Genomic DNA, 144,179 nt, shown 5'->3' on the forward strand with positions numbered 1-144,179 from the left:
AAAATAACTTACTTTCAATAAAAGCAGAAAAATCAGACAAACCAATCAAAAAAAGTTTGAGCAAAATCGGATAACTAAGAAAGTTATGAATTTTTGAAAAAGTATGTAAAACTATTGAACAATGAGAATCACGACACAAATTGCCAAGATGGTTATCAGTTTGTGACGTCATCTCCTCACAACTTATCAATTGCTTTATATAGTTTAATCCCATTAATTTCCCTTTTTATCCCCCACAACTTGATTTCCCCATGCCTTTGCCCAGGTTATATGATTTGTATCATATTGCGTGCATGACATTTCCCAAAAACCTTTATGAATTTTGAAGAATTGATACTATTTGCCGAATATTGTATTTCATAATTATTGAATTTATATAAATAGTTTATCAAAATTCAATTTTTTTTATGATTTAACTGGACAAAAATTACTCTTTATTTGTGCATCCACACAAAACATATTACTAACAATCTAACTTGGATGCTGGTGTGAAGAAATAAGATTCTTAGGGTGAAAATAGGAAATTTATATTATCAATATAAAGAAAATAATTAGTAGATAGTGAGGACCATACGTCACAGACTCATGAGTGAGTTGCCAATTTGTGTAGTGATTTAAAAAAATTCCTGTCATTAAAAATTCATAACTTTCTTATTAGTCATCCGATTTTGCTCAAACTTGTTTTGATTGATTTGTCTGATTTTTCTGGTTCTATTGAAAGTAATTATTTTTGGAGTGGACTTGGGCTTTAATGCCCCATAAAAGGGCACTAATATAGCACATCGACACGGTTTTGATCCTGGGGCCTCACAGTTACGAGGCCATTGCTTTGTCACTGAACCATGACTGTACGCAGCGGGGGCTAGGGTAAGGGGCAGTTTCCATAAATGAAAAAAAAATGCAATAAATTGTCAATAATTTATTTCATTTTACCCCGGTTCCCAACATGAACAAATCCTCTGTGTGCCCATGCCTTGAGCCATAATGCATGGCCGTCCAGAGGATTTTTTTTATGTTGGGGACCGGGGTAGAATGCAATAGGGGGCAGACATGTTGTATAGTAGCATGCTACCAGATTGCAATATTGTCGATCATCATAAAATCCGTAACAGATTTAAAATTGAAAGGATTCATTCGTAGAACTTGTTTTTATCTCGCCGAGAAAGTTCAAAGCAAAAATGAATCTAGAGAGTAAAACGAAAATTTTCAAGGATGTCTCTTATTAGTAAGTCAACAACGGCAACAAACCAAGATCATTTTCTGTATTCTGTAGATCTATTCTATTTTCATCGTAAAATGAATTCTTTCAATGAACCTTTTAAATGTTCCCTTAAATATTTTCATATGCTTTAGTCTTGCTTTTATTGTTATATGCATTTGTATGCTAATGATTTTTAATGAATATGAAATAAAGTAAAGTTGATACTCTTTTATGCATGAATGAATCAAAAATATTCTTGTTAAAATGAGTGATGTCTGAAGTAGTTTGCGCATCAGTAGTGATGTATACAATTCCGTTTAACTATAATGGTAATTAACAAAACAAAAGAAAATGTATACAAAGATAAATGATATATCATTATGTATTTTAAATAATCTCACACAAAAATATCTCACACAAAAAAGTCGTAATTATATTTAAATAAATATAATGTTTACTTTGTTATACGTATCCCGTCCAAAATGATGAATTGTATGTTTCAAAATTATTTGATGCGTGATAATAATCGCTACTGTAGAGAAAAGTACAATATATTATCTTATTCCTACTATGCTTTATACACCTACACTACTGTAAAATTTAGTGTCTTTTCTTGACAATTTGAATAATATGATGAGGAGCGACGAATTGGTTTAATATGTGTGTGCGTGTGCGTTTATGTGTGTGTGTGTATAAGTGTGTGCACATCTATTATCAGCAAACAAAGGGAATTTCAATTAGGCTTTTACTTGGAGCCATATAAGAACATTTGATGAGGTTTGGGTAATTTGTGAGGGATAATTATTTTTCATTTTGTAATAATACTTACATATATCTCTGAACTGCACGAAATTTAAACAGCTATGGCACTACAGTATTCAATATTTCAGCTAGGCTGAATTAAGATATATGAAATGGGGGGGGGGGGATATATTAAACCTGGCAATTCGAATAGAAAAAAATGTGTGAATTCTTTGGTCTTATTTTCAATATGCAATTTTCCATTGTAGGACACAAGGACATGCACCTTCCAGTGTGAAAATACAAACATATATAATAGCAGAATGTATAGAGGAAAAAAACAACTTAGAAATGAAGGAAGGCAAGTTGAGTTTACACCTACAGAAGTGTAAAGAACTAAAGTGAATAAGGATTTGAATGTGAACAGGACGATATGAGGTGTCCAGTGTTGTGTGCGTGTGATTATGTGTATGTTTGTGAAGTGCGAACTTGTGAGTGTGAATGTGAATGTTTACGGGGGGGGGGGGTTAAGTTGTAGAAGATGTGGAGGGGTGGCGGGAGATATTAACGGAGGGTGCATTGTATCCAAATGTGAATTATGTTATTTTGTCATGAATGATGGTAGGCTAATAACTAAGTTCAGTATGTCATCATTATTAGACAAATTTGGGGATTTCATTCCATTATTCTCCTTCTTTGCTTTTTTTTGTGAATAATTTATCTGCGTTATGAACACGAAATGAAGATTTGTAATTGTATGTAAATATTTACATTAATTTTTATGTAATTATTTATTTTGAATGAATTTTTTTTTCAAAAAAATATGGGGGAAAATATGTGCGGGACTATATGTCTGCATGATTAAGTTCAGTTTAGTCAATACATGTAGTAGCAGTAGCAGAAGTAGTAGAAGAATGATTTATTAAAACAACTGCAAAAAATAAGCAAAAACATATCCCATTACATTAGCAAGTAGAAAATAATGCATTAGGATTCTCTTTTTTTTTTCTTTTTTTTTCTTTTTTTTTTTTTTTTTTTTTTTTGGGGGGGGGGGGTAATACTCTGTCAACTAGGTGTTTTTAATTCAAATACGAAAATCAACTAAGGTTCGTTGTTATAGGTGCATTATACCTAAAGGTAGGGCCAACGCTTATTCGAATGTTCAGGAAACAACTTTAAGTGGGTAGGAAGAAAATGAAATAGGGATCATGGCTGACCATTTGTAATTTCGAAATTGAAAGCGGGTTTTCTTTTATTTCGCTATCCAGTTTTGGAAGCGGAGGCTTTGACCATGAAGGGGGATTCCCACCCCTCACCCTATTGCACCGCCACTACAAATAAACCCGTTGCAAGTGCGTGGTTGTCAATGATACAAATACCAGCGTCTCAAATTGAGACTCTCGGTACACGCATTAATCATCTTGCCGACTCCAGCAACGCTCACTGCGAGTTACGTATACAGTAAGTACGATTGCTCTTATATTATTTGTTGCGAATAGACAAGAAGAAGAAGAAAAGAAACAGAAAAAGGAAAATGAGAACAAGACGAAAAGAAAAAGCAGAAATTAACGATATAAAGGTGGAGGATAATGAATAAGACGTATAGACAAAAAGAATTAACGAAGGAGAAGTAGTAGAAGAAAACGAAGCAGAAGAAGTAGCAGATCAGAAGAAGAAGAAGAAGAAGAAGAAGACGTAGACAAAAAGAAAATAAGAGGAAGATGTATATATTACTCTTTTTTCACAAATCATAAAACAATATTAAAAGTCAGTATTGCTACAATTTTCTTTGAAAGGCATCGTTTAACATTGTTACATCTGAGATGCATGGCCCTACGTGTTATCAGTGTCTGTGATATGGTGTAATATTGAAGTCTTAAAAAAAATAAAAAATGGCGCTTCAAAATGATTATGAAGTGCCTCAAAAAATAAAAATCTTGGAGTGACCGGTTATACCATACTCATTTGCCCCAATAGACTGTAGTTTTATAAAAACCGTAAGGGCAACAAAAAATTCGATTTCCAATCATACATATCTTGATAATCAGACAGGCGATCTGCTTGTAAAAGCAGGGAGGTGACATAGTCATGGGATTCCTGACTGACCTAAAGGTTTATAATTATGATTTCAGCATGAGCTAAATCCAAGATTTTATTTCAGAATCTGAGGCAATGTAAACGAGTCACGTTCATGAAATGAAGTGGGTGTATTAACACCATCAACAGCAAACAAATAAATGTAAAAGCAATGAATAGAAATGAAAGCTCTTATGAAATATATCTGAACTATCCTCGTTATAGATACGTAGGTAATGTGTTTTACGATCTTCATGTGAATTTCATAAGGGCCACAGCTAAAACCATAACTGTTTAAAGATAAAGTCGAGTTCTGGTCAGAAAAGAAAAGGTGTGAAATGGATCAGAAAAGGTTGATCATGTAGCATGTAAGTATTGGTGTGTACTGCAAGGCTCTGCAGTCATCAAAATCATAATAAATTTGGCCCAGTCTTGGTAAAGAAACACGCACTGTACACAGATGTATATGGGACTACACAAATTGTGTCGGGCCTACTTACCTTGATTTCCTTGTCTTTCTATACTCAGCCAGTATACATTTTTTACCAATTTTTTTTGGCAAATAACATTTATTTGCAATCTTAAACATTCAGTGTAAGTTTCATTTGATTCTGTGAGAATTAATGTTTCTTTCTTTACCAGGAATCAATTTTATCTTTAAGACATGCCATTATGGATTTTGTTCGATTGTGTACGTCAGAAGATATCAAAACAATTAATTAGCAGGCATTGTTTACCATTCTAGAAAACGTAGGCATGAATAGGAGCAAAGGTCACACTGATAAAGTAAAGGTACCCTCTGACGTAGAAATGCATAAATTAAATAGTATGTTGATACGTAATTTCCATATATATGTTTATTACTCGTGAGTGATATTTTGTTTGCGTGGGAGTGTGTTTTCGGCTTTTTGTTTGATTGAATGACCTATACAGTGCGTCCCCAAAAAAACTTTACACTTTTGAAATGGCTACCGAATACAAAAATATATAATTCTGGGTGAAAAGTTTTATATTTATGGATAGCTCATAAACGCTAATTCCTGCGCAACCTAATTGTCATACCCTTAACAAAAGAGAGCAGTGCTCACCCAAGCATGAATTACTTTCGGACTTGTTGGTGTCATATGAAAGTTGAGTTCATGAGCGTTCCATCCATATAAACCCCCCCCCCCCCCAGAATCATGTATTTTTTTTATTCGGCTGCCATTTCAAAATTGTATAGTTTTTTCGGGGGACGCACTGTAGTGCAATTCAGAGTCCCTCAGTCCGATATAAACATTTAAAAGAAGGCTTAATTTTTCCAAATACGTGCAGATTATATTACTAATTTTCAAAGTGTTATTCTTTCTTAATTTTCAAAAATAATAAAAAGAAAAATATCACAAAATTATTTGTGGTGTTTGTAGAATCACCCTGTGATACACTCTACACATTAGGTCAATTAGTATTTATTATAAGATGATGAAGCAGATCCTAATCAAAGGAATGGTTGAGAGCGTTCACTTTACCAGGCTTGCACTTTGCCTAACACGTAATTTTACTAATGATCGGTCATTAGTAAATAATTATGACCAGTCATTAGTAAAAACATGTTATAAAACATCATTTTATGAAACAAATAATACACATCATTTTGTTTGGGTATTAGTAAAACTACCCAACCTCGGTACCTCGGTTATCGCCTCGGTCGTGTTAGACTGTTCCAAAGGCGCCTTGTGTTAGTAATTCTTATTAATACCATCACTGGTGTGTATTATGTGTATTCTACTGATCGATGAAGCAAGGGTTTGGCAGGAAAGAGTGAACTTTGTGCATATTACGTGCGGACGATCGTGCATGGCACAGTCAAGGGTTAATTATTTGAATTAATATTTTCAAATATTAACTATATTCATGATTGATAAGTAAATAACTAATGTTTAGTCGATAAGGCATTCACTGTCAACACATTAATGCAAATGACGTGATTAACTACCTCAATGGCAGAGCGGGGGCGGATAGGGGGGGGGGGGTCGTGCCCCACCGAAATCATAAACAAATACAAATAAAAGCCACTTTTGTAAGGAGTTTATCGTGTGTGTTGAGGAAGAAGTATAATAGACCTGTTTACTAATATATTTAAATTTATGCATGTTTCTCTGCAGATCTGAAAACCCACTTAACTTTCCTTCAAATTTTCCTTTTAGTTCCTCAATTTAATTGAGCTCTAATAAACTTGGGAACCGGTTTTCTAAAAGCTCCCTTAGCGGTCAAAAGCTAGCCACGTTGTTGCTGATCTACTGCCCAAAGTTTTTTTCGTGTCTGTCTAAACCTGTGCTTAAAACCCCTTGCTCTTTCATTAATCAGATTTTATTATTTCTTTGTTTCCACCAGGTCCACGAAGACCAGATTTTCCCTTTGATATACTTTATCCCTCAATTGAAAGTTCGTGGATAATATAGAAATGACGTCGACCAGTAACCCACCACCGACCAGTAACCCACCACGGGGATGTCATTTGTCTATGGTATCCCTCAACAGCAAAATGATGTTTGTTCTTCCTATCTTGGACGCATTAAGGTAGGTTTAAAGGCCAAGTCCACTCCAAAAATAACTTACTTATAATAGAAGCAGAAGAATCAGAAAAACCAATCCAAAAAAGTTTGAGCAAAATTGAATGATTAATAAGAAAGATATGAATTTCTATTAAATGACATAAAAACTTTTAAAATAGCAAGAAAGATTGGCATCTCACTCAAGAGTCTATGACGTCATTGCCTCACTTTCTACTAATTGTTTTCTTTATACTGATAATCTAAATTTCCCATTTTCCCTCTAAGATTCTTATTTCCTCACACCAGCATCCAAGTTATATTGGTAGAAATTGTGTGTGGATGCACAAATATAGAGGTTTTTTTTTTTTTACATAATAATAATAATAATAATAATATTTAATTTTAATAAGAATCAATAATTATGAATCAATAATATTCAGAAATGGTATCAAAGCTTCAAAGTTCATAAAAGATTTTGTGAAATGTCATGCACGCAATATGATACAAATCATATAACGTGTGTGAAGGCATGGTGAATTCAAGTTTGGGGGATAGAAAGGGAAATTAATGGATACAAATCAATTGATAATAATGAGACAATGAAGTCACAAACTGATAACCAAAGTGAAGGTACCTGTATTAGTGAAAGATGTGTAATTTATCACTATCTCATCATTTCAGAGGACTGCAATCGTACAACTGATTGGAGGATGTGTACTGGTTGTCTTGGGGATAGTAGCCATCATTCTTCTGGCTGCTTGGTCCTACTTTGCTACAGCCATCTGGAGCGGAATACTGGTAATGTAATCATATAAATGTTTATATATAATAGTTATATTTATTTATATAACCCTACGTGATGTATTAACCGGACATATATTTATAACCCTACGCTGTACATTAACCGGACATCGTAAAAAATGGTATGTTAACCCTAACCCCAACCCTAGATTCAAACCAATATAAATAATTAAACTAATGATTAAACCTTTAGTTTCTTTGAAGGTCTTTAAGCTTCATCTGCCTGCAAACATAAGTAAGCGGCAGTACTTCTTTTGTGCAATCGTTAACAGGACACGAACATATCTTGCTAATGACCATGTCTACTTTAAAGTTAATACAAAGTTCTGGTCTGGGGTCATGAACTTGGCTCAAATGAATATATTGGAAGCATATGCGATCGTACAATATTCAGTGATCGCTGTCGCGGTTGAAATCAAGTCTGAAGTTACGAAATTGTAAATAATAAACTCTTTATGTTGTATAGCCCCCTCTCAAGGTCAAGATATCTATTAAGCTAGGCGTTGTGGCGTGCGCCTGTAATCCAGCTTACAGTGGTAGTTACAAACTGATTCAGCCGAGAACGCAGGTTCGAAACTGAGTCACGTCTTTCGGATGGTGACGTTAAAAGTCGGTCCCCAGACGTAAATAATCATATCTGATTGATACACGTCTGTAAAAACCCAAATACACACACACACACACACACATATAAAACAATGTTTTTTGACTAAAATCGACCAATAAGCTATTCCCGTTTGGTAATTATATATCATAACTACACATTTCGAGATTTTAATGGTCGCAGCTACCATTATACGGCCGTAGGCGCTATTTGAAATTTATCAAAAATTTACCAGGAGCACCGATGTTCTCAAAAGCAGAAGTGCTTTAGGGGCTAAATTTTCTAGTGCTTATAAAACATCCACATGGGCATCCAAATATATAAAAATTGTAAAGAATCACTTTCAAGCCAATTTTCAAAATTTCCGAAACTTATTATTATAATATTATATTATTTTGTTCATCACATAGGCATTTGTCTGTCTAATGATACTATAAGGGGTCACTCGCGCTTGCACACACACACACACACACACACACATGTATATATATAAATATATATATATATATATACACATTGTTGGTCATAATGGTGGAATAATAATATTTACCCCAATTTATACATTTTCAGATTTTATTGAATTATACATTTGCGAGTGTTTGTTTTGCGTGACTGCTAACACAAGAAAATGCAATAAATTATCAATAATTCAATGAATTTTCCCCAGCTGCCCGACAGGAAAAATTCGTCTGTAGGGCCATGCATTATGGTTGAAGGTATGCCCACATAGAGGATTTTGTTATGTTGGGAATCGGGGTCTTAGTACGGTATAGCCATCTTTACCGGCATACTGGTAATTTTATTGTATTGTCCCTCGCATGAGAGATTGGTCAAAAGTGTATCACATGATCAAGCATGTTGCTACTATTCAGTTCACTTTGTTCCCATATATGTTTAGAAAACAGGACGCTTGTAGGATTAAATCATTGTAAATTTGCAATTATAAAACCTCGTGATATTTTTAGCCATTCATCTTAGTTAGATCAATGCACTATACACTCAAACCTGGCTTAGTGGCTACCTTGCGGCAGGTCACTTGTCATATTGTGGCCATGCATTTTGTTTCCATCGATAAAGAACTGTGTGTTGTATAACCTGTTTACTGAGAAAGGTAATCCGTCTATGTATAGTGGCCACTTTCTACAGTGCCCTTGGTTGGACTTACTGGACAGGTTTGACTGTATTATATCACGTACAGAGATGTAATGTCAGTTTCTTCTTCAGTAATTAACATGTTTGTTTTTTTTTGTTTTGTTTTTTTGTTTTGTTTATATGATCGAAAACATTTTTTATTACAATATAACAAGTAGAACACTAATAGATCCCATACTATACAATAAGGGAGTTTACAGATAGCACATGGTACAAATGACCCCAAATATCCACAGATCTTTTACACATGGAGAAGTTCCACTTTGAGCATATTAGAATAATAACTGCCAACGTCCTAGATGTGCTTCATGAATAACTTTTGCTTGCCCTCTTGAAAAGAATACTTCCAACTGCGTATCTTAGAATGTACCGTTGGTGCATAAATGAATAATGTTAAATAACTTTCATGAGCGCATATCCAGTATTCATCTCTGTGGGTTGTACCTTTTTGGTACGAATGAACTTTATCTTCCCATGCGCAGATTGTATCTGTAAACTCCCTTATTATTATTATTTTTTTTTTTTTTTTAGTAAAATGAATTTATTCATAAATATATGCTTTTGAACAAATCAAACAATCATACACAATCAATTGTAATAACCTCGTAGCATCTTAACATAGTTCAAATAAAACATGTTTCGTTTTCTTGAAAAACAGTGTTTTCAAAAATGCATAGCTTTTTTGTTTTACAGTTCCTTTCGATCTTTAATCGGTTGTGGATTAGTCATTTGAAAATACAAAGAATAGAGACTTCATGAAACATGAGTTTGCAATTTTCTGCTTGCATAAATGTTAAATAAACTGAGTAGTTTGCATATATGATAAGAAAATTAAAACTTTTAAATATTTAGTTTTTCAAGTTATAACCTTCAATTAAAACGAACTTGTCAAAAGAAAAATTTACATTGTAAAGTTTTCGAATTATGTCTCCAAATTTTAACCAAAACAATCTTGTGTGCTTGCATTTTACAAATAAATGGAGATTGTCGTGTAACTGATTATCATATAATCATAAGGGATTGTTACACAATTTGAATTTGAATAAATTATACCTATTTGGTAATAAGTTGTGTAATAACTTAAAATTAAATTCTGATTTTTTTTTCTTTCATAGCTTGTAAATTAAATGACCATATGACTTTCCAGTCGATTTGTTGTGTACTATTTAACATTTCTTCCCATTTCTCTTCTATTGGAGGTCTAACAATTGAATGAATAGACAACGTAGAGTAAAAAAACTTCGACTTTCGTTTAGTGTTAACATTCATTAAAACATTTTTCATGACACCTTCATTTTCTTCTCGTGTCGCATCATATACATGTACCTGTCTTAACATATTCTGTTTCCAAACTTTGGGAATTGCATTTACTATGATATAATATTTTTTAAACAAAGAAGCATGTTTTTTCTCAAATCTTTCTTCAATTTCTCTCAAAGACATAAATCTAGAGTTTTTTACGACATCATTAATTTTCAAAAGGCCTACATTGAACCATTTTTTAATAAATAATACATTTTTGTTATGATCTCTTATATTTGAGTTAAACCATATGTTTTCACTTCTAACATTAGTACATTGTAAATCTATTGGCGTCTTACATTCTACTATCTCTTTGAAGTAAAACCAAGTATATGCCATACTCTTGTAATATTGGGGCATTTTTATATTCTTTAAACAAAACTTCATATCATCTTTTGTACATTTAGTATTTAACACATATTGTAAATTGCACACTTTTTTAAAGAAACCATCAATTATCTTTTTCCACTTTGAGTTTTCGTGGGAGAAGTAGTGCAATATCCACTTTAATATAAAACTTTGTAACATAGAATTTAAATCAACCATTTTTAATCCTCCATACTCATAACTCATACAAACCACTTTTCTTTTTATATTGTTTTTTTTTTCCATTCCACAAAAAATGTATACAGTAAAGAATCAATGTTTATCTTGATTGTTCTCATATCTCAGATATTCGGAGCGACTGGAGTGGTTGGCATATTGGCAGGGAACAATGGGAACAAGTGTTTGGTAACCACTCTTCCTCTCTGTTCCTTTCTTCACCTCCCTCTCTCTCTCACTAACTCATTCTGGTTCTCTCTATCTCCTAAATTTATAATCTCGTGGGGTTTGTTCCGTTTTGCCTATAATGTAAATTTGTGTTATACGCTACAATAAAATTGATAGAATTCTATTCTTTAAACATCCCAGATTCGGACGTACTTTGTTACGCTTTTGTTCGGTTGTATCATGGAGTTCGCTCCGTTCGAGATGTCCTTTGTTATAAGCTACTGAAATATGTTATAAGCTACTGAAATATATTGTAATACACTACATTACATTTGTTATAAGCTACTATTAATTCAATTCTATTCGTTAACATCCCAGATTCATTCCCACTTCGTTCTCACTATGAACATGACTGACAAAGAAAGCGGACATAATATACAATTCCTCAGGTAGACAAAGGAACATCCCTATACTGCTATTATGTAAAAATGTGTAGAACAGGCGTCACATGCATATTCACTTTTTTACATAATAGCAGTTAAGGGATGTTCCTTTGTCTACCTGAGGAACTGTATATTTTGTCCGCTTTCTTTGTCCGCCATATTCATAGTGTCTGTTATTTTTTCGGTGGCCTCATGGGGATTCGCTCTCTTTTATTTAATTGTTAATCCTCTGATATAAGGTACTGAATATTTTTAAAGCTACAATTCAAGTTTTGTCATAAGGTACTAACTATTTATTTTGTGTGTGTTCCAGATAAATAAGCTACTATTAACGTAATTATTTTCATATAGGCCTACTTCATTAGGTCTTTCTTCAGTTACCTAATTGGATTCTCTCTATTCGAGATATATTTTGTTATAAGCTACTGAAATAAGTAATAAGCTACTGAAATAAGTAATAAGCTACTGAAATAAGTAATAAACTACTGAAATAAGTAATAAGCTACTGAAATATGTAATAAGCTACTATTTAAATTTTGTTACGAGCTACTCATATGTTATAAGCTATCATTACAGGCATCGTTTAACAATGTTAAATCTGAGATGCATGACCCTACGTGTTTTCAGTGTGTGCGTGGTGTAATATTGAAGCCCTAAAACCAATTGCGCTTCAAAATGATCAGTGCCTCCAAAAAAAAAATCTTTGAGTGACCGGTTTTATCATTCTTATTTTCCCCAATAGACAGTATTGTTATGAAAACCGTTAGGAAAACGAATTTTTGTATTTCGATTTCCAATCATAAATACCTTGATAATCAGACAGCTGATCGGCTTGTAAAAGTCATGGGGTTCCTGACTGACCTAAAGGTTTATAATTATCATTGCAGCATGAGCTAAATCCAGGATCTTATTTCATAATCTGAGACAAAGTTACCCAATCACTTTAACAGATTCTATTTTTCGTTACATTCCAGATTCGTACCTACATGTGTATGTCAATCTTCGGTTGCCTCATGGGGATCGCTATCTTTCATATGCATATTTTCGCCGCCATCTTGGAAGACGGCCAGTGGCGTTATGTATTGGATGGCCGCTACTACAACTGGGACTACTGGAATGGATGTCAGCCAGGGGACTATTATTCGTTTATCCCAAACTGCGCTAAATCAGAGGTGATTTGCTTACCACTTCAATCATGTCATTCACCTATAAGGAGGCTCAGGGGCGGATCCAGCCGGCGTCGAGGGGGGGGGGCCAATTTGTGAGAAAATATTGAGCGGCGCGTCAGCGCCGCGTTCCGCGCTTGCGCGGACAGGGGGGGGGGGGGTCTGAGGGGGGATGTGTCCCCCTGAAAAGCTGAAGAAAAATCGAATTTGTAAACTCAATTTGTGCGATTTGGTGTATACTTTTTGCCAGGATATCATTTAAAATCTGTGACTTTTTCCAGCATAAATTTATGATAAGAGGAAAAGACTGTAAACACAAGAAGTGGGACTATGTGTGCAGTCCGCATAGTACCCCGTTGTGACCAAATGTCTTTAGGACACTGGTATTCATCGGTACCTCTAGGCAGGCGCGTACGCAGGGGGGGGGGGGGGGGTTGGGGGTTAACCCCCCCCCCCTTTCGGCGATTTTTTTTTTTAATGTCCTCTTACCACCCCCCCCCCCCCCCCCCGCTTAATCAGCGCCCCCGGAAGCTCGGAGGTTTGAGCAGGCCAGGGGCAATTGAGGTCATTCTAAGGGTGTGGGGGCATCAACAATAAAGGGCACTTTCCGGGAGAAAGGGGCACCTATACTAAGGGAAACCTCAAAGCGAAAATGTACAGTTTTTTTAGACATTGGTATATACCCCTACAATGTGATTACAGGGATGATTTCAATGTCTGTTTCTCTCTTAACATGGTCCATACTGTTTAAGCATCACACATTTACTTTGTAGTTGGTTTGTGATGGTAAGAATCATTTTTGCGAGCGAGCGAAGCGAGCGAGCAAAAAAAATTTGGATTTGTGAGGTCGCAGTGAAAAAAATTACATCTTATAAAGAAGAAAAAAAATCCTGATGGGGTTTTAAGCACAATCTAATCATGAAAGACTGAAAAGATCTTTAATATGAACCATAATTATATCAACTTTAAATACGAGCGAGCGTAGCGAGCCACACTTGGGTGAAATTAAAGAAAAGTTCCTCTTAATCCCATCAAATTAGGATCACTTTTTATGGGGAAAGGAAAAGGGGGCACATATCTAAAGGGAAAAATGACACTTATTTGAAATGAAAAAGAGCACATGTCAAAGTAACAAGGTGAATTACCAGAGGTGAAAATGGGGCGCTCCTCGCACTTAATAAGGGGCACTCACCAGAGATGAAAATAGGCATTTATGACAACGGATAAAGTGCAATTTTCAGAAGAAAAATGGCACTAATCAGAGATGAAAAGGGGCACTTATTACAGAGTTAAAGGGGGCACCTCTCAAATTTTAATAAGGGCATGCACTCATCGGAGATGAAATGGGGCACGTATAAGAAAGAACCAAATCTCACGCACACATTATGCAAAAGAGGTGAGTAATTACGTCCTGCAGGACACAATACAAATCCCAGGTTAGTTTCCGGAAGCTGGAGAAGAATCCTTTTCGCATCGTATACTGATTTTAATTTTGAATGATTTGCGCATTTATCCAATCTCTCCATATAATGTAACAGTAACAACCCATCTGTGACACTAATAAACGATGTGCATGAGACTAATTTTATTCGGTATAATTTACATATAATAAATATTATGGGCAGTTTGAAAAAGAAAAATTTAGACTGACAGATCGTCTTCTGCAGTGTTTTTACCCAGATTCTGGCGATAAAAATGGGTAATTTTCTGAATAAATCAGGCTTTTACAACCACTTTTACGTAACTAATTTTATGAATCCGCGAACTGCCGAATTTGGAAGCTTTGCCGACATGCTTCACGATGCCTCCGTGTTTTTACTTTTCGCATTTGCTATTTTTCGTGCTTTTTTCCTTAATTACGTTTGCTAAGTCGCGCTTTTATGTCGATAAAATATGTGGTCTCGCATTTTGCAGGAAAAAATTTTTTTTTTCCGGGGCCTTGCCCTTGGTTGGTTTCTTTCTATTTCTCTTTAAAATACTTTTTCAAATAAGAGGGGGGGGGGGGGGGTTGAGCCCCGCCATACCGCGGACCCTGTACACTGTGTAACAGCATGATGATTTGACAGATGGACCTGAAGTTAACCGAGTCCTGAAATACTTTTGAACGTTGTAACTTGTACGCCCTAGTGTAGAGAGATCATCGGCATTTTGTTTCTATCATAATATATAGGCCTAAAACACTAATTAGGGCTAGTTTTGACCTGAAAAAAACCTAAAGCTCGGCGCATGTCCAGCTGAACCGCGGGAGCTTGGCCTATATACGGATAGGTGAGGGCCCTGGGTCCACTCCTAACTCGTGTTTTAGCCCTTCTTTCTTCCCTTTTCCTTTCCTTTCCTTTCCTTTCCTTTCCTTTTCTTTTCTTTCCTTTCCTTTCCTTTTCTTTCCTTTCCTTTCCTTTTTTTTCGGGGGGGGGGGGGGGCCGGGCCCGTCGGGCCCCCCCCCCCCCCCCCCCCCCGTGGATCCGCGCCTGAGGACGCTAAATGGTTCAGTGGTAGAGCAGTGGTCTTATAACCAAGAGAAGCAAATCGAGGTATAAATCCTCATTACCAGGTCCCTCGGAGAGTATTTAAAACTGTTTATCCCTTGGTTGCTTACTTGTAGACAAACGACCCAGCCGAGGGGCAGTTTTATCGATTGATTCTAGTTCAGCCTACTCTTCTTCCAGCATTGTGATTAAAGTGTTAACTTTTTATATATATCCGACATGAACTGCAAATAGGCTGTCGTGCAAAGCATTTGTAATGCACTGAACTAGAACTTGAACTTTATTTTCAACTTTAAAAAGATCAACGTATTTTTGTTGTTGCTCAAAACGAGGGGGGGGGGGTAGTGAGCACTTAACAAATTGTTTTGCTCAACGGGGGTTGGGGTAGTGAGCACTAAAGAAATACTTCATTTTTCTACTCAACACCCCATCGCACCCCCCCCCCCCCTCTTTAGCAGACATAAGAAAAGGGTAAATTTGTGGTTACTATCTTTGAAGAAAAAAAGATTTTGCCAGGGGTTGCTGTTGTTGGTTTTTAGGGCATTTTCCATCGTTGTTGAAGGATTTTCGCCAAGGGGTGGGGGCCTGTCTGTTTTAATACTTTTTTTGCCAGGGGGGCGGGGGCGGGCCCGTCGCCCCCTCGCCCTTCTTGTTGATGTGCGCCTACAACTAGGATGCAATAACTTTGCAACTCCGCGATTGGACACGGCGAGGTTGGGTTTATTGTCGGCTCGGTGTAAAAATGTAAGAGGTAAAAATGTCAGAGGAAAACATGACAGAGGTAAAAATGTCAGAGGTAAAAATGTCAGAGGTAAAAATGTTAATAGTTAGAATGTCAGAGGAAAAAATATCAGTCGATAAAATGTCAGATGTAAAAATGTCAGAGGTAAAGGTATCAAAACAAATGCATATTACAGGTTGAATATCGGTAGTGTTTGTATATTAGGCTTATCAAAAAAGTATAACGAAATATTCTCTGCAGTCATTAATCAGTGCTGCTTTATTTTCCTCTTTCGTTAACTTTTATTTACCTTTCGCTCAAAAAAAATGACTGTTTGCCCGATTATTGCCGAGGGGAGGCGGGGAGGGAGTTTGTATCCCATTCCACCCCCAGCTTGTACGTCTAGGCCATGAATCACAGGGTACATCTTTCAAGCCTCAAAAACAAATAAAATCTTCACTTATGTTGCTTCTAAAGATTTTTTGTGTACCTCTGACATTTTTTCCCTTTGACATTTTTACCTCTGACATTTTTACCTTTGGCATTTTTAGCTCTTACATGTTTACCTCTTACATTTTTAACTTTGGCATTTTTACATTTGGCATTTTTACCTCTGACATTTTTACCTCTGACATTTTTACCTCTGACATTTTACCTTTGGCATTCTTACCTCTGACATTTTTACCCCTGGCATTTTTACTTCTGACTTTTTTACCTCTGACATTTTTACCTCTGACATTTTTCCCTTTATCATTTGTACCTTTGACATTTTTAAATTTTGCATTTTTACCACTGACATTTTTACCTTTGACATATTTACCTCTGACATTTTTACCTCTGACATTTTTACATTTGACATGTTTACCTCTGACAATTTTACATTTTGCATTTTTGCCACTGACATTTTTACCTTTGGCATTTTTACCTCTGACATTTTTACCTCTGACATTTTTACCTCTGACATTTTTACCTTTGGCATTTATACCTCTGACATTTTTACATTTGACATTTTTACCTCTGATATTTTTACCTTTGGCATTTTTACCTCTGACATTTTTTACCTTGGACATGGTACCTCTGACAATGAAACTTTCTAGTGGGCGTTCACTCGAATTCCTTCAGACTTCAGACTTCTTGAACTCAAAGGGTGTGATCAAATATATTTGTTTCATTATATATATATATATATATCTTTCTCTTATAATTTCTATGTATAGTCTGCAAGAAAGACATTCGATGCTTTGATTACGATCACCGGGTTCTTCCTTTTCGTGATGTGTATCGTCTCGGCGTCGTACGGATGCTGTGCTTCTTGCAGGGGTTGCGAAAGCTGTTGTAAGAAAATCTGTTGCTGCGATGGTAGCGGCTGCAGCCAGTGTTGCACACCACCTCCTCCACCGGTCACGGTAAATATCAAAATAACCATGCTCACTAAAGGCTCGTTCAGACATATGACGCGGTTAATTACCGAAAAAAAAACTACCGCAGTGTTATAAGATATATACATGTGACGCGTATCACATTTTACGTCATCATAAGAAAAAACGGTTTTCCGTTGCATATCTGAGCGAGGCTTAATAGTCTAACGAGGATGTCCACCCTGACATAAATTTGGTTTTAGTAGGAGCAGAAAAAGTAGAGGTGCACGCAGGTCAGTGACATTTTGAACAAAATATTATCAAAAATAAGAAAGTTCTGATTTTTTGTAAGTTGTCATCAGTCAGTGAAACACAAATTGGCAACACTGGGATGTATCTTACGAGGGCCTCTCCAATTTGCTCTGTGAATAATTTTCGTAGACTTTTCTCGCAAAAAACGTCACACAGTTGCCAATCTTCAAATTGCCAGGAGTAAAAATTGTATAACTCTTTTTTTTTAAAATCAGATTTCGCTCAAACTTTCGCTGACATGTTTCTCTCATTTTGTTATTAAAATGTTATTAAAACCATCTTAAAATCAGGGTGGGCTTCCCCCTAAATAATGGGGAAAATGCAAGCTATTTTGTCACATATTAAGTTACCGGGCACATCTAATCACCTGCATGGGCCCCATTTAACAAAACTAGTCATCAGTGACACATGACAGTCTTTGTTATAAGCTAGAGAAATACTTGCTTCTGATTGGTTATCTCCACACTTGTCACTGATTTGTACAATTTTTCCTTGTGAAACATCCCCCTGGTCAGGCGCGCCGGAAGCAATTTGGGATAGGGGGGGGGGCAACATTCCAGGGGGCTCACCTTCCAGGGGCATTGACGTAATGAGCAGGGGGGGGGGGAGGCAGAAGAAAAATCTGCATCACTAATACACGTTACATGCAGGCCCCGAGTATTAAACGATCAGGTAGAGCGTAAATTGGCGTGGGCTCCAGGGCCTGGGCCTGGGCCTTGGCAGGGGGTCAAGAGGCTGAGCCCCCAGAAGCTCGGGGTTTTTAGGCATTAAATTACGTTCAGATATTATTTAGATACCTCATTTGTGACACTGGCAGGTCACTAATTGGCGGAGAGTCCTGGGAGCAGAGCCCCCGGAAGCTCAGGGGTTTTAGTTATTTAATTACAGTTAGATGAACATCCAGGGGCCGCCTTAGGGCCCTTGGTGGGGTCCAGGGGACAGAGCCCCCGGAAGCTTAGGGGTTTTAGGTATTTAATTACGGTCAGATGAGCTTACAGGGGACCGCCTTAGGGCCGTTGTTGGGGTCCAGGGGACAGAGCCCCCGGAAGCTCAGGGTATTAGGTACTTAATTACGGTCAGATGAGCTTCCAGGGGACCGCCTTAGGGCCCTTGGTGGGGTCCAGGGGATAGAGCCCCCGGAAGCTTAGGGGTTTTAGGTATTAAATTACGGTTAGATGAGCATCCAGGGGACCGCCTTAGGGCCCTTGGTGGGGTCCAGGGGATAGAGCCCCTGAAGCTTAGGAGTTTTAGGTATTAAATTACGGTTAGATGAGCATCCAGGGGCAGCCTTAGGGCCCTTGTTGGGGTCCAGGGGACAGAGCCTCCGGAAGCTTAGGGGTTTTAGGTATTTAATGACGGTCATATGAGCATCTGGGGGCAGAGCCCCCGGAAGCTCAGGGTGTTAGGTATTTAATTACGGTCAGATGAGCTTCCAGGGGACCGCCTTAGTGCCATTGGTGGGGTCCAGGGGATAGAACAACCCCCGGAAGTTTAGGGGATTTAGGTATTTAATTACGGTCAGAGGAGCATATTTGATACCTCATTTGTGACATTAGCAGGTCACTTATTTTTTCTCTCTGTCTTTTTTCTTTTTCTCTGTAACATACCTCTTCAAAAAGTAAGGGGGCTCGAGCCCCCGAGCCCAGCCGTTTTGCAGACCATGACATAAAGGCTATTAAATAAGCATATTTTTCGCCCGACTGTGAAATAAAATCACCTGGTGATACCGTATCCAATATGGAGGTATTATCAGACACCATGCTTGTTTCCTAGTTCGATTGGGTTGTTGTTGTTGTTGTTTTAGTCTTAAATGCGTGTGTCATTAAATTGTGAATATTTACGCCGTGATTATGTAGGTTTATGTTGGTGATTATGTAGGTTTATGTAACAGTCGTTTGTCTGAATGGAGTTTTGCACTCTACCATATTTTCAGGCCACCTTTCAGCCGCAAGGACCTACCGTTGCTACACAGGGGCATCAGCAAGGTATGTGTTGCAATAAGCTAGTGTTACAAGCTACTGTAAGTAGCCAAAACTATACCGAAGTTGTGTTATGACAATGATTAGAATGCTGTAAACAGTGTAAACCGTTAGCTGAATTCATTTAAAGTTTTTTTTTAGAACTCACATCGGTAGACATAATCTTGTGTGACAGTCGTCAAAAATGAAGTGAATAATTGAAGAAGAAAAAGAAGAATGAGATGAAGAAGAAGAAAAATAACGTAAATAATAATTACAGGAAGAAGAAAAAGAAGAAGAAGGGAAGTTTACACATGTCGGATAATAAATTTGTATATGTTTGAGTTTGATTCCCCCGTGGCAGGTATGAGAAAAATCATTGCCATCACATGGACAGAAAATTGTATTTTTGGGTAGCAAGGCAATTTCATTTCTATCCTCCTTTCCCTGTCAATCTTAATAATCGATTCAAAGCATGTTCAGGTTAAAGGTCATAGACTAGTTTTGGAAACGCCCCCTCTCAAAAAATGAAATGGAAGCTCTTATTACCAATCATGTGAAAGAATATGTTTAGACTGATACGTGATGATACAAATTTTGCCGGGAAACCGCCTACTAATTGATATATTTGGTAAATTATCGTAGTGATCCTGCCTGGATAGATATCACGAATGCAATTCGAAATTGAACATTTGGGCATATATTTCTGCTTTGTTGCGACCTTAGGTTGAAGTATTGCCGTCTAAACCTCTGAAGGCAATATTTAAAAAATATTGAATGGATATTTTGCATCCAAAACCCTTGAACCGCAATTTTACCACTACCGGTCTATATTTTTAATATAGGCCTATATTTCCCCATTTTGTGAATTTCTCAACTTTACATTACAAACTGTGATATTTGTTCTTCATTTTGTGAATTGTTCATGCTCCAGTTGGAATGTACATCGTACAGCAAGGACCAGCTCCCGTCATGCAGAACCCACAAGTTGCTATGCCAATGCCTTCAACCACCAATCAGGGCCAAGCACCTTACTACATTGTGTCTCCAGCCACTCAGGCCCCGCCCCAACCACAGCCGATCCCTGGTCACATGCATGCTCAACAACCCAACCCTGATGCTCCACCCACTTACTACGGCGCCGGTCACTTCCCCCCTGTTGAGCTACCTGAGAGTAAGGCATAATGAATGCAGCCACACCCCTTCCCCCTTCCCCCCCCCCCCCCCCCCCCCCCCCCCCCCCCCCCCCCCCCCCTCGGTGCATGACATGGAACCTGTTACAGCTGTTACATAAAATGTCACGATTATGGTATCTCCCCAAATTAAAACATCTTATTCTTCAATCACTCGTACATTGACCAAAAATAGTAACTGACCATTGATTTTATGTTACAGATAACTACAATGAGTTGTAAAGCTAATCCCAAGAAAGTACATGTACATAATATGGGCTACTATAGTAACTAGACACAGTATACTATTGAGTTGTAGTTGAATGATTGATTGTAAGTCTGTTTTATGTTACGGGGTCTTGAAGTTTGAAGTTTATTTATTCCACATTTACATCAAAAAACAATTTAAATTATTTTTTTTTACAAGCGAATTAGCGTTGATTACACAAACATAAAACGAACAAAAAGATTTCAAATCAAATAAAGTATAATATACGGAAAATATGTACGAAGATTCGAAATATATAGACTAATAATAGACTAATAAATAAATGACAGGCAAGGTAAAAACAATGTAAAATGTGGGGAGCCTAAATATAAAGCATTGCTTGTGGATGACCACCAGAGAATGATGCCGCGGATGAGTTTTTTGTAACGCAGACACTAGCAATTGAACTGTGACAGGGGTGTTTAAAGGGCTATTGTACTGATCACGTGTCCTTCTAAAAACTGGAAAAAATATATGTATTCTTTGCTACATTGTTCTAATAAAATGTCATGTTTTTAAAAAAGATACAATTGCTATTTTCAAAGTTAAAGTTAAAACTCATGGCATCAGTTGCAAAGTGGCCATGCATAAAACAAAAACGACTACTTTTCTATGATAATGATAAGTTCACGTGTTTTTCTTTGTTTCTATTGATATATTGTGTATCATTATTTTATGATCGATGAAATCGATGAATAAAAAAATAGTAGATACAAATAATTATTGTTGTCAGTAAAATTGATGTAAATGCAGATCACAGTCGTAAACATTCCCGGTATCTCCCAGAGACTTACAATTCTTTCACGACGTCACTCAGATGACCAGAACTTAATTTATCTTCAAATAATATTGTGTATTGTACTTCAGACCTGTTATAGTATGTTACCACATTGCAAAATCCGTTATAGATTTTAGATTAGATATCTGAAAAGATTTGTAGAACTTGTTTTTAACTCGCAAAGAAAATTCAAAGTTAGAGAGGAGAACGAAAATATATTCAAGTTTTTTTCTCCAAAACGCAGCTCCTATTAGAAAGTCAATAACGACAACAAGACCATTTCTTGCTCGTGTTCTCATTACAGGCACGTTTCATTTTTATTGTAGAGTATATTTTATGAACTTTTGTAATGTTACCGCATAGATACTTTTATTTTGCTTCATTTTGCAAGATAGATTAGACCTTCGAAAGGATTGTAAAACTTGTTTTTAACTCGCAAAGAAAATTCAAAGCAAAATTTAAGTTAGAGAGGAGAACGAAAGTATATTCAAGGTTTTTCTTCTCCAAAACGCAGCTCTTATTAGAAAGTCAATAGCGACAACAAATCAAGACCTTTTCTTGCTCGTGTTCTCATTATAGGCACGTTTCATTTTTATTGTAGAGTATATTTTATGAACTTTTGTAATGTTACCGCATATATACTTTTATTTTGCTTCATTTTGCAAGATAGATTAGACCTTCGAAAGGATTGTAAAACTTGTTTTTAACTCGCAAAGAAAATTCAAAGCAAAGAAATAATTAAGAGAGAAAAATAAAACGAGATATATTCAATTAAAAAAAAAAATTCAAGACGTCTCCAGCAAGTCAACAACGATTTCAAATCAAAACCATTTTCTTGCTCGTTTTCACATTCATTATATAGGCACGTTTCATTTTTTAAATTTTTTATTGTAGACTGTATTCTATGAACCTTTTGAATGTTACCCTAGATACTTTCATTTGCTTCGTCTTGCAAGATAGATTTAAGATTAGACTTTCGAAAGGATTTGATTTGTAGTACTTTTTTCATTTCGCCAAAAAAAAAAAAAAAAAAAAAAAAAGTTAGAGAGAAGAATGAAACGAAATATATTCAAGTAATAATAAAATATTTATCGAGACGTCTCCAGCAAGTCAACAACGATTACAAATCAAGACCATTTTCTTGCTCGTGTTAACGTTATAGGCATGTTTCATTTTTATTGTAGAGTGTATTCTATGGATTGTTACCGTAGATACTTTCATTTTGCTTCGTCTTGCAAGATAGATATAAGATTAGACCTTCAAAAGGATTTTTGAACTTGTTTTTAACTCGCCTACAACATTCAAAGCAAACAATAAGTTAGAGAGTAAAACAAAATAATATTTATTCAAGTTTTTTTCTTTCTTTTCAAGTCGTCTCTTATTAGTAAATCAACAATGATAACTACCAAAATCATTTCTTGTTCACGTTCGCAGTCTTTTCTATCTATCGTAGAGTTAATTCATTCTATGAACCTTTTAAATGCTACCGTAAATCCTGTCATATGCTTTTGCTTGCTTTTATACTGAAATATGCATTTGTATGCCAGTGATTGGTAATGAATATGAAATAAATTATAGTTGAAGCTAATTTTGTTGCGTTTTTCTTTCCATCGTTTAGTCTCAGTTTTGCTTCCGGTCAGGCGCGTACGCAGGATTTTTTCAAGGGGGGGGGGGGGGGAGGGGGGGGGGGGGGGGGGGGGGGGGGGGGAGGGGGGGGGAGGGGGGTAAGAGGACACTTTTTTTTTCTTCTTTTTTTTTTCTCGAAATTTGAAAAATTGACATTTTGCTCCGTTGGGAGGGGGGGGGTAAGGTCAGCTTTTTAAGGTCAGCCATGGGAATGTTTTTTTTCTTTTCTTAAATGAATAAAAAAAAAAAAAAAAAATTAAATCTAAAGGGGGGGGGGGGTTATGGGGGGGGGGGGTTACACACAAAAAAATACCAAAGGGGGGGGTTAACCCCTCGAATCCCCCCCCCCCCCCCCCCCCCCCCCCCCCCGTGTACGCGCCTGTTTCCGGTTAACAGCGTGTTTCCTTAAAAAGAAACTTGAAATTCCCCCATCACTCAATAGCCAAAAGTAAGATGCCCTGATAAAGTCTTATAATTTGTGTCAAAGTTCAATTATAATCTTTTGATATGATACTATAATATGTTATCGTATTTTTATGTCTAGTATAGTTTGCGCACGAGTAAAATAGATGCGTACAGTTCCCTGTATACAATGCAAATAAAAAAAACCCTCAAAGATAAGACACAGACGAAAGATAAGTGATATCTGTTCATGTTACTTGATTCATGTGGCAGCATTTTACACAACCCTGAATGATGATATATGAGTCTGAAAGTAACTCCAGTGGTTAATCCAGTGGGATTAAAAGACGAAATTTGAATAACTTGAGAGTGAGGTTCAGTATAAAGTGCGCAAATGCCAAATCAATTGAACAGAGCTGGTTTTAATTTTTTTTTCTTCATGAAAAACAGCAATTATGAGTGATCCATGAACAAAATGGAGTCATGAAATGAACGTCTACCGTGCATAAAAGGGTTTGGGGCGAAAGGATCGGGGCCTCCAAGGGGGTCCAAATAGTCAGCTATTTTGATTGGGTGATTGATTTTATTCGCCACGCCTCCAACCTACAACGATTATAAAAGAATAACAGATCATGATTAAGTCAGCTTAAACAAGATACCCACGAAAGCTCGAGAGCTTATTTTCAATGGGATCCCGGCATAATAGGCCTACGTGTACAAAATTGATAAGTTAAAATCGTATAATTTACAGACAGATAAGAAACAAAATATTTAAGATAATGATAATAATAGTAACAGCATTAACATCATAATGATAGAAATGACGGTACAAGAAGAAGGAGAAGATAAAGAAGAAAAAGAAAAAGAAGAAGAAAAAGAAGAAGAACAAGAAGAAGAACAAGAAGAAGAAGAAAAAGAAAAAGAAAGAGGAGAAGAAGAAAAAGGTGAGGAGGAGCTAGAGGGGAAAGAAGAGGAAAATAATGATGAATATGTTGAATTTCTAAACAGTAACTGGACCAAACATGTGGAAAATGTTCAGCACTACCACGTATAGGCCTACCCAGGCGCGTACGCAGGATTTTTTTCAAGGGGGGGGGGGGGGGGGGTTAACATTTTTAAATCGGGCCGAAAATTTCGCATCGGCTCAGCCAGCCGCTGAACAAGCGGGGGGGGGGGGGGGGGCGGGGGGGGGGGGGGGGGGGGTAAGAGGACAATTTTCTTGAAATTTGAAAATTTGACATTTTGCTCCATGGGGGGGGGGGGGGGGTAAGGTCGCCTTTTTTAGGTCAGCCATGGGAATATATATATTTTTTATATATATTTGTTTATTATTAAAAAAAACAAAAAACAAAACAAAGTGGGGGGGGGGGGTTAACCCCCCCCCCCAAACACGCCCCCCCCCCCCCCTGCGTACGCGCCTGGGCCTACCATTAATAAGCACCGACTACTTTTCAAGACCGGGGGGGGGGGGGGAGCTAAATGCGAGGGAAAACTGTCATGATTCTGTTGGTTTCACTGTGAAACCAACGGAATACGGATTTTCTACAATATGTACTTGTTTATTTTGAAAGATGTTATATGCGAGGGAGCGATAAGATTTTTGCATTTTTTATTAGTGAACCCTGCATTCCTTGGCCCTCCAGAGCCTAAAAGTGTGTTGCAGTCTTTAGCCAGTATTTGCTATATTTTTCAAATTTTCCGTGCCGGGGGGGGGGGGGGGGACGATCCCCTTAAACAAATTGAGGGGGACGCCCCGCCACCCCTGGATCCCCGCCCCTGACTGACAGGCATTTTAAGTAGTGAGGGTGCATGGCAGACGTCGTTTTTTATGGGAAAAAAAATATAACTGATGAAACTTGGTAGAAAATGTACAACGCATTGCAAACGCCCATCTCAGGGAGGTGAGCCTCGACCGTCCCCGATTATGTACAGTGAACACCACTGCTACACCACATGCACAGAGAGTAGGTTACAGAGAGGGATTAATCCGCTAATAAGCAGGCAACGTAGAAGTAGTAAATATGGTTAACTGATTTTACCCATTTTTTCGAGCGTCAAAAAAAAAAAAAAAAACTCGATTTAGCTATAGTCGTTTTCACTTATTAGTCCATCTGAACAACTACGTCTTAGAATCTCTTACCCATGCAGGTTAAAAACTCACTCGCCACAACAAATAATTTTGGAAATTATTGCTTCAAAGAAATGTCAGGCGTGCCCCCGTATTAGATTATGAGTAATACGAGCTAGGATGTTAACAATTAAACATTTCAGTGTAATGGGATTTTAAAAACACACCAAAATAAACAACAACAGGCTCCTATGCTTTTTTAATGGGTCATATTATTTTCATGAGATTCACATTTGAATATGCACATATTCTGCTTTGTTTTCGTAAACTTATGATAGGGATTTTTTTTTAGGCATATCGACCGATTAGATGCAAATTGATGAGTCAAACATATTTGGCTGTATTCGGAGCCAATTTGGTACTTTTTCATGCGAAAATTTTGTGACAAAAAGTATTATAAATATAAAAACATATTGTATAGGCAAAATATAGCGGCCATTTCGGACTTCGCTATAAATCATAACAACGTGTTTCGCCTTTGAGTTTGAAGTGACACCATATAGAGATCTGAAATTTCATCGCGGGTCACTATGTACACATGTACACAAACTGAACAACTCGGATATGAAACTCATCCTCAAACACAAACTATATAGGGCTCAGAAAGGTCCATATTTCAGGACTTGTCTTATTTACCAGAAGAGAAATCATATTCATAGTTCGTGATATATGTTTCAATTGTGAGGTTCGCACGTTTTACGTATAAAGTCTATCGAAATTTTTCAACTTTATGTTGATATTATGTCTCGACGGGAGGTCTAATTAATTGCTAAAACTCCTTCAGCATGCAACTCCTAATTATTTTCTTTTTGCTTCGCTTTAATTGTTGTGTATCACCCCCCCCCCCCCCCCGCGCCCAATACTAGGCGTTAGTCAGTATTGGGCCGTGAATAAACATGATCTCACTTTCCTTGAAAATCTAATTTCAAAATGGTTGATCCCCGGCCCCCCCACTCAGTGTTATTTAGGGTACGCATAATGCTCGTTCCCTGGCTTTTTGAAAGCACCCCCTATCTGAGGACTGCCAACATTTCCGAACCCCCCTTTCGCGGGCTTTCAGGCTTTTCCTGCCTTGGAGACCCCCCTAAATCAGGAAAAATGCTCAATGTATCCCCTAAATTCGGAATAATTTCTCAGGAGTCCAAAGACATGAGAGAAAAAAAGAAAAAACACCCCTTTTTAAAGAAATCTCCGGGTGAAAAGTCAAATACACCCCTTTTTTTTTACAATTCTCGGGCCGGACTTTAATTGTCGCACGAAAAGTACCCCTTTCCCGGACATTTTGGCAACACGCATGCGGTCATTTCGAAACCTGAGTGGGGGGTCCGGGGGTTGATCTCATTCACATTGAAAAAAGGAGACTTCGGATTAATTGTTTCGAAATATCGAAAAAAGGGAGACAAAAAATAACACGTTAATAATTGTACTATACTACGGAAGTACCATTTAGTAAGTTATCTCCGACATACTCGTACTCGCTCTACGTAAATACACCAGTTTACAGTTGTATCAGTGCGCATGCGCAGACAGTTGATCTCGGGTCACTGGCCCCGGAAGCGGGGTCAGTGGCCCCGGAAGCGGGGCCAATAACTTTTGACCAGTGGTATTTATGCGTAAATTAAGATTGCGCCCATGCAAATGATGATGTGCGCGCACAACGCAGCGCGTAGGGCAGTGATATCATCAAAATTTGCATGGGCGCAATCCTAATTTACGCATAAATACATGACCTCTAGGTCATTGGCTTTGTTTAAAATGGCGCACACAACTGTAAACTGGTGTATTGTGTCATCTCCGATCTTCCGGTTACCTGATCCACCCCCACAGAAAAGAAAATAATCAAGAAGCTTGCCTGTTTTTCGACTGACAATTCTCCTTTTGCAATGGCGACTACAATGGGAAAGTCATTTCGGGTTTATCATAAAGTTGGCCCACCCTATTCTGTCATTCTTGAAGCAAGGAATAAACAAGAAACACTTCTTTTCGAGTCGGACGCAGTCGCCGTGCTGAGTAAGTGTGATACGAAATGTTCGAAATGCGGCCGCGGTCCGGCGGCTATAGCCCTGCGCCCTACGCCTACAGCTACGGCCAGGGCTGGGGTTAGATACAGCTATCTACAGTGTAGGCTGAGCTGACATGGCTAAGCTAACGCCTGCGCCTGGCCTGGCTACAGTGTAGGCTCTGCTCTGAGAGACTGAGGATCAGTTTTTTCTTGGCTTGGCCTGGCTTTACGCATTGCCTTGCTTGAGGTTGTCATGAGTGCAATAATAATACATAGACGAATTATTAAATGACATGTTAATTCTAAAATAGATCTAGAGGTCTAACACTAACAGTTAGACTCTAAGTTTAACTTCTTCTTTTGATTAAGTCTGCCTCCTTCAATTGACTGAAGATTCGTGCAAACTGTCACTGTGCATTATTTGTGTGTGAACTGCGATTTATGTCCCTTCGAGTGCTATTTACAACTTAATGATTGAATTGTTGTTCTGTTGTAGATCTACTTGTATTCTCATAATACTGTATTCTTTGTTTTGTTGTTGTAGACCTACATGTGACGTCTGTATGCCGGTATCTTATAGATCTAGACTAGATCTAGATCTAGGTCTAGACTCTAGTGGGTCACACAATTCAATAAATTCTATTCCATTCTATTTCATCAAAATCCAATTATAAGTTCTATTTTGTGTTCGAGCTTGTGAGAAGCAATTCACTGATTTTTTAAAAATAATTTTGATTCGATGTTTTTTATCACAGGCATTCCAGAGACTGAGAGTTTGAGAAAGCAGTACCAGAAAATGACTGATGCGTATGGATGCTTGGGAGCTCTTAGACTGAGTGTTGGTAAGAATTTAGCACAGCTAGTTCTGCCAACGGCACTGGCAATAGCATTTATGTTGACGTATACTATAGAATAAGGCACTAGGCACTAGACATGCTAGTCCTTAGACCGAATTTTCCGTCTCTTTCGTTCGTTAGCCTCTTATTGGGGTAGGGTTGGCCGGCTCTCTCTTTAGAGACGGAACATGGATGTCGATTTTGACCCATAATTTCCTTAAAAGGGACCATTAAACGGATTATTTCAATCAAGTTAGTAAGTGGAACCGATGTATTATAGCCTAGGCCTAATTTACATTTGGATATACACGAGGTAAAATGATATTTTGGGGGATTTTGGGGGCAAAACGCTACGACCTGAAATGGCCGTGGCGTTATCAAGGGAATGTGTATAGACGGTTTCCGTCTCTAAAGAGAGAGCCGGCCGACCCTACCCCAATAAGAGGCTAACGAACGAAAGAGACGGAAAATTAGGTCTAGCTAGTCCTCAACCTTCCTTCTCCTTCTTCTTCTTTGTCATCTTCTTCTATACCTACTAACTGTGGATCGCAAGGAGAGTCAAATCTGACAGACGTGAGCACTATACCAGAACCAACAATACACAAGTTTAGGGTTGTTTGCGCCATTTTAAACAAAGCCAATGACCTAGAGGTCATGTATTTATGCGTAAATTAAGATTGCGCCCATGCAAATTATGATGACATCCCTGCCTACGTGCTGCATTGTGCGCGCACATCATCATTTGCATGGGCTTAATCTTAATTTACGCATAAATACCACTGACCTGAGATCAGCCTGTCTGTGCATGCGCACTGATGTAACCGTAAACTGGTGTATTATTATTATGCTATGTTAGCATCCTTTATTAATGGCGCTTGATTTGGTTACATTTCTTTTTTGCCCTCTTGTACAAAATACTTTTCTGTGATAAGTACCCTTTATTGGAGCCTTATTTTCATTCTGATTCCGTAGGCGATGAATCGCTTCTCTACCTTGTTCTCGTCACGGGATGCTCCTCCGTTGGCAAGGTGCAAGAATCTGAAATCTTCCGCATCACTTCCACCCTCTTCATCTCGTTACGGAACAATTCCAGCGACGAGGACCGCATCACGGAGGTCCGAAAGCTTCTCAACTCTGGCACCTTCTACTTCTCGTGGTCGGCGTCGACGACGACGAGGTTCGATCTCAGTCTATGTGCGCAACGGCAGAAACAGGATCACGTTTCGGATAATAGGTTCTTCTGGTATGATCAAAGTGCATATTTATTTTTTGTCAAATTTATAACAATTTTATAGACAAATGATACATGTACTTGTTAGTGGAAGCCGATTCGCACTGATCTTGCCAGGGTAATATTTTATCTTCAATAATAGATGGAGGGGGGCAGGGTGTGGTCATGAAGGTCTTGACGCTCCCCCTTTTTTTCATCTATAGTTCTTGTGTATTGGACCCCATCTCTTTGCCTCAATTGGAGTGCCCCCCCCCCCCTGCTTTCATATTTACTTAGGAATCAGATTCCCCCTATCATCTAGGTCTAGACTCTAGTCTTGAGGGTCGCACAATTCACACACACAGCAATATCCTGGAGCCACTCCTGATGTTGTATATAATTCTAAATGGTTAAATCATGTTTTCTCCACAGGAATCGATCCTTACACCTCCACCTGCAGCGATTCGATGTGAACTGCTCCGACTGGTTGTTAAAGACCATGTGTGGAGGGGTGGAGGTACGCACGGTCTACTGTGGTACAAGACAGGCGAAAGCTTGCATCGTCTCGAGGCTGAGCTGCGAGAGGGCAGGGACTAGGTTCAACGTCAGAGGGACCAACGACGACGGCCATGTTGCAAATTTCTGTGAGACGGAGCAGGTGATATTCCTGGACAATAAGGTCACATCTTTCATTCAGACGAGAGGATCGGTACCCTTGTTCTGGGAGCAGCCTGGTATAAATGTCGGAGTCCACAAGGTCAAGATGTCGAGAGGGTTTGAGGCGTCGGCTCCAGCATTTGACAGGTGGGTGGTGGTGGTAGTGGTGGGTGCGTGGGTGGGTTGGTGGTGGTGGTGGTGGTGGTGGTGGTGGTGGTAAGGGTGAAGGTGGTTGTGGTAGTGGTGATGGTAATGGTGGTAATGGTGGTGGTGGTGATGGCGGTGATGGCAGTGGTGGTGGTGGTGGTGATGATGATGATGATGATGATGATGATGATGTAATAGTGGTGGTGGTGGTGGTGGTGATGGTGATGGTGGTGGTGGTGGTGGGGATGGTGGTGGTGATGTTGATAATTGATGGTGATGTACTGGTGGTGATGGTGGTGAAATAAATGATGATGAGGGTTGTGGTGGTGGCAGTGGTAATGATGTTGATGGTGGTGGTGGTGGTGATGTTGATGGTGGTGGTGATGATGTTGATGGTAGTAGAGTGCAGTGAAGCCTAACTACCCAAATGCATTCAACCCAATTGTTTAATCTAAATAACAATAAGTGGGTAGCATTGAGGGGAAAGGTTAAACATTGGTGATAGTGGTAATTGATCTAGTGATGGTCCTACTGGTGGTGGTGGTGGTGATCAATGATGATGATGATGGTGGCTGTAGTGGCAGTAATGGTGGTGATGACTGGATGAATTGCTGCCAGAGTTTGCGTCCTTCCACAGATTGAGCTTTTTTTTTATCTTCCTTTTCTCCAGGCATCTTACCATGGTGAAGGCTCACTATGGCGACCAAGTCATCGTCAACTTGCTAGGAAGCAAAGAAGGAGAAGACATGCTCAGTAAATCATTCCAGGTAAAACAGTTTGTACCAATAAAGTAGTGACTCCAAGAATCAAAAGTGTTTTTAATTGATGCAAAATTCACATCATTGCGTAAGGGAAGCCTTACTGATCAAATATAACAGCTTCCCTCTTCAAAATTTGTTAGGGGCCCGCAGTAATCATCTCTCAAAAATGTTGATTTTGAGATCCAGATTTTCTGACTTCAACGGTCCTTCGTAGAGCGTCAAGATTTGTGACGTCACATGCAAGACACAGCTATCATTTTCCATGATATCTATATGATTTTTCAGCAAATAATTCATTTTTTTCAAGAGAAAATCTTTTCATCCATATATAATTTCTCTATAATTAGCAGTTGTCGTAAATTTTCTTAGAGTGATTTTGTGCATAAGTCACCAGACTGAACTGCAGGGTACAGGTTCAAATCCCTGCCACAGCACTATCGTCTTTCAGCAAGACATAACTATATTGAACATTTGCCATCCTCGGCCCATTTAAGATAAATGAGTACCTTGCAGAAATCAATTCCTTGAAAAATGCTAGAGTACCATTATGGCAGCCATAATTTTGGAGCGCCAGTAGTGTCAAGCTTGAAAGACATGAGCGCTATATTAGAACCTACTATTATTATGATGATTGAAATCACCTTAGCTATAGTGAATTGAGAGATATCATTGTGACTTGCATACATGACCATGGTTTATGTTATGACTATTTACTATTAAATGTTATCTGAAATGCAATATTCCATTAGGTATAGGTCCCACTGTAGTCATACATGTACCTGCCTTAAAACGTGGGTATTGACTTGTACCTTTCATTTGTACCTTTCATTTGGCAGCTGCACTGAGCTATAGTGTATCTATCATTTGTAAATCTGTCATACATTTTTTGCAAGGATTTCTGGCGTTCTAGAAAATCTAAACCCCTTTGGCATTCCTATTTCTCAATCTGGAACCATTTGAAAGCTTTGTCTCATTTACAAGACATTACTCACCTTCTATTTGACTAGCATCAGATGTGTAGAGGAAAGATAGCTAATCTAATACCCCTTTCATAGTGGCCTGATTTTCATTCGATGCATCTGGACGCATCCGATGAAACAGCCACTGTGAATGGTACAGAGGAGAAAAAGCTGATAGAATAGCCGATGAAAAGAAGAGATATACCGGTAGGCATTAAATTCTTCTGCTCAAGAGCAGGAGAAGTTCTCTCTCTATCGGTGTGACTACGATGAAACGGCCACTGTGAATGGGTTCGGTAGAAAACACAGATGAAAGCACCGATGAAAATGGTCAAAGGTCGTTATCTTGTTCTGGCTAAAGCTAGTGTACGCACGCTTTTTCAGAACCCGGCTAGCTAGCTACATGCACACTGCACTGCGCTGCGCTGTCTGCCGAATCCAAAAATATGTGCGCTAGCAGCTAACAAGCTTGCCACAGCGAGTTAATTTCACCGGCAGTATGAAAGGGACAGCAGGGAAAGCGGTTTCACCTTTGTTTAAATAAGGCAAATTCTATCAGTATTTTTGTTGGTGTGACTCCAATAGAAGCACTATGAAAGGGGTATAAATGTATTACTATTCTCATTTTTTCTCTCAATCTAGAACCATCTTAAAGCATCGTCGCACGACCAAGATACTCCTCACATTCTATTTGACTACCATCAGATGTGCAGAGGCAAAGTGGATAACCTCCCTCTTCTCAAGAAAAAGGTTGCCACGGAGATGGACCAGTTTGGTTTCTTTTTCAGCGAGGGAGGAGAAGTCATCCGGTAAGCATCATCTACTCCTGGGGCCTGTTTCACAAACCCCCTTTTTCAATGACAAATTAGAAAGATCAGTGACAAATCTGTTGATAACCAATCAGAAGCAAGGATTTCACTAGCTTATAACAAAAACTGTTATTTGTCACTGATGACAAGTTTTGTGAAACGCCCCCCTGGCTCACTGAAGAACACCTTTTCATAGTTCATGAGAAATTCTTCCAAAGTACAATGCTAAAGCACACCATCCACCAAGAGACACTATTGAAATTACCAATTATCTGAGAGGCCTGGCATTGTGCTATTTCCTGAGAGTCTATGACTGGTTGGTCTGATGTAGAATAATTTGCATAAAATCTTGAAAATTTTCAAACTATGACAATGAAAAATATGGGATACCCCATGTAGAACACCTTTACCGCAAAATTTCTGAAGAGGAAATAACGGATTTGAATTTGGAATTAGTTACTTACAGTATATTAGATAGCTCTCACAGATACAAAGATGCGATCGGTCTACAGCACGCCATGTGATTTTGATTACGAGGATCCTAATATTCATATTTTACTTCCGGTTATATTTTGATGTTTAGAAAGTTATGGTTATATTATGGTCAGAAGAGTGTTTTTTTTGTCATCATCTCATATCTAAGCAACCCTCTGCGTACCTATTTTTTGCAATAGCCTTGCACATTCGACACAGAAGCCCAAAGGGCTTGACCAAAAAAGTTCATGGAAGAACCCAAGTGATCGCGATCACATTTAATTTGGTATAACAAAGTGTAATGAAAGCTATAATTGGAAGGGGCGAAATACACATGTTTTTACTGCAAAGGAGTTATATTTTCCCTTATAGCTGCTTGTGTCAAGAAATGTAACCCTATAACCTTACCCATCAATGTCTGTACCGTTTCCTCCAATCTCACCCACAGGCAGCAGACTGGAACGATCAGGTCAAACTGTTTAGATTGCTTAGACAGGACTAATGCAGTGCAGACCTTCTTTGGGCAAGACGTGAGTTAAAGTAATTTTAGGTCATTTTAATAATGGCGTTAATTGATATGGATTTTGTGATCAGTTGACTGAATGAATGAAGGAATACTTCATTCAATTTAGTTAGTGATTGACTGAAAAATTGTTTGATCGATTGATTGATTTCATTCTTTCCATAGATGCTGGCTAAGCAGCTAGAAGTTCTTGATGTTTCCAATAAACCTCAGATCGAGTCTAGATTGATTGACTGATTGGTTGATAAATGAATCACTTATTGATTGCATGATTGATTGATTGATTGATTTCAATCTATCCATAGATGCTGGCTAAGCAGCTAGAAGCCCTTGGAGTGTCCAGTAAACCTCAGATCATGTCTATATTGATTGATTTATTGATTGAATGAGTAAATGAATGAATGAATAAATTATGAAATTCGATGGTGTGATTTGTTGATTTTGTGATCACTTGATTGAATGAAATGAAAGAATGATTCATTCAATTTAGTTATTGATTGAATGAGTGATTGGGTGCCTGGTTGATTGATTGATTTCATTCTTTCCATAGATGCTGGCTAAGCAGCTAGAAGTTCTTGATGTTTCCAATTAACCTCGGATGGAATCTAGATTGATTGATTGATTAATAGATTGATTAACAGATCGGTTGATAAATTGATCATTTATTGATTGCATGACTGATTGATTGATTGATTTCATTTTATCCATATATGCTGGCTAAGCAGCTAGAAGCCCTTGGAGTGTCCAGTAAACCTCAGATCATGTCCAGATTGTTTGATTGATTTATTGATTGAATAAGTAAATGAATGAATGAATAAATTATGAAATTTGATGGTGTGATTTGTTGATTTTGTGATCACTTGATTGAATGAAATGAAAGAATGATTCATTCAATTTAGTTATTGATTGAATGAGTGATTGAGTGCCTGGTTGATTGATTGATTTCATTCTTTCCATAGATGCTGGCTAAGCAGCTAGAAGTTCTTGATGTTTCCAATAAACCTCAGATCGAGTCTAGATTGATTGACTGATTGGTTGATAAATGAATCACTTATTGATTGCATGATTGATTGATTGATTGATTTCATTCTTTCCATAGATGCTGGCTAAGCAGCTAGAAGTTCTTGATGTTTTCAATAAACCTCAGATCATGACTAGATTGATTGATTAATTGATTGATTGACTGATTGGTTGATAAATTGATCACTTATTGATTGCATGATTGATTGATTGATTGATTTCATTCTTACCATAGATGCTGGCTAAGCAGCTAGAAGTTCTTGATGTTTTCAATAAACCTCAGATCATGACTAGATTGATTGATTAATTGATTGATTGACTGATTGGTTGATAAATTGATCACTTATTGATTGCATGATTGATTGATTGATTGATTTCATTCTTTCCATAGATGCTGGCTAAGCAGCTAGAAGCCCTCGGAGTGTCCAGTAAACCTCAGATCATGTCTAGATTCTTAGAGACATACAAGACCATATGGGGTTTGAGTGGTGACCATATAAGCAGGATATACGCCGGTACAGGTGCATTAGAAGGCAAGACAAAAGTAAGTTAAGAAAGCGTTTTACACCTGTCTGTTTATTGTACTACTACTCAAACCTAACTATAGTTCCGGCCAAAGGGAAAGACAAACATGGTCTTCGTAGACAGGTTCCTTTAGTACATGTTTCAATAAGAAACCATTTATAAGGGAAACAAGAAATGTGATCTTTGTAGACAGGTGGTCACTAAAGCAGGTTTGATTGTATTTGTAGCGTATGGTTTGCCAAGTTTGTTATAGAATGTGGATGACACGAGTACATCGGCAAGCAAGGAAATGATCGATCAATTGAGGTATTTAGTCGATGAAACTTGAAAATTGGATCCTTCGCATTCCTTTCGTTTCATCTTTGTTCATAGTAAAACAATGTAATCGCATGACCAGAACTGGTCTTTACTTTTAAAATAATGAGCGAAGTACTTACTACTGCAAAAGAAATTGTTTGGAAATAGTCAAATAGGGTTATTATGTAGTTCATAAGTAATGGGCACAAATGGCATCATGCTGAAGGTGTAAACCTAATGATGTTACGATAGCTTTAAAGAGAAGTTGAGTTCTGGGAAGAGGTGAACAAAAATTTGTGAGCGTTATCATTGTATTATGCAAGTGTGAAAGACCATCAGATAAAAAATGTTCCCTGAAAAGTGAAAAATATGGCTCTTCAAATGCTTTAGTATTCTAAATATGGCACGAAACATCATAACAATCGAGATGGATTTTAATGCCACATGTTCGTGTAGTCCCACATACATCTTTCTGTGTACAGTGCTTGTAACTTTATCAAGACTGGGCCAAGTTTCTTATCATTTTGATGATTCCAGAACCTTGCAGTACACACCTATACTTATGTTAGGTGATCAACCTTTTCTGATCAATTCCTCAACGTTTCTTTCACAATGCAATCGCATGACCAGGGGGATGTTTCACAAAGATTCCAAGTCAAACTTAACTCTTAAGTTAGATTTAAATATTATGGAGAGCCATTTGTTGCCTTATAATGAAATATATTCAAAAGCGAAAATTCAAGTATTTTAGACTTTTCGTAAATTCCACATCAAGAACATGAAATCTCCAATGATAATAGAAAATATGAATGATTTGAATCACCATTTTATGCCTTTTAAAATAACTTTTACAAAATATTTTCAAGGATGCTAATAGCTTTCCATAATTTTTAAGTCCAACTTAAAGATAAGTTCAACTTAGGATCTTTGTGAAACACCCCCCTGAACTCAACTTTATCTTTAATCTTTTCTCACAGGCGGGTAAGCTACGAGACGGTGCGAGGTCGGTGACCCGGACCATCCAAAACAACTTCTTTGATGGCACCAAGCAGGAATCTATAGATGTCCTTCTACTTGGGAGCTCCTTAGTAGGGAGTCTGGCCAACAAGGCTAGTTCACTCCTCCCTAGCAGCCATTTACATGGTGAGATATCAGTGTTAGTCTCGTTTCGGGTCATTTAATGAATTAAGAATGAATAGGTATTCTTTGATTATGGGGTTTATTGATATGGAGTCTGGCCAACAAGGCTAGTTAACTCCTCCCTAGCAGTCATTTACATGTTGTTGTTGTTGTTTTAATTTATAGGCGTTTTTCATTCAGAAGTGAATATTTACGCCTCTTCTCTCAGGATTTTTATTCCTTTAAAATTAGATTTACTTTTTTTGATATATAGATTTGGATAAATTGGATTTTTAAAAGCTAAACTTTTATTTAATGATGAAGAATTCAGTGGCTGGCGAGCAAAAGGCTTATCGGCTATATAGGACGCCCAAGGACCAACTCGTACACGGTACGTAGTGACAAGCTTCTCAAATCAGCCTAATGCTGAGCCTAGGCCCTCCGACGTTCACCAATATGTCTAGTCGTCTCCATCGTGTTTCTTCAAAATTTTGACCGGAAACCAAAAAATAAAAAAAACAGATCATGATACATGAAGATTTTAAACGTTAATATAGACAGTTCTCTCTTCTAATTTCTTTTTTTCTTTTTTTTTTCTTCTTTCTCACTCTTCTTCTTCATGTACATGTATACTCACTATAAAAAGCGAAACATATTGGGCTCAAATAATTATGTGCGGTGCAAGGTGGTTAGTAGGGGTACAGGTGTACCCTTTTAGATCTAACTACGAAGTTAACCAGAGCCTGTTGGTGATTAATATCTGTTGATTTCAGGAGTATTGGGATTAATTCTTCGTTTTCTATTCCAGATTCTGTTATAAGCATGGCTCTCTCTATAAGAAAGAGTGGGCACTTACATAAAAAATGTTTAACTGTTTCTTTTTGGTGCTCACAGTTTGGACAATGACCTGTCTCGTGTTGATTCAACTCAAAAAGATTATTATTTAAACCTAAGTTTCCCATTCTTAGGCGATGAAGAATAGTTTCATGATATCTGTTGTTCAGGTAACACACAAATGTTTTTGATACTAGAGTTTGCGTTTCTCGTAGGGGGGATGATGTTTCATTCCATCTTTTTTGCCATATCTCTATGTAGTATTTCTTTATAACATAATTTGATTCTGCTCTGGTAAGAGCATTGTTGATTTCTATATTTTTATTTAGTCCTGCTTTAGCAAACTTATCTGTTATCTCATTGTGTTGTAGACCACAATGACTGGGGATCCATTCGAAATAGACCTGGGTGCCCTTGTATTTTAGTTGACTACACAGGGTTAAAATTTCAAGAATGAAAGATTCGTCTTTACGAGATTCTATGGCCTGGAGTGAACTCAAAGAATCAGAAAAGATGACTGCCCCGGTGTAGAGTCCTGGGAATTGTAATAGCCATGTCAGGGCAAGTACAATTGCGGCCATCTCTGCTCTATAAGACGATGTGTAATTAGCCAGTCTCTTAGATTGAGAAACATCATAATAAGGTACATGAAATGCAGCAGCAGCAGCAGAGTCTTTATCTGGCGATCTTGATCCATCTGTATATATGTGTAAATAATTTGTCCATTTCGAATTTATCAATTCTAGGGCTGCTTGTTTTTGGGCAAAACAGATATCTGTTTTTGTTATTACCTCTTTTAGCTCTGATGACACATGGGGAGGGAGTATTTTCCAAAAGGGTGTGTTGAAAAAATACTTCATTGGATCTTCTATTATGTAACTGAATTTTAATGTACAATCCTTGGTTCTACGTCCAAAAGCTAATCTAGAGTTAGTACCTCCAAGAATATTAAATTGCCAACAATCTTTCACATCTTCGTTCAGAGGGTGTTTGCGCATACTCTCGATTCGTTTTCTTAGTTTAATTGATAACATTTCTCGCCTTAAATCAAAAGGCATTTCGCCTAGTTCGACTTGCAGCGTTTTAAGGGATGTACCTTTCCGAGCGCCTGCACAAACAAATAACGATTGGTACTGAACTGAGTTCAACATATTTTTTGCGCTTGTCGTAGCCGAGTTGTATGCTTCGCAACCATAGACGATAATTGATAGTATTAATGCTTTATATATCATCACTACATGGACAATCTAATTGTTAGCCTTTTTTCAGGTCATTTTAATGAATTTAGAACAAATAAGTATTTTTTTATATAGGTTTCATGTATATAGAGCCTGGCAGGCAATGCAAATTCACTCTTACCAAGCAGTCATTTATATAGTAAAATATCCTTACTAGATATGTTTCAGGTCATTTACACTGTAAGTGAATGTATGAAATGGGAGGGGCATATTAACACACAAGGCTGGCTTCAGTCAGCCACCTGGCTCAGATTTGAACCTACAATATTTGGTTAGACAGGCAGATGCTCTACCAACTGAGCCATTTTAACAACAAATAACAGGTGTTGTGGTCTAGTGGATAAGTTACCCGACTGCAGATCACTTTGTACAGGGTTCAAATCCAAGCCCCTAACGTCTGCTAGCAAGATGTTAATCTACATTTGCCACTCTTCATCCAGTTGTTAAATGGGTACCCGGTAGGATGCGAAAGTGAAGATAGTTTGCTCAGTATTGTGAGCGTCTTTAAAATGACGCCTGGCTGGAATGCTCCCCAAGGTGTGGAGAATGTGTATACATCGTGTGCGGGCAAGCCTAAATCACTGGGGTAGTAATATATTTGTAAAGTGCAAAGAGACATCATCAATGTAGATGCTGCTTGTAAGTGTCGGCTTGCATGGTGATGTAGATATACAGTAGGCTTGCGGGTGCACCATGTGAGAGAGAGGGAGGATTGAGGAGTCCTGAAAAGGACTCTCTGTAATCTTTCTTGAGTGTTTGTAGTCCTGAAAAGAACTGTTGGTTATCTTTCTTAGCTTATATTTCTAAGGAGAACTTTAGCGGAGTGCCTCGACGTTTCGAACAGTTGACGACGGATAGTCAACTGTTCGAAACATGTTCGAAACGTCGAGCCACTCTGCTATAGTTCTCCTTAGAAAGATAAGCAACAGTCCTTTTCAGGACTACAAACACTCAAGGAAGATTACCGAGAGTCCTTTTCAGGACTCCTCAATCCTCCCTGTCTCTCACATGGTGCACCCGCAAGCCTACTGTATATCACCAATGTATCAAAGCAAGACTGCACTACTTGTATCTTCTTGAGCCCTCTATATAACCAACAATGCCTAAGCGGTACCCATTGGTCCCCCATGATCCCCTTTTGATTATGTTAATTGAGAGCTGATTTGATGAGATAACCACCTGTCAGTCACCATGCAGGGAGGTCTAATCCCTCCTGGCCAAACTAGTGCAGCAGGGCTTTAAGCGCTGTATAAAATCAGAATATTATATTTCTTCTCTCTTTCTCTTCCAGCTTCTCCTGACATCCTACAAGGCGTGTGTGAGAGAGAGGGGGACTTCACATCAGGGCTTTAAGCGCCATATGAAATAAGAATATTATACTTCTTTTCTCTTTCTCTTCCAGCTTCTCCTGACATCCTTCAAGGTGTGTGTGAGAGAGAGGGGGACTTCACATCAAGCTCACGTTTCAGGATCTGTGTGGGCACATGGAATGTGAACGGAGGCAAGAACTCGCACAACATTGCATTCAAGAACGAGTCTCTCACTGACTGGCTTCTTGATAACCCACAGATAGTGGAGGAAACTAACCAAGGTGACAACCAGTTGCTTATTATTATTGCTGCTGCTTGTTTTGCTGTTGCTTTTGTTGATATTGTTGTTGAAATTGTTGTTTATGTTGTTGTTGATGATATTGTTATTGATGCTGTTTCTGTCATTTGTTTATGTTGTTTACATGTTTACATTCTAGTTTGATGATGTTATTAGTATTGTTGTTGATGATGTTGTTGATGTGTTTTTATGTTGTTGATGTAATTTTATGTTGTTGATGTTTTGATGATGATTTTGTTGACATGGTCGATGATGTTAGTGTTGTTGCATTCAAGAACGAGTCTCTCACCGACTGGGTTCTTGATAACCCACAAATAGTGGAGGAAACTAACCAAGGTGACAACCAGTTGCTTATTATTGTTGCTGCTGCTTGTTACTATTGTTGCTGCTGCGTGTTTTGCTGTTGCTGTTGTTAATTTTGTTGTTGATGGTGTTTTAATTGATGCGGATGTTATTTTTTGTATGTTGGGGATGCAGTTGGTTAGGTTCTGATTGTTATTGTTGATGTTGTTGATGATGTTTTCAATGATGTTAATGTTTTTAGTATTGTTCTTTTTGACATTGTTGATAATTTTGATGTTTTTTTTTTATGTTGTTGATGTTTTTTTATTACTGTTGTTGATATTGTTTTATTACTGTTGTTGATATTGTTGTTTATATTGTTATTGACGCTGATCCTGTTTCTATCGTTTCTGTCATTTGTTACGTTGTTAATGCTGTTGGTTATGTTCTTATTGTTGATGTTGACATTCTTGTTGAATGATGTTATTAGTATCATTGTTCACAGTATTGATGATGTTGTTGATGTGTTTTTTATGTTGTTGATGTTTTGATGATGATGTTGTTGACATGGTCTATGATGTGAGTGTTGTTGCTGTTGATGTTGTGATGAATTTTGTAGATGGTACTTTTGTTGTTCTTGTGAAATGAATCTCTGGCTGACTGGGTCCAAGTTACCAAGGTAAGAAAACGTTGAGATTTATCCAAGTAAGGTAGGTATCTGTGTAGTACGACCTTAAGCTTGCTACTTCAAATTAGCAACATTACTAAATAATTTCTTTGTATCTCTCCACAAAGCTCCAAAGTACCCATTGAATCACACACAGTGTGATGGAATCGTCAAAAATGTTAAATTATTGATGTTTGTTTTCTTTTGTAGGTTGCTCGGAGACGGGGGTTGACTATTCTGTTCCCAATGACATCTATGCTATCGGCTTTGAAGAAATGGTGGATCTGAATGCAGGCAATATCATCAGTGCAAGGTAAGGTACAGCGAGATAAAGATAGATAGATGGATAGATAGACAGTTAGATAGATAGATAGATAGATGGATAGGTAGACAGATAGACAGATAGACAGACATCTATGCTATCGGCTTTAAAGAAATGGTAGATCTGAATGCAGGCAATATCATCAGTGCAAGGTAAGTACAGTGAGATAATATAGAGATATCGACTGCTTTGAGAGGCCTGGCTGTTTCATAGGCTCAAGGTAACGTGCACATCCTGACATTGCCCGAGGCGCGCATGGGTTGGCGGTGCGCCGAGGGGTCTGGCTGGATTTGCACATTCCCGAGAGTCTATAAAACAGCCAGACCTTGGATATTAAAGCAGTCGATATGTCTTTTATATACCGAATTTAAACAAAAATCTACCAAGAATTCTTACCTTATCCTTTTATTGAGTAAAGATTTGAGAATGGCAGACAAAAAGCACTGTATGGTGTCCGCACTCACACAAAGACAATTTTAACACGTAAACCAATGGGGATTGCATCATGAGTGCGATTTTTAAAAGACTATTGAACAGTATGCGGGTATGAGGGTACTTTTCAAAAGACTATTGACTGGTACTGGTAGGCGAGCATAGCTTAAATCACGACTCCAATTTTGACCAATCAGATGGCTAGATTTCTAAAGTGAGGTATATAAAGATAGATACATGTAGATAGATAGATAGACAGACATACAGATACACAGACAAATGGACAGATAGATATATAGATTGATGGGTAGATAGATAGATTGTTCAGATAAATAGGTAGATAGATAGATACAGTGTAGATAGATGGACAGACAGACAGAAAGATAGACAGATAATTATATAGATAGGTAGATAGATTATACAGATATATAGATGGATGGATACATGTGGATAGATAGATAATTAAATAGGTTGCGATTTAAATAGTTAGATAGATTAAGAGATAGATAATTAGATAGATGGATAGGAATGGATAGAAAGAAAGAAACAAAATTATACTAGCGGTTTTGAAGAAGTGGTAATTCTAATTGCACACAACATGATTGCAAAGTAAGAGAAATATAGAAAGAAAGAGAGAGAGAGACAGAGATAGAGATGAAGAGGGAATAGAGAGAGAGAGAGAGAGAGAGAGAGGGGGGGGGGGGTAGAAAAGTAGAGTAGAGACATGAAAGATGAATACAGATATTTAAACCCCAAAATACTATACACAAGAGAACCTTTCATTACAACTTTTGATATCATACAGAGCCCGGCCCCCCCACTCAGTGTTATTTAGGGTACGCATATGCGTGTTCCAACCGACCCCCCCTTTTCAGCAAAAGTCCGGTGTGTAAAGTCAATACGGCTCGACCTTTTTCTTTTGTATACGAGCCTTTTTCAGCATCCCCCCTTTTCAGCAAAAGTCCGGTGTGTAAAGTCAATACGGCTCGACCTTTTTCTTTTGTTACGAAAAGGACATTTTGGCAACACGCATGCGGTCATTTTGAAACCTGAGTGGGGGGGCCGGGATACAGAGATGCCAACCGTTACGGTTTCGCCGTATTTGTTACGGTTTTAATGCTCTTGTTACGGCGTTACGGTAAACAATCAAAAGGTTACGGGGAAACGATAAATAAAAGTACATTATAGCAAATGCCGCCTTATCACATAGCCTCCGTACACAGGGCTGCATGTTGCACGCATTTACTCATAAGTTCACTGAATTTGACTACACTGGATAGGCACTTTCACGCACATGGTCCTTCCTTTTAATTCCGAAACAACACGGCCGTCGTTATTACTGTTTTGATACTAGTATGCTACGTGCGGTCATGCATTTTGGGGGGAGCAATGGTGGTAGATGATCGTGCGCGCGGCGCCCGCCATACCCATTCAAAGTATAGTAGCAAAGACTTCGGTGATTCAGCGGGCGCATTGCAGCTGCAAGTGCGGTATACGGTGTGTTGTTGTTCATGAACGCCGGGCCTAGCAGCCTGGGCGTGTGTTTGTGGTACTGGTGATCGTGAGTGTACATGTGCGTGTGTAGGGTACGAGTTCTGCCATTTGACTGTGCATTCGAATTTGCCATTCGACGCTTGAACAAGGTGTTTTCTTCCTGAATACTATCATGGATTCACTCAAAAGAGCGAGTACCCATGGAGGAGATCCTTTGACTGGAAACAGATTTTTTTTTAAACGTTTTTATGCACATCTTTATTTTGGACTTAAAAATGGTGGGTTCGAAATGCAGTGAGTGATTGGGTGTTTGTGTACGTTTTGCACGAAAATTATACTGCGGTGTCTTGCGTTCCGGAAAGACCCCCATTTGTTACGGAAAAATATGGTAAATGTTACTGACAACCATCCTATAGGGTTGGCATCTCTGCATACATACTGTACATGTATTGTGATTTTTTTTCTTCTTTTTTTGTTTTCCTTGCAGCACAACAAACCAAAGAAAATGGGGCGTGGAGCTTCAGAAGTCGCTCTCCAGAGATCACAAATATGTTTTACTAGTGTGTGAACAGCTTGTTGGGGTGTGTCTCTACATCTTCATCCGACCTCAGCACGCACCTTTCATCAGGTAGAAACTCTTTTTGTTTTTCTCAGACCTGGGGGGTGTTTCACCATGGACCTACTACAAATGGACACTGGTCGGTACTATAATATATTCATGCACCTGATTCTGTCAAAAGTATAATAATGACATTGCAAACATGCTTCCAGGCTTTGATCTCATCACGACCGCTGCCAGTCAGTCATAAAAACCCTTGAAGAAACAACAAAATGCCTGCGCAAAAGAAACTGAATCGCTTAAAATCACGGAAATGCATGTGCAGTTGTGGAGTACATATGAATATTGACGTATATGAAGTTTTTAATAGAAAATTAGAAGTAGTTTACAAATGAAACCTGAAAATTTGGCTGTAACATAAAGATTTTAAACTTCATTCTAAAACTTATCCTATCCATTTCCAAGGAATAGAAGGTGATAGGACAGTAAAGAACATGTATTTTTCAAATTCTGGCAGGTCCACATGTATGTCTACCAGTGTCCACTCCTTTAATAATCAATCTAATATCACTCAAATTGTCATAATTTGGGGTTCACTGCTCCTCTAACTGGTCTTAAGTCACGATACTTTTCCTGAAACTACGCTCTGTGCCCTGGCCCAGCGAAAAGAATCTGAAGAAATGTAAAAGGTTCTTTTGTCTGTGATGATGCGTGATTACATAATCGACATTGTCGTTTCGAATGAATGTCCTTATCAACATACACATTATCAGGTGGCGGTGGTCATGATATGATCAATGAAAGACTCTCATTATTAGTCCATCTGTAGTAGGTCCATGGTTTCACAAAGTCTAAGATCAACTTTAAGTTGGACTTAACTATGGCAGGTCGTTCATGCCACTGGTTGCTCACACCATTGGTCTCTTAATTATGATATTTAGATAATGAATAATGAAGTTTCAAAAGAGGTAAATTCTGTAGATTTGTGACCATGATCTTTATGTCCTTTGAGAGACCATTGCCAGGTAATGGTGAGAGCAAACAGTAGCATGAACGGCCTGCCATAGTTAAGTCTAACTTAAAGTCTAACTTAGTCTTTGTGAAACACCCCCTGGACTAAAACTATATTGTACAAAAAGGTAGAATCCATGTGTGTTTATTGTACCATTGAAATCAAACATCCTAAACAAGTTGGCTCTCATTGTTTGCCGTAAATACAGGGATGTAGCAGTGGACACGGTCAAGACTGGACTCAAGGGGGCAGCAGGCAATAAAGGGGGCGTGGCAATCCGGTTCGTGTTCCATGGGACGTCCATGTGCTTTGTATGTGCCCATCTAGCCGCTGGCCAGTCGCACATCAAAGATCGGAATGACGATTACGCGGAGATCAGCTCCAAGATCATGTTCCCTATGGTGAGGATCTACAGTCCTAACAATTACCAATTACTTTTTTTGGGGGGGGGGGGATGGAGGCTGGAGAGAAATTACTAAATAGCTGATGAAAATCCACATAGTTTTTTAATGATCACAGTGATTCACAATATTTGATATGGCACCAATATTATGATAAACATTCAAAGTGCCAAACAATTTTCCTATTTGTTCCAACCCCAAATGACTTAATATGTCAATTTAAAACAATGTATGATTCTGAATCTTTTCTTTTCAGAAAACCTTTAATGATGCTACCCGACATTCATTTTGAGACGTGCCCTAAGGGAGAAGCTGTTTAGGAGAAAAAACACAAATTTGATTTATTTTTGTACACAACAAATGGGAGAGTTGTCAGTGACTATGTCATTATCCAGTGACCAAATGCCAATTTGTGACCTCCATAGATTTAGTGATCTCATACTTTAAACTAATAACTTTCTTATAATTGGTATGATTGATTTCAAACTTTCACCATCCTGTTCCTCATATTTTTCGCTTTCAAACAAATGAAATTATTACAAAGGTTGAATTGCTCTTTAATAAGCCATTTCCTAAATACTACATGTATCTGCACATGGGCAGATAAAGGTCATTTGTGATAAAATTGTAAAACCCACCGAGATGAATACGTGCTCATGTTATGTAATCATTATTCATGTGTACACCTACTGTACATTCTATGATACAAGAAGGCAAACAAAAGCTTTTCATGAAGCACATACATGACTTTGGCATTGATTATTCTAATATACACAAAGTTAGACTTTTCCATGAGTAAAAGATCTGTGGATATTTGGGGTCATTTGACCCATGTGCTAACTACGAAATGATCTATTACGCTTTTATTTTTAACATTTTCCCCCCTAGGGTCGTACGTTAGAGAGCCATGACTATGTTTTCTGGTGCGGAGACTTCAACTATCGGATCGACAAAGACAACGACGAGGTGAAGGACCTCGTGGCCATCCATGATTACGAGGCTCTCAAAGAATGTGACCAACTCTTGCTAGAGAGACGCAAAGGCAATGTAAGTGTCACTGGGGTCGAGATGTGTTTGGTGACCGGTCTCTTTGAAATTCATTACCATGTCAAATATAATGCTGTGGAACCTCGTTGAGGCTCTTAAAGAATGTGACCAACTCTTGATAGAGACGTAAAGGGAATGTAAGTGTCACTGGGGCCGTGAGGTGTTTGGTAACCAGTCTCTTGAAATTCATTACCATGTCCAATATAGAATGTGACCAACTCTTGATAGAGAGACGCAAAGGGAATGTAAGTGTCGCTGGGGCCGTGAGGTGTTTGGTAACCAGTCTCTTGAAATTCATTACCATGTCAAATATAATGCTGTGGAACCTTGTTGAGGCTCTCAAAGAATGTGACCAACTCTTGCTAGAGAGACGCAAAAGGAATGTAAGTGTCATTGGGGTCGAGATGTGTTAGGTTACCAGTCTCTTGAAATTCATTATCATGTCAAATATAATGCAGGGGAACCTCGTTGTAAAGAACAGGGAGGTGTTTCACAAAACTTGTCATCAGTGACAAATTACAGTTTCTGTTATAAGCTTCTGATTGGTTATCAGCAGAGTTGTCACTGATTTTGGTCTTTGGAAAAAAGGCTTTGTGAAACACCCCCAAGTGGTCTGATGCCCATTCTGGGGATCCAGTTTTTGCTCACATCAGGGCCCTGTTTCATAATGCTAATTTATGTGGCAATTTGCTCTCAGCCAATCAAATGCCATGATTACAGTAGCTTATAACAGCTATCGTAACTTGTCATTGATAACAAGTTTTGTGAAATGGGACCCTGAACATCAATCCCTGGGAGAGCATGAAATTTCTAGTGGGAAGAGTAGATCTACTGCCAGTAATTGATCGTGACTACCGGTATCACTCTTTACGGTCCTGGATGTATAATGATCTTCCCTAAACCGTTATTGCACTGTTAGTCAAGTATTATTCAACTGAATTGTATTGTATTAGTAATATTTTATTTCATTTTGTTGCTTTTAAGCTATTGATCATGTTGAATAGTTATACTGAGTTAGACAATACCACCTGTGTGCTTAGAAATGCCTGTATTTTAAGTGCCATATTATAATTATTATTATTATTATGAACTTTTTATTTGTCTGTTTTGTAGACATTCCAAGGGTTTGCAGAAGGTACCATCCGCTTTGCACCGACCTATAAGTACGACCTCTTCTCGGAAGATTACGATACCAGCGAGAAGATGCGGACACCGGCCTGGACGGATCGCATCCTATGGAGGAGACATAAACCGTTCTACTTCAAACAAACCTCCGATAGTAAGGAACTGTCATCTCAAATTGGCAACACAAATTTGGTCATATTTTTATAATTTATTTATAAGTGGCGGAAATTGACGCTGAGTAATTGCTGGAAGACCGAATCTGTCAAAAAACCCTTCTTGAGAAATAGTAAGGAAATGTCATCTCAAATCGGCAACAAATCGGCAACAAATTTTATCATATTTTTATCATAAGTGTAGGAAATTGGCGCTGAGCAATTGCTGCATGACCGAATGTGTTAAAAGACCTTCTTAAGAACTGTGTAATTACTCTTGGGTGTATATCCTCGATGATACTTTAATACTTACACCGTTCTACTTCAAACATATCTCCGATAGTAAGGATCTGTTATCTCAAATTGGAAACACAAATTTGATTATAATCATGCTTTGATTTATAGCATTGGTTGGTTGAAAGATAACTTTGTTTTACAGTGTTCTGCCCATTATATTGGTACTATAGACAACATAAATTGGAGAAGTACAGTATGTTGCTATAAGTCTGATTTTCTTGGTTATGTTTTGACTGATATTCACATTTATGAATGATTTTAGCTTCAGAAAGTTCTACTAACTAATTCTTTGAAACTCAAAAAAAAAGGGTTTTGGGTGTTGCTCTGATCATTGTATTAAGTTAACAGCACTTCTTTGAGCTTTGAGAGGACCATTTATGACGTAAAAAAAACATATTTAATGTCAATTTACAAATGTAGGTGCAGATTGTTATCACAAAGAGGGTGATGTCACACATTAAAAGTAAAATGCTAGGAGAAATTCACCATTTTGAAAGCGAAATGGACTTTAAAAAACAGGACTCCAAAAATAGATAGCCCTTAATCAAAGAATACTTTGTTTGATGTTTGAGAATCAACTGTTGCATGGAATTTTAACTGGTATTAAAGTTAATTTATGAAAAAAAATGAACTTCTAGCCATCTTCCTTACAGGCAATATGAAATAGCCAAGTTTGAGGTCTTGTTGTCTCCCATGTAAAGGATAGTGCACTCTCTCTCTCCCTGTGTAGATCCGTTTGAAGTTTTTCCTGATAACTGGGACTCGGGTCGTGTATTGCACTATGGTCGTGCTGAACTGAAGACATCCGATCACAGGTATACTACTCCTTTAATTATTTTTATATATTTGTGGCTTACACCCAGTAAATAAGATTGATTGATCGATCTGTATTGAAAAACAAGTCATAAAAAATCTTGGAACCAGCGGGACTTGAACCTGCATCTACTGCTTGCCGGGCAGTGACTCTACCACCAGGCCATCAATACTCTTTAATTGCTCTCTAAGGAGTGTTTTTTTTTATTGTTGATACGATGAAACCTGTGTATAAAGACCACCCAAGGGAGACAAGAATAGTGGTCTTTATAGGCAGGTGGTCTTTAAGACACCAGGCAATCCATCTTCCACGACGTCTTCTGCTCTCCTTGTAAATCATTTTTTCTTGTCTGGGTATGCTTACAGACCTGTTGTAGCCATTGTCGAGGTTGAAATCCAGCTCGTCGACGAAGACACCAGGGAATCTATCTTCCACGACGTCTTCTGCTCTCCTCTTAAATTGTTTTTTTTCTTGTCTGGGTATGCTTACAGACCTGTTGTAGCCATTGTCGAGGTTAAAATCCAGCTCGTCGACGAAGACACCAGGGAATCTATCTTCCACGACGTCTTCTGCTCTCCTTGTAAATCATTTTTATCTTGTCTTTGTATGCTTACAGACCTGTTGTAGCCATCATCGAGGTTGAAGTCCAGCTCGTCGACGAAGACACCAGGGAGTCCATCTTCCACAACGTCTTCTGCTCTCCTCTTAAATTGTTTTTTTTCTTGTCTGGGTATGCTTACAGACCTGTGGTAGCCATCATCGAAGTGGAAGTCCAGCTCGTTGACGAGGACACCAGGGAATCCATCTTCCACGACGTCTTCTGCCAGCAGGGTCCACCGGACGCCACGGTCATCCTCTCACTCACGGATCCCCATGGCAACCAGGTAGTGTTTGCTGATGATGAGATGGACGCGGTGCTGGATCTGACGGCTTCAGAGGGAGAAGCTATCCTCGTCAGGTAAGATTGTACATGTATATATATTGTGACGAGATCTGGTTCCATGAACTTGGTAGCAATTCCGAACGACACGAACCAGGTCTCGTCTTATAAATCAGTCAACTCTCCCAGACAGTCGACTCTCACAACTCACAACTATTCAACGAGGATCTCAATCATGCATTCATCAATCACTTCAATCAAAGTAATATCCGAGACAAATAACGACAACTTACAATGATGTTTGATCTTTCAGCTTACTTTACTGCATTCCTTACTGCATCAATACAAAACACGGACTGCCCGTTCGCAGCGTTATCAAATCACTTATATCAATCTGACCAAAATGTCTCCCTCTTCAGGTTAAACACTGTAACGTTCCGTCACACAACCCCCCACTTAGACTAGAACGTCCTCGTTCTAAACCTACCGAAACGACATTTTAAACATAGCTCAACAATATAGGCATTAAAAACATGTAAAACGGTTTTTACTATTAATTCTTGTTTTCCTAACCAATCTATAAGAAAGTCCGAGCAAATCAACGTAATAAGCTACACATTTGCCTTTTTCTCTTCTTCCTGTTATTTTTATAGATATATAATTATATAACACAAGTAATCACAAATACAAAGACATTGATCAACAATGTCCAAAATACGTTTGGAAATGTAAAGAATATCAAAACACTTTTCTCGTAAGATCACTAGTAATACTTAAGTTACAACAACAACAAAAAAACCTGACCTCTAGTAGGCCTACCTGATTTAAGCAATTTGTAAACTGAGGCCTATAGTTGTAATCAAAACAGATCAAGTAAACCAGTAAGACTTAGTGTTAACTTAAACAAGTATGAAGCGGTCGAAGAACTCCTTCGTCTTTCTCGTACGAACTACGCGTCCTTCAATAGTAAAGGTCGTCGTAATCCTCTTCTCAACTCTCGCTTTCTTGAAAACCGGTCTGTCTGTACGCGCATTTCCAGTGGCACCCTCTCCTCCACTCTCAGCTTCTTCCGACGAAGATGATGCTGATGACGATGACGAAACCACCTCATCCTGGGATGCGGCTCTCTTAAGCATGGCAAGAGGCTTGCCTCTGGCATCTCTGGAAGAATCAATACTAGGCACTGGAGTTGGATGTACACTTATAATGGCTGTGTTGTTTTCCTGTGGCTGGTCTCTGTCGTCTCTCTTCGTCTCCGGACAACGTCGATCTGGGGATTTTGCCCTTTCACCGCCCCGGCCCACCGGTTCTCTTTCTTTGCTCGACTCTCTTCTGGAAACCGTGCGCTGTTCGTCCTTTCGGTGTCCGTCCACGTGCCTTTCATAATTCCCCCGCCTGGTAGAGGAATAATCGCAGGTCTTGCAGTTCCACTTCCGGGATCCATCCCGATGGTTCTCCCCGATATGGCGCATCAGGCTGCGGTGGTACAAGAACGTGGAAAGACATTCTCGGCACTTGTAAAGCCGGTCCCCATCCAAGTCCTCTGGTTTCTTCCACTCCTCAGACATTATTCTGCAATTGTGAAGAACAAAACACAAATAATTATTTATGTCGATAATTCTTATTTAATAAAAGAAATCTGGTGGTTTTCGTTTTCTTCTGGGATAGCGACTCTCAATCACGGGAGTCTGAGGTAGATCAGTGGGAAGATCGAACCCGGGTTGATGATCATCAGGCAAGTTCTCATCAAGCTGGGGTTGGTCATCAGCAGGGGTCTCATCAAGCTGGGGTTGATGATCATCTGACAAAGTTTCATCACTGGCAGGGCTGATCTCTTCTGGTATGACCTCAGGGGAAAGATTAGGAGAATCAGCAAAGGGAAATTCCTCCTCAGGAACTCTAAGGCGATATTCCCATGCAAGAAGATCTTCACCAGTGTACAGCTTGAGCCTATCTACATGTACTACCTTTGCTTTCGATCGGCGACTCAGCTGAATCCGAAACGTAACATCTGAGATCTTCGTAACCACTAGGTAAGGACCCATCCATCGCAGCTGTAATTTCGGGGAAACCCCCTTCTTCTTGCTGTGATCATATAACCAAACAAACTGTCCTTCCTTGAGATTAGTGGTGGTAGCTTTCCTGTCATAATTGCGTTTCTGACGCCTGGCACTCTTCCTAAGACACTCGCTAGCCCGTTCGTGAGCTTGTTGTAGATTCTGGCGTAGCTTTTCAGCGTAGTCTGTTTTTGGTTCATCACAGCTAGGATACTTTGGATTCTCCATAGTCAGGTCTATTGGAAGCGTCACTTCTCTCCCGAGCATGAGCATATTGGGTGACTCTCCCGTGGATTCTTGTGCAGTACAGCGATATGCGCTAGTTGCATATGACAAGCACTCATCCCATTCCCTAGACTTCTTTGACTGCTCGATGAGCATGGCGGTGATATTGATGAGGGTTTTGTTGAACCTCTCAATGAGCCCATCTGATTTCGGGTTGTAAGCTGTTGTTCTTGTCTTTCGAATGCCCAACAGGGAACACATCTCTGCAAACACCTGCGATTCAAAATTAGTTCCTTGATCGGTATGTAGTTCACGAGGGACACCAAAACGGCACACAAATTCTTCGACAAACTTTTGGGCCACTGTTGTAGCTCGAGCATCCGGAAGCGCATACGCTTCCATCCATTTGCTCTTATAATCCCCTACTACAAGGATCCACTGATTCCCATGGATGGTCTTGGGTAAAGGCCCGACAAGGTCCATTGCTACTCTTTCCATTGGCTCTCCCACCTCGTACTGTTGAAGTTGAGCACGTGCCCTCTTTGAGGGGGATTTTCTTCTGGCGCACAGGTCACACGACCGGATGAATGACCTCACGTCTCCTGACATGCCTGACCAATGAACCCTCTGTTTTACGTTTGACAATGTCTTGGTAACGCCTAGATGACCTCCTATTGTACCCCCATGGATTGCTTCTAGGTATTCTTTTCGGTACTTCCGTGGCAGGATAACCTTCCATTTCACGCATGCCCCATCCGACGTCTCCCATTTTCTGCATAGTACTCCTTGCTTGCAATCCAATTGGTCCCACTGAGCCCAGTACGTTTTCTTTGCAGCTGTCGAGTTGGCTATTGTTTCCCAATCTGGTCTACAGCTTCTTCCTTCCTTAGCCTTCAATACCCAGCTCATACTATCATCTTCCAACTGGCCTTCTCTTAAGGCCTCTCGAGTGACCCCAGGTAAGGCAATAATTGCCCTACAATGGAACTGGACTTGCTCGGAGGGAGTATCTGTCTCTGTAGATGTGTCTTCGCCGTCACTTGTGTCATCAACAAGGCCACACTGAGAACATGGTTTTCTGGACAGACTGTCGGCATTCACATGTTTCTTTCCTGGACGATGGTGTATTGTCAGTTTGTATGCTGCGATAACCTCGATCCAACGTGCCAATTGGCCCTCTGGATTTTTGAAGTTGAGGAGCCACTGCAAAGAAGCGTGGTCTGTTCTAACGGTCAGCTTCCTACCGTAGAGATACTGCTTGAAGTATTTCAAATAGAACACAACTGCTAGCAGCTCGCGACGGGTCACACAGTAGTTCCTCTCAGCCCTCGATAGCTTCTTGCTTGCGTAAGCGACTACTTTTTCCTCGCCTTCCTGAATTTGGGACAACACAGCCCCTATACCATTCTGACTGGCATCAGTGTCAAGCAGGAAATCCCCCTCCGGTAAGGGACATACTAGGATCGGAGCCTGGATAAGGCACTCCTTCAACTCTTCGAAAGCTCTTTGACATTCGTCATTCCACTCGAAACGCCTAGCCTTCTCAGTCAGTTCATGAAGTGGTGATGCGATGGATGCGAACCCGCGAATGAACTTGCGGTAATAGGATGCAAGCCCCAAGAAGCTTCGAACATCCTTGCTGCATGTGGGATTGGGCCAATTCCGAATGGTCTCGACCTTGGCAGGGTCGGTTGTGATTCCTTCTGAAGACACGATGTGACCTAGGTATTTTACCGACTGTTGAAACAAATTGCACTTGGATGGTTTCAATTTCAAATTGGCTTCCCGGAGCCGCGCCAATGTTGTGCGAAGTCGTACGATTTGCTCATCAACTGTCCGACCGAACACTATTACATCATCCAAATAGATGAGCAATATGTCCCATTGTAGACCAGCCATCACTTTCTCCATCAACCTCTCGAAAGTTGCGGGGGCATTACACAGCCCAAATGGCATTACCTTCCACTTGTATAGGCCACCGCGAACCACAAAAGATGATTTGTCTTGAGCTTTATTATCAAGGGCAACTTGCCAATAGCCTGCAGCTAGATCTAAGGTTGAAAACCACTTGGCCCCGCCTAGTGCATCCAAGGTCTCATCTATTCGGGGGACAGGGTAGGCGTCTTTTACAGTTGCTACATTCAGGCCGCGGTAATCTACACACAACCGTTTTGTACCGTCCTTCTTAGTCACAAGCACTACATTGGCTGCCCAGGGGCTATCGGAAGGTTCGATGAGACCTTCTTGCACTAATGATTTGACTTGGCGATCAATCTCTTGCTGATTGACGATAGGGTGACGTCGAAGGCGTTGTCTTATAGGTCTTGAATTGCCGGTTTCGATGTGGTGTCTGACAGCATTGGTCCGGCCCAAATCGTGACTTCCAGAAGAAAATACATCTTGAAAATCCACGAGGCACTGTTTGATAGCTTGGTGATATTTCGGATCGATGTTGCTCAGGCTTCGTTGCAACAAGTCTTGTAGGTATGAAGGAACTTCATCGTTTCCACTATTCTCTGTCCTTTCCCCACTTTCATGCACTTCCGCTGGTGAGATCATCCCGACCATTGTTCCCCGGCGAAGTGTTATCTTGTTGTTCCCCGGGTTAAACAACCTCAGTGGCAAAACATCTGCCTCTGCAGTGACAAGGGACCTTGCCAACACCAGCCCATGGCGAGCCAATTCGCCTCCGCCTGCAACTGGTTCGATTATGGCAGTACCCGTCATCTCGTCCACACAGTTGGCGATCTCACCTTGCGCGAGCGTTTCTTGACCTGGTTGCACCTCAATAGTTTCTTTCACTAAAATCCTTCTTAGGAATGATCTCCCTATCTGGTTAAGGCATCGAATGTGTTCCCCGTTCAAGATGAGTTCCAGCCGGAAGAAGTCTAGAACCCCAGCGGTTGGAATCAAAAAGTCCATTCCAAGTATTACCTGGTTCCTAATATTAGCAAAGATGACCTTTAATGGAAAGATTGTCTTTCCAACTTTGACTTCTGTCCAGGCAACTCCTAGCACATCAAGTGGCGTTCCATCTACCTGCTGAACCCTGACGTTGTCTTGTTCAAGAACCGGTCTCTGCTCTTTCGCAATACTGTAGTACATGTCAGTTCTAACAATTGTGTCAGTTGAACCTGTATCGATGAGGAATCTACATTTTATAGACCTGATGGTACCCTCTACAAATAAGCCTTGCTTGGGTTCTTCGTTAGGTGTAAGTGTTACAATCCTTCCATCATCAAGTCGACTAGGTCCGTTACTTCTTACAGCCTTCCCGTGGACCTTCCGGTCAGCTGTTCGTCGTTTCCCGACCTCTCCTTTTCAGGAAGAGGACATTCCCTTGCGAAATGTCCATTTTCGTTGCAGTTGAAGCATATCAAATCTTCTTTTCTCCGCGATTTCTTGCCGGAATTTCCAGGAGTTGGTGGTTTGGGAACTCTCTCAGAAGAAAGAAATCTTTCATTCATGAGCCTTGTCATTGTCTCGAATTGTGTTGCCTGCCTTTCACACAAATGCTCCAATTTCTGGATGAGTTGCTCAGATTCCTTTTCTGAACCCCTCACCAATTTGTGCGGACGTCTCTCCGATCTTCGTTCTTCTTCGATTCTTTCATAGTTCTCTGTCTCTATGGCCGCACGAATAGCTTCGTCAATGTCCTTTGGCCTAGCTCTGTGCACTCCTTCTCGGATAGTCCGGTCTTCTATTGCCTCAATAAAATGGTTCTTCTCGAGCCTTTTTCTCCCAACCTCTGGAATGTCTGGGTAGGCTTTGATTGCCAATTCACATATGACTTGGCCAAGTTCCTTCAGTGTTTCTGTTTGGCCTTGACGGCGATGACGCAATTCAAACAGAAAATGTTCTGCCTGTTGACTTGGGCCAAATCGCTGCTCTAGGAGCTTGGTCAGTCCCCTATACGTAAGTTTGCGATCGTGCTGATGGTCCAACAGACGGAGTGCTTCACCTTGAAGGCTTACAGTCAGAAAAGCACTTGCCTGCTCCTCTGTCCAACCATTTATATCTTTGCATGCTTCAAAGTGTTTCAAGTACTGATGCCACGATGTTTGTCCATTGAACCGATCAGGTGTTATGCAAGGCCTTTGGCTCTGTTTTGGTCCTATTGAACAATCTCTAGAAACTTCTTCTTTTATTTCCACATCACCCTGCTTGTTGTCCGGCTTCTTCGTAAGAGCCGATTTCGTTCTTCCACTGGCCTTTTCCCATGGAAAATTGGGATCGAATCCTTTAAGGAAAGGGGACCCAATGTCCCCAGCCAACTCTTGAGAAAACATGGTATCCGGCACAGGAGTCGAACAATCGGTTCCAACCTTCCGGTCTGGGGTCAATAGCTCAGGATACAAGCCCTTCTTCTCTCCACATTCGGGCGTGTTTTCACCCTTGTTTCTCTCAGTGTACGGTCCATTGAAAACTATGTCCGTATCTACTCTCCTTCTCACAGATGGTTCTTCGAACTGTCCAAGCTTGACGGTACTTTGTGAAGACAATCCCTGTTGTCTTGCTTCTATCAGATTAATTTTTGACCGTGCATTGTCACGTTCCAACTGTAAAATTTGATTCTCCATTCGTAGACGTTCCAGCTCTGTGTTCAATTGAGTTAGGTCACATTCATTAACTGAGGACCTTTGATGCTCCTTTTTATCCATGGTGAATTTATTAAGAGCTGTAGCACAAAGAACTTCCACCTCAAGTAGAACCTCAATTGGCACCTCAACTGACACCTCAACTTGGCACCTCAACTTGGCACCTCACCTGGCACCTCAACTTGGCACCTCAACTTGGCACCTCACCTGGCACCTCAACTTGGCACCTCAACTTGGCACCTCAACTTGGCACCTCAACTTGGCACCTCACCTTGCACCTCAACTTGGCACCTCAACTTGGCACCTCAACTTGGCACCTCAACTTGCACCTCAACTTGGCACCTCAACTTGGCACCTCACCTGGCTGCACTTCTCGATAGTTCGCAGCTCACGTTAGCACCTAAAAAGGTGGCGTGTTTTGAGTCCGTGTCTTAGTATGTAGTTTCACGCTGGAAGCATGACCCACGCTGTTTTAGTTGTCCCGCCGCTGCCACCAGTGTGACGAGATCTGGTTCCATGAACTTGGTAGCAATTCCGAACGACACGAACCAGGTCTCGTCTTATAAATCAGTCAACTCTCCCAGACAGTCGACTCTCACAACTCACAACTATTCAACGAGGATCTCAATCATGCATTCATCAATCACTTCAATCAAAGTAATATCCGAGACAAATAACGACAACTTACAATGATGTTTGATCTTTCAGCTTACTTTACTGCATTCCTTACTGCATCAATACAAAACACGGACTGCCCGTTCGCAGCGTTATCAAATCACTTATATCAATCTGACCAAAATGTCGCCCTCTTCAGGTTAAACACTGTAACGTTCCGTCACAATATATATACATCACTGTACCTTTGTAAATTGACCCTTTTAGCCTTGCCCTGCTGGTCGATCACTATATGACAATAAATAAATAAATAAAATAAATGAATAGTTGTGACTGTATTAATCTCTCTGTATACTTATGTACTGACTGTATTAATTAAAACTTTCTTTTGTTGTTGGGTACATTTATATACATTTTTTAACGTAATTGACTGTTCATGGGTCACATTACACGTAAAGAAGACCTAGAGAATCTTGCTTCGACTGAAAATTGTGGGAAGGAGGAGTAGGGGAAGAAGGAGGATACTTTAGATGGACAGTCTGCAGAAATTGTTGGAAGAGAGAGGAGTGAAAGAACTGGGAGTGGTGCTAATAGAGAAGGCTAGGAACCGAGGGTTGTTGAACAGCATGATCGCCAAAGTCAATTGATATGGCACGTAGAGAGAGAGAGAATTGACTGTATCTCTATCTGTATGATAACTTTCTTACTGTAATGGTCATTTCACAGGTTTGTTGGATCTGACATGCTGGTCACGTTCCGGCATGGACACAGTGCTCTATCAGCCCGGGATAAGCTCAACAACCAAACCGTAAGCATTAAATACAACTTAAAAGGCAATTATTATTACAGTCAAACCTGTCTATAGCAACCGCCCAATGGAAACACAAAAAGTGAACTTTGTAGACAGGTTCCTTTAAGTACATGTTTAGTATAGTATAAAGACCACATTTCTTGTCTCCCTTGAGCGGTCTTTATATACAGGTCTCACTATATTATTAACCTTTGACCCTAGATTGGACCTGTATAGAGAGACCACCTGTTTATAAAGGTCACTTTTTTTTTTCCCTTGAAAGTGGTTTCTCATTGAAACACATACGAAAGGAACCTGCCTATAAAGACCACATTTCTTGTCTCCTTGAGTGGTCTTTATATACAGGTTTCACTGTATAACTTTAGCCTAGCCTTTGACCCTAGATTGACCTTTGACCCTTTTAACCTTTGGCCCTAGATTGGACACAAGGTGCTTCATGTGAAGCTCAAGATGGAGAAGTGGTTGGAGCTACTGGAGAAGGAGCTGGCCATGTGCAGTCCAAACACGGAGAGGCTTTTCAACCCGGTCTCTAGCAGTCTCCTAGGAGAATCCTTTGATGTGCCATCAATGAGCTTCGACCTTGAAGGTAATAAAAGGAATTTAGATTTCAGTAGATGATGAGGATGAGGAAAGTAGTAGTGGTGATGGTGATTGTGATGATGGTGATGATGATGATGATGATGTGGTGGTGGTGGTGTTGGTGGTGGTGGTGGTGGTGGAGGCTTTTCAACCCGGTCTCGAGCAGTTTGTTAGGAGAATCGTTTGATGTGCCATCCATGAGTTTTGACTTGGAAGGTGATTAAAGGAATTTAGATTTCAGTAGATGATGAGGATGAGAAGGGTGATAGTGGTGATGATGATGGTGATGATGATGATGATGATGATGATGATGATGATAATGATAATGGTGATGTACATGATGATGATTATGAGGGTTATGGTGATGATGGTGCTAGTGATGATGCTGATGATGATAAATGACTAAGAACCATACTGATGATAATGATGATGGTGATGGAGGTAAAGAGGAGAATGATAGAAGGATCTGTTTTATATATATGCAGAGACAATTGGACAAAGGACATTCAAATCATCAACCAAACAGGACACCCATTATTTCATGATAGTAGTAGTGGTTATTTACCTGACTGCTAAGAAAACATCAATGCTTGTTCAGCCCCGTCTTAATATAACTCAACTAGGGTGAGATTTACCTCGATGTCACTTCGATATTGTCTGGACGTTACCCCGATTGGCGTGTCTTAACTGGAAGGGGTTAAATGTCATCCAAATAACGTCTGGACGGCACGGCAGATTTATTTTGTTGTTAAGACGGGGTTTTAGTAAGCAACCAGAGGACCGACGGTTTCAGGTCCTCTCCGAGGGACCTGGTAATGAGGAATAATGCCCTACCAAACCAAAAGGCATTAGCGCGTCGACTTGGTTTCAAACGCGGGTCGCCGGATAACAAGACCACTGCTCTACCAACTGAGCTTTAATGCCTCCTCCATGTAATTCCTTCTCATCATTATCTTTTCCCCGTTTCTTTACCCCGCTTCCAGAGGAAGACGAGAATGGCCAAGACTTTGGATCTCTCAAACCGGAGCTCCAAGCCCCCCTCCTACCAACCCTGGGTGCCGGGTCACGATCAGGCACGCCCTCTCCCACCGTAGAGCTGCAGGAGGGGGCAGGGAGGCCCAAGAGGCCGCCACGCCCTGCCAAACCAGGCAGGCCTCCTCCTAGGGGAGGTAATGGGGAAGAGGTCCAGGTAGGTTGCAGATACCCTAACCCTAACCCTGTATATTATAATCATTTTCAATATGTTGTTACACTCTTTGTAAATTGAGAAATTGTGGGAACCAATAAACTTTCTATCAAGCTATCCTTTTGCGGCCGTGCCGAGCTGAAGCTTTAATTGACAACACATTGAAAGGTCCAAAATGATTTTTTTTTTCCTTATATAAATTGGCAATATTTAGAGATTGGATACCTGCGCCCTGTTTTATGAAGAGGTGTGATTGGTCCGAATCAAGCGCAAGTCCTCCAGTCAATAACAGGTTTACAGTCTCCTATCTCTTATGTGCATACATGTAGTTGCATAGTGGATATCAATCGCAAATAAGTTGCAATTAATTGCAATCGTTTAGAAGACAGCCCTGTTCTTCTCCTTTACTGCTTTCAAATGCGTGACTCTTTATTAGAAAAATGTAACAATTGAAGAAAATACCAGTATTGCCAATTTGGGGAAGGAAAAGTAATCAATAAGTCAACGCGCTATCAATGACCCGCGCACAATTATATTAGCGCGCATTTAATGAGACGTGTTACTTTGTGATGTCACAATGCTTATCTACCTGAACGGCGCGTGCGCAATGACCCATCAAGCATCCGGATTTTAGTTATCCGACATTATTCGTAGCCTGTCTGTCACCAGTCTGTCACCGACGTAACTGAATAAACTAGAATTCTAAAATCTGGCTTATTCAAGATGGGTCGGGATTTTTCTGTGTGACACCGCCTATAGTCATCATTATGTAATTCCTGGGTCAAAAGATAAGGATGGAATGTGGCAGAGGTTCATTAGGACTGAGGAGACTCTTTTATGACAAGAGCCTACGTTTTATGAGGTGTGGCTGAATAACTTTGGATTTAGAGCTCTAAGCTATAGTAAATCAGTGATGCCAGTTTTCAGGCAATATCCTGAATTCAGGCCATGGCAAGTTATTTTCAAACCGTAGTTTAGGCTTTTTGGGGTACAAAATTGCTCATTCTAGGTGATTTTCAGGCCCTCTAATCAATTCTGACTGTAGTCCCTGAGTACAAGCGTAAATAATAATAATAATTACAGTGCTTATATAGCGCCTAACACTTACTTTGTCAGAAGTCTCTAAGCGCTCTACAATAATGCAGCATAATTACCCTGGCTTTAGCAGTGCAGCTGTTACGCGCGCTGCGTTTCAAGGAATAAATTCCTACCAGGTACCCATTTACTTCACCTGGGTGGAGTGTGGCAAATGTAGATCAATGTCTTGCCAAAGGACATTAGTGCAGCGGCGGGACTCGAACCGCGGACCTTGTGATCGACAGTCCGGCGACGTATCCACTCGACCACAACACTGTAAATACTTTCTTCATTTTTTTCTACATACAATGTTTTCATTATCAGTTTAACCCTTACTGTACTGGGCTATTTTGAGCACCCTCTGACTGGGGGCCGTCGAATGTCCGATGAACACAAAAATTTGCATATTTGTAGATATTTACGTAAGGAACAAGATGGTATAATTAGTTTTTTCCTAATATGCAAATTTTTGTCGTTATAGCCTAATTAATTATGCAAAATGCTAATTTTATGCATTTTACAGAAAATGCTACATATTTGTCCGTAGACTTGTGAAGAATCTTGAAAATGTATTGAATTAATGTTTCCTTCATCTCAAATTCATGAGGTTTCATTATTTTTATGATATTTGAAAATGCATAGGTTAATTTGCATAAATTATGAATATGCAAATTACGCATTCATGAATATCAAATCAGGAACTATATTTAGGGAACTAGAATCATTACAAAAATTGTCAGACTCAACTTTTTGAATGTTGAAACTCATTATTCATATGAAACTTCTTTTCTAACACAAAATAGTTATTTGATGTAATTAATAATGATAATTTATGCAAATTTGATGCGATTTTCTACTATTTATTTTCTTATGTATTTTATTGTTTTTTATTTCTTATTATATCTATTGTTTTATTTCTAATGTATTCTTTTGTTCTGGAATACATCAAGTTACTCTGAGAAACATATAAAAGCAATTTTATATCAATTCATATCTTCACATTTCTGTACATGAATATATGCAATTATAGCACTTTTTTGATTGACATGCGCATACTAATTGTTATGTAACACCTTACAGGTATATCCAATTTTGACGAAAATGGTATCAAAATGTGCGCAAGACTTGAGGGAAAACAGTCATGAAACGACAATTCAAAATTCCAAGCGGTTGCGGCGCGATCTCCGAAAATGTCAAGGGGGGGGCCTCCCAGGCCCCCCCCCCCCCAATACAGTAAGGGTTAATAGTGTCCCCACTTTGTATTTGACACTTTGTATTCTAAATCGGCAGATAAGCTTTGAAATCCATTAATTGACAAGATGTTGAAAGGCTAAATGACGACAATTTGTGAGAACGTAGTCATTGTAATACAAGTTCTTTGATTATTTTATGTTCATAAGTATATATTGTATTGTTGAACTGGTGTCAAATATGTTTTCAAAGTCAATGGAAGAAAAGAAATGTTCATTTGAATTGAATTAAATTTGTTCATTATTTAGGCTGAGGTGGAAGTCAAAGTTACAGCACAGAAGCGCGTACCCCCTACCAGGCCCGGTCCACCAGTGCGCCCCTCTAGACCCAACATGCCGCCAGCGAGACCACAGGCACCACCGGTAGACGAGGCCAAGAGGAAACCAGATGCCCCCGTAGCAAGGGTAAGTTGACTCCTCCCTGCAGAAGATTTTAACCCGTTCAGGCTCGGGGGTCATTCCATCTAAGGATGATAATAATAAATAGTGATTTTTGTGTATCAATGTAACTCTTTACATACCACATAAATAATCTCCCTGTACCATATTTTTTTTGATCATGAGATAGATATACCAAATGCTTCCGGATTATTTAACCGTTTCTAGTCCAAGATTAATCCATACCGGTGTTAATAGGTTTAATAGTCATGGAGCTAATCAAGACTGGATATTATTAATTTTGCAAACCAATTGGGTTAGACAAAATGATCCTTTGGTCAATTGGTGCCAGACGCATACGCAGGAATTTTTCGAAGGGGGGGTTTTAAAATTTGAAAAATACGCCAAAAATTTCGCAACGATTCAGCCAGCCGCTGAATTTGGCTGATCGATATTTTGTTTCGTACGGGGGGGGGGGTAAGTTCAGCTTTTTGGGGTCAACCATTACCACAATATTTTTTTATTTATTTTTCTTAAATTATTTTTTCTTTAAAAAAAATGAGGGGGGGGGGGGGTTTTCCTCCAAAATACACACATAAACCCCCCCCCCTACATACGCGCCTGATTGGTGCCTATTGTTACCCCGGTCATTACATTGATTTGTGCCTCCACTTATAATGTACACCATCTACCCGAGATGTTACTGACACGCACAAGCACACACACCCACACGCATTCTCACATCAGGGCCTTTGTGGGGCACCTGATTGTGGGGTATTTCTGTGCGTTCCAGATATACCTTGTGGTCCCCTACTAGTGGGGTATGTACAACCTGGCGATAACAACCCGGCGGTGTGCTTACGATGTTACCATAAAAAAGTGTGCAAGTTTTAGCACACGCTCACAAAAAGTCATTTATGGGGTACCACTTCTAATGCCCCGCAGGGCATAGGACACCGAATATACAGTCATTTGAAAGACTTTACTCTGTGGGGTCCTGAAAAAATACCCCACAAAGTAAAAATGCCTCACAAGGGGTATGTGAAGCGCACATAAAACCCCACAAGAATGCACGCATGCGCGCACACACACACACACACACACACACACTCACAAATGCACGCACACATAGGCATCCTCTTTGGTACCCCTTATACCCGTGTTTGCAGATAGTGGAAATATCTGAGATTTGAAGACCAAGAGATAATATTTCTACTATGCATTAAATAATTTTCATATGTGGAAATATTGATGTGGCCCATTTGAAGTAGGAAAGATGATACATTTACCATCTGTTTGTTAGCACCTGTCCATGATGCGATAGAATATTCCTCCTTTTGCTATTCAGACACAACATATAATTAATCAGGTTTAAGACCCTCATGTAGGAAACAGAATAATATAAAAGGTTACAAACATCAAAACAATGTGCTATTTGGAATGTACGATAACAGTAAATTATCATTATTTTTTTAATTATTTAAACATATTTGTGGCTTACACCCAGTAAATAAGATTGTTTGATCTGTATTGAAAAACAAGTTTAGAGCAAAATCTTGGAACCAGCGGGACTTGAACCTGCATCTACTGCTTGCCGGGCAGCGACTCTACCACTGGGTGTAAGCCACAAATATGTTTAAATAATTAAAATTTCTCCCAGGAAGCATTACATTTATAAAACTATAATTATTTTGTATTTGATTGTTGTGTATCCTTTGCAGTTCAACGCAGATTTTGATGAAGAAGTTGATTTTTTCTTCTGGTATTAGCTAGTAGGTTTAGCATCCTAACTTGCATCATAACCTGCCTGCTGCATAGATGAATTCATGCAATTTTGTTTTTATGACAATGACAAGATTTGCTATGAGCATGAATTTCATACAATAATGTAAGGAGACATCCTGTGCATGGCATGAGTATTAGAAATGTAGACGTATACATGTACATGTACAGACCTGCCAACCAGTACGATTTAGTCGTATTTTCTTCAATAAAATACAATTTTTTTTTATTTATTTTTTTTTTTTTAACTTTTTAATAATTAAAATTTATTCATTAACTAATTCATTCTGTAAAGTATCCTTCAAGCATTTCACATTGGCAATTTGGGGATTTCTATTGGTTCATCGAACACACCAGTCGTGACGAAATCATGCATAATCAACCAATGATCCATAAAAAAATAAATAAATAAAAAAAAAACTGCAAGAGGCATTGATCCGGTTTATTTTTAAGAATACAACTTTTGTCAGTAAAATACAACTTTAGGGATTAAAGAATACAGTTTTTGAACTCCAGAGGTTGGCATGTCTGCATGTACTATGTAGGTGTCCCTGTCCTGCTTGTAATTGTCTTGGGACCCGTTTCACAAAGCCTTTTTTCAATGACCAGTGACAAAAATCAGTGACAAATCTGCTGATAACCAATCAGAAGCAAGGATTTCAGTAGCTTATCGAAAACTGTCATTTGTCACTGATGGCAAGTTTTGTGAAACACCCCCCCCCCCCCCCCCCCCCCCTGGTTAGGCTATTTAGGGATGCCCTTGTGCATGGCTGGAGTATCAGATTGGCCTGAAGGCCAGGGGGGCGTTTCACAAAACTTGTCATCAGTGACAAATGACAATTTGTGTTATAAGCTACTGAAATCCTTGCTTCTGATTGGTTATCAGCAGATTTGTCACTGATTTATGTTATTTGTCATTGAAAAAAGGCTTTGTGAAACGCCTCCCAGATCAGTAGTGGTATCTTTCCTGCATGTAAGTCCCCTGTTACGACTCTTTGGAAAGCCTTGTGCATTGCATGGGTGTTAGATTGGCCATGACAAGCAGTCCTCCCTTTAATATTTTTCCATGTTCTGTAACAGTACCCTGTTCCTACTGACCTATTGACCTGCATGTTTGTTGGTTTACTATGGCAAGCACTCAAGTGGCGCCGACCTGAAACATTCTTGCATGTCCAACACTGCACTATACTTTTAAACTGGACACTTGAAACTTTGGGAAATGCCCACTTTTGCAGCATGAATCTTTCGCGAATTGCAAGAGTTTAGTGTTGCAAAGTTTGTGACATTTCATGCACAAGGATATTTTCTTGTTATACTGTATGATCTTGGCACTAAACCAGTTATATCACTTTAGGAATTTGTAGCAATATTGGTAAAATTCACCAGACTACGAGATTTGGGCTCACGCATCAAGCATGCCATACTAATAATTTTACATTATACAATACCCCATGGAGTACCCATATTGCACTGCGCAATGTTAACCACAAGCATTAAATTCATGCACGTTTTGGTACCATTTTATTGATTTACTTAGATTTCAGGTATGTAGCACATTAGCACTTTAAATCAACGTCTTTCATCTTTGTTTGTGTCCCTTTCCCATAACTGTTGGCTCGCATGTTTGTTGTTTTTATTGTGCAGCCCTCCTCCATAATCAGTGATCCGTACCAAGTGAGTCATACCCTGCATGCCGCGAGCCAGGATGACGCCATCAGACTTCTACAGGAAATCGGCGTCAGTGTACCCCCATCCCTTACCTCCCCACCTCCCGATGCTCCCAAGGTACCGACAGTGGCACCACGATCTTCCGCCTCTTTGAAAAGAACTACCAGAGGTGCTACAATGAGTGTTGATGCATTCAGTAGTGGTGACAGTGTACCCCTTTCCCTAACCACTCCGCCCCCTGATATTGTAAAGGTACCGACCGTGGCACCACGATCTTCTGGCTCTTTGAAAAGGAATACCAGTGGTGCTACAATGAGCGTTGATGCATGCAATAGTGATGTTAGTGTACCTTCTTCCTATACTACCCCACCCCCTGAGAACGTCGAGGTTCCAACCGTGGCACCACGGTCTTCTGGCTCTTTGAAAAGGGGCACCAGTGGTGCCACTTTTGATGAATACAATAATAATGCAGCTGTGCAGGATGGGAATGCTTTGAGGTCAACTGAGGGTGAAAAGGTACCTGTAGTGGCACCACCTCGTCCAATGCCAAGACAGAGGAGTTCAATAATCCCAGAGTCTAATTCCTTTGTCCATCAGGAGCCACAACAAGATCGACCAACGGCAGAGGTTCCACCAACCAGGGGACCTGTTCCAGCCAGCAGGCCTCCAACAAGACCAGCACCGCCAATGGCTGAAGGTGCTTCAGAGTCACCAGCTGTGTTGTCCATTGCACCGCCTGTACCAGGAAGCAGACCTCAGAGACCAAGCGCACCAGAAGCAGAGGAACCACAATTCATTCAGTCGGTACCTGATAAAATGCCTAATGTACCACCAAGACCATCGGCACCTCCACGGTCTGCCAGCAACGACGCCTTCACCGAAGTCTCATTAGAGCAAGCTTCCATGAGCACCAACGGCACCGTAGCTCAAAATGCAGCACCGCCTGTACCACGATCACGCCCAGGGAGACCTCCTCAGAGAGTGGTTGAACCGGAGGATAACTTCTACCTAGAAGCCATGGCGATTGAAACGGACTCCACAGACAACTTCCTCAATGAGCAATTTGGACCGTCCGAAGACCCGCCCGCTTTCAGTCCTCCTGATTTCCCACCCCCTCAAGATCCTGGTCCTGCTGGTCCACCTATGGTACCACCACCGGTACCTCGCAACAGACCCAGACCTACACCAGGTGCAATTGTCCCACCCCAGGTACCGTCTAGACCAGGTATTAGATAATAGATGTCACTCTGCAAGATTGATAACATGTGAAACCCCCGTTCATAATTGTCACCCTTTTTCAGACGTGACATAGTAAACTGCCACAAGAAATTGAAATAAGAGATGAATTTGAAAAAAGTAAAGTGGAATAATATACACATCCATATACATATGTGTCTATTTTTAGGAACTCTATTACAACGCATCAGCATAGCATATCATTAATAAACTGTTTTGAACATTGAGAACTATTAGCAATTGTGCAAAATAATTAGAATATTATTCTGCATGTTATTATAACAGACAGATATTGAGAACCCTCTGGTGCGTTTGTTGCTTGTAGCTACTCTATTACTTCTCCCGATGCCATTCATTTACACAATAGTTTTTATTCGCCAAAGCATTATTTATGTTCTTGAACAGTTAACTGTGTCATGGTTTAAAAAGGCTTAGATTTATATGAATTTAACATGTATTTTTGTTTCGTTGATGTAGTGTTTTCAATTATTTCATTGTTTGATATAGAAAATTGCAATAATATATCATGTACATGTAACTGTCTATTTTATGACCTCTATAATAACTTATTCTTAGGATATCAGAATAATCAACTGTTTTAATCATTGAGAATTATTAGAAAGTGTATAAAATTATTAGAATATTATATATCAGTCAATTTGTTATGATGAATAAACCAAAGCTGTGAAAACAACAAGTGCTCCAGTGTTAAAGGTCAAGTGAATATTCAAATCTGATTCAAATCTATCATACTAACCTCATCATTTTTGTAAGGTGCAATACAAATTAAGAGGTATTAAAGGGAGAGGTGTTTCAGTTTCCATGTGCAGAAGGTCATCATTAAGACACAAGACTTTGTGGAAATACCATTAATAGGTGACAAAGTCTACACACAGCGAATCCGTAGGCCTATCAAGAAATCCCCCTTGGTCTCTCGGAGAGTCTTTGGGTGATGCAAATGTCAGATAATGACATATGGGAGAATGGGTGGAAAAGGCAGAGCATTATATAAAGTCGGTTGTTCATTATAACCTGAAGGTTAATCCTGTAAATTGAGAACACCTGTTATTGGGTAAACACCAGAATGGTGTCAAATTCCCCATGAGAGCCCACTTCTTTGTTTCTTTAAAGGTAAAGACCAGTTCTGGTCATGCGATTGCATTGTGAAAGAAACGTGGAATCGATTAGAAAAGGTTGATCATCTAGCATATAAGTATTGGTGTGTACTGCAAGGTTCTGGAATCATCAAGATGATAAGAAATTTGGCCCAGTCTTCGTAAAGTTACAAGCACTGTACACAGAAAGATGTATATGGGACTATACGCACACGTGCGCCACACATGCGTTTATCTCTCACAGACCATGTACATAAAGTAATTTATCAAATATATCAATTAGTAGGCGGTTTCCCGGCAAAATTTTTATCATGTATTAGTCAAAACATATTCTTTCACATGATTGGTAATAAGACTTTCCATTTAATTTTTTGAAATTGGGGCATTTCCAATACTGGTATTTACCTTTAAGCAGTTAGAGACATTGCTTGACTAATCTCAAGAATGGAAACAAGCGCATTGCCAACAAAGCTGAACTTAAGTAGCACCCCTACTGTCGCAGTGCATACAACCTTTGACAAAAGAAAAATTGGAAGGCACTATTAAAAGAGGTGCAAATTTAAGCTGGCTTACGGGTATTTTGAATAATCATAGCAATGCGAAAACTGTTTCAAACAAGCATACATAACACAAACACATTCCTTAAAAAAATATAAAAAAAAAATAAAAAAAATAAAGATAATTAGTGAGATAATCAAAATTATGTGAAATAAAATAGCCACCAATCCTTCCATTGCCATATGTGTTGTTCTCAATTTTTGGTGTACCAGTGATGTATCATATTTGGACAAGGATTTAAAAAGGGATTTACGAAGAAGTAAGATTTTATGAAACCGTGTCGCTGTTAACATGACCAATGAAAGAAGTTTCCTACCAAAATATTTGTGCTTGATTTTGTGTCATTATGATTACACCAAAACTATTCTTCATCTGTAAAGTTTGTTTCATCTTTGTTTGTGAATTAATAATCAAATATAAGGAGAGGTGGGAAATATACTAAGTTTCTTTTTTTTTCCAAAAATCCCAATCCTCCCTATAATTGTATCTGAAATCTTCTCTTATTGGATTTTTAATTGTTACAGACATAAGTTATCTGAAGGTTTTAAAGGTTGCTTTTCCTGTAGTTGAAGCCTATATTTACTCAATTGTCCTGGTAAAATCATTGAGAGTTTTATTGGATTCTTTTTGGAATTTACATGAATGTAACGTTGTAGATATTATATGGAGTGTGTACTTTAAATGAAATAAAAGTGTCTAGAAATATATATGAATATTATATAACATATTTTAAAGTAACTTTATTGTTAGTGTCACTATGTAATGCTATTAAAATTAGTTGTGCATTTGAATTGTTATGATTGTAGTGTAGTTGTAATTCATGCTGCTGTTTCATTCATTGTTTTTTCCTCTGAAATTAGGATACTATCATCTGTAAAGAGCCAGAAGGGTGTTAACCCTTTGCATACGTAAACAGGGTGGTCCCTCGTGTTACCCCTTTGTGAATCACAATGAAGTAGTCAACGGGTTAAAGATAAAGATCACTTATGGTCATGCGATTGCATTGTAAAAGAAACGTTGTGGAATCGATCAGAAAAGGTTGATCATCTAGCATATAAGTACTGATGTGTACTGAAAGGATCTGGAGTCATAAAAATCATAATCAATTTGGCCCAGTCTCGGTAAAGTAACAAGCACTGTACACAGAAAGATGTATATGGGACTACACAAATGGTGTCAGGGTTACTTACCTTGATTTCCTTATCTTTCTATGCTCATTACTCAGCCAGTATACATTTTCTACCAAAATTGTTCGGCAAATGACATTTATTTGTAATCCTGAACATTCAGCGTAAGTTTCGTTTGATTCTGTGAGAATTCTTCTTTTTTTTTTACCAGAACTCAAGTTTTTCTTTAACCCTTTGCACACGCCGACAGGGTGATCCCTCGTGTTACGCCTTTGCGAATCCCAATGAATTAGTCAATGGGTTAAATCTGTGTTATAGTAGAAGTACACAGGACAAGCTGCTTCTAAAGCTACCTCACACAAAAAACAAAAGTAACTCTTGGAGATTGTGCTTTCAGTTGCCCTGTTCCAAAGCTTTTGTATAACCTCCCACTAGACACAAGAACAGCCTCATCTGTTGCTGGCTTCAAAGTTTTGTTGAAGACGGACTTGTTTTCAAAAGCTTTTGAATAGTCTTTGATCATGTGTCTGTAAAGTAGCACTGTTGGAGTTTTGTTTTCATCACAGCACAGTAGAGTATAATAGTATCTACGCTTTATACGTGTACATTGATCTTATTACAGTGAAACCTGTATATAAAGACCGCTCGATAGAAATGAAAAGTGGTCTTTATAGGCAAGAGGTCTTTAAGTACAGGTACCGGTACCTTTACTACAGGTTGCAATGAGAAACCATATTCAAGGGGAACAAAAAATGTGGTCTCTATTATTAGACAGGTGGTCTTTCTATACAGGTGATCACTAGCTATTAAGCACATTTGGCTGTATCATTAAAGTATATGAGTTAATGCCCTTTCTGGTTACATAGAGAAGATACCTATTGTTACCTCAGGCATAAATGTACAAAATGTAGAACCTAAGCCAGTATAGACAAGTAATAGTAAAATACTCTGTTTATTATACATGTGTATACATTTACATGTATCACAATGTCACCTATGTATATGTGTGTGTGTGTTTTGAGTAGAAGACTAGATACACAACATTATTTGACTTAAAGGGATAGTTGAGTTCTGTTGCAGAGGGCGCTACACGAAATAATTTTTTGTGAGATAATGAAAAACTGTGTGTCGAATTTGAAAGAACATACAATTTAAATGACAAAATCATCTTTGTATATAATGATTTCTAATACTTGTGTACCACCTCAAATATTTGATAATTTGTGGTGGTACATAATGAAATAGCGCCTTTTACGTCGTATTTAAGCCAATGCCGATGTTAATTTTGTTGTTGGCATTTTCGTGTTGGTTATATTACGCACAACCAGCCGGCCCATGTACTGTTATTTTTAATTAACGGTCACCAAATTTTCTTTTAAGTGTAGCTGAATTATGATCGTATTGGCTAAATTTCACACATTTTGCAGTCTAAAATTACCTTCATAGCAATTTTAGGTTCTAAAAGGGCACTAGAAATGTCATAGATAAGAATAAGAGCAATAACCATGCACTTTGAAGGCATTTGCGGTCTGAAAACAGAACTCAACTATTGAAATGTTGATTTTAAAGAGTTCAGGCCTGATAAAACCCGATTTAAATCGGTTTCCCGATTTTTTTATTTTTCCCCGATTTTTTTTTTCTTCCCAATTTAATTTTTTTTTTTTTTACCAGATTTTTTTTCCCTTCCCTATTTTATCCTTATTTTCACTAATAATTTTCACTATTCTTCCCTATTTTACCCTATTTTTTTCCCAATTTTCTTACTCAAAAGGGGAAATATTGTTAGATGCCGTTTTTTTCCCGGCGAATCCTCTTCTTTTTGTTTACTCAAGGGGGCGTGGTTGAGGGGAAAACAAAAAACCTATTTTTTTTAGTGCTCACTATCACCCATGAGAGTTAGACGTAGATACCATTTTAATGAAGGACATGGATGATTGAAGAATAGAAGAATATATAAAAACGGACTGGCAGAATATATGCACAAACATGCGGCATGAAAGTTGTGGTCCACAACCTTTAGCTCATACTTGTCATATTTCGAATATGAAGGCATTTCATTTAAAGAGACATCCTTTTCAGGGGACATTCAGACCTGCCAACCAGCACGATTTAGTCGTATTCCGTATGATTTTTAGAAGCAAATGCGATTTTCCTCAATAAAATACGATTTAAAAAAAAAAAAAAATTAAATATTTGTTGGGTATTTTTGTGTGTTTGTTCCATTTTCAATGGTAAAATGCACATTCTGTCCCGTAAAGTATCCTACAAGCATCTCACATCGGCAATTTGGGAATGTTCATTGGTTCATCGCACACTTCCATTGATCCGCGTAACAGTCCACGTTTATTTTTTTAAGAATACAACTTTTGTCAGTAAAATACAACTTTTGAGATTAAAGAATACAGTTTTTGAACTCCAGAGGTAATTGGCAGGTCTGGACATTTTTAACGTGACGCTCTTTCATCTTTTCCAGAAATCTACCTTCTCTTTAGAAAGACCAAAAAAGTGAACAATGTTGACAAGATGTTGTTCACACTTTCTTGTATAAAAGAGCACTGCTATGAATTTAGGTTTGTTTTTAATTTAAACATGTGACAAATTGATTTATTAAAGTTTTCGTCTGAAAGTATTCAACAAAGGCCCTAATTCAACCAGTCCAGCTTTCATTCAAGAGTTGCAAAAAATACACAAAATTTACAAGGAGTACGAAAGATATACTTGTTAACTATACATGTTTTTGATATTCATTGTTTTGAAGTTTGTTCTTTGTGGTATAAATATGTCATAAACATTGATATAGATCCATTTTATTGATCCTGATATTCATGTACTCGTAATAATAGTATTACCTTTTCTGTCTTCCTCATATATAGACATACAGAATATCAATGTTTACCATAATTCAAACCAAACATTCATTACAGTATGTGGGACTGTAGCGTTGAATCTGCTTGAACCTGATGTAAACAAACAATATCATCATGTATCTTCAAATTGTTATATCAATGGTCTTTCTATTATATTTGTTTCTTAGCTTCAAACAATGTGAAGACAGGTCTATTATTATTAATTCTTTCCTTGTATGTGTGCAGCATATTTTACATGATGATTTTATGTATGATTGTATGTAGTATAAAATATTCCCCAATAATTAGCCCAAACCAAATAGACCATGCATTTATTTTATTTTGTGAAGTCAATTTGTGTCAATATTACATGAATGAAGATTATAAGACCAACGTCTCATCGTATTTTGAAGTATGTGATATGAGTATACTTTGTGGAGATAACAAAAGAGATTATGGCCATCCCTGATCAAATAAAACAAATGGAAAAGACATAAATTGAAGTTGCATGTTGTTATTTTTCTGGATTGATGTCTAAGCTATGGATGTATGGAAAAGGAGAGAAAATTACACAGATAGAGAAAGAAGGAAAATGATGGACTGACCTGGAAAGACCATAGAAAGAGAAAGAGAGAGAGAAGGGGGAGAAATACAAGGAAAGAGAGAGAGAGGCCGGAGAGAGAGAGAGAGAGAGAGAGATATGAGAAAGAGAGAGAGAGAGAGAGAAGGGGAGAGAAATATATAAAGAGAGAGGGAGAGAGAGAGATGAGAAAGAGAGAGAGAGAGAGAAGGGAGGGGGATATAATTAAGGAAAGATCGAGAGAGGGGAGAGATGAGAAAGAGAGAGAGAGAGAGAGAGAGAGAAGGGGGAGAAATATAAGGAAAGAGAGAGAGAGGGGAGAGAGATATGAGAGAGATCAAGCTCGATCCTAATTAATTCATTTCTGACTTAATTCTTGTTTGCATCTTGTTTTCTTTGGTAAATTTGAAATTGTGACGTCGATTTTCCCTAGTGCTCTTTATTTCTCCTTTTTATTTTTTATTTTTTTTAAAAGAACAAGAAATCAATCGCAACACCACCAACAAACCCCCCCCCCCCCCCCCCCCCCCCCCCCCGCCTTCAAAAGTCCACGACCAACCAACGCTAGCCCAACGCTATCGTTGATGATTATCGTATCGTTGACCTTTGACATCAAAGTCCGTAAAAGGTAAATAAAAGGGAGAAACATCCCAAGTATTTGGCACGGCACCGAGTAATAACAAAGGAAAATGACATCAAAATTCGATCTTTGATTCATCTGAAATTGAGATGCATATGCTGAACTGATTCACTGAAGCATCTTGAGTGCCATATTGTCTTGAAAATCACTCGGAAGTGAGTATAAATGCATGAAATTTCTGGGTTCTTATATGCGAGTGTGTCGTGTTTTTGCAATGTCATAGGCATTGAGTTCTTGCACAAGATGAGCGAACATTGTGTGTGGGGTCGGCCGTAGCAGGGGCGAACGTGGAGCAGCTGGCGCTGGGCGGCTCTCGACTCTCTTGGGTTGCGTTTATCTAGCAAATTCTTTTCTAGAATCAGGTTTCTCAAACGTCTTGCAGGCAAATTTAGAAGTAGATAAACGCAAAGCCTTTTTCAAACGTCTTTAGATATGGGCATATCTAAAGACGCAAAAAGGTGCGTTTTGAATGTGACATAGAGTCTAGTCTACAGCCAGAATCACGTTTCTGAGAGATCGATAAACGCAAAGCTGTTTTGAACCTCACATACAAATATGACCACCCAGGTGTTGTGTACAAGCATACGTGTAAAGTTGACCTCCGAGAAACTGTCTGCTTCCCGCGTCAAAACAGCTGGGCAGACACAAGGCCTTTATTTTGAATCGTGAAGGGTCGATAAACGCGACATCCCGCAAATCACGATCGCATAGTGGGGTACGATAGTGGGGTTCGATAGTGGGGTACGATATGTACATATCTAGTGGCAAGCCTAGATAAACGCGCTCAAAGTCTTACTCTCGTCTCGAGCTCTGCATCTGCGCCATGACTCTCCAAACAGTACCTGAATGAAAGTCGCTGCATTTAACGTTACTTGCTTTGTCCAAAAAATAGTTGATTATCTAGTACAAACCTTTCGGACAGCTAAATAATATTGATCCAAAAATTAAAATGTTTGAATGCCGTTGCTTACATTTGCAAACCAGTTAGGTCTAGACCTAGTTATTCTATTTCTAGAATCTATCTAGAGTCTAGAGTAGACTAGACTCTAGAGAGCTTTTTCGAATTCAATGATTGTGACAAAATTAATTAGGAAATTTAGGATTGATCTTATTTTTAATTTTGAATGCGACTCGATCATTCACTGAAATTAATTAATGTTATAGTGTTGTTGTTTTAATAAATAAATAAATAAAGAAAAGAATAACTAGATCTACTTCTAGTCTAATACCGGTAAGCATTTTCTGTGTGAAACACGAATGACAGAGCTTTTGTTTACCTCGCAGTTTCACGTGACTCCTGTTTAGAGTCTAGTCTAGATCTATATGATGTGCAATTTTACTTATAAATTCAAATTCAAATTCAAACTTTATTGATTTCAATCAAAACAGATAGGATCATTTCCGATTTGTGTACATTAATGGATAACAAATTTCAAAGTTATTGTGCAACATAGATAATTGAGTGTAAGAGTAAAGATAACAATAACCAGGAGTGACACAAATTAACATACTACTGCAAAAACGACCTCTGCCGAGGGGGATGTTGAGTAAAAAAATAGCATATAAGTATTGGTGTGTACTGCAAGGTTCTGGAATCATCAAGATGATAAGAAATTTGGCCCAGTCTTCGTAAAGTTACAAGCACTGTACACAGAAAGATGTATATGGGACTATACGCACACGTGGGTGACACATGCATTTATCTGTCACAGACCATGTAGATAAACTAATTTACCAAATATATCAATTAGTAGGCGGTTTCCCGGCAAAATTGTTGTCATCATGTATTAGTCAAAACATATTCTTTCACATGATTGATAATAAGAGCTTCCATTTCAGATTTTGGGAGAGGGGGATGTTGAGTAAAAAAATAATAATTGAAGTGCTCACTATATATTATACCCCCCCCCCCCAACCCCCGTTGAGCAACCGGGAGATTGCGGGAGAGCGGGAGGAAGGGCGTGGTGGCGGAAGTCTCTCGCTACGAGCTGGTGGGAAGGGGGAGGATGAGCGTGGTGGTGTGAGACTCCCTCCAAATGCGGAGGGTTGACAGCACTGTGTATAGCAGCATGCCCCTCTTTGACTGATCCTAATTCTGAATATGAAGTCATACGGCTTAATGCTCTGACAGAGTAAAACAAGTTGGAATAGGTGTGCACATGACCTCAGAAATAAAGTGATACTAAATACTATTGATAATACTGAGAACATGTGAGCCTCAAATTATTTGAATACATTGGGATCTTGAATAATAACTATGGATGGTGGCAAAGAATTTCAGTCTGTAAGTGTTTTCAGAAGGAATTAATAGTTGAAGGAATCCTTGTTTGAAATTTTGAATTGATTTTAATATCAGACTTCTTGTGTGATCTCCTGGTTAAATGAGTACCAAGGTGAAGTAGAGCCCTGTTATATAAAACTTGTTATCAATAAGTAAAGCTAAATTTTGATGACCAATTTGCTCTCAACCAATCAAATGCCACAATTTCAGTAGCTTATAACAGTTATTGTAACTTTTCTTCATCCCTTCTTTAGCTTTGGAGAAGATATTATTGTAATAGTCTAGAAGTCCTTCTCCTTTCAGCAATAAGCGTATTCATTTCATTTCATTTATTTCATTCTCCATAAAAAAACATTTAACATACACACATGATACACAGATAAAAGATTGGTTACAAGCAAAGTACAAAGGGAAGGAGCAAACAACATTTTATAGGAATGTGGGGTTAACAAAATGGGTATTGAGCGTCAACCCCTTAAAAAGTATACGCTGTACTGTTGAGAAAAGAAAAAAAGAAAAAGAAAAAGAAAAGCAGAGAAAATCTGAACACCAATACCAAAGAAGGAGAAAAAAAAGGAAGGAGAAGGGAAGGGGAGGGGGAATCGATTACAAAGTGCATTTATGATAAAAGATGGGATTATTCAATCGTTTAAAAATATTCATACAACACAACCCAACCCAACCCATTTTTGTTTCTCTTTGTACATCTTCCATCCAGGCATGGTGGTCGAGGTAGAACGGTCAACTGCCGGCCAAAGCAGAAGCAGGCCATGTTAATGATGTCATAGAATAATGATTGAGATCTCTTTTGCGTTCAAGCGATTTTTAGCAACCATGATTCTGCAGATTCCCGTTACAAAACGCATCTTTTTCAGCGTTTCATACTTGCGTTTTGAAACACGTTTATTTTACAACAGACGGAAAATCGCTTGAAATCGCTTGAACGCAACCGTGTTTTAAACTAAACGTCGTTTAAAAAAAACGCGTTTCTTGGGTGAAAAAGTGTCGCTTGAACGCAACCTATGTCTAGCAGTCCTTCTCCTTTCAGGGAGGCAACACCAACCCACTTTTGTTTCTCTTTGAACATCTTCCATCCAGGCATGGTGGTCGAGGTAGAGCCAGACCTACCTCACGGTCACTGTGGTAGCTGCTATAGCCGAGACTGCCAGGTCTCCCCCCAGCCCGGGAACGCTTGTAGTCTGGTCAACTGTGAGGTCGACTGCGGTGCCAGGTTTCATCGATGTAAGGAGGACGAACATCGTCTTCTCTGCCCTAATGCAAAGGTAAGTTTCAACTATCGTCTGAGAGTCAGAAGAGTGTCCATGCAGACTATAGCTTTAGAAGGTTGAACCCTTCAGGCTCTCAATGAATAATATTTATTATAAAAAGTTAGAGATGGTGGTTGCAACCATCTTCTGCTGAGAGACTGAAAGGCAAAAAATCTATACTATAGGTTCCCTCATTTACTCTAGTGATAATTTGGTTTTAGCTGATCCCACTTGTATTTAATCACTGTATGCTCCTGGATTTATTGCATAGGTCTGCTAGTGAAAACAGTCTTTCGTCCAAAAGACTAAATCCCATCTACATTACATAAAACACTTCTTGACACAGTCGTACTATTATACAGTTTTATCTTTTTTCCTGCAAAATATGATGGTATAACATGCACGTAGTTGCCAGCCATTCCTAATAAGGAGAAATGGTTTCTAATTTTTGGCCTTCAAGCTATTGTTTCGAACCCTAGATTCTTCTCTTTTTCGGAAATAATCTGTGTGAAATGTATCTAAAAATAGACTGTATTCCTAAATTTGCCTCGAGGGATTCCTGCTTTTGTTGTGAAAAGTTGGCAGGTATAGATTACATACAGATATGCCAACCAGTACGATTACATTATCGATATTGATATAATAATAATAATATTTAATTTTTATATAGCGCTTAATACAAATGTCTCTAAGCGCTTTACAAATATACTATTACCCCGGTCATTGGATTCAGTGCTTGCTAGTCAGCCGTATATAGATAATAATATATGGCTACATGTATGTTTTTGTGTGATACAAGAATATTTTGCTCTCGCTAAGACAATATTAGACTCGTCTTCGACTTGTCCAATGTCATCGCTCAAGGAATTTATTCTTGTATCACACTGAACACCATCCAATATTATATAAATATTCTTTAATATTTTTTTGTTCCCATAGACTGAATGCGTGAATGCCATCTATGGCTGCCCTGTGGACATACAGAGACGTCATATATGCAGGCACCTGGAGGTCTGTCCAGCTAGCGTTGTTAATTGTACTATGGAATGGAATAGATGGCCGGTCTATGCCAGTGAACGACAGCCACAACAACCGCTACAGGTCAGTGTCTCTTTCACTCTTTCTCTCCCGAATTCTTTCTTTCTCTCCCTAATTCTTTCTTCCACTCCCTAATTCTGTCTTTCTAACAGTACAGTATTTGTCTATCACTCTCTCTGTCTCTTTCTGTTTCTCTCAGTCTCTTTATGTCTCTCTCAGTTTCTTTCTGTCTCTCTTTGTCTCTCTCTATATCTGTCAGTCTCTTTCTGTCTCTCTCAGTCTCTCTCTGTCTCTCTCTCAGGCTCTCTCAGTTTCTCTCACTCTCTCTCACTCTCTCTCTCACTCTCTCTCAGTCTCTTTCGGGCTCTCTCAGTGTCTCTGTGTCTCTCTCAGTCTCTCTCGGTCTCTCTCGGTCTCTCTCAGGCTCTCTCAGGCTCTCTCAGTGTCTCTGTGTCTCTCTCGGGCTCTCTCAGTGTCTCTGTGTCTCTCTCAGTCTCTCTCTGTCTGTCTCAGTCTCTCTCGGGCTCTCTCAGTGTCTCTCGGGCTCTCTCAGTCTCTCTCACTCTCTCCATCTGTTACTTTCCATCTTATTGTGTCACCATTTATCTATCTATTTATCTATCATTCTACTTCCCTGTCTATTTTTTCTGTCTAAAGAACTGCCAATCTACAGTATCTATCTTTTAGTTTGTCTGTCTTATGGTTTATATTTTTATGAGGTCTGTCTAGCTGGTGTTATTACTGTAATTGTTCTATGGAATGGAATGGCCTATTTATGCCAGCAAACAAGCTACTTTGAGATTCTTTCTCTTTCTCTCTGTCATTAGATTAATCCGACCCTATGTCTCTTTCTGGGTTGATATATCTCCAGTATGACCCTGCTACTGTCATTAATTGCATTATGGAACAAAAGGGATATGCCAGGTTATATGCCAGTGAATGACTGCCTTAACAGCTGATACAAGCTATTCTTCTCCCTCGCTCTCTCGCTCTCTCGCTCTCTCTACCTCCCTTGCTCTCTTTCTCTCTCTTCACCCTCTTTATTTTCTACCTCTATCCTTGTATCTACATGCATGTATGAGGAGTAAGATCAATGGTTGATCTATGACAGTGAACGGCATCCTAAATAAATTAAAGGTAGCTACACCAATGGTCTTATTATGCCCGTTTTTTGATTGTGAACCTGTCGACTACTAAATTTTATTATTCTCATAGGCTTATTACAGGAAAAACCCGGTTCCTGTAAGCAAAGGGTTAAAACTCTGACCACCTGGATCTAGGTTCGGAGCATATGAAGGTGATGGCATCCTTTACACATATATCTTATCTGATTCTTTGAAAAAAACATGTAAAGCTATAACTGTATCAACCTCTGCATGAACATCCCTCTCAATTCATCACAGGTAGTGCCCAATAACTTCAACCAGCTGGACATAGCCACACTCCCTTTAATGTTCAGTATTGAAGGCATACCTTACATTGAGGCATATCTTACATTTAGACATATTTTGTAAAGCCATAAGTGTATCAACCTCTGCATGAATTTCCCTCTCATTCCATCACAGGTAGTGCCCGATAACTTCAACCAGCTGGACATAGCCCTGGCGCTGCGGGATCAGCGCATGTTGACCAAGTCCATGAAGGCCTCGAAGCGAACACGTCAGATTCTAACCAATGCTTTGAATCGTCGTCATCCGGCCGTGCCTCTCGCTGCCCAGCACACCAACGACGTTCCTGATTCGGAAGAGGAACACCGAGAGCTTGCCAGTCTATTGCAGGTAAATACTCCTTCAAAGTTTCAAGTTCAAGTTTTATTTGTTCCACATTTTACAGAAAATATAGTTATACATATAAAATTAAAAATTATACAATACAATTGTAGTTTAAATGATTCAATATGATGTAATAGATTAAATATAATGTGAGGAACCTAGGCAATGGTTGTTTAATAAAGGTTCCTAAAAAAAACAAGTAATGTAGATGAAAAACAGTAGCAGTAGAGAAAGACATAATTTAGAGGAGAGAATTTCAAACATAATGAAATAAGGACATTTGTATATAAAATAATGCATTTGCACCAATACCCAGAGTCACCCGGTTAAAATGCATAGTTAAAATGCGTAGTCATCCGAAGCTCAAAAATCATATGCTAATACTTATCTGTATTAAACCGTCTAACAATCAATTTTAAGATTATTTTTAATTAAAATTTGATTTTTATCAGCCAAAGAGAGATCCTTGCAATACAACCCATGAAGAGCTATGATGATTTCTTAATGAGTTCAAATAAGCTTCTTATTGAAACTGCTATGAAAGGTACATGTACAGGAACTCCACATGCTTTAATATGAAGACCTCATATATATTTTGCTTCTCTTGAGCAGCCATTATATACATACATGCACAGTCAAACCTGTCTCAGTGGCCACCCCTCTATAAAGGCCACCTGTCTAATATAGTGGCCACACATTTTGTCTCCCTCAAGAGAGAAATGTGTGTTATAGAACCTGTCTAGAAAGGCCACTTTTTTCTGATTCCCTTTAGTGACCTTAATAGACAGGTTTCACTGTATTTTCACTATGATGGTATATTTTTTATGCCTCCGTTACGAAGTAGCCGGAGGCATTATGTTTTCGGGTTGTCCGTCCGTCCGTCCGTCCGTCCGTCCGTCCGTACGTCTGTACGTACGTCTGTACGTACGTCCCGTTCTCGTGATCACGTTATCTGAAGAACGGATCGATGGATTCCTACCAAACTTTGGTCATATATGTATTTAGCAAAGTCGATGAACTGATTAGATTTTGGGGTCACGAGGTCAAAGGTCAAAGGTCACAGGGCTCATTATGTATGCAAAAACAGCTCGTGATCGCGTTATCTGAAGAACCGATTGATAGATTCCTGCCAAACTTTGGTCATGTATGTATCTTGTAGAGTCGATGAACTGATTAGATTTTGGGGTCACGAGGTCAAAGGTCAAAGGTCACAGGGCTCATTATGTATGCAAAACGGCTCGTGATCGCGTTATCTGAAGAACCGATAGATGGATTCCTGCCAAACTTTGGTCATGTATGTATCTTGCAGAGCCAATGAACTGATTAGATTTTGGGGTCACGAGGTCAAAGGTCACAGGGCTCATTATGTATGCAAAAACAGCTTGTGATCGCGTTATCTCAAGAACCGATTGATGGATTCCTGCCAAACTTAGGTCATGTATGTTACTTGCAGAGCCGATGAACTTATTAGATTTTGGGTAACGAGGTCAAAGGTCAAAGGTCACAGCGCCCATTATGTATGCAAAAACAGCTTGTGATCGCGTTATCATTAGAACAGATTGATGGATTCCTGCCAAACTTAGATCATTTATGTATCTTGCAGAGCCAATGAACTGTGTAGATTCTTGGTTCATAAGGTCCAAGGTCATGGGCTCATTATGTATGCGAAAATAGCTTGTGAACGCATTCTCATTAGAACTGACAGATGGATTACTATTTAACTCTGGATATCTTGCAGAGCCAATGAGCTGAGTAGATATTAGGATCATGAGGTCAAAGTTCAAAGGGTCATATATGTATATGAGAAATTGTTTGTAATCACGATATTCTGAGAACCTGTTAATGGATTACAATTGAACTTGAATTTGAAAAATTTCTTCTGTTTTGGTTTGAAAAATTGCTCTATGACGGAGGCATCATTTTCGACTGCGCGCAGTCGAATTCCGTCTAGTTTGTTTCTGGACCCTGTTTCATAAAACTTGATATTAATAACGAGTCACAAGCTACTGTTATAAGCTACTGAAATCATGGCATCTGATTGGCTGAGAGCAAATTTGTCATAGAAATTGAGCATATGTTATCGATAAAAAGTTTTATGAAACGCCCCCCTGTTGTTACTTATCAGGTAATGCAGGATGAGAAGGAAGCAGCGGATCGTGAGAGAGCGCGCACACCTCCCGGTCTGCAGCGCAGCATATGCAACGAGCTTTACCGAAAAACCCCTGCAAGCAACGGCACCGATGCTGCGACACCTGCGCAACAAGAGTTCTATCCTCTACCCAGAGACCCCTTCATCCACTGCTCGCACTGCGCCCATCGCAAGGAGCGACTGGACCGAATCGTCGCATCCAAAGCAGCGATGCTCGATCCTTACAATGGTGCTTTAGCTGCAGAAGAAGATCCCTCCCTGGTTGAGTATGCCATGACACCCCTACCTGAGCATCAGAATGGATTTGCCCCAGACGGGGATTGGTGCCCTGATGGACTGTACCATCGTGAAGGGAGGGAGGATGGCATCTTTCATGAGGGATTACCTGAGGTAAAAAGGAGCTACTTTTGTTTTCACATAACTTTCCAATCTGTATCAAAGGGGATTATCATTGGAGACGCCTAGGGATATAATTTAGGCTATTTTCTAACCATTCTTATGTACCAGTCACTATGAACATGACGGACAAAGAAAGCGGACAGAACATACAGTTCCTCAGGTAGACAAATAACATCCCTTCACTGCTATAATGTTAAAAATGAGTAAAACAGGTGAATATGCATGTGACACCTGTTCTACACATTTTTACATAATAGCAGTGAAGGGATGTTCCTTTGTCTACCTGAGGAACTGTATATTTTGTCCTCTTTCTTTGTCCATCATATTCATAGTGAGTACATGTATCTAACTGATGTTGTTTTGCAAATATATTTTATTTTTTGTTTTCTTTTTATGCTTTTCCTCTTGATAGATGAGATTCATGTGCAGTAACTTTCTTTGGCTGTAAAGCAGGGCTCCCACTTAGCCGAGTTGGAGCCTTGAGTTGTGGCAAGCTGGCGCGATCGTATGGCAAGCCGTTTTATCATTAAAACATATTTCTTGATATCAAGAATTCAATTCTTGATATCACAAAATCGAATTCCTGATATCACGAAATCGAATTCTTGATATCAAGAATTACCATTGCTTTACAACATTAAATTCTTTCATGATAACAATAATTGATTTATTGATATCAATTAATAATAAAACGGCTTGCCATAAGATCGCGCCAGCTCGCCACAACTCGAGGTTCCAACTCGGCTAAGTGGGAGCCCTGCTTTAATCAATCGTGATTGTGGTGAACAATTAAAAAAAATATCGCTAATGGGTTACAAGTTATGTCAAAGTAAATTGTGTAAAAGTTCTTTTGTGGTTTGAATAGAGTTTGGTTATCAATATCTTCATCCCTCAGGCTGACAGACCTTCGTCACTCAACTCAACGTTATCTAGCGAAGAATCTGACATCCAAACACCAGCCGTCTTCGTGACCCAGTCAACCACCGGCGACGTCTCTGCGGCGCCCACTAGGGGCCATTCAAAGCCAATCATCATCCAGCCGCCAGCGCTGTCATCATCAACGAACAAGATTCACAGACTGTCTTCGTCATCCAACGGATCGCTAGATAGTAGACACTCGCTGAGCCTTGATCTCTCACTGGAGTCTATTACTCGATACCAGGCCAAACCAGACTCGATGTATACTTTCCTATGTGCGCAGGTAAGTTGTCTAATGGATAGTAGACATTCTTTTAACCAAACTCCTGGGCCCCGTTTCACAAAACTTGTCATCAGTGACAAATGACAGTTTTTGTTATAAGCTACTGAAATCCTTGCTTCTGATTAGTTATCAGCAGATTTGTCACTGATGTTTGTCATATGTCATTGAAAAAAGGCTTTGTGAAACACCCCCTGGGCACTTCCATAAAACTTGTTATCAATAACAAATTAGAAAGTCAGTTACAAGCTACTGATGCTGCTGCATTTGATTGCCCGAGAGCAAATTCATCATAGAAGTTTTTACCTTTTTTATTGATCGCAAACTTTATGAATCAGGGTCCAGATTGTATCCTCCAATAAATTCTTTAGCTGTCAATGAAGGCTATTAATCATTGCCGGGTCAAACCTCTAATCTACTCAAATTAAATTCAAAATTTAAAGGAATCCGGTAACTTTGTCTCAGATTCTGAAACGAAATCCTGGATTTAGCTCCCTATGACTTTTACAAGCCGATCGCCTGTCTGATTATCAAGATATTTATGATTTAAAATTGAAACCAAATTTTGCATTTTCGTAACAGTTTTCATAACACTGCAGTCTATTGGGGAAAACAAGTATGGTAAAACTGGTCACTCAAAGATTTTTACTTTTTTGAGGCACTTCTTGATCATTTTGAAGCGCGATTTTTTTTTTAGGGCTTTAATATTACACCATATCACAGACACTGATAACACGAAGGCCATGCATCTCAGATTTAACATTGTTAAACGATGCATTTAAGTCCAAAATTGGGTTTAACAAAGGAAATTTAATAGTCTGAGGTCTAAATTGTAGAGCCAAGGTCGGGTTTAAAGGAATTATGCATCTTTATGTCTGTATACAGTCCTATAAATGCCAGCTTGTCAACTAAGAGATATAGATAGTAATAGATGTATGTACAAACACAACTACAATACAGGATATCTTTCTTTGCTATATGGTACAGACATGTCTGTACTTTATGTTATGTACATGTAGTTGTATATGTATGTTGCACATGAATAAATCACAGGATTTTGATATTTGAATGAGAAGAATACCAACTTTCAGCAAGTTTTTCTTTGGTTCTCTTAGGAGTTCCGGCGAGACGAGTATCCCTACCACTTCCAGAACGTCCACAGTGACATCCACGGCGGGTTGAATGGTTGGATGGAACAGCGATGTCCTCTGGCCCCTTATGGGTGCACCTACTCACAACGCAGGCTCTACCCCGGATCGCAGGGAGCTCACATCATCCACAGTGAGAACCTTGAGAGCTTTGGCCTGTGCCTTGATGGCGGAGGAAAGAGTGGAAAGTCTGAGGTCTCTGGATGTCACGCCAACGGTCATTCTGCGAACCCTGAGAGCCAAAGTGAGAACCTGGAGACCATTGGACTGTGCCTTGATGGAGGACAGAGTGGAAAGTCTGAGGTCTCAGGATGTCGCGCCAACGGTCATTCTGCGAACCCTGAGAGCCACAGTGAGAGCCTAGAGAGCTTCGGATTGTGCCTTGATGGAGGACAGAGTGGAAAGTCTGAGGTCTCTGGATGTTGCGCTAACAGTCATTCTGCGAACCCTGAGAGCCTGAGCGTTGAAGGAAACACCAGGAACGGTGAAGATGAAGGAGAAAGCTGCAAGTATCCAAAGCTGGAGGCGGAGGCAATGTCAGAAACTTTAGGATGTAACGATTTGAACCCTGAACATGATGATATACTGAAGACAAATTGTAATGTTTGTACCCCTGACACTAGCAATAATGATACATTACCTAATGAGAACAGTACAGAATCCAAGTGCAATGCCTTAAAAGATGGGATCAATACTAGACCAAAGGATGTTTCTATGGAGATCGAGGACTCTGTTGATAGAGGATCAAGCGTGGAGTGTGCTTCCAATGTGGCTAGTCTGGACCAAAGCGAGGAAAGAGTTACAGGAGCATGCCAAGGGACTCTGGGTGCGCAACAGGAGAAGAGCAGTACTGAGGACTCTGTTGACAGAGGATCAAGTGTCGAGTGTGCTTCCAATGTAGCTAGTCTGGACCAAAGCGAGGAAAGAGTTACAGGAGCTTGCCAAGGGACACTAGGTGAGCAACAGGAGAAGAGCAGTACTGAAGAATCCATGCAGGAAACATCGGAGGTCAATATGAACTCTGAGGATCCAGAGGATGCCCAAGCTGTGTCGAAGGTCACAGGAGCTGATTATTTCAGCCAACTGCCGTTTGAACTGCTGCGTTACCTGATGAGGTTCTTGGATCCCTTCACGATCAACCACCTTGCGATGGCTTCGAAGCTTCTGAGACAGGTCTGCTGCAGTCTGTTGGAGGATCGTGGGATGGTGGTCCTGCAGTGGGAGAAACACAAAGGACACTGGGAGACAACCATGAAGGTAAGCTGATAATCTTTGTACAGTCATCCTGCTTTAGTGACCACCTGTCTACAACAACCACATGTTTTGTTTCCCTTGAAATTGGTTTCTCATTGAAACATGTACTAAAGGAACCTGTCTACAAAGACCACTTTTGTGTTTCCCTTGGGCGGTCGCTATAGACAGGTTTGGTCGTAGTACTATCATAGTGCCAAATTTTGGTCCAATGTGACTTTGTCCAATGCCTGTTTTAGCTTCACCACATTTTGTCTATAGCCAATTTGTCTGTTCTCCCTTAATACATCTAATAGTCCAGGCTCGGGTCCTTTCCTATGGGGCCTAGCCTGGACTATAATCACCATTTGCTATACTCTTACCTTTATCCACATGTCTGTGCATTGCTTGTTTATCTAAGCCATTATCGATTTGGTTGAATGAAGAAGAGAAAAGAAAAAACGCTAGCAATGGCCACAGATGGATTTTCTTCACACGTTTTCATAGTTCACTTTTAATAGAGTGAATAACTCTTTGGTAGCTGATACTCTAACTTAAAGAAAGAAAACAAAATGCATGTGTTAAAACCCGTCTGTACTAAGTTGAACAGGGGGGATTAGACCTCCCTGCAAGGTCACTGACTGGTGGCTATCTCATTAACTCAGCTCTCAACTAACATAAGAAAAAGAGGATCATGGGGGACCAAAAGGCACCAATTAGTGTATAGAATAATATGATAATTTTAATGTTTTGAAAAATTCACTCATTTGCATATTTATGGTAATTTATGCAAATAAAGTCATAAAACTCTCATTTTTACCCATAAATCATATATTATTCATAATTAGGCATTCTTTTTCACTACATATATTCATTAGACCATTCTGAATAATAATACAACCAAAAAATTTGGAAGAGCCAGCTTATTCCTTATGTTATCCCTTGTTTTGATAATTTCTTATGTATTTCATTGTTTTTTTAACTTATGTATTTCATTGTTTTTGTTGTTTTATTCCATTTCTAACTACAATTCAACTATTTTGACACCCAAAACAACCACCTAAACTTTAAACAAGACCCAATAACCTATTTTTGATCTGTTTTTAGGAAAAATTACTTTTCCATATGTTTTGTACACATATCATGAAAATGAGCGATTTTCGGGGTGACATGCAAAGACAAAAGGTCACGTGACCTTGTAACCGTAGGTCCGATTTTCAAAAAAATTCTTTTAAAAGTTGCGCAAGACTCGAAAGAAAAAAGTCAGTGAGTGGCGGGGCGCCATCCATATGGGTTCTCGAGCAATCAGAAAAATCGTGGAGGGGGGAGGGCCATAATGCCCCCCCCCCCGGCCTTATTAGGGTTAAGTAGATCATAATGAAATTTTGACTTCGCATTGTTTCCATCCTGTCCAGGTGTGGCATTTCAGCACGGCCTTCACTCCGGTCAAGACCTGGGGCTTTCAAGACAATCCTCCCATCGCTGAGCATCTCAAACGGTGTCCTTACAACGTCCGCAACACGGCCACTCAACCGGTCAAGGTCATGGGTCACGACGTGGCGAAGGTCAAACTGGAATCGGCCAACGATCCTCAGAAAGCGAAAGAACCCGAGCCGTTTCGACCTAGGCGTAGGAGATTGCTCGATAATGATGATTAGTTTAGTAGATCTTTGCTTTTTTAAATTTTAAATTGGAAACACTCAACTGGTCAAGGTCAGAGGTCAAACTGGAATCGGCCAATGATCTCAGAAAGCGAGAGAACCCGACCAGTGGCGACCTAGGCTCAGGAGATTGCTCGATAATGATGAAGATTAGTAGATCTTGGCTCTTCTAAATTTCAAATTGGCAACACTCATCTCTGATTATATCATGATAATTGGTAATATTCATTCATAATTGTGCTCTTCACGTTTAAATTGGCAACTCTCATTCCCAACTAGATCATAATGATTGGTAACGCTGAAAACTTTGCTTTTATTCAAATTGGCATCTCTCATCTCTGATTATATCATGATAATTGGTAATATTCATAATTGTGCTCTTTGTGTTCAAATTGGCAACTCTCGTCCCCAACTAGAACATAATGATTGGTAATGCTGACAACTTTGCTTTTATTCAAATTGGCATCTCTCATCTCTGATTGTATCATGATAATTGGTAATATTCATAATTGTGCTCTTTGTGTTCAAATTGGCAACTCTCGTCCCCAACTAGAACATGATGATTGGTAATGCTGACAACTTTGCTCTTGTCCAAATTGGCATCTCTCATCTCAAATTCCATCATGATATTTCATAACACTCCCCATTTTGCTCTTCATTAAATTGGCAATACTCTTAGTGATTGGTAATTCATATACATGTAACTTGATATACACCTGTAGGTGCAGGACACTACTGGATCATGATGATGATGATTTGCTCTTTGTGCTTAAATTGGCAACACTCAACTATTTCATGATAATAGGTATATTTTTTTAAAGTTTACTCTTCTTATTCAAGCTGGCAACTCTCATCTGCAATTAGACCATGAAAATTGGTAAAACTCATAATTTTTCTCTCAATGCTCAAGTTGGCAACAGTAGTCTCCATTCTGATCAATCTTGGTATTGCTCAAAATGTTGCTCTTCTTGTTCGATTGGCAACACGCCTGTTAAATTTGATCATGATGATTGACACTAGTCATTGATTTCATGATTCATCAAGGAAAAGTGTTCATACATTCGTTTATGTTGAGTATGTGTCCAAAGGAAGAAACAGGCATGTGTGAAAGCAACCATACATACAGTCAAAGCTGCTTTAATAAGTGACCACCTGTCTACAAAGACCACATTTTTGTCTCCCTTGAAAATGGTTTCTCATTGAAACATGTACTAAAGGCAACTCTCTTCCATTTTATTTCTGCAATATGGATTGTGGTGCATTATAAGGGCAGGTCAAGTGCATTTTCTCCCATATGCTGCTTGCTACATCAAAGATTTTTAGTGTATCCATTGATAAGGATTTCAAAATTTATTCTCAGTCGTGTAGTGTTTCTTGTAGAGCATCTCCAGTGCTGTTTAAAGGGGGATAGTTTCAGTTGTTGTTTTTTTGTTTTGTTTTTAATTGAAAGATTTCTGCCCTAAAATAGTTCATTTGTACTTTAGAAGTAACTTTCAAGCAACCCATGTTGACTTCCAACAACCAAAAGAAAAAATGAAAATATACAGAATCAATTAGAATTTTTAGTTATTGGCTAACTGTCTAGTTTTAAAATGGACTTCCATCTGCCAAAAATTGTTTTGTAACTTTAAGCTGATCAATAGCTGATCAATATCTTAGTTAAAAGCAATGATAAACTCTAATGTTGACTTCCAACATTGACAAAATTGAAAAAATTGTTGTTTTAATTGTTACCTCATATTCTGTTAGTAGCAAGACAAGGCTATAGTCTTGATAGTATGGTAGAAACAATGCAGAAAACACAATTTTTGTTACGTATGATTTGTTTTTCATATTTTTCAACTCTATCTACATGTATCTCTGTCTCTTTCCCAGTATTTCTCTGTATTTTTGTCTTTTGATTAGTTACTGTCTTGGTAGCATGTGCATTAACTTTAGATGTGTTACATAATTCTTGCCACAGATTTGGGTGAATTCTTATAGCGTGATTATAAGTGTCTTCTAGATTATTATCTTAAATTTATACGTTTTCAGTGCTTCCTTTGTTTTCTCTATTTATTCGATAGATTTTATGGAGTGTTATTACTGTTAGAATAGGTTTTTGTTCATGATAGATGTATTTTCTTGTGTTTTTTTTGTATGGAATTCCATGGCTTTTTCCATGACATACGTTATGATCGAGAAACTGAAGGATTTTGGGTTTGTTTGCTTGCTCTGTTCACATGTGAAGGGCAAGGTGGGTCAAGAAAAGGGCAGCTGAATGCAACTATGAAAGATCCTGTGCATTCTAACTTTTTTGTTTTTGAGTTTTTCTTCATTAGAAAACCTGTGGTTGATCACATAAAATGAGAATGAGCTGTAAACGGTTGCAAATCTAATCAAATCAAAGAAATTCATTTTTATTCTCAATTGACAAAAATGCATGCAACTAAAGTCCTATGCATTCTAACATTTTTGTGTTTGAATTTTTCTTCATTAGAAATCCTTTGGTTATCACATGGGATTGAGCCGTAAACGGTTGCTAATCAAATCAAAGAAATTCATTTTTATTCGCGATTGTCAAAGTCATGCCCATTGGACCATACAAAAATAATAATAATCCGCTTTTATATAGCGCTTAGTACCGTACATCTATAATGTCTCTAAGCGCTTTACAGATATATTATTACCCCAGTCATTAGATCAATGCTTGCCTGCACACACTGTGTGCACAATCTCCACTTCCTGGGGAGTATTCCAGCCAGGCATTACTTGACGCTCAAAAACTGTTAGACCAACAATGCATTGACATGAGCTAGCCCAGCTAATATACTGGGGATCACTGGATGCACTTGCAAATGGGGAGTTTTTTTCCACAGCCTGCATTATATTTCAGCTCGAGGAGCAATGGATTTGTGGTACAAGGACCGGTCGATATGCTTCTTACAGGTCAAGTGTGCCAAACTTGTCAAAAATCCCCTGACCTTATTTTAGTCGGAGTCCGCCCTGGTCAGGAATACTTCCTTCAATGTCAATGATCAATAAGGCATTCATATTGCATGCACATTATCATTGGATTGTTCAATTTTGCTGCTGTGTAGTGAATGTTCTTGGGTTGTTTCTTGAAATTTCATCTCAAACTTTTCCTTCCATCTCATTACTTTTAATACTGCATTGCTGATTATGTTGCCATTATATGTCAGAAAAGGGTATTTTATTTCCCGTCATAAATTTTGTTGAAATACATGTGTACATTTAACAACTTAATTATTCATACCTCTTTCAAGTTTTATAAAAGAAAATTAAGTTTCTTAAGAATGTGACATATTTAAAGTTACATCTTAAAGTCTAAAAGCCCTTATCCAACCAGTCCACCATTCATTCTTGAGTTACGAAAAACATAAGAAACATCAAATTTACAAGGGGTAGCAATGATTTAGTTGTTGACTGTATAACATTTTGATTTTTTTGTGTGGAATAAATGTATGCATTGAACAGGAGGCAGGAATCATTGAAATTATAGAAATACGCTCAGCAATTACACTTTTACCAAATAAATCAGAGAGATCATGATGAAATAAGGGTAACAAAATTGGTAGAATATCCTTTGGTTGAATCGAATGAATCATTTTATAGAAAATTAGCAAATTAGAGTGTAACAATATGGTAAATTAGTAGTGCAATAGACAGTAGAATGTTGTCTTTTATGAAGAAATAATTTCAGAACACGAAGTTAGATAATAATATATATTTTCTGATTGCCATATTCAGAAAATATGAATCTTATATATAGTCTAAGTAAAAACTTAATTAATGTTGTAACAACTCAGAAACTAACTTAGCATGAAAAAATAGCTGTACACTGAATAATCATTTTATTCAAATAAATCATATTACAGTGTAAAATAGATACTATTAACAATATTATGAACATGAATGCAAAATGGTAATGTTCTAATCGCAGTAACATTACACTAATAAGCTTTTTATGCAATCTCTTCCACAGATCTGCAATTCTATGATTTGCAATTGTTTTCCTTTTTATGCCTCCGCCACCGAAGGTGGTGCCGGAGGCATCATGTTTTCGGGTTGTCCGTCCGTACGTCCGTCCGTCCGTACGTCCGTCCGTACGTCCGTACGTCCGTCCGTCCCGTTTGACCGTTATCACAATATCTCAAGAACCATTTAAGATTTAAACTTAAGACTCGGGAATAGTATTTATCACCATAGGAAGACGATCTGATTAGATTTTGGAGTACGTAGGTCAAAGGTCACAGGTCACAGAGGTCAACTTATGAAATTCCTTGTATTGAGTTTGTTAGCGCGATATCTCAAGAACCATTTGAGATTTAAACTTCAAACTTAAGGATAGTATGTATCACCATAGGAAGACGATCTGATTAGATTTTGGAGCACGTATGTCAAAGGTCAAGGGTCACAGAGGTCAACTTATGAAATTCCATACATTGAGATTGTTATCATGATATCTCAAGAACCACTGGAGATTTAAACTTCAAACTTAGTGATAGTGTGTATTACTATAGGAAAACAATCTGATTACATTTTGGAGCACGTAGGTCAAAGGTCAAGGGTCATAGAGGTCAACTTATGAAATTCCATACATTGAGATTGTTATCATGATATCTCAAGAACCACTGGAGATGTAAAAACTTCAAACTTAAGGATAGTATGTATCACCATAGGAAGACAATCTGATTAGATTTTGGAGCACGTAGGTCAAAGGTCAAGGGTCACAGAGGTCAACTTATGAAATTCCATACATTGAGATTGTTATCATAATATCTCAAGAACCACTGGAGATTTAAACTTCAAACTTAATGATAGTGTGTATCACCATAGGAAGACAATCTGATTAGATTTTGGAGCACGTAGGTCAAAGGTCAAGGGTCACAGAGGTCAACTTATGAAATTCCATACATTGAGATCGTTATCGCGATATCTCAAGAACCACTGGAGAATTTTCACTTCAAACTTAATGATAGTATGTATCACCATATCATAATATCTCAAGAACCACTGGAGATTTAAACTTCAAACTTAATGATAGTGTGTATCACCATAGGAAGACAATCTGATTAGATTTTGGAGCACGTAGGTCAAAGGTCAAGGGTCACAGAGGTGAACTTATGAAATTCCATACATTGAGATTGTTATCATGATATCTCAAGAACCACTGGAGATTTAAACTCCAAACTTGTTTAAATTGCTCTATGGCGGAGGCATCATTTTCGACTGCGCGCAGTCAAAATTCCATCTAGTTTTAATGTGATATTGTCTTTTACAGTAATACTAAATGTCAAAATATGACACTGTAGATTGATAATAATTTCCAAAGTTACAATTTGTTATAAACTGCACTGTGCGCAATATTAATTTCAAGAATACAGAATTCCGTTTGTAGTAAATTTTCCTAAATTTCTTACATTTACTGTATTCATAAATTGTTGAATTGTTGGTAAAATGCACAGCAATATTGTTATGTTCAAAATGCATTGTACATACATGATTATGCATATCACAAGCATAATTTTGCTCATGTTATTTTAAGAAAGGCCATAGTACTTGCGTCACATAAATTCTACAATCTTAAACTTTAGATAACACAAATGTTACCTTATGTACCAATTACAACTGGGCCCGTTTCACAAACCCTTTTTTCAATGACAAATGACAAAAATCAGTGACAATTCTGCTGATAACCAATCAGAAGCAAGGATTTCAGTAGCTTATAACAAAAACTGTCATTTGTCACTGATGACAAGTTTTGTGAAATGGGGGCCCTGTTCAATGATAATCAATCAGGAGGGTCATTTGAAAAGAAAGTAGTTACTTTTATAGCTTACCCCTGAATAAAAATAACGTGGCATAAGACCGGGGCATAAGATGACTATTTGTGTGGCATCAAAAGCTGATACATCGTCCCTTGTTACTGGCCTGACAGTGGTTACCTCATCGTATACTTAAACACAGAATCACACCGTTCCAGCTCAGAACAATTATGGTGCCGCTTTATAGTTTCACTGAACAATGAAAATCATGGCTGTCAGTATTTTGTATTCATTTTTAAGGTAGTTGAAATTTGTGTATTGATTTGTAAGACCTCGTTCAGATGTGGCGCGGGAAAACCGGGGCGCGGTAAACCGCTGCGCAAAAAAATTCAACCGCTGCGCAAAAAAAAATCAACCGCTGCGCAAAAATACAGCCAGGGCTTTTTGTTGACATGTAAAATGAATGGCAACTGCGGAGAACAATGGACTTGCGCGTATTCACCTAGCTCGGTGTTATAAAATACAGAAACGAGAGGCGTATTGTACTTCACCTCATCATAACAAAAAAAAAAACGCTGCTGTTTTTGCCACTTCATATCTGAACGAGGCTTAATTGATTAGAACCAAATAAGATGTAGTACAGTCAAACCTGCTTTAGTGACCACCTTTCTACATGGACCACATTTTTTGTTTCCCTTGAAAATGGTTTCCCATTGAAACATGAACTGTAGGAGCCTGTATAAAGACCACTCTTTGTGTTTCCCTTGGGCGGTCGCTATAGACAGGTTTGACTGTATTTGTATGTGTTAGCTCAGAAAGCCATATTGATGCTATTGACTGATAGACTCTGATGCTATTGACTGATAGACTTTTCGTGGCATGTGCGTATTATGTGACTTATTTATTTCAGAGGTGATTAAATTCTGAAGAAAAAAAACACAAGTTGACTGGATGCGTTGTATTTTTGATGTATCTGGGATTGAACGATGATGCTTTTAGTGAAAAGCCATGTAACACATGAATGCATGATAGATAACCAACATAGAATAAGAATTTGAGCAGAGGGAGAAGGGGAAGAGTGAGAAAGTTAAAGAAATGAGGGAGGGAGAAAGGGCATAAAAAGTGGTGATAACAAAAGAGATGATGGAAAGGGGGGATGAGTAACGGAAAGAAAGAGGGGAATAGAATAGAAGAGTGAGATATGAAAAAATTAAAAAAGTGAAAAGGGAGAGAGAGCAGAAAGAAAAGACGAAAGAGAGAGAGAGAGAGCAGAAAGAATAGACGAAAGAGAGAGAGAGAGAGAGAGAGAGCAGAAAGAATAGACGAAAGAAAGTACGAGAGAGAAAGAAAAAGAAGGGGATTACTTACAAACATATAGAATTGGTAGAAAGAGACAGGGGAGGGGAAATAAACCTTTTTCTTTTGTCATTTCCTTGTCATTTCTGTGTATTCATGTTGTACTAATCACATCGATGATATATAGCGGGCCTTATTTACAAAGTTACAGTATATTAGGGTCTGTACATGTATAGCTGAATTGCTACTAATTAGACTTTTATAGTTTCACAATGATTTATAAATCTTTTTCTTTTCTCATGTGGAGGCTTATCTCTTCTTCAAACTACCTGAAAGTCACAGTTAATATAAAGATTTACTTGCAGAAAGTATACCTCTATCAATTAACAGCATCTAATAAAGTACATGTACCTAAAACGTGGTCGCTAGAAACTGTTGAGGTAACTGCGCATGTGTAAACAATGCATTCTCGTGCCGCCACGTGGCGTGTTCTAAATGGTTAGAACTGGCAACTCCATCCTGCACTCGTGACCAATCAGGAAAAGCGTTAAATGAAGGAGCATCGATAGATCCTTGCATGTATCGAGGATTCTCATTGGACGATGTTCCCCACGGATATGTTCGGGTGTGATTATTGGTCAAACCTGCTGCATTTCTCCATCGAAATGACTCCTCAATTTCTTCCAATGTTTCGTCTGCCACACAAAATACAAAGAAACAGATTTGAATCACATTATATCTTATCACGACGATTATCATTTCCCTGTAGATAGGCCTACTTCTTTCTTAGTAAATTATCCTGGTATCGAAATTGTGTCATGAATGTGTTCAGGTGCGCTACAAGATATAAGCATCAACAATTATGTAATTTTTAATACAATATTATTTTTTTTTATTAAAATTTAAAAAATCTAAAATTTAAGAAATTACAATTTTTATTAAAAAAGAACTAAAAATTAAAACAAATATCAGATAAAGATTTGAGAAAAAAATAATAACAAATAGGCTAATTTAAAACAAAAAATTCAACTTCCAAATAGTACTCCGAAATGGTACTTTTTCAGAGCAACCTATTATATTTCTGGTCACGTGACGACCTCTCCACCAATCAAAAACCAATACATTTTTGATGCAGGATATAATAGAAAATAACATTGAAACAATAGTCAGTATACCTTAAGTTTAAAAAAATATATGTGATGTCATGAGTAAGTATTGCTATCGATTACCTTGGCAACTGTCTCTACGCAGAATAGAGAGTGTTGCATTCATCCTAGCATCCGACATGATAAGGTCGACCCTGTAGAGTATATACTGCTCTAACATCAGCTGAAGAATATGAAACGAACCTGGAACCGAAGCAAGTGAAATCTAGTTTTAGTCGTGTATGATATTTAAAATTTTAAAAAATATATTCAATTCATGAAGAAAAAAAATTCATTCAAAGTCACAAGAATATATGGAAAATTGTTTTGGCCACACATTGTAAAAATACGTAATATATATTTGAGAAACTATATCATTGTGTATAATCATAAAAGAACGATCAATGAAGAAAAAAAATGTTCCGCTTTTCATAAAACGCTTAATATAATTATCAACGATGTCTCTAATCGCTTTACAGATATATGATTACCCTGCTCATCAGATTCAGGCTTGCCTGCACACAATTTATGCACATTCTCCACTTCCTGTGGGGCATTCCATCCAGGCGTCATTTTACAACACATTACGCACAATGCTGAGCAAACTACATTATACTACCGGGTACCCATATAACACTTGGGAGGAAAGTGGCAAATGTAGATTAACGTCTTGCCAAAGAACGTTAGTGTCGGGCTGGGATTTGAACCCGTACCTTGTGATCTGCAGTCGGGTGACTTATCTAGTAGACCACAGAACCTCTACAATTTTGGTATCATTCCATAATAATAACAATAATAATAATAATATTTAATTTGTATATAGCGCTTAATACAAATGTCTCTAAGCGCTTTACATACATGTTACACAAAATCGCAACTAAGTTTCTCGCTTCATACAAGATCACAAATGAATTTCACATAAACATAATAACTTACATTAACTAACAACTAACTAACACTCACCACCATAACTACATGGTACATAATACAATACTTAAACATAAACTGTTATACAAAAATCAAGCCAATCTCACAATTAACATTTTGTTTTTGTTAGATCTAGCCAGAAAATTTAATACAAAAATGAAGTGAGGCAAAAAAGGAAGACAGGAGATAAGCAAATTGGAAGAAGGTGATGTGAAAATGAAAAAAACTATAAACACGATCGGAAAGATTTTTGAAGTATCATCAATGACATGCGATTTCAATACCCCTTTGTAGACCATATCCTTTAAAAAAAAAAACATGCTGAGATCTCGCAATACCCCATTGTTATGTTTGCACATTTCAGTAGCAGATGGTTAATGCTATTGAAATCGCCTTTATTTGATTTTTCAAAATGATTTGCTATCGTGCAGCATATAAAACTTTTAAATCATAACAATGGGTATCCAGGTTTATGTGCTCTAACGTGTGCGTGTGCGTGTGCGTGTGCGTATGGGGGCCGTTACATCCGTAGGGAGGGAAGTAACATTGGTTTCCAAAGGTTGGGATGGGGTCCAATTCGTGAAAAAAAAGGCTCATGCGTCGTAAATCTGTGATCGTATATATTGCACATTTTAATTACATGAGAATTGTCTTATCATGATTGTGATGATGAATATGATTAGGATTATGATGGATTATGATTGTGATTACAATTACTGTACAGACTTTGGTTATGCATTTGGTGGAGGTGGCGGTGAGGCATGGAATGAAGCTGGTAATTGTGATTATACAGCAAAATGTAGACAAGGTTAGAAACTGATAATGGAATAACATTCATGGGTATCCTAATTTTTTTTTTAAGGAATCATGGTCTGAAGCAAGAAACCCACCAAAACTTGGAGCGCTGCCAATAGTGAGGTCCCGGATAACCTTTGAGGTGAACGTTGACCAGGTTAACAAGAACTTCCGGGTCAATTTGCAAACTCTGTTGGATTGATTATTGCTGGGCTGGAGATGAAAGAAGGACAAAATTAGTTGATTTAAAATAAATGTGAGAGGGACAGTGAGAGAGAGAGAGAGAGAGATTGATAGACGTGATCAATTGTGCAGACGATTTTAATTTTATTACTTAAAGTTATCTTAAGCTATGGTAACAAATCAAAGCAGCGACCGACCGATCAGTAGCCTGCTCGGTCGATGCTGGAATTTAGGCATCGCCCAGCGATTAGGTCGGTGCCCGAGCGGCGACCGCCCAGGCACCGAGCGTATTTTGGGCGTCGAGTGAAAATTGAGCAGGCGCCGCCCAAATTTTGACTCCGCGCTAAAACTTCAGCGGCGACCAAGCGATGCCCTAAAAACGAGCGGTGCCTCGGCGGCTGCCGCTCGGTGGCCGGGCAGCCGCCGGGCAGAATTGGTTAAAAACTCGCCGCTCGGCCGCCGAGCAGGCTACTTTTGGGTAATGTGACCATAGCATAATACTATAGGTCTTACAGTCAAGACAAATAGTTCTGAAGAAGAGGGAGCCGTACTATGTAGAATAGTAATGAATAAGATCCAGATATGAATAAAATCGAGCATAATTGTAAAAACTAAATATTCATCTTCCTTTAAAATATGTAAGAACAAAGTGAAATCAAGTTTATTTACAAATCTGGTGTTAAACTTATGGTCTTTTCTCGTATTAGTGTTTCAAGATTTAAGAGATTGTTTAAAAAAAGTTGTAATTTGTGAATGGCTCAGCCGAACATACACTACGTGCATGTTCTGTAATATTAACATGACTTATTCACATAACTGCGACTTAATTAATATGTTCCTATTGACATTACTGTTTACTAGGTTAATGATATATGTTTATTTTGCAAACGAGTATTATTTTTGTAACTGTTCTGTATAAATGTTATAAACGATGTAAATATGTTCATTCAGGGCCCCATGGAAGACCACTACTTGTTGGTGAATGGGCTACCCTGTCAAAAGATTAGAAATAAATAAATAAATAATGTGTAATCAATCACGAACATTTTTTGTAACCTGTATTTTCACGCTTGTATTATGATTCGATAATAATAATTATTTCATAACAAAATAGCATCAATGATTAGAAAGGGAGCATACATGGATGAAGATGAAAGTAAAGCATATTCATCTTACAAACGTCATTTAAACATTATAGATAGGCCTACTATTCTGGGCGATTCCGAGACAAGGAAATTAGATATAACCTGATGACTGACATGATAAAGGGCTTCGTTATGTATTTGAATTACAATAATTAGTGGAGGATAATTATGGGTCATCATGTGCACTGTATACGTAATTGACAGTATAGTATTGTGCAGTATTCTATTCAACTCATTGGTTTCATCAATTGCGGTCCCACATGAAGGCAACTGTTGGATCAGGTGTTATGGAGACATATTACGCTTTGTAATGAATGTGATCTCTCTTCGGCAGCTGCGTCTATACGTAATACCGCCAGCGGTAGCTAATTAATCTCATATTATGAAAGTATTTCGAGGCCAAAGGCTAAACCTTTGTATCTAAGCTAATATTTCAATGGGTAGTTAAAAGAAATTGAGAAATGGTACTTCATGATTATAAAGTGCAACTGATATTGTTTGAACAACTGAGTTTAATAAACCCGTGAGGGCAGTAGACCTCTAGAGCGAACAATGTAAAAAGATCTAACACATCAGAACTGCATGGGATCTGATCATGATACTATAATAATTATAACTGCCTTTGTAAATTATCGAAATTATGAAGTAGGTTATGGTCCATCGTAAGATGGCGGTCTCCTGTATATTTCTATTTTAAAATGATTTGTCGACTATATGTTTGTTTTTTGTTGTTGAAGGGTATAAATATTGAGTCCATATATATTATGATATGATGTATGTTGACCTTTGGTAATAATTAAAAACAAACAGTGTTTACACAAATAAAAAAATAAGCCAGAGGGACAGCAAAGTGTAAAATATGGTTATGTTTTATGTCAGTATTTAGACAAATAATACATTTTCAGATATTTTTTTAATAATCTTTGTTATTGTAAAGGGTAATATATTTTGGTAATGAATTCCAAATCACCGGGAGATTACACCGAGGATGTGTAACATAAACATAATTTTCCAACGATGAAAATTGATTCGATTTCTTTTGTTATAATTATGAATACTAAGATTCGTAGGGAACATGTTCGAAATCGTGTATGGAAGAAGATTATGAAAATAAAGGAACCCTACCTAGCACTGCTGTATGATTTTGGAATAAATCAAAAATATTCAAGGTTTTGAGCTTGATACAAAGAAGAGCGGAATGAGCAAGATAGAATTGTTTTCTAAACAGTCTATGAAAATGCATTTTTGTTTTCCTTTTGTTATTGCAATTTATGTTTGAAGTCAAATATCAATGTACAGTGCATCCAGTTTTGTTATAAAGAATATGTACAAATTTGTTATGAAGGATACTGATTTGTACAATATCTATTTGATTTGAGAGAAAATAAATATAACAGATATCTATTAAAAACAAATATGGGTGTCCCTCTTAGATGAGCGTGCATGGATAATGTGTGGACTTGTATGCTGAATGTGTGAGCGTATGCGGTGTGCGTGTGTACGTATGTAGAAAACAAAAGAAAAGGATGTGCGTGCGTGCGGGATATGTGGGTGAGCGTGTACGTACGTATGTGCGTGTGCGGTATGTTTGTTGTGCCTATTGGGGTGGGAGTGTGATGTGTGCGTATGTATGGTGGATTAATTGTGCTAGGCACATTATCATTTGCGATAATATTTCGATTTTGAAAGTAAATCGTAATGCTTGAAACTTACCTCAACAATGAAGGTTTTTGTAAGTTTATCCAACCAATCAGTGAAGCGACCCAGAGTGACGTCATCATCCAAAATCTTCTCAAACTCTTCACACGCTGTAAGGGTATCAATCGAAGAAAAGAAAATAGTTTGGGAAAATTTAGTTGTTAAAGCCTGTCTGCACTATTTTGGCCAGGAGGGATTAGACCTCCCTGCATGGTCATTGACAGGTGGTTATCTCATCAAATCAGCTCTCAATTAACATATGGATCATGGAGGACCAACGGGTACCGGTTAGGCACTGTTTGCTATATAGAGGACGCCAGTGGCGTACGCAGGATTTTTTCAAGGGAGGCCCCAAAATTTGCTCCCGAAAATTTGAAAATCGCGCCGGCCGAAAAATCGCAACGACTCAGCCAGCCGCCCCCCTGTGTACGCGCCTGGAGGACGCAAGTAGCTACAACTAGTGCACCCCCGCTTTAATCCACTGATTTTTTTTAAAAAGATGGAAACAGTCTGCCAGTGTAAATGTCATTCTTACAGACTTGCGAAACGATCCAAGATAAAATACTGAATACGTGATGCAACATCATTGATTTCCACTCACACAGGTGGATGGGAGATGTGGATGTTAGATTACTGACAATAATTTTTCAATAATCTGTTGATTTTATCAATTATATTATCGATTATTTTACGTACCATTCAGTAATGTGTTGAACCATCTCGTTGTGCCTTTTGCACACGTCACCGAAACAGTCTGCCGGCATATGCTGTCTAGATCCAACAACGACCAATCATCGCTCATCTGAAGTATGACGTCACTTGACTGCGTCACCGTCCTCGCTGCCTGCAAAGTGTATCATTATATAAGCCACGCCCCCACTGATTACCAATTGCAAGTGATGTATGTTTTTTTTTTCTTCCCGAAGGTTTGTAATCCCCCTCCCCCTTGAGACCGACGGGTATTCAATGTAGTTCCATGACAACGTGCATAAAATCTTTGATTTCTTTATTCATTTTATTTCCCATTCTTTGTTTAGCGTATTGTTCAATTGATGAGAAAATCAGGGTCCTTACAAATGCAAGAGTTATTTGAGAAATCTGCTCTCAGCCAATCAACTGCCACGATTTCCCTAGCTTATAACATTTACTATAGCTTGTTATTGATATAAAAACACTCTTAAAGGGATCTGGTAACTTTGTCTCAGATTCTGAAACAAAATTCTGGATTTAGCTCATGATGCAATGATAATTATAGACCTTTTGGTCAGTCAGGAACCCCATGACTTTTACAAGCCGATCGCCTGTCTGATTACCAAGATATTTATGATTGGAATTACAAATTTTGAAAACCGTTCGCCTGACGGTTTTCATAACACTACAGTCTATTGGGAAAAACGAGTATGGTAAATCCGGTCACTCAAAGATTTTTTTACTTTTTTGAGGCACTTCTTGATCATTTTGAAGCGCAATTTTTTTAGGGCTTCAATATTACACCATATCACAGACACTGATAACACGTAGGGCCGTGTATCTCATATTTAACATTGTTAAACGACCCCTTTAAGAAACGAGGCCTAGATGTTTTCGACATACCTGTGCAAGATGGTTCAAGGTCATTTGTTTCTCTAGGAGCAAAGCGAAGTGAACAGCTTCTGTAAAGATACGGAATAAAAAATATGTTATCAAGTTATCGATTCACATTTATAGTATGTCTAGTCTGTAGTATCTCTTTGTTAAACTGCCCTATTTAGTCTGTGTTTCTGGCTCGTTTTGGGCAATTAACCTTTCATTAGCCACCGGTACGTGCTGCATACGTCGTTTGGCACACGTGCATGACAAGATTGCGTTCAGCTATGAAACACAATGGCCTGAATTCACAAAGGAGGTTTGTCGACAAACCTAGGTTTTCGTGCGTCATTATGACGTACATAAACCTAGGTTTGTTGACAAACCTCCTATGTGAATTCGGGCCAATAGCTTTGTAAAATGGCATGTTTCCGGTTTTGATCACCCCTTTTAATACCTGTAAATTGAATTCCTCAGTCACAACAACGAGATCGACATACAACACAACTGACTATCAATACACCCCTTCACGGTTAAAGGGCCCATGCCATCCAAATACAAGTTTAATCTTATTGGTGTGTACGTTGGTATGTAAACTTTTGAATGTGTTTCATAGATTTTTAAATATTTTTTTTAATATTTTTGTTTACAAACTTGCTAAGCTCCACCCTACAAATCCTCCAGATTTCATTCCCCTCGTGACATCATGTGTCAATTATCAATGAGCTAACTTGAGAAAGTGGTATGTAACTTTGCCAAAGTTGACCACCTGTTATAATACACAATACAATAGCAACATAAAAGTTGATATGTCTGACATGCTGTAGCACACAAAGGCAAAGGCAATGATAATATATTGTACATGTATGAAAGCATGCAATTCTATTATGAGCTTGTGTTGAGCTGGGGGAAATCACATGCCATTGTCTTTTGTAGAATATTAATTTAGCCGACTGATTAGTCTGACATGTCTGTCATAACAACGTATATGTTGTTATTGTTTGTTGTATTGTAACAGGTGGTCAACTTTGGCAAAGTTACATACCACTTGGCACTTTCCCAAGTTAGCTCATAGATGACTGGTAGATGATGTCACAAGGGGAATGAGATCTGGAGGTTTTGGGGTGGAGCTTAGCAAGTTTGAAGAAAAAAATATTTAAAACAATATTTAAAAATCTATGAAACATATTTAGAAGTTTACATGTATGAAGGACTACACATCAGCAGGAATAAACTTGTATTTGGATGGCATGGGCCCTTTAAGGCAGCCATTTTACATTATTATTTGCGAGTAAACATTGCGCGCGTCATCAATGTTTTCAGACGCGCATGTATTGTTCCGCCCAAAGGTTGCGCCACTGCCTGCGCTGCGCGCTTACATCTTGTCGACACATGCGCTTTGCATGCTGCATAAAATAAAAGTTACTCTCAATATTCACTCGCAATACACCAGTTTACAGTTGTATCAGTGCGCATGCGCAGACATTTGACCTCGGGTCATTGGCCCCGGAACCGTGGGCCAATAAACTCTGACCTCTGGTATTTATGCGTAAATTAAGATTGCGCCCATGCAAATGATGATGTGCGCGCACAACGCAGCGCGTAGGGCAGTGATATCATCAAAATTTGCATGGGCGCAATCCTAATTTACGCATAAATACATGACCTCTAGGTCATTGGCTTTGTTTAAAATGGCGCACACAACTGTAAACTGGTGTATTTAAAATGGCACCCATGTCGGCGCATGCGCACTCTTGTTAACGTGAAAGGGTGTATTAGATTACCCCCTAATGCCTATCGCTTAGGCATTGTTGACTGTACAGAGGGCGCAAGTAGCTATAAGTAGTGCAGTGGGGCTTTAATTCAATCTTCATGATTTCATATAATTTCCTTTCATTCAGTTGTATGTATTTTGAAATTAGTTTGCTTCATTCTATTCTTAATTATTTTTTTGCATTAAAGATGTCTTGATTTCTTATTTCGTTAATTAATTGTCTCTGTTTAAATGTGCACAATATTTTTGTATGAAGGCATTTTTTAACCATTATGGATAGAACTGCACTATATGAAAACATCATTTCATTATTATTCTATTTCCTGAATATCATTTTCCCTTTAAAGTAGACACACGAAGAAACAAAAGTGTTTTGAATTGATGCAAAACTCATATCATTGCGAGGTGGAAGCCTTACTGATCAAATACCAGAACTCTCCTCTTCAAAATATGTTTGGGGCCCGCAGTAATCAACTCTCAAAAATGTTAGTTTTAAAATCCAGATTTTCTGCCTTCAGCGGTCCTTTGTAGAGCGTCAATATTTGTGACGTCACACACGGGACACGGCTGGCTAGCTGCATACTGCTACACGGCGCTGAGCTGTTTGTCCAGTGTGTGACGTCACTTTTCAGAGCTCGCTACGCTTGTGTGTTTGACTTGCGTTCAGGGGCGTTCGGGGGTCTCAGGAGGGTCTTAAAAAATGGCATTTTACGCCTTTCCATGATATCTATATTTCTCAGCAAATTGTTCGTGTTTTTTAAGAGAAAATCTTTCCATCCATAATTATGTAATTTGTTCTAATTATGAGTTGTTACTGAATTTTCTTTGTGTAGCTCCTTTAAAAAAAGAATTGTAATAATTAAATTTCCTAATTAAAATATAATAGGGCAAAAAGACAACCTCGTGGAGGTAGTAAAACGAATATTGGTAACTTCAAAATATAGATTTTCGTCGCTGGGGAGGGGGTCACCCCCTTGCCCCTGGCTCGTTCGCCTACGCCAGCGAGGCTCCCCGGGGATTTTAGCATGTAAATTGTGATCACATTCAATTTGTTATCCACCTCACACTGTTTGACGTGTTCGTGGCGTGTAGCTGCTAATTTATTGCACGTATATGGAAACATATATGTATACGTATCTTGTGGTTAACAAGACATTGGACATAGAGCTAACAGCATGAATCCTATGATAATATTCGTTACGCTTATTTCTGTTCTTTCCACGCCTTCTCTAGCCGAGCCTGGTAAGTATTACATAATCATAATAGACATGTCACTAGTTATATGCATATTTCTTCCATAAAGGTTATCCTTGACAACTACAAAGTTTACCACAGGCTTGCCAGACAGAGCAAAAGTTCATGTATGCAATTAAAAGTGGATTCTATCTATAACAAGGGAAACGCTCTCGGCGGTCTCCGATCGCCTGCATTACGCAATTCGATATGATGAAAAATTGCATTACGCAATTCGATATGATGAAAAATTGAGGTTGAAACATTATTTATAGGCAGGGTGGCCTATTCGCAGGCCCCTGAAAGTGAAATCCTCCGAATATAATCATCATTTTGAAGTGAATATTGACTAAGAATCATGAACAAATAACAAAAATTGATTTATTTGTTCTCATGTTAAGTTGTGAAAACATGATCCAAGTCTACTGACCTAAACTGACCTTTGACCTTGTGACCTGCAATTTGTGTCATATGATTTGTGATACTTGATAATCCTTGGGTACAAGTTTCATAGAATTTGAACAAACACTTTTGAAAATATGCTAAAAATTCAAAATCTTGATGTTGATGCCACAAAAAGTGTAAGTTTGTTGACCTAAAATAAATTTTGACCTTAACTTAGTGGCCTAGATTCTCCTCACATGATTGGGGATACTTGATTACCCTATAGTCCAAGTTTCATTGACTAAGAACTTATACTTTCAAAATTATATCAACAATTTAAAAACTTAACCTTAGGTTAAGTTTTCGATGATGATGCCACAACATAGTCTAAGTCTGTTGACCTGAAATAACCTTTGACCTTAACTTAGTGACCTAAATTCTACTCACATGATTAGGGATACTTGATTATCCTATAGTCCATGTTTCATTGACTAAGAACTTAAACTTTCAAAATTATATAAAAAATTCAAAAACTTAACCTTAGGTTAAGTTTTTGATGTTGACACCGTCACCGGAAAGCGGCGCCTATGTCTCGCTTTTCTTCTACGCAGGCGAGACAAAAATGCCATTCTGGATAGCAGATGGTTTAACATAGTTAAATACCTGAAGTTCTGGAGAGAAACATGCATGAATTGAAAAACATTACACAGTTCTAGTATAAATCTGCAATTTATTCTTCCAGTACCATAGTTACGGGAGCACTGGGAGGAGAGGTCAGATGTCGTTTTCCGATGGTTCATAAATAGGCCATTTTCGTAATGTAACCAAATTTAATACATAAGTCTTTGTGCAGTGCCTCAAAAAACACATAAGGACAGTACTTGACCTACCTAGCAACACTTACTATATGCAGTTTGTGTTCTGACTATTGAAATATTCTTATTCTTATCGGGTGAATGAAATAATTTGTATTGAGGCACTTCACAAAGACTTATGGATTAAATTTGGTTACATTGCGAAAATGGTATATTACATTGACCTATAGACAGGTTTACTAACACATTCACATTTTATGAATGTTTTTTTCCTGTGGACATAGTGACGAGTTATTCCATTAACCTGTTATTAATGAATGAACTGCAAAACTTGGAATGAAGTATGCATATATATATTATACATATATTACTTGTTGCTATGTCGGAGAGGCATCGGGCAAGCTTTCGGGTTGTAAAGAAAGGTATGCATACATTAGAATATCGTCTATTCCTAAGGTTCATAATTCCGAAAATTACGAAGAACCCTGAAAGTCTATCGTGTTTCTTTTCTTTGGAATAATGAATTCAACCTTCAAATTAATGAACCCTAGGCTAATTCACTTTCGGAGTAATGAACATTCGGATAAACGAAACTTCGAAATAACACCAAAAATGGTCGGAATAATGAAGAAAACATAAACAGAGACCAAAGGCGGGTAAAGGTAGAAGGGAACGAGAGGAGGGGGGTGGGGACGAGAAAAGAAGCCATTTTAGCCTCCCGAATTATTCCCTTAACCAGTAGCTTGGTAAATTCACATTCCGATTTTTGAATAAGACCGATGCCCCTCCGTCCATCGTACTATGTGATTACAAATACATAATGCCGGACACGTCTTTTTTAAAACATAACCTTGCCATCCTATCGCTGCATTTGATTGGCTCAATAGGAACCTGCGTCATACACAAGTCATAAATATTCACGATACGCACGCATGTACAGAATCTGCTGCGATAATTTATCACAATCATAATGAGATTACATACACAACGTACAAGTGCAGAGCTATGTTTACTTAAAATGAATGACATTGTGAGAAATATGATGGCTTACTGTTGAAGAATGACTACCCAGGTCATAAATTTTCCATAATCATTGCGACATATACTGGTTAAGTCCAAAATCTGGCTGATTTAATTTTGATCTCAACCACACCGTACCAATGCAAAATATCAAATATTACTATGCAGCGCAGGATTGCTAGGTTATATTTAAAAATGTAGCTGCCGGGACACAGAGTGTATTATCTAAGCATGGTTCATAGAAACGCAGAGAAATAATTTGGTATGCTAGACATTATATATATATATATATATATATATATACATATAAAAAATAAAACGCATTACTTTACGATAATCAATTTCTTACATATTAATTCCATAATAAGTGATTTATAATTAGAACACAACACCATTTGATTCTCTCTCGATAGTGGCTGTAAAGTGCTCACAAAAAATATTGTGAGTGTGTTGGTTTCGTCGTCTATCCCGACACCTTCAATGATTTAAATGTATAACCTTGATTTAAATTGACAAGACAAGATAAAGATCCGTATGACAATAATGTTTATGAGGAATACACCAGTTTACGGTTGTATCAGTGCGCATGTGCAGACAGTTGACCTCGGGTCATTGGCCCTGAAACAAAGCCAATGACCGGAGGTCAGTGATATTTATGCATAAATTAAGATTGCGCCCATGCAAAAGATGATGTGCGCGCACAATGCAGCGCGTAGGCAGTGATATCATCATAATTTACATGGGCGCAATCTCAATTTACGCATAAATACATGACCTCTAGGTCATTGGCTTCGTTTAAAATGGCGCACACAACCGTAAACTGGTGTATTGTCCGTACTTGTCGCCATGTTTAATATCTTTGTGCTTTCCACATGGTGGCGCCGCGACTCCAATGCACATCCCAGTGGAGCTGCATGTTTGGAGCCAGAAGGCCGGGTGTTATCTGTGTTAAGGTGTATGATTTAACGGCCCTCTAGCTCCGAACAGATTAATAATGTTTTGCTTTTATCCCTTTAAAGATAAACTCCAGGGGGGTGTTTCACAAAGATCCTAAGTTGAACTTATCTCTAAGTTGGACTTAAAATTTATGGGAAGCCATTAGCATCCTTGAAAACATTTTGTAATTTTTTTTTTAGAAGGCATAAAATGTTGATTCAGATCATTCATATTTTCTATTATCATGGGAGATTTCATGTTCTTGATGTGGAATTGATGAAAAGTCTAAAATACTCCAATTTTTGCTTTTGAATATATTTCATTTTAAGGCTCCAATGGCTGTCCATACTTTTTAAGTCCAACTTAGTGTTAAGTTCTACTTAGGATCTTTGTGAAACACTCCCCTGGGGGTGTTTCACAAAGATCCTAAGTTGAACTTATCTCTAAGTTGGACTTAACAATTGTGGAAAGCCATTAGCATCCTTGGAAATATTTTGTAAATTTATTTTAAAAGGCATAAAATATTGATTTAAATCATTCATAGTTCCTATTATCATGGGAGATTTCATGTTCTTGGCGTGGAATTTATAAAAAAAAGTCTAAAATACTTGAATTTTTGCTTTTGAATATATTTCATTTTAAGACTCCAATGACTGTCCATAACTTTTAAGTCCAACTTAGACTTAAGTTCTACTTTTAAGTTCTATCTTTGTGAAACACCCCCCAGTTATGGTAAAAAAAAAATTAAAAAAATTAATTCCCACAGAATCAAACGAAACTTACACTGAATGTTCAAGATTACAAATAAATGACATGTGCCAAACAATTTTGGAAGAAAATGTATACTGGCTGAGTAATGAGCATAGAAAGACAAGGAAATCAAGGTAGTACTAGCCCCGACACCATGTGTGTTGTCCCATATATAGCTTTCTGCGTACAGTGCTTGTTACTTTACCAAGACTCGGTCAAATTTATTATGATTTTGATGACTCCAGAACCTTGCACTGCACATCAATACTTACAAGCTACATGATCAACTGTTTCTGATCCATTCCACACCTTTTCTTTCACAATGCAATCGCATTATCAGTACTAAAGTTTATCTTTAAGTAGATCTCTTAATATTACTCTCTCATTTATTTCATCGTTCATTAGCAATGGCGCCAGTTGAGTTCTTGTTTAAGACCGCAAATGCCTTCAAAGTGTATGGTAATTGCTCTTATTCTTATTTATGACATTTTTAGTGCCTTTTTATAGAACCTAAAAGTGCTATGAAGGTAATTTTAAACCCAAAATTGTGTGAATTGTTGTTATCACCAAAATGCACTCCCCATGCATATGGTAAGAATCAATACACGCACATGACACGTGATTCATTTCGACGCTGCCCATTCGCTCTATAATTGAAGCCATTTTAAACACGTTTTATGTAATGAGAGAGGCATGAGAGAGCTACTTAAAATGATAAAATTCAATCATAATTCCGCTGTAAGGAGCCAGACGAGACTAAACCCACCCACACTTTAAACAGAGTGGATGTGTCGTCAGTTTCCATGTACAGAAGGCCATAATTCGCTGACATCAGACTTGGTGGAAATACCATTAATGGGTGTACATGTCTTCACACAGCAAACCCGGAGTCCTATTAAGAAATACCCCTAGTCTCTCGGAGAGTCTTCGGGTGAGGAAAAGGCGAAGCATTACATATAAGGTCTATCGGTCATAAAACCGAAGGCTAATCCTGGTGATTGACAACACCTGTTATTGGGTAAACACCTGAATAGTTTCCAATGAGTCCGTGTCCATGAGAGCCAACTTATATGCCTCTTCAACACCTTACTGGCTCCATCACTAATAAATGATTAAATAACATGAGAGAGCTATAACAGGAGAACAAGAGTGATAAAACATAATATAAGTAAATGGAACACTCCATATACTCTAAAAACTTATAGCGGGTATATTGCAGAAAAAAGAGACAATTTTACGACAAAGAAGGTATTCACTAAAACGACGGCAAATACTAACCGGCTTCATGGAATTGCAATAGCCTTGTAAATCACCATTTGGTACGTGAAAACAGTACAACGACAGTAATACATATTGGAATGCCCTTCCTGGCACATTACAAGAAAAGCCCCCATTAAGTGGTTTAAAAAATGCCCTCAAGCACTTTTTGTTGCAAACGAATCAGAATAAGTAGTTCCCCTCTCCCTCTCTGTCTCTTTCTCTGTCTCCCTTCACCCCCTCTCTCTGTCTTCTTTTTATCTTCCTGCATATCTTCCCCCTTTTCTGTTTTTTACTCTCTCATTCTTATATTCTTCATTTATCATCATCATCTTGTCATTCTGCTAATGTTTCTGATTTGTTTTTGTCTCGTTAATTGTTTGTTTTTCTATTGTTTGTCATGTTTTTTTTATTCCGTAATTTTTCTTCAAAATTAAGTTATAAATGTATAAAGTATAATTATTATTGTGCGAACCTACATTTAACAAGCGTTGCTTTCAGGTAGGTTCGTTTTTTCATTTCTTGTAATTAAATCATTTTGCATTACAATGACTAAAATACAATGTCAAAGATATTTCAATGCTTATTTCTGTTATACCATTACGTTTTTTATTGTTTTGTTATTGTTTATATTATGTGAAAAAGAAATGGAAAATAAATTCGCTCTGTATAGAGCTATTATATATATATATATATATATATTCCAAACGTGATTGTCATAGGCAATGCATTGTTGTATGATATACTCAAAAGAAAATAAATTGCTAAAACAAAACAGGTGCTGGAAGAAGATGCACTTCTCGTGGCAGATATTAGCATCTAAAGTGTCATTTCTGATTAAAGCTTTTGCGATGCAAAAAAAATTGGGTGCTAAAAGCAAGTGCCGAGTCAAGGAAATCGAACAGGGAATCAATAGTGCTAAGGCAGCACTGCTATATAGTGCAGTCACCATACGGACACTTGAAAATTGCTGAAACACCCACAATTTAAAGATTGTTTACCTCTTAGACAACAAAGCATTTATTCTCTAAGATCCCAATCAAAGTTTAAGCAATACCAATGTAAAACAAAACGCTTCCAGTGCAGCTCTCTTCCTTACTTTATAAATCTAATAATAAAATGTAATACCAATATAAATTGTATTTTTAGAATTTCACAGTCCATGATTTAACTATGTGAATGACTTTTGATAGTTTTTATCTCAATGTTCTGCATTGCTGAATATTTCTTGCCATCTCTCCTCATCTGTAATGATAAGGTACCCTTTGTCTGTCTCTTCCCCTCTTCATCTTTCTCTCTCTCTCTCTCTCTCTCTCTCCCTCTCTCATTCTCTTTCCGTCTCTCTCCTCCGTCCCCCTTCTCTCTCTCTCTCTCTCTCTCCTTCTCACTCTTTCTTTCTCTCTTTCTCTCTCTTTGCCATTACTCCAACTCTCCCTCTCCTACACCTCTCCCTTTCTCTCTCTTTTTGAAAACATTGAATTTGATCAATGAATTTTTATGAAATGTCTATATGCTTGATTTTTGGTTTATATCATATTTTGTGTTATTTCCATTTGAATTGCAATTGTATCATATATATTTTTGTGAAATGGATCGCAATTCAGCCATTGGCTGCGATGATCTTTTTTAACAAAAAACATTTCTATCTATCTATCTAAACTATAACTCTTCTGGTGCTAAAAATAGCACCCTTAGAGGCTTGGTGCAAAATAAGAAGCATTTGGGGGGGGGGGGGGTGTTGTATATAGTAGCAGCTACCCTGGTGCCACATCAGCAGTAGTGCAAATGCAGTCACTTTAATGAGCATGCGAACACAATTATACTATATATATCCCTCAAAGTGATAAATAGAGCATTTTAGTTCTTGGAGAGTAATTTGTGGCAATAAAACATGACTGTTAGCGGGGGAGAAAAGGGGTCATAAGGCATGAAATTTCATGACTATGAAAGATACTTCTATCTATTTCTTTCCTTTGACATAAGAATCCTTTTTTGATAGGCATCCTAAAACACTATAGGAAAAGGTCAATTATGCAGTAAAAAGGAACTGATGATATACTGCCAAGTTTTATGAATGATCAAAATTAAATGAAAGTGAGGCGACCATTACGTAAGAATGGGTATATGGGACTACAAGTACATGTGAAATAAAATTAAGTGGTACAAACTTTTCTGTTATTTCTTGTCATATTTCGAATATGAGGGCTATGGAAGTGCAATATCCTGTTTAGGAGACATTTTTTATCAGGATATTCTTCCAAAGTGACATAACAAAGAATGAGAAAACTCACAGATGACACTTGTATGTTTCATTTATCATTACTCTCATTTTACTGTCATCCAACCTGGAAGTCATACTTGCAAAATTACCAAGTGTAAAAAGGGCAACAAATATTGGTTGCGGTGCATAGCGTGTAAATCATTCTGCAACCATACCCGAGAAAACACCATAAAGATCGGGTATTAACATAGGCCTATCCCGTATTATTGTTGGCCACATGATAATTGTACCGTGATTTACATACTGACGGTTATCCGCCGCATAAGAACACCGTGATCGCGTCTTGATGAATATCCGTTTCGTAATGATATCGTAATGGCATTATAACCTTGATTGCATTATTGGTCATCTTTATATTATTGGTCATCTTTATATCTATTGGTCATCTTTATATCTATTGGACATCTTTATATTATTGGTCATCTTTATATCTATTGGTCATCTTTATATTATTGGTCATCTTTATATTATTGGTCATCTTTATAATTATTGGTCATCTTTATATTATTGGTCATCTTTATATTATTGGTCATCTTTATATTATTGGTCATCTTTATATTATTGGTCATCTTTATATTATTGGTCATCTTTATATCTATTGGTCATCTTTATATCTATTGGTCATCTTTATATCTATTGGACATCTTTATATTATTGGTCATCTTTATATCTATTGGTCATCTTTATATTATTGGTCATCTTTATATCTATTGGTCATCTTTATATTATTAGTCATCGTTATACCTATTGGTCATCTTTATATCTATTGGTCATCTTGACATTATTGGTCATCTTTATATTATTGGTCATCTTTATGTCTACTGGTCATCTTTATATTATTGGTCATCTTTATATTATTGGTCATCTTTATATTATTGGTCATCTTTATATTATTGGTCATCTTTATATCTATTGGTCATCTTTATATCTATTGGTCATCTTTATATCTATTGGACATCTTTATATTATTGGTCATCTTTATATCTATTGGTCATCTTTATATTATTGGTCATCTTTATATCTATTGGTCATCTTTATATTATTAGTCATCGTTATACCTATTGGTCATCTTTATATCTATTGGTCATCTTGACATTATTGGTCATCTTTATATTATTGGTCATCTTTATGTCTACTGGTCATCTTTATATTATTGGTCATCTTTATACCTATTGGTCATCTTTATATCCCTCTTGAGGATCAGGACCTGGATCAGAACAGAATCAGAATCAGAATGACCGGGGTAATAGTATATTTGAAAGCGCTTAGAGACATTTGTATTAAACGCTATATAAAAAATAAATATTATTACTATTATTATTGTTAGGTTCAGCCGACAATGAAGAGTGCCCACCAGTCGTTCGGTTTGACAAGGAATTGCAACAAAGACCAACTTATCGTAGGGATGCCAAGCGCTCCTACGGAAAACCTGGGACGGAGTCTAGTCATGAAGTCAAAAAGAAGTCTTGTGAGATAAATGGTGATGAAATGTTACTCATATATTATGTACATCCTACATAATCAAGGTCATTTGGAATTTGGTTTATTTAACTTTCTTCGTGATCTGTGTATGTCTCATCGAAGGTTTTTTTTTTTAATTCGCCTTGATTATTGATGGATTATTCATTATTTGCTTTAGATTCATCAGTTGGTACATCGATATAGAACTTGTAAGTTACTTTTTAAAAATATATAATTTAAATCTTTAGTCTCATTAATTATACTGTATAATATATAATTAATCTAGGCCAGCAGGGCCTTTGTGGAAAGCAGTTTTGTAACTAATAATGCTGCATTAGAAAAAATAAAACTACAAATAAATAAATGAAATAAATCAATCATTGAGGAATTCTCGTTTCGGTTCGCTCGTTCGTTCTTTAATTCGTTTCCTTCTTGGAAGCCAATCGCTTAAACGAGTATATCGAGTATACCTGCAGCATACGAGCACTTTTGAATTATGGACATTTGGCCTATAAACGTGAAACCACTCGTATTCTGTTACTCCTTAGGCTTCGTTTTCACATAGAACAGGATCGCAAAAACTTTCCAAAAAGATTTACAAAAGCGCAATTTCAGTTACCTAATATTGTGGCTTCGAACCATCGGGACATCGCGTCCGATCGGGTGGTTGCGTTACACGACCTACCGTGAAATGAATGCGGAAGATCATGCACGGTTAAGGACGTGGCCTTTCGTATATTAGCAGTAGGGTTTCACAAAGTGTTTATTATGTATATTGTACACGACCATTTGTAGATGAGGCCGAGTGGGTTTTACTTCACAAACGTTACCCCCGACATTTCGTGAGCAAAGGGGCATGTTTTCACAAAAGGTCGGGTAACGCGACCACCCGAAACTACGCGATGATCCGATGATTCGAAGTAAGCTCCTATTATGGGGTATTGCAATATTATTTCTGGGATTTCTTTCTTTTTAATGAAGTAAAGTCAATATGCTTCGAATTTCTATACCTTGGTCAGAGAATACGGGCGCAGTTGCCATAACTTACAAGTAAAAAAAAAAAAAAAAAAAGATACCGCGGCTTTTTAGTGGCGGTTTAATTACCGCGTCATTAGGGATTTTTAGATTTACACGACGAGAGCGTGGACTGCCGCGTGTGCCATTGTGTTAAGACACTGGGCCGTGCCCGGCAGTGTCTTAAAAGGACGTCACATTACCTTAAAAGGATGTCACACGTGGCGGTCCACGTTCTCGTCGTGTTAATCTAAAAGTCCCTAATAAGTACAAAACCAGCCTACATGATTTTTTTTTCTCGTTTATGTTCAGAGGAAGTTGACTTGTGCATGGGGACCAAAAAACGTTGTGGATTGCACGGGGTGTGCCGAAATGGGACGCTGAACGGTTACGATTGCCTGTGCGAATGCGACCATACAGGTCCCACGTGCTCTACTATGAGTAAGTAATAAATAAAATAGTAATAAACAGCTTTTATATAGCGCTTAATACATCTCGGACGTCTCTAAGCGCTTTACATTATATACTATTACCCCGATAATCCGGATTTTAGTTATCTGGATTATAGATTATATCCTCTTTATTGCTGTCTGTCATCAACTATCTCATTAAAAATCCTCTAACGAAGCAAGAAAATTCTCCTTGAAAGGATTTTTCAAGGGATATTTTAAGGGATTTTTCAGATTTTTCAGGTATTCGTCGATCAGTGAGTGCTTCCATAATCCACTCTTAAAAAATAATTGGCAAATTTGGCTAAGTCGCAACCTTATTACTAAACAGCATGTAATTAGTTTTTTCTATGTTAAAGATAAAGTTGAGTTCTGGTCATGCGATTGCATTGTGAAAGAAACGGTGTGGAATCGATCAGAAAAGGTCGATTATGTAGCATATAAGTATTGGTGCGTACTGCAAGGTTCTGGAGTCGTCAAAATGATAAGAAATTGAGCCCAGTCTTGGTAATTAAAGTAACAAGCACTATACACAGAAAGATGTGTATGGGAGTACACAAACATGTGGCATAAAAATCGGGCCCTTATTTTTAAGCTGTTACTTGTCATACTCAGAATATGAAGGCATATGAAGAGCCACGCTTTTTTTTTCTTTGATGTAATTCCACATTTGCATAATAACAATGATAGTGCTAACAAATTATTGTTCACCTCTCCCCAGAACTCAATCTTGTCTTTAACCCTAATAAGACCGGGGGGGCATCATGCCCCCTCCCCCTCCACGATTTTTCTGATTGTTCTGGAACGCATATGGATGGCGCCCTGCCGCTCGATTCCTTTTTTCTTTCGAGTCTTGCGCAACTTTTAAAAGAATTTGTTTTGAAAATCGGACCTACAGTTACAAGGTCAGATGGCCTTTTGTCTTTGCATGTCAGCCCAAAAATCGGTCCTTTTCGTGATTTGTGTACAAAACATATGGAAAAGTAATATTTCCTAAAAGTAGATCAAACATTGGTTATTGGGTCTTGTTATAAATTTAGGTGGTTGTTTTGGGAGTCAAAATAGTTGAATTGTAGTTAGAAATGAAATAAAACAACAAAAGCAATAAAAGACATAAGTTATCAAAACAAGAGATAACATAAGGAATAAGCTGGCTCTTCCTAAAAATGTTGTATTATTATTTTCAATGGTCTAATTAATATATGTAGTGAAAAAAGAATGCTTAAATATGAATAATATATGATTTATTTATTTATTTATTTATTTATTTATTCCGTTTTATGTAAACAGGGTAGCCCCGTCAGTAATCACAGTAATCACAGTTTGATTCATGGGTAAAAATGTGATTTGTATGACCTTATTTGCATAAATTACCATAAATATGCAAATGAGTGAATTTTTCAAAAATCGAAATTATCATAGTATTCTATACACTTCACTTGCCATGCGTGCAGTTTGTTTGCTTTTCTCCAATTTCTAACAATTTTAATTTCGTTATTTAATATTTGCGTCAATTGCTCTGGATCGCGATGTGACAAAAAAATATTAGAGTCGTCAGCAAAATAGTATAAATTGAAGCAGACAAGATGAATTCTCAATGTCGTTTATATAAATAATGAACGAAAGAGGGCCAAGAATACTGCCTTGCGGAACTCCGCAAAGGGCAGGTCTACTTTCAGAGAAATGACCATTCAGTGAAACAAACAATGATTACGCGCAGGGTTGCTTAATTATGTATTATAATATGACGTACAGAGATATCAAATGGATCATTATTATCGTCAATATAACCTTCCGAACATGAACGGGAGTGAAAGGCTACTTACGATCCTCGCAATCCTGTCCAAAGCTGTTGACCTAACACACCTTTTAATAATTTCAATAAGAAATATGATATAATATCCAATATTTCAAAACCGGCGATACATTTATACATATCTAGTTTAAATCGAGTACGTGAAAAACTATTAGTAACTTTGTTTAAGTTTGAGCGTCCGAGTAAAAATCTTAATTAGGAAACCGCTGAAAGATTTCAGCCGGTCAAGACTATCGGTTCTTGTTTTTGTCGTTGTTGTTACAGTACTGGATCTGCCCAGGTATGGTTCTCCACTCGGTATGGAAGATGGCCGGATAGGTGCAGCTCAAATAACAATGCTTGCCGGATTTCGATGTAGTTCGGTTCTTTCTCATGTAGGTTTTTGCGTGGATACTCTGCGACCCGGAAAGAATTTACATTACATCTATATGTGGTTTGGACAAAGTGATGTATTCGCTGAAGTGGACTTGAAATGTCCTCATCGAATCACTGGTGTTAGTACTGAAGTGAACTTGCAGGCTTCTTGGGTGCACACTTTGATGAAATCTTTCCGTCTGTGCTACAGCATGGATGGTCTTCAATTCCATGACGTCATTGATTTGTGCACCAATGAATCCAAGGTAAATTGACCTGGGTCAGCATGTCATAATATAATAACCCATTTAGTTACACCACCAAACCGACTCCACTAAAACCGACTCCAAGCCGACCAGTTTTATATCAATTTTGTAATTCGGTTATTCAGTTGCGGTCGGTTTGATGTCGGTTTCGTTGCCCAGATTGAATTAGGTACTACATGGGTTTATACATCCAAGCACACCAAGACCGACACAAAACCGACTACGTGAGACCGAACCAAATCACCCACTTTGGGGGGTATATCCGACCTCCTATTGGTCAAAGTTTTGCTTATATATATATATATATATATATATATATTGTAACGAAACCGGTTCCTGTCGATGTCCTTCCCAGCAGCTTCTCTTGTCAGGATGCCTTCTGCTGGTAGGTTTTCCTGGTCCGGTACCAATTTTACCGTGGATCCGTTTGGCAGAAATATACTGCCCCGTTGACGTTGACACCAGTCTGATATATTGCTCCGCACCACCTCTCGACCACCGTCCAATCGACACTACCTTACCGTCACAGGTCTGTACTTCACCACCGTCTTCTACCAACCGTTGTTCCGTCGTATACCACCAGCCAACTAGGCCAGTCCGCTTCTGCACCTTTCAGACGTCTATACCAGTCTGCTTGTGCATGCAACTCCAATTGGCCGCACCAGTTCGCTTCATGCACCTCCAAACAACCAGACCGTCTGACTTCGTACAGTCAGCTTACTCGACCATGCCACTGGCTCTGCTACACAGTAGTCCCTGGTATTGTCTAATACTAGAACGTAAAAGACCCAACAAACACAACCTAGATTCTTACCATGGTCGTCACCTAAAATCAGACTTCAACTTTAGGTTTCCCCATGGAAAGACATGCAAACGATCATCTCAATCATTTCGTTGCACGCAATACTTTATTGGGCAAATATCCAAACATAATCTGATTGCCTTACAATGTAAGTGTGCCCAGTGGGCGACGGCAATTGTGTAGACTATGACAGGAAGCTCACTGACACGTGAGACACTTGATTTATATACACATTTCTTATACATTTATTATTCTCGTTAGGTTTCCAATAATTACATAAACATTGATATAACTTCACTTTCCAATATCAGATTGAAACAAATCATATATCAAATGAAAGCACTAGTTTTTATTTATAAAACTAAACAAAAGAGAACAAGTAATTATTAATGGTAGAAAAGTAATTACACTAAAACTGTCAAAAACATGCACGATCAAACATTCTTGAAATTGACACGTGACTATATAGCGTCGTATATTTAACTTGAATTACGCCATCTACGCCGAAATAACTATCTACGAAATGAAACCAATTTCGTGACAATATATATATACTTGGTTCCTTTTAGCCCTACTGTTTTTAGAGCAACATTTGTTTTGTTTGATGTTTGTATTATAATACGGTGTATTATATCACATTTTGTCTCAAAGTGTCGGGCCATATTACGTACTTCAAACATGTTTTCGATGTTGTTGTTGGCGGTTTGCCTTAGTGTTTAATGCCGTTGTAACGGGGTGACCCAATACAATCGGACTATCATACAGTGTACCTCCAACAATGCGGGATTAAATCCACTGGTTAAAGCGGAAGTTAAAAAATTAACATAATAAAATAATACTTTTTATTAAATCTGGTACAGCTAATTTTTGCTTTAGGGAGCATTTTGTAGCACGAGTTAAAAGTTCACTTTTGTCCAGTATAAGTGAAACAGCGTTTTTATATCATAACAGTTCATGTCTGTGTTTAACAGATTTTATTTTATTTTATTTTATTTCTGCATTTTTTCATATAAAATATAACTGAATAACGAAGAACATATAAATGTAAGGTATAATACAACATAAACAAACAATAATATCGTCATGTTTTTTACATAATATATGTACATATAATAACGAAACTTAATATTTCCATAACATATAATCATAAATTTAAAGTATTATCCAAACTATTCTGTTGGAAAAGTGCAGGAGACCGCAACCATAAGCAAAGCTTGACAAGGATGGCGGCCTCATTACAAAACGCATGAATAAAGAAAAGTGTGTGTGGAATATCATCTTTGCAACGGGCATTGACATTCGATGTCTTGAACATCGTTTCACAGGAATTCGTCTTGACAAATAATTAAATGCTCAACTAATGAGAGCGAATTCGGTATCATTGCTTTTCTAAACGACTCCTCGTGACTTATAGGTGTAATTGGAATTCGTCCCGCATTATTGAAATTATTCTAGTCCGCTTTTTATTGGCCATCCTGTTAAGCATAACATTATTTTTGGGGTTTTAATAATAACGCCTGGCTCGTTGCGTTCTATGACACCTACCCTCTGAACCAGTGGCGGATCCAGGGAGAGGGGGTCGGGGAGCCCGGCCCCCCCCCCCCTCACCCTTGAGAAAAAAAAATCATGTAAAAACACGTGATTTTTACCTTTTTGGGGGGTTGGGCCCCTCCCCTGGCGCTCAAGGGGGGGGGGTGCAAATACCCCAGACAACTACCCCCTATATAGCCTACGACAACCATCCTCTAGGACAACTACCCCCGGACAACTATCCTAGGGGCAGTTGTCTAGGGGTAGTTGTCCTAGTAGGTAGTTGACTGGGGGTGGTTATCCGGGGGTGGATGTCCAGGGGTAGGTGTCCTTTTCTACGATAGTTTGCGCAATTTTCGGTACGGATTTTGTCTGCAATCAGTTTGCAAAAGCAGCCTTAACTGTCATTTTGCACAAAATCTTTGTTATTTCTAAAATATAATAGAAGAAGAAAAAGAAGAAATACCGCGTAAAAAGTAAATTCATTTAGTAGTGTGACCGACGACTTATAACGAGAATAGGAAATGGCAACGACGAGATGATAGCTTTATTTTAATTATCATTCTTTCTCGATCTTCTTTTTAGATTTTTGTTGCAGGACAATACAACGTTATAAGAAATCCTATTACGACAAGGTTCATAAGGATTTTGGCACCGGATACCGAAAAGTTTCAAACGGTTATATTCGAACTTTATGGAGAGATTGAAGGTAAGAATAATCAGATATAAATTTGATCTCGTTTATTATAAGGGAGTTTAGAGATAGCACATGGTACAAATGACCCCAAATATCCACAGATCTTTTACACATGGAGAAGTTCCACTTTGAGCATATTAGAATAATAACTGCCAAAGTCCTAGATGTGCTTCATGAATACCTTTTGTAAAGAATGCTTCCATCTGCGTGTCATAGAATGTACCGTTGGTGCATAAATGACTAATGTTACATAACTTTCATGAGCGCATATCCAGTATTCATCTCTGTGGGTTTTACCTTTTTGGTACAAATGACCTTTATCTGCCCATGCGCAGATTGTATCTATGAACTGGCTTATTACGCGCGAAACTATCCTTAACCCTATCTCTAACCATAAGCCTAACCCTAACATTATGCTTGTGGTTATTTTTTTAGAAACATGACTCTAGGACTGAGTAATGTAATGCTTACCGCGTGCAATATGTTATGCTTTCAAAATACGTGAATGTTATACGATTATTTTTTCAACTACGAGATTTCCCCCAAACATGCCGGCTTGCAAAAATGTGTACACTAGTAGTGCTATAGGTAAATTGTCAAACATTGATATGATATGAATTACCGTTATTCGTCGGCTGAACTTTTAACTTTCATCACAAACAATGCATTTCGGTATACTTACCAAGTATTTCACTTATTCTATATTCGTTTAATATCGTAATTATGTTTTGTAAAATAAAATATAAATATAGCATGTGAATAAATCGGCCTAATAACGAAAAAAAAAACACGATATCTTAATCTGTGAATTCATCATACCCTGAACACTATTTTTTGTCGAGATAAACAATGATAAAGAAGTCACGATGTATGACACACGCGATCGCAAAGCTATTCGAAAAACAACCAAAGACAATTCTAATAGCCTTGCATGTCCATTACCCTTCAACAATATGGACTTTTAGATTCTGCACAACGAGAACGTGGACTGCCCTTTTAAGGCAATGTGACGTCCTTTTAAGGCGCTGACAGTGACGTCACATTGCCTTAAAAGGGCAGTCCACGTTCTCGTCGTGCAGAATCTAAAAGTCCCTATTACCAAACATCACAAGAATGCATTACTGAATCCGAACAAGATTTTTTTGACGAGATAGAAAAGGGAATTGGAATTGAATTAACCCATTCCCAACTGCTCCTATGAGAATGACATAACTCGGTAGTCAACAGATTAATTTGGCAGTCTTGGCCATCTTGTGAGGACATTCTTTCTTTGCTTTATGCATCTTATGGCACCTAAATATCTTAACTCAACCCACAAATATACATATATATTTACACTAACTCGTCACCTTAAAGGGATAGTTGAGTTCTGTTTTCAGACCGCACATGCCTTCAAATTTTAAAGTGCATTTCAAAGTTCTTATTCTTATCTATGACATTTTAGTGCCCATTTAGAACCTAGAATTGCTATGAAGGTAATTTTAGACCCCAAAGTGTGTGGAATTTAGCCAAAACGACCATACCAATTCAGCTCCACTTTAAAAAAACACGGTGACCGTTAATTAATTATTTAATAAAAAATAACAATACATGAGCCGGCTAATTTTGGGTAATATAAGCAACACGAAAATGCCAACATCGGCATTGCTGAAATACGACGTAAAAGGCGTTATTTCGTTTTTTCAACGGTTTTTTCAAATTGTTCAAAATGTGAAATATTTGTGGTGGTACGCAAGTATTAGAAATCGTTATATTTCAGCTGTCTCTGAACCGATTTTGATCAATCAAAGATGATTTTGTCATATAAGTATTATGTTCTTTCAAATTTGACACTCAGTTTTTCATTATCTCACAAAAAATTATTTTATGCAGCACAACTCAACTATCCCTTTAACTCAGCTATCGACAAATATAAACTAATAATTCTCAAATCCAGACTCTCATTTACCGAGAAACGTTTTGCAGTGGCTGCTTATAAAAATATGGGACAGTATTCCATTTTCGATCAGAGAATTAACCTGTCGTTCCACTTTCTAACGATCTCTTAACCCCGTTGACAACTGAATATTAATATTCCCTGTGGGTTTAATACGGGAATCACACGGTTCAAGTAGACAATGAGTTAACTCATACTTCTTCCCACAGTACTGTAATTTAATTTACCTATTTAATGAGTATATGTAATTTATATGTTTCTATTCACATTCTTTGATTTTGTAAGCGCTATGGTACTCTTTTGCTTTAAAGCCCCACTGCACTACTTATAGCTACTTTCGCCCTCTATATAGCCAACAATGCCTAATAAGCGGTACCCGTTGATCCCCCGCGATGCTTTTTTCCTTATGTTTATTGAGAGCTGATTTGATGAAATAACCACTTGCCAGTGACCTTGTAGGGAGGTCTAATCCCTCCATGCCAGACTAGTGTAGAGGGGCTTTAAGCGCTCTTAAATTATTGATATTTATAATTATCATTATTATGCTCTCCAGATGCTCCCCCTTTGAAATTCACCACTCCGACGAACGACACCGAAGATCCGCATACTATCATGTTTTACCCGTCTCACCGGTCTGGAAACCTAAAACTGAATTTCACAATCCAAACAACCGGTGTTGCGAGTCTAATTGCCTGCAGTAGGCCATTCGTACACCGAGCCCCCAGGATCGCATACCGCTGTCGTGTATTCGGTAAGGAAATTGTAAATAAATCGCATATTTAACTCTTATCGTGCCATAATGAATTCAGCCCGGAGCCACAGGGCTAATCCCCATTGTGTCAAGCCACCAATCCCCCAGTGCCAAGTTTATTTTGAAATAGTCTGATAATCTGATGATGCTATCTATAGCGCGTGGGAAGCACTCAGCGCAGTACAATGGGCATGAACAAACACTGCAATTACGAATGCGAGCAAACATGCATGAAGCAGCGAAGTGGTAGCTCGCTCACGTGAATAAAGCAGCCAATCGATAGCGCGCTGGGGCACTATTATAACGGTAGCGTGCATGCAGCATTATGGCAGGATATGAGTTAACCGAGACTGGGGTTAATAATAATAATAATAATAGTGAACATTTATAATGCGCCATGTCTGTCAAAAATGACACCCCTGGCACAGTTGTGTGGAAAATTGTATAATTGTGGGCATACGACCATCAAGTAAGTCGGTGATGTATTTAGCCAGAAATCTTCTAGTAATATTGAAGAACACTGTTGCACAGCAGGTCGGTATAATTTGTGTTACCTTTGATAATGGATAATTTTTCAGTTATCGACGCAGGCCAAAGTCGCATGGTCAGTTTACATTTCTACGCGAATGACACCCTACACGGACGCGGAAGAGAACGTGTACTCACTTGGGATAGTGATATCATCAGCATGGGAGAACCCTTATCTGTCGTCATCACTCTGCGTGACCTACGTCATGACTCAGAAGAAATCACGTTTCAGGCTGACGGACAACCCCCAAGATCCATATCAGTCGACTGGCCCAGTGCGAATCAAAGCAGAATTATGTACTTCGGAATCTCCAACGCACCTAATGGTTACGGCTATAGAAGTAGTGATGAAGATGGTGGTGGAGATGGTGATGAGAATATCGATGGTGATGGTGGTGGTGGTGATGATGATGGTGGTGGTGATGTTGATGGTGGTGGTGGTGGTCAACAGAGGAATACATCATCCACATACTGGACCTTTTTCTCACCTCAGTTTTGTGCCCCAGACTTCTAGACAGCCAATATTTCTGATCATGGAAGTAGTGATGATGGTGTTGATGATGTTTGTGTTGATAATGGTGGTGGTGATGGTGATTTCAGTGATGGTGTTGATGGTGGTAGTGGTGATGATGTTGGTGATGAGAAGGATGGTGGTGGAGATGTTGCTGTTGGTGATGGTGGTGGTGGAGATTTTTGTTAAGGTGGTTGTGGTCAAAAGAGCAATACAGCAACCACATACTGGACTCTTTTTCTCCACTTAGTTTTGCTTACCAGACTACTAGAAATTGGAAGATTTCTGATAATTGAAGTAGCGATGATGGTGTTGAGGATTTTGATGGTGATTTCAGTTATGATATATGTTGATGTTGGTGGTGGTGATGATGTTGATGATGAGGAGGATGGTGGTGGTGGATATATTGGTGTTGATGATGGTGGTGGTGATTGTGATTTCAGTGATGGTGGTGATGTTGGTGATAGTGGTAGTGGTGGTAGTGGTGGTGGTAGTCAAAAGAGCATTACAGCATCCACATACTCGACCCTTTTCTCACCTCAGTCTTGTGCCCCAGACTTTTAGACATGCCAATATTTCTGATCATTGAAGTACCGATGATGGTGTTGATGATGTTGGTGTTGATAATGGTGTTGGTGATGGTGATTTCGGTGATGGTGTTGATGGTGGTGATGATGTTGGTGATGAGGAGGGTGGTGGAGATGTTGGTGTTGATGATGGTGGTGGTGATGATGATGATGATGATGGAGATGATTGTAGTGATGATAGTGGTGGTGATGGAGATGATTGTAGTGATAGTGGTGGTGATAATGATGATGATGATGGTGGTGGAGATGGTTGTTGAGATGGTGGTGGTCGAAAATTATAGCAACCACATACTGGACCTTTTTTTCTCTCCTCAGTTTTGTTTCCCATCCTACTAGATATTGCAAGATTTCTGACGATGGAAGTAGTGATGATGGTGTTGAGGATTTTGATGGTGATAATGATGGTGGTGATGGTGATTTCAGTGGTGATGTTGATGTTGGTGGTGATGATGATGTTGATGATGAGAAGGACGGTGGTGGTGGTGGAGATATTGGTGTTGATGATGGTGGTGGTGATGGTGATGATGATGATGATGACGGTGGTGGAGATTGTTGTTAAGATGGTGGTTGTGGTCGAAAGAGCAATACAGCAACCACATACCAGACTCCCCCCCCCCCCCCCCTCATTTGTGTATCCCAGACTACTAGAAATTGGAAGATTTCTGATAATTGAAGTAGCGATGATGGTGTTGAGGATTTTGATGGTGATTAATTAGATGATGGGGATAGCGGTGGTGATGATGATCATGGTGATGGTGGTGGTGGTGTCCGGAATTGCAATACAGCAAACACATACTGGACCTTTCTCTCACCCCAATTGTGTGCCTCAGGCTTCTATAAATTGCAAGGTTTCTCATAACGGAAGTAGTGATTATGGTATGGTGTCGATGATTTTGGTGATGGTGGTGGTAGTAAAATGGGGAAAAGTCAACAACCTAATCTCACATATATTTGTTGTGTGCCAGGCTACGAGAAATTACTGTTTGTCTTTTTTTTCTTCAAGACTTTCAAGACTTAGTGATGATGGTGTTTATGATGTTGGTGACGATGACGATGATGTTGTTTACGTTGATGTTGTTGACGGTAATGACGGTGGTAGTAAAAATTGAAAATACATCAACCACGCAGTGAAACTTAATCTCACCATATTGCTGTTTCCCAGGTTAGGAGAAAATACTAAGTTTATCTATTTTGTTTTTCTTCGAGACTTTCGAAAATACAACTGAAGGCAATTTCAACAGCCTTGCCCACATCCTATTGGAATGATCGACCATGACTATGACCTATATTGTAATCCGAACATTACTACAATAAGCCTGAGAAATAGTTCATTAAAGTTCCGCTTTAGGTGGCTTCTCGAGTTTTTTTGCGATCATTTTCTGTGAGTGCAAGTGATCTGATATTCAATTATATTTTCATTCGAATAAACTATGTAAATAAATATATCTCTGTAACGATGATGACTAAATAGTGGTAACCAAAAGCAGAAAAGAACGCTTACGGATAAAACCTTTTCCTCATATCGTCCGATTATTGAAAACCAAAAATTTTAAGTCGAACTTAACTTTAAGTTGGACTTAAATATTATGGAGAGCGATTTGTAGCCTTATAATTAAATATATTACAAGCAAAAAATTCAAGTATTTTAGACTTTTCATCAAGAACATGAAATCTCGCATGATAATAGAAAATATGAATGATTTGAATCAACATGTTATGCCTTTTAAAATAACTTTTACAAAATATTTTCAAGGATGCTAACGGCTTTCCATAATTGTTAAGTCCAACTTAGAGATAAGTTGAACTTATGATCTTTGTGAAACACCCCCTGGTCTTTTTTACTAATATTTCTCATTCATTGATTAAAATATTTTGATATTTAAAAAAATTGTCATTTCCAATTTCGTCTGCACTACTTATTGGTGAAAAAGCAAATTTCATTTAAAGTGTTCCCATAATATTCTCTTACAACTTTGTGTTCCTTAGCAAATTTTGAGTAAGAGATAACTAAATATCTTTAAGGTTTTCGATGAATTTTTTTAATTGACCTACTCCCCCCCCCCCCCCCCGAAGTTTTAGTGTAATCTAGTACTATTTTTCAAATCTAATCCATAGGTAGTTCTTTCAAGTAATGCTAATTTAAAACCATGAATTCTTTCTAGACATTTAAATTCAGTTGAAATTGTGGAAGCCATTTCTGTGATTAATATGTATTTCCATTGAGCCCTGTCTTACTTTCATTTTTTGTTCTATAAAAATTGTTATCATGAATTTGAGTATCAGTCGTTGTAATTTAAAATAGAGAAAATTTACCTGGTATTATTTTTATATCAATAGCTTTAAAAAAATCATATTCATTTCAATGTAAGTTAATAAACTTTATAGACATTGTCCGGTGTGATTTCATTCGCAATATCAGAAGGCATTTTAAAGTGATGTTGTCATCTTTTGTTTTGATATTCACTCTGCATAGGTTCACGTAAATTCAAAGAATATTGTTCTAACCAAACTGATAATACCAATTATTCCAGATTATTTCATACTTTAATATAAAGTAGAGTTCAGATAAAACTTGCTTGTTTTCTTTATGAAGTTTCTTACACATTAGTCACATATATTGTTTCTAAAATATGTAGGCCTATATCAATTTCGCAATTATGTACATCGTCTGTTTAGAGCCACAATAGCATTGATCCACGACCCCTAACAGACGTCATGGTAAACGTGTTCGTTAATATCTTTCGACATTGCGTGTCACGTATTCCATCATGAATAATATGATGTATTAGCCCTGCATTGTAAATAATAAAACATGACCTGGGCTTTTCTTATTTTCTACTTTTTGATCTTCTTTTCTAGGATCTATACAATTGTAAAATACTATTACTTCCTTTGTTTTTGATAACAATGATTGTTAATAAATTGAAACAATCTGCACCTTGCATAATTCATATCAGCAGGATAACTTAAAGGGATAGTTGAGTTCTGTTGCAGAGGGCGCTACGAAAAAATATCTGTTTTGTGAGATAATGAAAAACTGACTGTCAAATTTCAAGAACATATAATTTAAATGACAAAATCATCTTTGTTTGATCAAAATCGGTTCAGAGACGGCTGAAATATACATAAATATAATGATTTCTAATACTTGTGTACCACCACAAATATTAGATAATTTGAACCAGCCGTTGAAAGACGTTGAAAATAACAAAATAGCGCCTTTTACGTTGTATTTCACCCAATGCCAATGTCAGCTTTTTGGACTTTTCGTGTTGGTTATATTACGCACAGTCGGCCGGCCCATGTATTGTTATTATTAATTAATTAATTAACGGTCACCGTATTTTTTTGAAAGTGGAGCTGAATTGGTATGATCGTATTGGCTAAATTTCACAGTTTGGGGTCTAAAATTACCTTCATAGCAATTTGAGGTCCTAAAAGGGCACTAGAAATGTCATAGATAAGAAAGAGCAATAACCATGCACTTTGAAGGCATTTGCGATCCGAAAACAGAACTCAACTATCCCTTTAAACTACACTGTCGCTCATTAAGGTGGAATATTTTAGTTTTACCCCAATTTATGGAATTATTAAAAAAATTATTTAAAAATAATAGATCTAGATAATAGTATACATTCTCAGATTTTATTGAATAGTAATTTGCTAATGTGTGTTTTGCGGGACTAATAAAGCATGTGTATACTACTTTGCTTATTAACTAGGGGACTTACGCCCTCAAGTCATAAATGACAGTAATGAGGATTAATGCCCCACAAAAGGGCACTAATATAGCACATCGACACGGTTTTGATCCTGGGGCTTCACAGTTACGAGGCCATTGTTTTGTCACTGAACCATGACTGTACGCAGCGGGGGCTAGGGTAGGGGGCAGTTTCCATAAATTAAAAAAAAAACAGAAAATGCAATACACTTTCAATGATTTATTGCATTTTACCCCAGTCCCCAACATAAAAAAATCCTCTGGACGGCCATGCATTATGGCTCAAGGCATGGGCACACAGAAGATTTTTTTATGTTGGGAACCGAGGTAAAATGCAATAAATTATTGAAAATTTATTGCATTTTATGGAAACTGCCCCCTACCCTAGCCCCCGCTGCGTACAGTCATGGTTCAGTGACAAAGCAATGGCCTCGTAACTGTGAGGCCCCGGGATCAAAACCGTGGCGATGTGCTATATTATTGCCCTTTTGTGGGGCATTAATCCTCATTACTGTCATTTGTGACTTAAGGACATAGGTCCCCTAGTTGATAAGCATAGTAGCATACATATGCTTTAGCAGTCACGCAAAGCACACATTGGGAAATTATTGTTTAAAAAAATCTGAGAATGTATACTATTATCTAGATCTATTATTTTTAAATAATTTTTAAAATAATTCCATAAATTGGGATTAAAAAAAAAATTCCACCTTTATGAGCGACAGTGTAAATTAAATTAAAGAAGCACGTTCACAAGTGATATCTATATTACACAATTTACTGTAATCGTAGTTGTTCGTTCCCACTATCTTCAAAGACTGTTACAAAATTAGTCATTAGGGGCATATAATAACTCACAAGCGTATAGCTTTCACCGTACGCCCATCCCCTTTTAAAGATGAAGTTGAGTTCTGGTCATGCGATTGCATTTTAAAAGAAACGGTGTGAAATCGACCAGAAAAGGTTGATCATCTAGCATATAAGAATTTGTGTGTATTGCAAGGTTCTGGAATCATCAAAATGATAAGAAATTTGGTCAAGGATTATTAAAGTTACAAACACTGTACACAGAAAGATGTATATGGGACTACACGAACACGTGGCGTAAAAATCCTACCCCCGAGTTTTACGATGAACATGACATATTTAGAATATGAAGGCATTTGAAGAACCATGCTTTTCAGGGAACATGTCTTATCTGATGTTCTTCCACACTGGCATAATAAGAATGATTACGCTCACAAATTTTTTTTCACCTCTTCCCAGAACTCAACCTTCTCTTTAACTTTTTCTTTTTGTTCAGTCTTTTCAATATTCCGCATGCAAATAGATTGTATATATGCCGTACTCACTTTCTGTTCTAGTCTTTGCCATAAGAATTCATGTCTGTTTTAGATAATTCGTTTTGTGTACTGGTAACTATTGTAAAATGTGAACACGTGAATCAATAAACTCAAATTAAAGTAGAATACAGTTCCTTTCCTACTTTGTATTCCAATTTCTTGATTCTATACACATTCATTGCTATTGTAAATTGGCATTTTTACTTTTTGCATGATTTTTTTTTTATATCTCTAAAGCTACATGTTTTACAAGTTAAACATCCGACTCTAAAGATTTTTTAGATAAACAAAATTAATATCATACCTTGATGCATTAGGCCTACGCATAAACAATCGTGTATTCTTCACAAAGCAATTGTTATAACATAGATGGTCTAATAAAAATACCATGCATTTGAAGGCGAGCTGAATTAATCTTCTGGTGGGCCAATGTTTCGCTGCAGGGGGACCTGTGCACACATTAATAAATGGTAATTCACGAAATTCAGTTTCTCCGACTTATGACGCTATACATAGAGAAAGAAACAAACAAATAATAATCTGGATTTATAGAGCGCTTAATGTGAAATGCCGTCTCTAAGCGCTTTGCAGATATTATTACCCCGGTCATTTGATTCATTCACGCACTATGTGCACCATCTCCACTCCCTGCGGAGTATTCCTACCATATGGTCACCGTAAGGGCATATGGCAATGCCTATCACAAAGGCTTTCGTCATCCTACCAGGCCCCCATTTCTCTCCTGTGTATGAGATGAATGGCTTGCCAAAGGACATTAGTGCCGTGTCGGGGATCGAACCCACGACCTTTGGATTTCAAGTCAAGTGCTGATAACAAATAAATAAGATTTAATGTACGTGTTCCACTGGGCTGTTTTGTAAAACGCTGCCCTAATTATTTCTAACTAAAAAGTAAAATGATTTGTTTACCTTCTAGTTTAGCGACTTGGAGGCAGGTCGGTAACCCATGCAGCGCCCTCTTCAGCCAAGTCTGGAGTTCTTTTGAAAACCATCGTATCACATGGCCGAGGCTCTCCGGCAGTGGTTGTAGTAGACCAGGCATTAACACTGTGGATACTGCCTGTAAACACCATGAAAAACACCATGAAAATAAAATTAGTTAACTTAAAGATATTATGTCTCTTTGGCAGCCCAAATCAAATTATGTAGGACTTTGCAGGAATTATGAATATCTCATGTATGTCGACTATCTGTGAATTGAACATTAGCAGTGTCCTAGTATTCAAAGTATGCAAGGACACCCGATCATCTTCTAGATAACATACATAAAATGAGCTGTAAAGGTACATTAGCATTTGTCTACATCAATAACCCACTACTTGTAAACTAATGGCCAAAATTACAGATAAACTTGAGTTCTGGTAATACGATTGCATTGTGAAAGAAAAGGTGTGGAATGGATCAGAAAAGTTGATCATATAGCATGTAAGTAATGGGTGTGTAATGCAAGGTTCTGGAGTCATCAAAATCATCATATATTTGGCAGAGTCTTGGTAAAGTAGCAATCACTTACACAGAAAGATGTATATGGGACAACACACTTGGTGTCGGGGCTATAGTATTACCCTGATTTCCTTATCTTTCTATGCTCATTACTCAGCCAGTATACATTTTCTTCCAAAATTGTTTGGCACATGACATTTATTTGTAATCTTGAACATTCAGTGTAAGTTTCGTTAGATTCTGTGAGAATTCATTTTCTTTTTTTACCAGAACTCAAGTTTATCTTTAAACAGATTGCATTTTTGCGCTGCACAAAACGTACGACCATTCGGTAAAAGGGTCTGAAAATCAGATTATTACTTGGGTGATTGCAATCACTTAAGTCGATTTGACAAATGATGGTTGTTATTTCCCACTTAAAGCCATTTTCAAGCCCTTTCGTTTTGAGGAAGGTTCTAAAGTAGTATTGTTTTTCAATTGCCGTTGGATTTAAAATTTTCTCTTTTTTTTTGGGGGGGGGGAGGGGCTGCAAACGGGACATAGTACCTTTAAAGGGTTCGTTCAGATTTGGCGCGGTAAACCGCAACGAAATAAATGCGTAAATCAATATGCCTAAGACCTATGTTGCACGCAGTTGCCTTCCATTTTGAAAGTTAAAAAAATACAGCGGTTAACCGGATCTCATCTCAACGATTCTTTCAAAGAAAGCAAAAAGAGACGAAATAATATTTTCTATATTAGCAAAACAGTCAAAGGGGGGAATCTGAATGTTAGATGAATAAAACAAAACATGTGCTTTTACCTTGTAAAGAAGAGAATCGCATATTCCAATTAACCGAGCAACTCGATCCGAACCGAGTATCGGTTGAACATGTGCAGGCATTCCGTGCCAGAAATGAAGCAAATAGTGTTGAACTTCATCGAAGTTTGCCCGGATAACCGTATCTAAGATCCGCTGGCAGTGTGTGCGATACATGACTAAGAATGTCGCTACCTGAATGACATTGATGAGAGGGAAAGAGTGAGAGTAACCGAGAGAAAGATAAAGGGAGAGAGAAGGGGAGAGAGTGAGAGTAAACGAGATTGTCTTTCGGATGGTGACGTTAAAGGAAACCAAAACCTTCACACTAAATTACTTTTATTGTAAATTTTAAAAGATTTGAATAAAATCAGTGAAAATTTGAACAAAATCGGGCAAGGAATAAGGAAGTAAGAGCTTTTTGAAATTACTAGTCACTAGAGGGCGGTATTCAATTTGATGACATCATCTGTGAACAACTCTCCATGCCTTTTGTACATAAAATTTCACAATTTTTTTGTTTTCTTCATATTTATTTGTGTTCTTGATCCGACTTCATAACATGTGAAGTAGAATATCATTTTGCATTCTATATCTTGCTTTCGGGGGAGTACATTATCTCAATCACAGGAAAGAAGGAAAAACATGACATTTGATGTACAAAAGGCATGGAGAGTTGTCCACAGATGATGTCATCAAATTGAATACCGCCCTCTAGTGACTAGTCATTTCAAAAAGCTCTTCAAAAAGCTCATCCCTCCATTCACGTAAGATTAACAACTTAAATAACACAGCCTTGAAAGGTAAGAATTTTCACTTATCCTACTAATCTTAATTATGCGCGTTTGAAAATTGAATGGCGTCGATTTCTCTCTCCTCTTTATCTTCGGGGGAAGAGAATTATATGACGGCCGTTGCTGAGAAATACCGGGACGATGTACATGATTTAGGTGAAGGTATATCTTCTGACGGTACTACGGTCCCGGAAGATAGTGACATTGCAGATTGTTCATGGAAAACGGCAGTACGCAAAAAATCGAAAAAGAGGCCAAGGGTTAGAAGCAATAGTGATGGAGTGTTACATGAAAAGAATAACAAAATACCCAAATTCTCCCGCTCGACACCAACTCATTCTGAGGGTAAAGTAGTTATTGTTGGATTGGAGAATAAGAATGTGTGCAGAGCCAACCCCGTGAAGGTTGTAAAACAAATTCATGATCTTGTAGGCAGAGTAAAAGATATGGTAAAAGAAAGAAACATGTTGATTGTGAGATGTGAGAGCGAAAACCAAATACCCAAACTGTTGGAATTAACCCAGTTGGCGGGCATTAATGTGAAAGTTACACGATACGATGGGAGCCAATCAACCACTTAAGGAGTTATTCACAAGATTGATCCCCAAATCAGTAACGAGGAAATAGAGGAAGTTTTGAAAGAACAGAATGTAGTGAACGCTAAAAGATTTATGAAGAAGATCAAAGGAGAAATGGTAGCAACCCCTTCCGTTCTCCTCACTTTCAAGGGTAAAAACTTACCCGAGTCCATACATTTTCTGTACGAGGTAAAGCAAGTGGATGACTATCCCTCCTGTGCCGCGATGCCATAAATGTCAGTTATTCGGACACATTAGGCAAACTTGTAAAGGCAATATCCGATGTGTTAGATGCGGGGGAGAACATGAGTTCGAAGATTGCCCTAATAAGGAGAACCCTAAATGCCTCAGATGTGGTGAAAACCACTCTGCAGCTTACCAAGGTTGTAAATTTTATGCAGAGGCGAAGCAAATTCAAAAAATAAAATTACAGGAAAACCTCACTTATGCCCAAGCGGCCAAGGCCCATCGTGCACAGATACATGAAAATGCCGTTACTGACATGGATAATCAGAAAGACATGGGTAGTGCAAATCTAAACAAACCTGCCAAAAAACATAACACAGAATCAAGGCCAAATAACCCTCAGAGAGCCAATCCGAATCCTCAGAGAGCCAATCAGAACCCTCAGGCCCATACCCCACACACAGTACGAGAAAGAAAGGGACAGGAAGAAAGGGACAGGGCAATACCCAGATCTCATTCCCAGATCCCAATTCCAGTACGAAAAACAAAGAAGGAAACTGCAACCCAAACTCCAGTAAATATGACATCTATTGATTTGATTATGTTTATTCTGTTTGTGGTACGACAGTTGCCTCAGTCCAGTAATGATGATAATTTCTTGGAAGCGGTAGTTAATAGAGCAGGCAAAGAAATTTTGAAGGTAGACATTACCATGGAAATGGTAAAAAGTCGCCTCATATAACTAATAAGTCCATATCAGACCTATTGATTGTACAATGGAACGCACAAGGCTTGACGGCGCATGGCGCAAACTTTTTATCTTCCCTTATTGATAACAATTTGTTAGGTATTCACCCAGATATAATGTGCATCCAAGAAACTTGGTTTAACGATTTTAATGTTTTGTCTATACCCAATTACGTTTGTGTTTGTAAAAACAGGCCGGACGGCAGAAGAGGTGGTTTGGTGATGTATTTAAAAAACGACATCACTTTTCAGGCGATGGATACACCCAGGAACGCAGAATACCAAAAAGTTGATATTTTTTGTAAAAACGGAGTTATCTCAATCTTCAACTATTATAATCCATGTAAAAAGATTGAACTGATAGATCTAAATAACATGATAAGAAATGTGCCGGGGAAGTATTTGATTCTAGGCGACTTTAATAGTCACAATCCTCTATGGGGGAGCAACAAATTAGACACAAACGGTAGAACTGTGGAGTCTTTTATAGAAAATAATGATTTGGTTTTATTAAATGATGGATCTCCTACAAGGTTAGACCCATATTATGGTACATACTCAAATCTGGATTTGTCCTTAGTATCGAAAGAATTAGCACGTAATACAGAGTGGAAAGTACTATCCAATAATTTTGGCAGTGATCATAATCTGGTTTGCTTAAATTTTAAACATGTGTACAATAGACCAGGGGGTGAGAATATGGGACAGAGATGGTCTTTTAGAAAGGTTAATTGGGAAGAGTATAGAGAAGAAATTGAAGAGGCATTGAGAAAAGAAGGATATGAAAATCTTGGTGCAGAACTAAACATTCAAGGCAGATACAATGTGATTGTTAAGGTGATCAAGGAAACGTCGAACAAGTTCATTCCGCGTGTGCAGATTGCCAAGAGAAGAAAAGTAAATCCCTGGTGGAACAATGCCTGCAAGAAGGCGGTGCAAGAGAGAAATCGTCTTAAAAACAGGTTAAGAAGGTATTATGATCTAAATGATGTTAAGAAATACTTAAAGAAGAAAGCTGTCGCTCAGAAGGTAATCAGGAGAGCTCAATATGATTATTGGTTAGAGTACTGCCGTAGAATGAATAGATTTACAGACATTGGGAAAGTCTGGGAACAGGTTAAAAGAATGCGGGACAGTACAATGAACAAGCACATCTTTCACAATCTATTTGTAGACGGAAATATCTTGAAAGAATCTGAGGAAAAAGCAAATGCAATGGCAACCTATTTTAAATCGGTTGATGAATCACTTTCCGTAACTAAAAATGAAAACGAAAATATCTTGTACAATAATTCTTCAACAAATGATGATGATTGTATCAATGATGACTTTAACATGAGTGAAATGGGGAATGTTTTAAAGGAGATGAAAAACTCCTCATCCGGTAAGGATGATATTTATTTAATTATGATTAAGAATTTGCCGAACAAGGCACTCGTGTATTTATTAAACTTGTATAATGACATTTGGAAAATCTCACTTTTTCCACATCAGTGGTATGAGGTTATTCAAATACCAATCTTGAAATCCGGAAAAGATCCGACTCAAGTGACCTCTTATAGGCCGATTTCGTTGATATCAACATTCTCTAAAATTATGGAAAAAATGATAAAAAATCGCCTGACGTGGTTTCTGGAAAAAAACAGACTATTAAATCCTATTCAATCTGGCTTCCGCAAATATAGGAATGTCAAAGATCACTTAGTGAGATTGGAGACGGACATACATATATCCTTGAAAAGTAAAAAATATACCGTAGCGGTCTTTCTTGATTTAGAAAAAGCATATGATTCGCTATGGAAAACAGGTCTACTAAGAAAATTATCTATCTTAGGCATTGGTGGAAAAATGTTACTTTTTATAAAAGCATTTCTATTGAGTAGGATTTCTAATGTGAGGATAAATAACTATATGTCTCGCCACTACACGTTAGAAAATGGAATCCCGCAAGGAAGTTCATTAAGTCCTTTATTATTTACTTTAATGTTAAATGATCTCAAGATAAATGTAAGTGATGTTAAATTATCTTGCTATGCTGATGACATTGCAATCTGGTGTTCAAATAAGGATTTAGAGCTGGCTCGCAGGAAATTACAAGAGGCCCTGCATGAGCTTGAGATATGGTGTTGGACGTGGAAGTTAAACGTTTCCCCTACCAAATCTGCAGTATTAGTCTTTACCAACAAACAAAAGAAAGATATTCTTCTACAAATAAAAGGACATAATCTGCCTATATGCGAGCAGTATAAGTTCCTTGGTGTGAGGTTTGACTCCAATTTAACTTGGTCTGTCCATATAGATTCTATCATTGATAAATATAAGAAAAGAATAAACTTGCTACGTTGTGTCTCCGGCACCCCCTGGGGAAGTAAGTATGAGATTTTGATGATGATTTATAAAGGACTTATCCTATCCATTTTGGACTATGGGAGTGAAATGTATGATTCTGCTTGTATATCTTTAACAAAAAAACTTGACTCTATCCAATACAGAGCCTTAAAAATTATTACAGGCACAATACACAATGTGTCCTTGGAGGCTTTACAAGTTTTGACCGGGGAGCTGCCTCTGAGATATCGTAGAAGGTTGTTAAATGATAACTTTCGAGTTTATTTACTGTCTAGTACTTTAAACCACCCAACAAAAGAAGTATTGGGTGATGACTATGATTTAAATAACTTAGAATGGAAGATAGGAGAAGGACCTTTTAAACTGCGATCCTTTAGAGACGAAGTAGTGGTGGAAGGGCAAACCAACTTATTGCCGAAAATCCCAGAATGGCGGTTAGCACGACCACAAGTTTCTTTCGAACACCATGGCAAAGTGCAAAAAAAGGAAATGCCTCCATTTGAAATAAAATCGATTGTTCTAGATAGCATTGGAAATTCATGGAATGGGTTTTTACATATATATACAGATAGTTCTAAACTCGAGGATGGGAAGACAGGAGCCGCATTTTATGTGTCTCATTATAATGTGGTGAATTTTTTTAGATTATCCCATGTCTGTATTATGAGAGCAGAACTAGTGGCCATACTAATGGCACTAGAGTGGATTAATACATTTATTGAATCCTCTTCGGTGGTAATTTTTAGCGACGCTTTGTCAGCTTTACAAATGATCGATTCATACTTTATTAGATGTGCTATTGTAAATGAAATTTTATCCATAATTAATATTTTGCAGTTTAAGGATGTTTGTGTTGCTTTTGAATGGATTCCGTCACATTGCGATATTAGGGGCAATGAGATCGTAGATCGGGCTGCCAAAAAAGGAGCCATGAAAAGGTGTATAGACATAGTTATACCAAATACAAGAAGTGAATTGGCAGCCTCTCGTTTGATCCATTATAACAAATTATGGCAAGCAGAATGGGACAATGCAGAACACGGTAGATTTTTATATGCTTTGCATAGCGACGTTTCAAAGCCCATACATAGACAAGGCCTATCTCGCAGAGAAGAATGCTTGATACAACAACTAAGAGTAGGTAACTGTAGTTTAAAATTATTACCTTTTTCAAATTAACCAACACGATACTGGTCTTTGTGAAGTTTGTCAAGAAGATGAAACAATTAAACATTTTATTTTCTATTGTACAAAATACGACAAAGATAGACGTCTCTTAAAAGAAAGGATTAAATTGAACAACCCCAATCTGAAACAATTATTGATGTCTAACCCAATTTTTACTCGTGAATTATTGGGTTACATATACGATACTAATCGTTTTAGATAGCTTTTAAAGCTATCAGGGATCCCCTTAACTTATATCGATCCTGTAATAATATATAAAATGAAGTATTTGCGGTTTTTCCATGAACAATTGCAACTAACTCCCATCTCGCCTTTTATGTGCATTTTATGCAATTTTAATATTGCAGCTTGCTTGACTGGCGCAAATAATCTTTGAGATTGAAGAGCGCCATCTAAACGAAGAACCAACCAACCTCTTACTTCCTTATTCCTTGCCCGATTTTGTTCAAATTTTCACTGATATTTTTCAAAAATCTTAAACTTTACAATAAAAGTAACTTAGTATGAAGGTTTTGGTTTCCTTTAAAGGTCGGTCCCCAGACGTAAATAATCATATCTGATTGATACACGTCTGTAAATACCCAATTACACAGAGAAAGATAGAATATAGGGGAGGGAAAGAAAGAGAGAGAGAGAGAGAGAGAGAAAGAGAGTGAGTGAGAGTAAACGAGAGAAAGTTAGAGAGAGAGAGAGGAGGGGAAGAAAGAGAGAAAGAGAGAGAGAGGGAGAGTAAAAGAGAGAAAGTTAGAGAGAGGGGGAATGGAAAGAGAGAGAGAGAGAGGGGAGGGAAAGAAAAAGAAATAGAGAAAGAGAGAGAGAGAGAGAAAGAAATAAGGGAAGGGACAGGGAAGGGGAGGACTCGCCCTTATAAAAGAATCATGGTAACTATGGTTTTTCATATATCACCTTATAACAAGTAAAATGTCAAGAACGTTACAAACCCGTGTTACAAAAGCTATTGTATAGGCCATATCATTTTTTTTATCACGATCGGCTCGCCTATGTTCTCCACATATCATCAAGTTGATATAAGTTGATAAAGAGCTTTAAGTCGACAACTTTTGATTTTCAAAGCTTTACTCCTCTGACAGACACTAAACGAGCTAAAATAAGCTTCCCTTAATTGATATATAAATCATCTATTCCATTTTCCACTTCCGCCAGGGTCTTATTATTAATTCTTTGTTCATCTTCAGAACTCGCGATTCTATTCAAAATTGAATTTTTCTTACTAAATCTTTGCTGACGTCTAATGGGAAGCTCAGTCCTTCTGCCTCGGGGAACTCCGGCAGGAGACAGCCCAGCTTCGTCCTATGCGAATACACCATTGTGTTTCGGTTTGTTTCCTTCTTTATTGGTTCCTGTACGGGGCTGTTCAGTTCAATTCAAATGATTTTATTTCTCATGCAAAACATAATACAAGAATAATTATATCACAACAAATATGCAATGAAACGATAAATATAATGGAAATAGCACGAAAAAAGAGGAACTAATTTGAAGCAGAGCTTGTTGAAGTGTTAGTTCCTCAGATGCTGATTTACAATAAAACATGAACAAAGTATGCTTGGAAATCAATAAATAGAAATTATGTAGTCGATAAAACAATATTTTTGTGTGTGTAATGCCCTAATTTATGGTTTATTAAACCATCAGGCATACATGGAAATTCAAGAGAAATCCTTTTATTTCACAGGATAACATTTGACAATATCATTCTTCCACTCTAACTTGCAAAAAAATAATGAGAAAGATTTTAAATTATGTTTAGTCTTTAATAGAGCTCAACATTCTCTTTAAAATAAGGTCAGGTATTTTTTTTTTTATAGCTGACGATTGATAGTGCAAACGTTATTGAGTTGCATCTACATTGTAGCAACAGTAAACATTTGATAACGTTTTGAAGTTGCTGTCACTTATCTGCCATTTGAAGTGACTACACCATAACTGTTGATTTTTTTCTCTAATAATGATTACATTAATAATAATAATAATGATATCGATTATTTGGGAGCGCTAAAACAAAAACGACCAAAGCGCTTACAAAATTACAGAATGTGAAGAAAAAACATAGACTTATTTTATTATGAAACAAATCATGAAGGACTTTATCAACGAGTGGAATTTGTTTCGTTATCATTTTCTTGATATAGAAAAGGTGTTCTTTGACATTCCCCCTTTTGCGAAAACTGCACAGATCAGTGCATCATTTTATCACAATATGAAATAAGGGTCTATCATTCTAGTATTTCATCTTTATCGTGTTTCAAAGAGAGACCCAAATAGTGGACTACTTCATCAAGGCCCATTCAAAGAGTGGTCTTTTTTCATAGTCATCATTTTCTTGATGTAAAAAAGGTGTTCTTTTGACATTCCCCTTATCTGCACAGATCAGTATTTCATCATTTATCACAATAACTATAAATGAGAAGGGTCTAGTATCAGATCTTTCTTGTGTTATGATGAGAGACGCAAATATTGAACTACTTCATCAAGGCCCATTCAAAGAGTGATTTCCTTTAATAGTGATCATTTTCTTGATATAGAAAAGTTGTTCTTTGACATAAGCACAGATCAGTGCATCATTTTATCACAGTATGTAAGAAGGGACTATCATTCTATTGTCTCATCTTCCACGTGTTTCAAAGAGAGACGCAAACTAATATTGAACTACTTTATCAAGGCCCGTTCAAAGAGCAATTTCCTTTCACAGTGATCATTTTCTTGATATAGAAAAGGTGTTCTTTGGCATACCAATTTTTGCGAAATTAGCACAGATCAGTACATCCTTTTATTACAATATTAAGAAGGGTCTATCATTCTAGTATCTCATCTTCCTCGTGTTTCGATGCGAGAAGCAAATATTGAACTACTTCATCAAAAGAAAGCAATCATATTTAATCGCGTTTTCTAAAATCATCCAATATTTGGAGAGCCCTCCATGACGACATGGTCTGTTTGCATTGACAAGAAAAATATTTGATATCGTCTTTTGTCGTCGTTTCCCGGGTGACGGTGGGAACAAACCCCGGAATGCAGACAATGGCAGGTCAAGTATTAAAGCCTATATCGTCTCCACGGTTACGATAGAAACATGTGAATTCTATTGTCCTTTTCACGTCTAATACAACCCACCGGTCTAAAAACTTAACAGAGAAAAAGACGCAGAATAATTTTTTTTTTAGGCCCGTTCAGTTGTGAAGCGGCAAAACCGTGGCAGTTTTGTTATGATGACGTAAAGTATAATACGCTTTACATGTCTGTATCTTATAACGATTAAAAAGCTCATTAGAAACGCACAAGTTCTTTTTTTACGCAGTTTTGTCATTAATAAGTTTAAATAAATCGGGATTGCTTTTTTACGACGGTTTATCTCTCCATATCTGAACGAGCCTTAACTTCTTTGTGAAATCTGATTTTGAACGAAAGACCTCAATAGACCTTCATCCAATGATGATATTAAAAAATAATTCGCCAATAGCTTATCTTTACTCACGTTAGCCTCGATAAAATAAAATTTCTATTAGAAGTTTTAAACTTTAACAAAAGTTCGTGTATACATACAAATACATATACAAAATATTCGCAAAAAAGAGCTACGTAAGTATTTTAACATTTGGGAGAATGTAAAATAGTACCCCTTCTACATGAAAGTTATCGCTCTTCAAATAAAAAGGAGAACAACTTAAAAGAAAAGAAGAATAACAATGAGAATTTATTTCCCAAATTCACGAACTTTAAAACGTTTGCCCCCCCCCCCCCCCACCTTTCCAATCACATTTTCCCTTTTTACGACAAAATCCTGTATACAAAAAAAAAATCATTATGAGGTAATACCAGCGTGACTTACCCAGACTTCTCCTTCTTAGACAGTGTTGATTCGTAGTACATAGAGGATTCCCGTACCGCTATTCCATAATAATGGTATCTAAAATTTAAAAAACAATACAATCAAGGTCAACCAATACGAATAAAGTAGGCCTACACTGAACGAAAAACTGGAATAACATTCTTGATATATATATATATATATATATATATATATATATATATATATTTTAATAGACAAGGTGGCATTCGTGTCACTCAAAAGTGGGAAAAGGGAGGAATAGATTGAGAGAGGGGTTAGGGAGGGAGCGAGGAGCTGGAAGATTAGATGAAAGGGAAAGATAGAAGAGGAACTAACGGGGAGATAAAAGGAGAAGAAAGAAGAAAGAAGAGAGAAGAGAAAGAGAGTAAGAAAAAGATCAATTGTATTACCATGTTAGAATTCATAACCTTCTGTTCCTCTATCTGTTATTTTCTTAATCTTTCGATAAACTCCTGTCACTTTCTGCGTTATCAAAACAAGTAGTAACACCCATCAATGCTGTCTGTTGTTTTAATGTCTGGGTGAAGTCATTAATAACAATTTCTACCCA

At 38.1% G+C, this 144,179-nt stretch overlaps 6 protein-coding genes across 8 annotated transcripts in view; 3 read left to right on the top strand and 3 right to left on the bottom strand.

Moving 5' to 3' along the window:
- Positions 1-6,397: 6,397 nt before the first annotated feature.
- Positions 6,398-20,776, top strand: LOC100891047. The gene is made up of 7 exons (XM_030993392.1): positions 6,398-6,577; positions 7,234-7,350; positions 11,084-11,143; positions 12,540-12,737; positions 17,156-17,344; positions 19,542-19,593; positions 20,501-20,776. Exons 1-7 carry the CDS (start codon positions 6,509-6,511, stop codon positions 20,749-20,751), a joined length of 936 nt encoding a protein of 311 aa, XP_030849252.1. The 5' UTR covers positions 6,398-6,508; the 3' UTR covers positions 20,752-20,776.
- A 6,952-nt stretch (positions 20,777-27,728) lies between these two features.
- LOC579866 (synaptojanin-1) lies at positions 27,729-69,051 on the top strand. The gene is made up of 22 exons (XM_030993394.1): positions 27,729-27,950; positions 28,698-28,784; positions 29,751-30,021; positions 30,421-30,792; positions 31,463-31,559; positions 33,155-33,321; positions 34,244-34,325; positions 35,730-35,882; positions 37,138-37,303; positions 40,754-40,942; positions 42,119-42,221; positions 44,644-44,784; positions 45,936-46,128; positions 47,017-47,175; positions 48,289-48,454; positions 49,480-49,564; positions 50,306-50,521; positions 58,665-58,746; positions 59,167-59,335; positions 60,312-60,517; positions 63,091-63,246; positions 66,646-69,051. The coding sequence occupies exons 1-22, from the start codon at positions 27,824-27,826 to the stop codon at positions 67,903-67,905; spliced, it is 4,647 nt and encodes a 1,548-aa protein (XP_030849254.1). The 5' UTR covers positions 27,729-27,823; the 3' UTR covers positions 67,906-69,051.
- On the bottom strand, positions 50,744-58,157 carry LOC115927459 (RE1-silencing transcription factor-like). The gene is made up of 2 exons (XM_030993393.1): positions 58,012-58,157; positions 50,744-52,015 (listed from the first exon to the last, which is right to left on the bottom strand). Exon 2 carries the CDS (start codon positions 52,009-52,011, stop codon positions 51,343-51,345), a length of 669 nt encoding a protein of 222 aa, XP_030849253.1. The 5' UTR covers positions 52,012-52,015; positions 58,012-58,157; the 3' UTR covers positions 50,744-51,342.
- A 5,697-nt stretch (positions 69,052-74,748) lies between the features above and the next one.
- Positions 74,749-88,972, top strand: LOC574719. Of its 2 annotated transcripts, XM_030993396.1 has the most exons (9): positions 74,749-74,926; positions 78,151-78,335; positions 79,260-79,421; positions 80,924-81,136; positions 83,256-83,669; positions 84,574-84,879; positions 85,992-86,327; positions 86,436-87,281; positions 88,670-88,972. In XM_030993396.1, the coding sequence occupies exons 2-9, from the start codon at positions 78,153-78,155 to the stop codon at positions 88,910-88,912; spliced, it is 2,703 nt and encodes a 900-aa protein (XP_030849256.1). In that variant the 5' UTR covers positions 74,749-74,926; positions 78,151-78,152; the 3' UTR covers positions 88,913-88,972. The 2 variants fall into 2 exon arrangements, with proteins under 2 accessions (XP_030849256.1, XP_030849255.1); XM_030993395.1 differs by having other exon boundaries at positions 85,992-87,281.
- A 7,022-nt stretch (positions 88,973-95,994) lies between these two features.
- On the bottom strand, positions 95,995-103,526 carry LOC105442539 (transcription factor RFX4-like). Of its 2 annotated transcripts, XM_030993397.1 has the most exons (6): positions 103,466-103,520; positions 102,569-102,716; positions 101,888-101,982; positions 98,942-99,059; positions 97,209-97,328; positions 95,995-96,674 (listed from the first exon to the last, which is right to left on the bottom strand). In XM_030993397.1, the coding sequence occupies exons 1-6, from the start codon at positions 103,487-103,489 to the stop codon at positions 96,391-96,393; spliced, it is 789 nt and encodes a 262-aa protein (XP_030849257.1). In that variant the 5' UTR covers positions 103,490-103,520; the 3' UTR covers positions 95,995-96,390. The 2 variants fall into 2 exon arrangements, 1 of the variants encoding a protein (XP_030849257.1); XR_972441.2 differs by lacking the exon at positions 98,942-99,059 and having other exon boundaries at positions 103,466-103,526.
- A 16,393-nt stretch (positions 103,527-119,919) lies between these two features.
- LOC105443599 (transcription factor RFX4-like) overlaps positions 119,920-144,179 on the bottom strand; it is a 26,260-nt gene continuing 2,000 nt past the window's right edge. The window contains exons 4-8 of the mRNA XM_030993977.1: positions 143,609-143,686; positions 140,991-141,129; positions 133,920-134,111; positions 132,584-132,734; positions 119,920-120,020 (exon numbers count right to left, since the gene is read on the bottom strand). Of these exons, the coding sequence (XP_030849837.1) occupies positions 119,920-120,020; positions 132,584-132,734; positions 133,920-134,111; positions 140,991-141,129; positions 143,609-143,686 (661 nt within the window). The remainder of the gene's footprint in view (positions 120,021-132,583; positions 132,735-133,919; positions 134,112-140,990; positions 141,130-143,608; positions 143,687-144,179) is intronic.

This window comes from Strongylocentrotus purpuratus, unplaced genomic scaffold, assembly GCF_000002235.5.
Source record: "Strongylocentrotus purpuratus isolate Spur 01 unplaced genomic scaffold, Spur_5.0 spur5_scaffold_20, whole genome shotgun sequence".
Taxonomy (NCBI): domain Eukaryota; kingdom Metazoa; phylum Echinodermata; class Echinoidea; order Camarodonta; family Strongylocentrotidae; genus Strongylocentrotus; species Strongylocentrotus purpuratus.

What these genes read in the sequence shown, in the direction of transcription:
- LOC100891047 (XM_030993392.1), top strand. Translation starts at nt 6,509, where the DNA reads ATGTCATTTGTCTATGGTATCCCTCAACAGCAAAATGATGTTTGTTCT. An exon ending in CCTATCTTGGACGCATTAAG is followed by an intron (nt 6,578 to 7,233) that starts GTAGGTTTAAAG and finishes TCATCATTTCAG; the next exon opens with AGGACTGCAATCGTACAACT. An exon ending in CAAACTGCGCTAAATCAGAG is followed by an intron (nt 12,738 to 17,155) that starts GTGATTTGCTTA and finishes TTCTATGTATAG; the next exon opens with TCTGCAAGAAAGACATTCGA.
- LOC579866 (XM_030993394.1), top strand. Translation starts at nt 27,824, where the DNA reads ATGGCGACTACAATGGGAAAGTCATTTCGGGTTTATCATAAAGTTGGC. An exon ending in GGCAATATCATCAGTGCAAG is followed by an intron (nt 42,222 to 44,643) that starts GTAAGGTACAGC and finishes TTTTCCTTGCAG; the next exon opens with CACAACAAACCAAAGAAAAT. An exon ending in CTGAAGACATCCGATCACAG is followed by an intron (nt 49,565 to 50,305) that starts GTATACTACTCC and finishes GTATGCTTACAG; the next exon opens with ACCTGTGGTAGCCATCATCG.
- LOC115927459 (XM_030993393.1), bottom strand. Translation starts at nt 52,011, where the DNA reads ATGTCTGAGGAGTGGAAGAAACCAGAGGACTTGGATGGGGACCGGCTT.
- LOC574719 (XM_030993395.1), top strand. Translation starts at nt 78,153, where the DNA reads ATGGTGGTCGAGGTAGAGCCAGACCTACCTCACGGTCACTGTGGTAGC. An exon ending in TTCTCTGCCCTAATGCAAAG is followed by an intron (nt 78,336 to 79,259) that starts GTAAGTTTCAAC and finishes TTGTTCCCATAG; the next exon opens with ACTGAATGCGTGAATGCCAT. An exon ending in AGCTTGCCAGTCTATTGCAG is followed by an intron (nt 81,137 to 83,255) that starts GTAAATACTCCT and finishes GTTACTTATCAG; the next exon opens with GTAATGCAGGATGAGAAGGA.
- LOC105442539 (XM_030993397.1), bottom strand. Translation starts at nt 103,489, where the DNA reads ATGACCTTGAACCATCTTGCACAG. An exon ending in CAAAAACCTTCATTGTTGAG is followed by an intron (nt 99,060 to 101,887) that starts GTAAGTTTCAAG and finishes TTTCATCTCCAG; the next exon opens with CCCAGCAATAATCAATCCAA. An exon ending in GCGTAGAGACAGTTGCCAAG is followed by an intron (nt 96,675 to 97,208) that starts GTAATCGATAGC and finishes TTTGTGTGGCAG; the next exon opens with ACGAAACATTGGAAGAAATT.